The following is a 128,904-nucleotide window of genomic DNA, read 5'->3' as shown; positions in this document are numbered from 1 at the left end:
TTTTGAAAATAATTTATACCTAGCTGTAGCTTACCTTGACTGGAAGAAATCCCACATTTTAAATGATAAGTCCGCCATAGTGCATTTTTATTTATTATGTCTTATTTATTTATTTTATTTAAAAATATTACCTAATTGTTTTTTGTGACATACTAAGGTTGTATTTCTGTTAATTAGTAGTTAATAAGTAAATAATTTTGGGAAATCCTATAAAAATGCAACCCTAGATCACATTAGAAACCTTCATATCTAATTTCAAATACATAAAGTATATTTCAACAAGACCTGTTTGCGCTGTGCGTTCTGTTAGTCAGTTAGTCACTTAGCATCGAAAGAGATTTTAATATAATTACTAGCAGTCCCGGCAAACGTTGTTTAGTCATATAAATAATTTTTAAGTGATTTCTACTTAAAAAAAATTGTTAAGGGTGGACAACCCTTATCACTAAGGGGTATAAAAAATAGATGTTGGCCGATTCTCCGACCTACTCAATATGCTCACAAAGTTTTATGAGGATCGGTCAAGCCGTTTCGGAGGAGTACGGGAACGAACATTGTGACACGAGAATTTTATATATAAGATTTCTCTTTTCACAACGCATTTCAGATATTGCCTCTATCTATATATAGGAAAAAAAAATTCTTCTGCGTGACTAATTCTGTGTCCTCTATAATTTGTGTTGATATCTATCGGAAGGAAGAAGGATTAGCCGAGTTGTATGAATAAGATATTTTCTGAATGATATGCCTCATGGGACAAGATATAGAAGAAATTGGAAGATGATCAGATTAGGATATGATTTTTCATATCCGTACCTCCTTAATATAACATATAAATAACTTTATGAAGAAGCAAGAAAAGGTACATAAAATTTTGTATGAATTTTGTTAATTTTATAAGATTCATTGCCGTGTGGTTCCCGGCCCCGATATATGAAAAGAATAGGTCCACTTTATCTCATTCCAATGGATATCGCTTATGAGTTTCGGATTAAGCGATGGGCTATTGGGTTAGCAACCTGTGACTATTTGAATTCCAATTCTATCATCAAGCCTAAAAGCTGAACGTTGTAGAAGAAAATGCTGCAACGCAGTTTGTTACCGCTTCTTCAGCACTGACGCCTTGGAAGCGGCAGTAAACTCAGTTTTAAGTAATTTATTTGCCGTCAACCAATGTTTGGAAACCCAAAAGATTTGACAATTGTCAAGCGATAATATGAAGTATCCTATAAAAATAAATAAAAAATTTTGAATTCGATTTTGAATTTATAATTTGTTAATTTCTACGGTAGAAGATTTTTTTTTAAATCTTTCCTTTGTTACAAATAAGATTTCCTATGTCTTTTTCACGTGAGGGTTGTTTGTGAAATTGTGTGATATAAAAGTGAAACGTGCAATAGGTTATTTTTAAAACTCAATACGATGGCACACGTGATGTGCATTTTATATTACCCAGCAGTCTTGTAGGGCTGTCGAGTTTAACATACACATGATCACGTTTCTACCTTTTCCTGTCTACATACATACATATTGTTACGTCTGTATCCCTTGCGGGGTAGACGGAGACGACATTATTGAAAAGTCTGAAAGGCCACGTTCAGTTCAGTTTAATGATGGAATTGAGATTTAACATACATACATACATACATTTGGTCACGTCTATATCCTTTGCGGGGTAGATAGAGCCAACAGTCTTGAAAAGACTGAATGGCCACGTTCAGCTGTATGGTTTAATGATGGAATTGAGATTCAGATAGTGACAGGTTATCAGCCTACAAGAAGAATACCAGTTTATAAGCATTTCCCTTAGTCGCTTTTTACGACATCCATAGGAAAGATATAGAGTGGTCCTATTCTGAAGTGCCGGGAACTATACGGCACTTTTAAAATCCAATTACAAACTGTTGACTAAACTTACTACTTCATTTAAACTAAGCATTACCCGACCACATAATGTTTACACCTGGCAGTTCGTAATTAACCCAGCAACCGGTGTCAATTTAACGTGGGCGGTAGTTTAATTAAAACTGTAGGTACTAACCTTACCCTGTCCGTCCCTGTACCGTGTAGATGAGGTATGAAATAGAAAATATATAGGTATATGTATGTATGAAACACAAAATATATATATGTATGTAATATATGTATGTATGAAATACAAAATATATATATGTATGTAATATATGTGTGTATGAAACACAAAATATATATATGTATGTAATATATGTAATGTATGAAATACAAAATATATGTATTAAAAAAAACTTCAAAATTCAAACTTTTATTCATTATTATAGGATACTACATACGAGTATCGCTTAATAATTGTCAAAACGTTTGGTTTCACAACATTGGTTGACGTCAAATAAATTACTTAAAACTAAGTTTACTGCCGCTTCCGAGGCGTCAGTGCAGAAGAAGCGGTAACAAACTGCACGGCAGCATTTTCTTCAACAACGTCAACTTCACGTTTTCGTATGAATATAATATGTATGTATGTTATATTAATCCAAATAAAAGTGCCCTACGAAACTTGTGACTCTGTCTAGCTACGCAGCTAAGATTAAAGATATAATATTAAGTATGGTACCCGGCACCAATTAAAAAAAATAATAGGACTACTCCATCTCTTTCCCATGGATGTCGCAAAAGGCGACTAAGGGATAGGCTTATAAACTGGTATTCTACCTACAGGTAACATGTTACTATTTGAATCTTAATTGATAGAATTACGCTAGACAGCCTTCCAGTCTTTCGAAGATTGTTGGCTCTGTCTACCCCGCAAGAGATATAGACGTGATAATATCTATGTATGACTTGGTATTAATTAAGAAAACAATGACAAATTTTTGTATCAGCCCTAAATATATGTAGGTGTCTCAGCGCCTAACAGGCGATATTTTCACAGCAAAACATTTTTTTATTCCACAGGTGACGTTTAATTTCGGGATAAGTAACATATTTTTTTTCGGGACTCTGTTGAGACTAGCTTATAAAAATATTCTTTTAGACGTTACGTAGGTATGTAAATTATATGTGAAAATGTGGGGTAACGCGGTGGAGTTGTTAAAAGATATATATATATATATATATATACTAGAGGCCGCCCGCGACTTCGTCCGCATGGAAACCCTATCAATCCCGAGGGAACTCTGGGATAAAAAGTAGCTTATATGTTATTCTTGGTCTTCACCTACCCACATACCAAATTTCATCATAATCGGTTTGGAAGTTTTTGCGTGAAAGAGCAACAAATATCCAAACTGACATCCTGACATACTCACAAACTTTCGCATTTATAATATTAGTAGGATAGGATGGCGAGGGAGGATGCAACCGGAACTACAGCCATGAAGAAGAAGTAGTATACCTGTTTTTATAAAGGTACATACATATGGTCACGTCTATATCCCTTGCGGGGTAGACAGAGCCAATAGTCCCGAAAAGACTGAATGGCCACGTTCAGCTATTTGGCTTAACAATAGAATTGAGATTCAACTAGTGACAGGTTGCTAGCCCATCGCCTAGAAAAAGAATCCCAAGTTTGTAAGCCTATCCCTTAGTCGCCTTTTACCACATCCATGGGAAAGAGATGGAGTAGGTCATTATTTTTGTATTGGTGCCGGGAGCCACGCGGCACTTTTTATAAAGGTGCTTATAACAAAAGCGAAGTTCGTTTTGAGGTCGCATAAAAAGGCTTAAAATTCATGAAATTTGAATGAAAAAGCTCGTGGGAGGCCTCACGTAACTGATTTGTATGCGCAATGTCTCTGTTCGTAACATTTCCAGAGTGATTAATTTAATTAAGAAATTCTAATTAATTCATCAGAGTGTATAACAATTTAGCATGCATGTAACACTTTATCCTTTACTAGCTGTACCCGCGACGGAATAGTTATTTTGGGCAGCATTGAAGCGCTCAAGGATGAATTTTCCTCGTTTTTTTCACATTTTCCATAATTTCTTCGCTCCTAATAGTTGCAGCTTGATGTTATATAGCCTAAAGTTTTCCTCGATAAATGGTCTTTTCAACACAAAAAGAATTTTTCAATTCGAACCATTAGTTCCTGAGATTAGCGCGTTCAAAAAAACAAACTCTTCAGCTTTATAATGTTAGTATAGATTGATGGGTGGCCTATTCTTTTTCGTATTGGTGCCGGAAACCACACGGCATAATTTGAGTCTCAACTTTATTACTAAGCCCGTGCCGTCTGCCCCGCAAGAGATACAGACGTGATAATATGTACGTTATGTTGATGTTGAAAATTAAAAAAAATATATCAATAGGTCGTTATAAGTTCAGCTGGAGGTTTTGTCAAAAAGCTCGTTTGAAAAGCACTTGCCGAGCTTTGGTGTCAGCTGTCCGCTGATTGAAAACTAAATTTTGCTGTTTTGTGATTCAACTAGCAACGGGTAAAAAGATTATTTGCGTAAATTTAAAGGAGCGTTGGGGCCTTACATAATAAACATACATACAAACATATAATCAAGTCTATTACCTTCCGTCTACTCCCTTGCGGGGTAGACAGAGCCAACAGTCTTGATAAGACTGATAGGCCACGTTCAGCTGTTTGGCTTATTAAAAGAATTGAGATTCAAACAGTGACAGGTTGCTAGCCCATCACTTATAAAGAGAATCCCAAGTTTATAAGCCTATCCCTTAGTCGACTTTTACGATATTCGCGGGAAAGAGATGGGGTGATCCTATTCTATTTTGTATAATTTCCGGGAACCACACCTCTTAATAAATAAATGTTATGTATGTTACAATGATCGTATAGCTGTGTCCTTGATTTATATTTTTTTTTAAACTGAAAATATAAAAATAAAATTTTGATCTCTCCTTTGTATTAAAACTGATTTACACGACAAAGAGGAGTGTGCCCTCATGAATTTTTAATATTTTTATGAATATTTAAAACATTCAAATTGTATCGTTGAAATTTGCGTTCATTTCGGGAGCGTATTGAAATTTAACTTGTTTTACGAGATATAATTATTATGTTAAACAATATCTGATAGATTAGGACAAATGAACACAAATTGAGCCACCCACAAAATATTTTACCAATATATAATGCCGTGTGGCGTGTGGTTCCCGGCACTATTACAAAAAAGAATAGGACCACTCCATCTCTTTCCCATTGATGTCGTAAAAGGCGACTAAGGGATAGGCTTATAAACTTAGGATTCCTCTTTTAGGCGATGGGCTAGCAACCTGTCACTATTTGAATCTCGGTTCTATCATTAAGCCAAATAGCTGAACGTGGCCATTCAGTCTTTTCAAGACTGTTGGCTCTGTCTACCCCGCAAGGGATATAGACGTGATCATATGTATGTATGTATGTATGTACAAAATATGTGTCCTGACACATACCTACATAATGTATTTTATACAACGCTCTCCCGTTGCATATTAGCACGCGCGACGCTATTTTTATCACGCGATAAATTATTTACATACATACATACATATAGTCACGTCTATATCCCTTACGGGGTAGACAGAGCCAATAGTCCCGAAAAGACTGAATGGCCACATTCAGCTGCTCGGCTTAATGATGGAATTGAGATCCAAATAGTGACAGGTTGCTAGCCCATCGCCTATAAAAAGAATCACAAGTATGTAAGCCTATCCCTTAGTCGCCTTTTACGACATCCATGGGAAAGAAATGGAGTGTTCCTATTCTTTTTTGTATTGGTGCCGAGAACCATACGGCACAAACACAAAAAAATATTTATTTATTTAAAACTTTATTGTACAACACAAAAATGTACAAAAGGCGGACTTAAATCCGTTTGGCATTCTCTAGCAGTCAACCAGCTGACCAAACAGAAAAAAACTTTAAGTTGGTGATGCAATAAAGTGCACATGCATAGGTACTGAAAAAATACATACATTACGAAAAAAAATGCATAAATACAACCAAAATACATATTATACATTAGAAATACATATATAATACATACATAAAATATCAAATTATCACTGTCCCGTGATATTTTCACGCACGTTTCCCGTTTCACGTCATAATATCAAGCGATATAACGATAGTTTATCGGGCGATAAATACGACGTAGAGCGTTCAATGCTGCAGGGGCAGCATATACATATATATATATATATATATATTCCATATAACCTGAAAGCCACGCTTACTTTAATTTTATTCAGATAAAATACATACATATATCACGTCTTTATCCCTTGCGGGGTAGACAGAGCTAATAGTCTTGAAAAAAAATGATAGGACACGTTCAGCTGTTTGTATTAATGATAGAATTAAGATTCAATGTTCAAGTGACTGGTTGCTAGCCCATCGCCTATAAGAAGAATCCCAGGTTTACAAGCCTATCCCTTGGTCGCTTTTTACGACATCCATGGGAATGAGAGTGGAGTGGTGTTATTCTTTTTTTTATTAGTGCCGGGAACCACACGGCACAGAAAAAATACTTCAACAATTTCCCTTTATCTCTTAACAATAGGTTTAATTAAACACAGATGGAGTTCGATCGAGAAATTTACATTTACATACATTTACAGTACTTAGGCTAATTAGAAAAAGATAAAGGAAAGAATTAAGGTATTATTTTATAGGAGGGCTGGAAATTATCTGGCTCAGAGAATCGGCATTGCCATTCAAATTGGCAATGCTGCCAGTCTTCTGCGCACACTCCCGCATGTTGATGCTATGCAGGGACTGTACAATTTGTAAATTAAATTTTAGTTTGTCATTATCTTTTTTTTTCTTTTTTTTTATGAGTAGTTTTAGTTTTAATTTGATTTAATTGTTATTTAATTATTCGAAAGAAATACGCAATAAATAAATAAGTACTATAGGTTTTAAAAATAAGAAAAAGATGCAATGGAGAAATCTAAAGATTTTCCACGCATCAAATTTGGGATTCTCATTTGAGGCCATGGGCTGGCAACCTGTCACTACATACATAAATACATAAAATCACGCCTCTTTCCCGGAGGGGTAGGTAGACACTACCTCTTTCCACTTGCCACGATCTCTGCATACTTCCTTCGCTTCATCCACATTCATAACTCTCTTCATGCAAGCTCGGCGGTTTCGGGTACTCTTGACCTGACCCTTTTCCAGGACGTCCTTAATTTGATCAAGATACGTTGTCTAGGTGTATTACCTGTCACTATTTGAGTCTCAATTCCATATTTGGACCAAAGCTGAATGTGGCCTTGCAGTCTTTGCGATACGAGTACTGTTGGCTCTGTCTTGACAGACAGACGTGTACATATAATCACGTCTATATCCATTGCGGGGTAGACAGAGCCAATAGTCTTGAAAAGACTGATAGGCCACGTTCAGCTGTTTGGATTTATGACAGAATTGAGATTCAAAAAGTGAAAGGTTGTAAGCCTATCGCCTAAAAAATGAATCCTAAGTTTATAAGCCTATCCTTGTGTCGCCTTTTACGACATCCATGGGAAAGAGATAGAGTGGTCCTATTCCTTGTTCTATTGATGCCGGGAACCACACGGCACAATGTAATATACATATGTGTGTATATCTGTAACATTTTATACCTAACCCACATAGTACGCATGTGATTATTTCCACATGCCATTGATAGACGGAGTAGTTTTCGATATATTTAAAACACAACTGACAAACAGATGATTGATTTTTCGTCTGGATAATTTTAAAAGAATATACATTGAATAGTTCAAGGCTTATTCTTGTAACGTCTTGTAAATTTTTAATTTTTTTTTTTACATATAATTTTTTTACATAACATATTTTTTTTTTCATCTAGCGTATCGTTACGTTAATTAAAAATTGCCATTTTTACGTACAAGAAAAACTTCAAAAAACCAAGAAAAATAAAAAAAATGTCAGATACCGGTAACAATAACGGTTAACATATTTTATATAGGTACACGATTTTTTTTATGGTATTTAGCTATTTGACATCTCATTTCAATTTTCCAATTTCAATTTTTAATTTTCCAAAAGACAAAGACTAGAAGACCACGTTTGTTAAGGTTCATTCATTCATTCAGAGATCTCTTGCGGGGTAGACAGAGCCAACAGTCTTTAAAGCCTTAATGAAAAAATTGAGATTCAGTTCGCCTGAAAGAAGAATCCAAAGTTTATAAGCCTATCCTTTCGTCGTCTTTCACGACAGCCATGACAAACAGATGGAGTGGTCCTATTCTTTCTTGTTAAGGCTCTTTGGCCCAAAATCGTACATTTCTCTTTATTATTCGTATTATCCTTGAAATTCCGTGGGACAAATAAAATGTACACTTTACGTCTCTCATGGCCTACAATGTTTGACCCGGGTAAAAAAGTAAGGTACTCGTATACTTTGGTGAAACAGCAAAAGAAAACCTCGCAACTACTTATAGTGTTTTCGAGAAATTGCCAGACAAACATTGGTTTGTAAGGGCTTATTCACATTACATGGAAAGTAGATTTTATTATGTGTAACTACAAAAACACACACACACATAAATATAAAATTTAAGAATAGAACCACTACATGTTTTACCTATGAATGTCGTAAAATGCGACTGAGGAATATACTTATAAATTTGGGATTCTTCTTTTAGGCGATGGGTTAGCAACCTGTCACTATTTGAATCTGACTTCCATCATGAAGCCATACAGCTGAACGTGGCCTTTCAGTCTTTTCAAGACTGTTGGCTCTGTCTACTTTGCAAAGGTTACATATGTAACTATAAAGATACAAACATACTACATATGGTCACGTCTATATCCCTTGCGGGGTAGACAGAGCCAACAGTCTTGAAAAGACTGAATGGCCACGTTTAGCTATTAGGTTTAATGATGGAATTGAGATTCAAATAGTGACAGGTTGCTAGCCCATCGCCTAAATAAGAATCCCAAGTTTGTAAACCTATCCCTTACTCAGAAAAAAAAACAGGAAACAATTGAGTAAATTAAAAAGAAATATATAATTTCTTCATCCGATTTTTTACATTTCGAGATTTCAAAGGTTTCCAGTCGGTGTGAATAGCACTAGCTAGATATAGACGTGACCATATGTATGTATGTTTGTATCTTTTCCTGTCTACATACATACATAGGTATAGTTACATAATGTAACCCTTACATTTCGTGATTTCAAAGGTTAAAAGGTTGTTTTATTCGTTATTTCAAAGTTTAAAAGGTTTCCAGTCGGTGTGAATAGCACCTTAAGACTTGTAGGTACTCACACTGCCTTTTAGACCGCCCGTTAAATGAACGCACATTACTGAAAACGGGAATGGGCCACGTAGTTTGTTTATATATCTGAATAATTTGATTAAATCACACTAGGTTCATCGTTAAACTGATTAAAAATGTTTAGATAATACAATGCCGTGTGGTTCCCGGCACCAATACAATAAAGAATAGGACCACTCCATCTTTTTCCCATGGATGTCGTAAAAGGCGACTAAGGTATAGGCTTACAAACTTGGGATTTATTATTAGGCGATGGGCTTAGGCGATACCTGACACTATTTGAATCTCAATTCTATCATTAAGCCAAATAGCTGAACGTGGCCATTCAGTCTTTTCAAGACTGTTGGCTCTGTCTACCCCGCTAGGAATATAGACGTGACCATATGTATGTATGTAGATAATACAATAGTTTTCGAGTCAGTCAATCAGTCAATCAAGGCACAGGCTTTAGACTTTAGTCCCGATTGTAAACTCACCTCTCTGGAGAGGAGCCCGGGGTATGCCTTACATACATACATATAATCACGTGTATATCCCTTGCGGGGTAGACAGCTCCAACAGCCTTGAAAATACTGATAGGCCACGTTCAGCTGTTTGGCTTACTGATAGATTCCTATAAAGTGACAGGTTGCTAGCCCATCGCCTATAAGAAGAATCCCAAGTTTACAAGCCTATCCCTTAGTCGCCTTTTACGACATCCATGGGAAAGAGATGGAGTAATCCTTTTCCTTTTTGAATTGGTGCCGGGAACCGCTGCTTCGCTCACGCACGAAAATCCTATAAAAACAGTAATAGTTACCAATAATATAATTTTTTATACCTTATATTATTGGTAACTATTAGGGGTAGGGTAGACAAATCCAACAGTCTCGAAAAGACTGTAGACAATCAGCTTCCATTCTAAATCAATTTTCATGTTCTACGCCGTAGCAGATCATTGACCTTTGCTACGAGACTGCTACGACTGTCTACGAGCTACGAATAAAGTAGGTACTTATTAATTACACACATCATGGTCACGTCTATATCCTTTGCGGGGTAGACAGAGCCAACAGTTTTGAAAAGACTGAATGGCCACGTTCAGCTATTTGGCTTAATGATAGAATTGAGATTCAAATAGTGACAGGTTGCTAGCCCATCGCGCATCGCCTAAAAAAGAATCCCAAGTTTGTAAGCCTATCCCTTAGTCAACTTTTACAACATCCATGGGAAAGAGATGGAGTGGTTCTATTCCTTATGTATTGATGCCGAGAACCACACGGACAATTATTCCTTGAATATAGTTACAATATAGGTCTTTATTATTTAGGTACAGTTTTTTAGAGCACATATTCTAACCTCTGTGGATGAAGCAAAGGAAGTATGCAGGGATCGTGGCAAGTGGAAAGAGGTAGTCTCTGCCTACCCCTCCGGGAAAGAGGCGCGATTTTATGTATGTATAAATAAATAAATAATAAATAAATAAATAAATATATACGGGACAAATTACACTGATTGAGTTAGCCTCGAAGTAAGTTCGAGACTTGTGTTACGAGATACTAACTCAACGATACTATATTTTTATAATAAATACTTATATAGATAAACATCCAAGACCCAGGCCAATCGGAGAAAGTTCGTTTCTCATCATGCCCTGGCCGGGATTTGAACCCGGGACCCCCGATGTCACAGACAAGCGCACTACCGCTGCGCCACAGAGGCCGTCGATGAGAGGCCGAGATGTATGTATGTATTCTAACCTCTCAAGGCGCCAGAATTCATTCAGTAATGTTCGCTTTATTTCGATTTCATAGTGTGCCGTGCGGTTCCCGGCACCAATAGAAAAAGAATAGGATCACTCAACTATGAATTGTTTGTTTGTCTCTTCCCAAGGCTGACCTAAACCACAGTTTCGTGTGTACGCAGAACATTAGACTGAAGTATCATTTCAAGGCACATTGACTATAATTTTCGGACAAACAACACAATGTACTTAACATTTACCCGACAAGAGTTTTATTATTACCGGTTTTTAACCGACCGTGAGCGAAGGGGAGTACTGTGTTTGTCATCATAGATTATTTAATACTTGGTAAGCTTACTACATCGATTGACTTTGATACTTATACAAAACATACTATACAAGCTCGAAATAATGGAAAATGTGAAAAAAACGGGGTAAAATTATTCATCCTTGAGGGCTTCTAATAACTATTCCACGCGGAAGAAGTCGCGGGCAGAGCTAGTAATAAAATAAAGAGTTATTCAAAATCGATGTATTTAGATTTAGAAATAAACATTTCTTTCGGATCTAAGCGTGGCAAATAGTCAGGAAATAAAATGAACTGCACAATACAATAAGCACGCCCAATACATTACAGTGAGCGGCTGAATACGACGCCATATTGTATTTATTTTGAATACAGGCTGATAAAATAAAAATATATTTATTTTCAGAATAGTTATACAGAGTGATGAATATGTTATAGAGAGTTATGAATGTGAATGAAGCGAAGGAAGTATGCAGAGATCGTGGCAAGTGGAAAGAGGTAGTCTCTGCCTACCCCTCCGGGAAAGAGGCGTGATTTTATGTATGTATGTATAGTTATACAAAGGTTTCAATAAATGACGTCTACTCAATTTTTCATTGAACTAGCTGCGCCCCGGAACTTCACTTCCGTGGTAATTTCTGGATAATAAGTAGTTATTATGTTATTACATACATATGTACATATAGATACTTATACGTTGATTTTTGCTGATGACGTCAAATTCGTCGCTTTTCGTAGATGGCGCTAAATTCGCGCGGGAGTAGCTTCGGGTAAAACTCAGAATAGTCATAAATTTTTGCATTAGTAAAAAAAAAAGAAATAGCAACCACTGTATATAGTAATCCCGGTAAACGATTTTGCCGCGAAGTCGATTATCGTATCCGCATTAGGGCTGTCAACGCTTGACCTTCGATGACCTTCGATGACCTTCGATGACCTTCGTTATCGATACCAGCAGCCCTACTCTATTGGGGATTATCCGCGTGTTTGCTAATCGCTAAAGTTATGATTCCACCATTAGTCGCTATTTGACAAGTTCTTGCTGAGGGTAACGTAGCCTATATTCCCGTGGGATCAGTGACCTTTGGAGGAGCAAGTGATTGTTCCTTGTATACCTATAATTATAATTTTTATATTATAGTACATATATATCAGCAGTGCCATTAGAAAACCCAAGGCCCAAAGCCTCGGTTAAACTGAGAATCGGAAAACGCAAATGTAGCTTTGCGAATTTAATTGTAAGTACTAGAAATTGTATTTGGTAGTTGCTGGTACAATAAAAAAAATAAAGATCCTATATACCTATATTTATTTAAAACTTTATTGAGCCTCAAAAGTACAATAGGTCGACTTAATGCCATTAGCATTCTCTACCAATTAACCTTTAAAAAATAGCAAACAGATAAATAATCACGTGTCAATTTAATTAAGTATTATTAGTACATGAATACATTAATCACGTCTGTATCCCTTGCGGGGTAGACAGAGCCAACATTCTTAAAAGACTGTTAGGCCACGTTCAGCTATTGGCTTTAAGATAGAATTGAGATTCAAATAGTGATAGGTTGCTAGCCCACCGTCTAACAGAAGAATCTCAAGTTTGAAAGCCTGTCCCTTAGTCGCCTTTTACGACATCCATGGGACAGAGATGGAGTGGTCCTATTCTTTTTTCTGTTAATACCGGTAACCACACGGCATTCATATATATAATTAGTAGTATTAAGTATAATCTTTTAGGCAAAGGGCTAGCAACCTGTCACTATTTGATTCTCGATTCTATCATAAAGCCAAACAGCTGAACGTGGTCTATCAGTCTCTTCAAGACTTTTGGCTCTGTCGCACCGCAAGGGATATAGACGTGACTATATGTATGTATGTATAATTATTAAGTGTGGTATTAATCTTTATGACAATAAAGAGTGTGCCGGCTTATTTTCTTCTCACGCGAATTGTAAAAGTCAATTAAGAGAAAGGCAAATTAAAGATCAGGTATTTTATTGTTAATTATTCTATCATTAAGACAAACAGCTAGCCGTGGCCTAATGGTCTTTACAAGACTGTTGGCTCTGTCTCTCCCGCAAGAGATATAGACGTAATTAAATGTATTAATGTATGTTATTGTTAATGGCACGGAGTCTATCTTGCGTAAGTTCGACACGCACTTGACCAGTTTTAATGAATAAAGCCGGAAATGCAATATGGTAGCATAAAATACATCAAAACAAGATTTAACCGACTTTTAAACAAAAATGAGTAAGAGTTGGACAAAAATACACTTTTCTTGTAAATATTTACGTCTCTGTTCATATGAATTGGCTTGGCGCAACTCACAAGCGCAAGCGATTTATATTTTTATTAATAAAATCCGACACAGCGTGTAGCTGTAGGTATCTAAACATTATATGGAGGGAATTGGTTAGTTTCATTTGCCCTCGACCTTTATAATACATACACACATAAAGTCACGTCTATATATCCCTTGCGGGGTACACAGAGCTAATAGTCTTGAAAAGACGAAAAGGCCACATTCAGCTTTTTGGCTTTATGATAGAACTAGCTGTGCCCGCGACTTCGTCCGCGTGGAATAGTTATTTTGTGCATCATTGAAGCCCTCAAGGAGGAATAATTTTCCCCGTATTTTTTCACATTTTTCATTATTTCTTCGCTCCTAATAGTTGCAACGTGATAATAAATAGCCTAAAGCCTTCCTCGATAAATGGTCTATTAGACACAAAAAGAATTTTTAAATTCGAACCATTAATTCTTGAGATTAGCGCGTTCAAACAAACAAACAAATTCTTCAGCTTTATAATATTAGTATAGATTATGCAAAAAAATTGATGTACCTACGTGAGTGCGTGTTTGAGGATGCTATTCAATCACGAAAATTCTACTGGATGGATTTTGATGAAACTTACGTACACGGGAAGAATAATGCCTGGAATAGAACATAGTTTATTTTTCTTACAAAAGCAAAGTCCCGGGGGCGCAGCTGTTAAAAAACAAATAAATTCTAAAGACAAAAAAGGAAATTATAATAATGGAAAGTTAAAGTATCTCTTTGTATACAACATTTGCTGTCTTGCCCATTGGAGACATCACAAATAAACTGTCACAGCTGCTGACCCGCGGAAAGCGACGTAGAGCTGTCCGTGTGAGAAGCAATTCGTTCTGAGGTCGACTCCGGCTGCTCCAAGCGTTTGACCTTGCAATTTGTTAATCGTCATCGCGAAACATATAGCCACTGGAAACTGAACACGCTTAAATTAAAATGGAAAGTTGTTGGGAATGAGGGGAATGCGTGGTATAAAAACAATTTCACCAGCTGCACAACCAGTAAGAATTGTAGCTTCTATAATATTGTTATGAAGCGAAAATGTATTGTGAGGGCAATGTTAAAATATTAAGGGTTTTGAAAAAATCTCTAAGTGAATCTATTTGTTTTAAGCCGTAGATAGCTCGAATTGCTCTTTTTTTTTGTAAACTATAATAATACTTTTAATTCTCATGTGGCGCCATCTCGTATCGGTTAGTCAAAAAATAAATGTCTAAACCACGGGAACTAAATCAATGGTGAAACGGTAAGTACTGGCGTTACTACATTGTGTGTTATTCCTGCTAATCTTGAGCGATGCATTGTCGCCGATGCGGGGCGCGTCGAACTACCTACATAAAAAAAATCTTCTCAAAGATGTGGTGAAACGGTAAGTACTGGCGAAACTAAAGCAATGGAAAAAAGAATTTCTAATAAATTGAAAATTTTGCCAGCGGCTACAATCGTGTTACTTCTTAAATTCTCATGAGGCGCCATCTCGTATCGGGTGGGAAAAAAAATAAATATCTAAACCACGGGAACTTAATCAAAAAACAAAGCATAATGAATTAAATCAATAAAATGCTATTTTTTTAATCATCTCATCATTATAAATATGATAATTAATTATTTATAGCTTTTTATATCGATTCAAAAATGACGAAGTTCCATACAAACTTGCACCCCCTATTTCATCCCCTTGGGATAGAATTTCAGGATAAAAAGTAGCCTATATTCTAATCCAGGTTAATAGCTATATCTGTGCCGAATTTCGTTCAAATCCGTTCGGTAGATTTTGCGTGATGCGCGTACAAACATACAGACAGACAGACGGACAGACAGACAAAAATTCTAAAAAAAATTGTTTTGGCTTCTATTGACCCTAAAAAGACCCCTTATTATTTTTTTTCTTAAAAATCTTCAATGTACAGACAAAGTTCAGTTACAGTTTTATTATATGTATGGATGTATGGATTGAGATGCAAATAGTGACAGGTTGCTAGTCCATCGCCTAAAAAAAGAATCCCAAGTTTATAAGCCTATCCTTTAGTGACCTTTTACGATATCCATTGGAACGAGATGTGGACCTATTCTTTTTTGTATTGACGCCGGGAACCACACGGCACCTTCATAATATAGATAATTAGTTTCTCCGGGGCCTCTGCCCGCTGAGAAGCATTCTATGTCCGTTTCCGTTCTCTACACTATACAATGTATAGTGTATAGTATGTATGTATAGTAAACGTACGTACATACATATAATAACGTTTCCCTTGCGGGATAGACAGGGGCGAACCGTCTTGAAAAGACTGGATGACCACGTACAGCTGCATTTTTTTTCAAATACCCATTTCTTATTTTATAATATAGACTCCAAATTATAAACTTGGGAGTCTTGTCACTATTTGAATACCATCAGCCTTTCTTTTAGTTGTCTGTTACCGCTTACTTTTGTATTTCTTACATACAAGTAAGAGATTATTAGTTATAATGGAATAAAAGTATGGACCCGTTTGAATCTAATTTAAAATCTTAATATTAATAAAAGAGGAGTCCGAATACAGCCCAGCGACTAAAAACGCCCATTAAGGATATTTTTTTAATATAATTTAACTTTCTTATGAATTGTACCACACACCAATCCACACCGTTTATAAATATTACGTTCCTTCTCCCCGTCTCGGGCATTACTCAATCTGTCTGAGTTCACCATTCATACGCTTCACTGCAACATATGAATACACTGGTTTCATAGTAAAATGTCTAAGATAAATTATAATTAATTTTATCCTGCGCCGTCTCAGCTTAGTGTAGTCATTTGTCTTGTTTATTTTGAAAAGGCTGAAATCGGAATAATAAGTCTTGAAGGTTAATTATAGCATAGAGTATTTTGGAAATGTTAATTTTCATAGCTATCCCATTCCGAGTAATGTAAGTTTATTTGTTTGTTTATTACCCCTTCACGGGTTATCTACTGAATAAATCTTTTTGAAATATCACCTACCTATATAATAAACTAGCTGTGCCCGCGACTTCGTCCGCGTGGAATGGTTATTTTGGGCATCATTGAAGTCCTAGTGAAAAAAACGGTTCACCGTTTTTTGATTCATCGCTGGAGCTATTCTGATAAATTCTTGACAAAACTCATATTATTATTTAATTTAGCCCCATAATTCACATTACACTTTAACCAAAGAATATTTAATCAAATTTAAGAAGAGAAGGTTAAAATATGTACTACAGAATTTCTTAATTTTTGTAAATACGATGAAATTAGTAAAATTATATAAAAATCTTCTTGTATGCCACAATCACGAGCAGACTCGGCAAATCTTTAATTGAAAAGAAAATTATAGTTAGTTAGTTAGCGGTAATGGACGTCTTTAAGAAAATTGCTCTAGTCATTTCTTACGTTGTTTTATTTTCACTAATATATCTAGTCACGTCTATATCCCTTCATGGGAAGACAGAGCCAGAAGACAGAGACAGAGTGTTGAAAAGACTGATAGGCCACGTTCACCTTTTTGGCTTGATGATACAATTGAGATTAAAATAGTGACAGGTTGCTAGCCCGTCGCCTAAAAGAATAATCGCAAGTTTATAAGCCTTAGTCGCCTTTTACGACATCCATGGGGAAGAGATGGAGTGTTCCTATACTATTTTTACTGGTGCCGGGAACCACACGGCACAGCACTCCTAATGTAATATAATGTAAAAACCTACCAACGATCTTTACTGAACAAAACAAAGTTGTTTTATATTGGACAAATTTTCCTCTTCATTCGGGGCACGTTGTGGACCAAAACCTAACTTTGGTGCCTCTGGGACTTAAACAAGTTTTAATTTGGGGTTATGCCTATAGTATTAAGTATTACGTAACCAGTATTACGTACATATACCTAGTCATTTATTAATCCTTGCGGGATAGACAGGGCCAACAGTCTTGAGAAGATTGAAAGGCCACGTTCAGCTGTATGGCTTCATGATGGAATTGAGATTCAGTAGTAACAGGATGGTAGCCTGCCGCCTATAAGAGGAATCCCAACTTAAAAAGTCCCTTAGTCGCCTGATGAGAATAAGTAAGCTCATAACACAAGAACCACTCCATCTTTTTCTCATGGATGTCTGAAAAGACGACTTAGATATAGTATATAGATGAATAAGATATAAGATACATATATCTTTCCAAAAAAGAAGAATCCCAAGTGTATGAGCCTATGGCCTTACAAGGGTAACAATTTGATCATGGTTATAACAAAAACCAAATTGCCTGAATGTGCAAGTTTACCTAGTCAGATATTGGTTGGTGCATGGTCATTATATGGTTCAATACTTATGTTCCTTATAATGGTCAATTAAAAAAGTGGGTTAGTAGTCGATTGGCACGAAAATTATTCGCACGATCGTGCGAATCGTCCCCTTTCAATAAAAATATCTTTTTAGTAGGCGATTCGCACGGACGTATTTAAATTGCGTGCGAATCGACCCCTTCAAGAATTAGTAGTATGCGATTCGCACGCACCTATATTTTATCGAAAAGTTTCAAGAAAAAGTACAGTCACGTACAAAATGCTTTCTTTTAATACAGGTCACAAATAAAACGATTTTTAAGGAAATCAAGGTACCTACTATATTTTACTTTGTATCTATCAGAAAGTGATTTTACATAATTCACAGTTTAAATAACTTAAAACCATAATTATAACCAAGATTACAATTAAAATCACAGTTAGTACGATTTATAATCAAATATTTGGTATTGCATTTTTATAGGTACTTTTTTTCAATACAATGCATTGTAATTTGTAGATTATTTTTTTGGTAACCACTCCATCTCTTTCCCATGGATGTCGTAAAAGGCGACTAAGGGATAGGCTTACAAACTTCGGCGATTCTTTTTAGGGGCACGGGTATCGGTTTATTAATAAATGCAATAGCTTTTACCTTAATAACCCTTTTTATATCGATTTTGTTAATGTCTAAAGTACAGTTCCAATTCATTCCTATTGAAATTCAATTGATAACATAAAGATCAATGTAACACTCTGAACCTATTCGGCAAATGTGTGTTCTAAAAGGTTGGCGATTACTGGGGAGTCGGGAATTGATAACATTTTATTAGGAGTTCGAAAATGAAAAAATTGACTTTCGCTTGTGGCTTCACTTTGTAATTTTTTTTTAAATTGTATTAAATTGTTATAGTTCTTTACAATATTGTTGTTGGTTTGACTAATACCTTGTCGGAAAAGTATTTCATAAAGATTAATTCAGTAGTTATACCGTGGAAGACACACATACATATATACATTCATTAATTCACACCAAGATGCTGAACTGATTATTCTGTTCGTCGTGTTGTATGTTTGTATGACAGTAGGTACCTCTAAAACTGATCGCCAATAATGACCCGCGTTGCGACGACGTAGTTGCTATTAAAACTTGTGCGCTTGGGAGCTGATGCGATTTGCCCGCTAAACTATGTTTGGGGCCAATAAACAACAATATAAAATCACTCCTCTTTCCCGAAGGGGTAGGCAGAGACAAGTCAGAGAATGTTTGGGTGGGGCCACAAAACAACAAGATACATATATAAAACCACGCATCTTTCCCCGAGGGGTAGGCAGAGACAAGTCAGAGAATGTATGGGTAAAAACGAAACAACAATATACAAATATAAAACCAAACTTCTTTCCCCGAGGGGTAGGCAGAGACAAGACAGAAAAACTATTTCCACAAAATTACAATATAAAACTACGCTTCTTTTCTGAAGCGATAGACAGAGACACCTCGGACAGTCTTTCCTGGCTTGACGTCGAAAATGATGATATGCGTGCCAATGATATAAAACCGAAGATTCTGCGAACCGGACAAATAGGAAAAAATGACAAAGAGAGAGAATGCCAAGCCCCGAAACAGTATGGCGGAAGGTGCAACTGGGAACAGGCAAAGATGTGAGAGAGTGAGAGGGAGAGACCAGTAATTCCGCTTGAATCAGCTTGGATTATGTTTGACCAGTCATTCCGCTTGAATCAGCTTGGATTATATTTGACCAGGCATTCCGCTTGAACCAGCTTGGATTATGTTTGACCAGGCAGTCCGCTTGAATCAGCTTGGATTATGTTTGACCAGGCATTCCGCTTAAATCAGCTGGGATTATGTTTGACCAGACATTTCGCTTGAATCAGCTTGGATTATGTTTGACCAGGCATTACGCTTGAATCAGCTTGGATTATGTTTGACCAGTCATTCCGCTTGAATCAGCTAGGATTACTTTGTTTGCTACTGTACGTAAAAGGTTTTTTTATGATAGAATATTACAAGGAAAAGAAAAGAGTATTTTAAGAAGTTTTGGTAATAGCAGATTAATGATAGCAGGTTGTTGACTAAGCAAATATACAAGGAGAGTGCAAACGTTTGGCAGGTCAAGGCCTACACGGATGTCCTGGTCAGGTTAATATTACTCCAAATCAACGAGCTTGCGTAAAGAGAGTGATGAATGTGGATGAAGCAAAAGAAGTATGATTATCAGCATTATGCTGAGGCGGAACCCTTTCGGGAGCACCATACTACATGTCTATCTTTGTACATATTCTTGTTTGCTTTTTTGTCTTTTTATTATGGTGTTTAACGAATAAATTTATTTTACTTTTATGCAGAGATCTTAGCTAGTGGAAAGATGTAGTCTCTACCTACTCCTTTGAAAAAGCGGCTGGATTGTATATGTACTCATTTGAAAGAGAATGACTGCTATCTTTGTGTGTTTGTAATTGTATTAGATGGCAAGTGGAAAGAGGTAGTCTCTGCCTACCCCTCCGGGAAAGAGACGTGATTTTATGTATGTATGTTTGTATTAGAGGAATGAATTGTAAACGCCAGTTTCGTGGCCTCAACTGCACAACATTTCCCAAGTTAGTCGCGGTCCGCAATTTGCCAAACTCCATCTTCCCTGTAAATGTGACGCGGTGTATCCGTGTATTATATACATTGACGCAATCTATACTATAATATTATAAAGCTGAAGTGTTTGTTTGTTTGAACGCGCTAATCTCAGGACCTACTGGTTCGAATTGAGGAATCCTTTTTTGTGTTGAATAGACCATTTATCGTGGAAGGTTTTAGGCTATATAACATCACGCTGCAACTATTAGGAGCGAAGAAATAATGGAAAATGTGAAAAAAACTGTGGTGGGGTATATTATTCATCCTTGAGGGCTTTAATGATGCCAATGCAAATAACTATTCCACGTGGACGAAGTCGCGGGCACAGCTAGTTATTACATACAGTTATAATATGTCGATGGTCGAATCGATTCGGCCATGTACCAATTACTATTTTCGAATATACGTACGTTAGTTTGAATACAACCCGATTCTTTTACGGTGAGGGAAAACATCGTGAGGAAACCTGCACATTCAGACAACTCTATGTGTAACCATATGATCCAATACGGGTTAGGTTCCCCCGTAAAGGTTGCGGAGGTCAGACGGGAGTCGCTTCGTGTAAAAACCTGACTCAACCAATCCAGGATTCATGGTCAAGGGCTTATTCCGGGCTCCTCACCATAGTGGTGAGGATGCAACCGGGACTCAAGCTAGGATATATTATCTTTGGCTTTAGCCATGAATAAAAATTATTACATAATGGTAGTTTTGATTTAAAAAAAATATTATAAACTAACCGTTCCCCGCTGCTCCGACCGCGTGTAGGTCGCTTTTCGAGTAACCTTTTGAACTATATAACAATTTCCTCGGCGGGAAAGACCCAGGCACAAACATACATACATATGTTCACGTCTATAGCCCTTGCGGGGTAGACAGAGCCAACAGTCTTGAAAGGACTGAATGACCACGTTCAGCTATTTGGCTTAATGATAGAATTGAGATTCAAATAGTGACAGGTTGCTAGCCCATCGCCTAAAAAAGAATCCCAAGTTTGTAAGCCTATCCCTTAGTCGCCTTTTACGACATCCATGGGAAAGAGATGGAGTGGTTCTATTCTTTTTTGTATTGGTGCCGGTGCTAGGCGACTAAGGGATAGGCTTACAAACTTGGGATTCTTTTTTAGGCGATGGTTTGGCAATTATTAAAATCTCAATTCTATCATTGGGCTAAATAGCTGAAAGTGGCCATTCGGTCTTTTCAATACTGTTGGCTCTGTCTACCCCGCAAGGTATATAGACGTGACCGTATGTATGTATGAAGATCATTGACCCGGTTTTTTGTTTTCAGTTAAGACGCAATAAACGAAAAAACGACAGACGTTTAGTGTACATGTCACAAGGATATCATTCCCAAATCGTTTTAGACGAGTTAATGGATTAGAAATGACGTGTAGGAAAAACATATGGTCAGAACTAACCAATTTATCGTGTTATGTAAGTCGTCATCGTGCAATAATAACCTTGGTCAATCAATTTATAAAAATGTATGTATATTTTTATTATTATTGATTGTGACATCGGAGGTCCCGGGTTCGAATCATGGCCAGGGCATGAGATGAGATGAGTATCGTTGAGTTAGTATCTCGTAACACAAGTCTCGAACTTACATCGAGGCTAACTCAAATTGCGTAATTTGTCAAGAATAAAAAATAAAACAAAAAATAATTTTGCTTTTCCGACGAAGCGCAGCGCAATTTAAAGATTATGTTTTAATACTATTCGAGATTATATCCATATAAATACGTATATAGTAGATATATTATGAATAAACATCAATAACCGAGAGAGTATACTAAATAACACCGCATTTTCCTCGTAAGGGGTTAAAAACCATAAGACTTTGTCCTAACCTCTCACCTCATAAATATCGTAAAAGGATATAAATCTGACTTGCTACTAGTTGGCGACATAATTTATTGTTACATATTTGAAATACACAGTAAGTTATTATTCAGTTTGGTTTTCATGCACAAGTATTTATCTTATATATAAAATTCTATCATTAAGCCAAATAGCTGAACGTGGCCGATCAGTCTTTTCAAGACTGTTGGCTCTGTCTACCCCACAAGGGATATAGACGTGACCATATGTATGTATGTATATATAAAATTCTCGTGTCACAATGTTCGTTATCGTACTCTTCTGCACTACTGTACATTGTACTAATGGTGCATACTCCTCCGAAACGGCTTGACCGATTCTCATGAAATTTTGTGAGCATATTGAGTAGGTCTGTGAATCGGCTAACATCTATTTTTCACACCCCTTAGTGATAGGGATTGCCCACTCTTAAATTTTTTTTAATCTAGAAATTACTTAAAAAAATATTTATATGGCAAAACAACGTTTGCCGGGGCAGTTAGTTTTTTTATAAAAATAATCAATGAATAAATAATAGATCGTCCTGTCCTGGGCTGGAAGAAATTTCTCTAGAAATAAGTATCTAGCCCTTGTTCAAAATTTCTCTTGAGTTTAAATTCTATTTTAACTTTTTCCTTGATGTACATAAATATAAAAATAGGCTATTAAACTTGGTATTCTTCTTTTAGGCGATGTGTCAGCAAACTTATGTATTGTATATACATATGTATCACTATTTGAATTTCAAATCTATAATTAGGACACACAACTGAACGTGGCCTTACAGTCATTGCAAGACTGTTGGTTCTATATACCCCGTAAGAGCTATTTACGAGATTATAAATAGTGTGCAACTAATATTTTTCACAGATTTAAGTCGTTTATAAATCAAAAACATTAATTTATTGACAGGAAGTGAACTTTACCATTAGAAGCTTGCAAAAAGCACTTCAGTTTTTTTGTTATAATCATAAATTATATTAAAAGCTCATTTCAAGTTTTTGAGAACAATCATTTTCATAATGAGCGAAGATTGAAGACATAGATTAACGGTCATTCACTTTTTTGTTAGAAATAATGTGAGATTTTTCAGTAACTTTATGCCGTGTGGTTCTCGGCACCAATAGAAAAAGGAATAGGACCACTCTATCTCTTTCCCATGGATGTTGTAAAAGGCGACTAAGGGATAGGCTTATAATATTGAGATTCTTCATTTAGGCGATGGGCTAGCAACCTGTCACTATTCGAATCTCAATTTTATCATTAACCCAAATAGCTGAACGTAGCCCATCAGTCTTTTCAAGACTGTTGGCTCTGTCTACCCCGCAAAGAATAAAGACGTGATTATTATTATCAAGACTGTTGGCTGCGGTTCCCTTACACTGCTGATAAATAAACGGTCAGTAGTTGTGTTTTCCCAAAATTGCACCAAATATATCTTAACACTAGCTGTGCCCGCGACTTCGTCCGCGTGGAATAGTTGTTACGCGCATCATTGAAACCCTCAAGGATGAATAGTGTTCCCCGTTTTTTATTTCATTATTTGTTCGCTCTCTAATAGTTGCAGCGTGATGTTATATAGCCTAAAGCTTTCCTTGATAAATGGTCTATTCAACACAAAAATAATTTTTTAATGCGAACCAGTAGTTCCTGAGATTAGCGCGTTCAAACAAACAAACTTTTCAGCTTTATTATATTAGTATAGATTGCAACACCGGTTAACACCTGGTAACACCATATTCAAAATAACCCTGTCGGTAATAAAAGTGATTCATTAATGTCGGACATTTTAATTTAGCATCATTTTCGAGTGAACGAACAAAATTGGTGTCACACTTTTTTGTGAGGATCTTTTAAATGCCTTTCTTTACATACATTCACCTGTTGATATCCCTTGTGGGGTAGACAGATCTTGAAATGACTGAAAGGCCACTTCCAGCTTTTTGGCTTGATGATAGAATTGAGTATTCATTCTCCTAATTCAAAATTCAAATCACACATAAGAAGTAGAAGAGTCAGCTTATATCATAAACTCTGACACTAGGCTGTTCAGGTTTGATTGACCACTGTACATAAATAAATAAATATATACGGGACAAATTACACAGATCGAATTAGCCTCGAAGTAAGTTTGAAACTTGTGTTACGAGATACTAACTCAACGATACTATATTTTATAGTAAATACTTAGATAGATAAACACCCAAGACCCAGATCAATCAGAGAAAGTTCGTTTCTCATCATGGCCTGACCGGGATTTGAACCCGGGACCTCCCGTGTCACAGACAAGCGTATTACCGCTGCGCCACAGAGGCCGTCACATAGGTAAGATATCTCTTATTTACCTCTTACAGATATAACCAAAAGTTAATAAGATACTCCAAGGTCACGTTCAGCTAAATGGCTGATGAAATATCATCACACTCCTGGCGTTAGTTCCGCTCGTGTCTTCACCTCCATGGAGATCCAAAGGCTCCGTCTTCACGAAACTGAATTGGATAAGTCAGGGTTTCATACAAAGCTTGACCTTTGCACAGGAACCTAACCTTTATTGGATTTCGTCCCAAAATCCACTTCTCTCATTGTAACAGAATTGAATAGAATAGATTCATTTTCAAAATTTAATACAAGGTATCACTTATTGACGTCACATTACTTTAATCTAATTATAACTACTACCACTTCCAAAGCGCATGTGTGGAAGTAGCGGCGGAACAAACTACACTGCAGCATTTTCATCGGACGTCAATTTACAAATGTAGATCTCTTAAATCTAAATCGTGGACGAATGCACACTGTCTACATTAAAAAACATGAATAAATGTAGAACTAATTACGCCAATACGAATATTACGTCAAATAAATAATAACCCATATTGAATCCGGTTAAACAGTTGCCCGAATGTGCAGGTTTCCTCACGATGTTTACCACAAGAAACCAACAGCTGAGAACACAATATAAATTTACTACTAAGAGACAACACAAAAGATTTAAAACATACATAGATATAATTAAGATAAAAACCGCGTCTCTAGCCTCAATTATTCACATTAATCACTTTAATAACAGAATAAATCTATTTTATTAACGCTATGCCTTATTATAACAGACAATAAGTCTACATTTATTAAGATTTCGTAATTTTAAATGACAAGGGGAACGTTAGCTCTTTTTTTCAACAGTCCGCATCGAAATAGATTCAGGAATTAGGATTTTTTGTAAGTGTAGATGATGAAAGAATGTAAAAATTTAGAAGATTACATACATATAATCACGTTTACATTCCTTGCGGGGTAGACAGAGCTAACAGTCTTGAACGAGAAGGAAAAACGATAAGAATTCACATGTTAACCTCATTTTGAATGTATTTCATTGTAAAACAATATGTTATACATATATATACAAGAATATATATAATAGATAAGATTACACTTTGTTTATCACATCTGTAGATACCAAAACATGATTATTCAGATTTGTATGTAGTAAACGCAACGATATATTTAAATACAATAACATCGAAGACTCAGGCTTAGCAAAAACATTTCTACAATTTGTTTATTACAGCAAGTACGGCACCTAATTATCTTGAGAGTAAACAGTAAGTCCCGAGCTCATAATTTGAAAGTCCTTCCATGTTTCCTAATTATAAATTTAATTGAAACAAGTTCGTGTGACTGAACGAGCGAATTTTATGCCACTTCTAAAGTTGTAAACTTCTAAAGTTATTTCGTTACGTTTTGTATGAAAACCATGGGGCTTTTAATGGCGTCGGGACAGCGTGTCCATAAATTCAGATAGGTATTTTAATACTTCACAAGGTACAGTAGGCCACACAGAAAAGTACACTTGTTTTGTTACTAACGAATTTTGTTTCTTTTTCTTTGTTCTAGACGAACGTATCTTGATCAAATTAAGGACGTTCTGGTAAAGGGTCAGGTCAAGAGTACCCCAAACCGCCGAGCTTGCATGAAGAGATGAATGTAGATGAAGCGATGGAAGATGCAGAAATCGTAGCAAGTGGAAAGATGTAGTCTGGGAAAGAGGCGTGATTTTATGTATGTATGTTCTTTGTGGACATAATTTTCACGGCTTTGTTTGCCAAAAATAAAAATAACGCTCATGTTCTCATATCTGTAAGAATTTAGAAGAATCTATTAATGATATTTTTAAGGAATTAAATCCGAAAAATATAACAAATTGTGCATCTTTTAAACCATATCAAAAATGTTAAATCTTTTCACAGCATGTAAAGTATCGCTTACATGCTGTCTTTAGCGGTAAAGCCGTACTCTAAACGGCTCACTATGCAATTACAAATAAATTAAAATAAAAAGTAATAAATATGCTATGTCAAAAGTACCCGAAACCGCCGAGCTTGCATGAAGAGAGTTATGAATGTGGATGAAGCGAAGGAAGCATGCAGAGATCATGGCAAGTGGAAAGAGGTAGTCTCTGCCTACCCCTCCGGGAAAGAGGCGTGATTTTATGTATGTATGTATGCTATTTAAACGACCATAAACTACAATCTTTACTTAAACCAAAGCCAATAAACCACGCTATCTAGATTCTATTAAAAATTCGATTAAAAAGTTAATAAAAACTAAAATTCAACACGATGTCTGTTCATAAAAGACGACAGTTTGTCTTATCATGCGTGTACTGAGACACAAAACGTACTTTATATTGTTCAACTTTAGATTCTCACATCCCTTACTATGCTTGTTAGTTTCCGTCAATTAGTTTTGTCACTAACCATTTCAGATAATTACACTTTTTATACTCATGGTCTCTTTGACGCCTTCTTTCTTTCTTTTTTGTATAGGACCACTCCATCTCTTTCCCATGGATATTGTAAAAGGCGACTAAGGGATATGATATTAATTCTTTTTTTAGGCGATGGGCGAGCCACATGTCACTATTTGAATCTCAATTCTATCATTGAGCCAAGAAGCTGAACGTGGCCGATCAGTATTTTCAAGACTGTTGGCTCTGTCTACCCCACAAGGGATTTAGACGTGACCAATTTATGTATGGTCTCTTTGATACTACTAACTCGTTATTTTTTTTTTCCTATTTCATAAAACCCCATTTCTTCTTACTTAAAATACAGTACAGTGTAAACGATCCCTTTGTCTCGACAGGATTTATAACCGCGTAAAATATGATAGGATGTTTTACTGGACTTTCTTTATGGACCCTCGGATTGAGTGCAAGAATCCTGAATCCATACACTATACGCTTAAACGTTTATAGGTTAGGTTTAATGCTTATTAGATACCGGCGCGCAAGGACCTATTCTGCTGAGATAAAATGAAGATACGCTTTATAGAGGGTTCACTGTTTGACCTTTTTGTACCGACATTTAGTACCCGGTTAAAAAGAGTGCACAATTCTGAAAGAAAATAATAGGTAAATATTGTTCAAGGATTCCAATATTCTTTAGTTTTATCCTCTACATAATTTTTCTGTGAAACGGGAACCAAAAAACGGTATTTCTGAATACTGTTTCTTACAACATAGGTAGCTAGTACCTTAGTTAGGAAAATTTAAATAATCAACATAAAAAAAGCATTTATAATAATGACTCATATAATTTAATGAAACTATTTCAAGTTACACTAACCACATCTTCTTCTTAAATTTAAGAGCTAACTCTTGTCGGTGGAGTTAATTGGAGCGTCCTTCATTCATATCTTTTCTGACTGGAGGACGCTCTAATTAACTCTTAATTAATTTTTATTTGTTGGTATGATGATGCGTTTAGTTTTTCCTTTATTTTTATTAAAATATGTGACCACTTATTTCCCTGAAGTTTCCCATCAGCACTACAAAGGGTTGGTTCCAAATAACGTCATTCAATTTATTGATTGAAAGTGCTCCTCGCTGATTGAAAATCATTTGCGCCGACAAGAGGGCTCGGTCATTCGAGCCTAGATTAGTTCTATTATACTTCTTTGATAGATGTTACGTCTAATGTATTTTCATATATATACACACTAGCTGTGCCCGCAACCTCGTCCGCGTGGAATAGTTATTTTGGGCATCATTGAAGCTCTCAAGGATGAATAGTTTTCCCCGTTTTTTTCACATATTCCATTATTTCTTTGCTCCTTATAGTTGCAGCGTGATGTTATATAGCCTAAAGCCTTCCTCAATAAATGGTATACCTATCCAACGCAAAAAAAAATTCTCTTCGAACCAGTAGTACCTGAGATTAGCGCGTTCAAACAACCAACAAACTCTTCAGCTTTATAATATTAGTATAGATGATCACCCCATTGGTAGATAGAGCCACCAGTCTGGAAAAGACTGAAAGGCCACGTTCAGCTGTGTGGCCTAATGATAGAATGATGAGATTAAAATAGTGACAGGTTGCGGTAGCAACCTGACTACCCTCGACCTCTACCTGACTAACTTCGCCTACAAGAAGAATCCAAAGTTTATTAGCCTTTGCGAAAATCACACTATCCATTTTTGGCAGCCGCGTAAAATATGTCCATTTTATATTCCCGGCAGGATCCGAATGCATTACCCTGAGCTATCATTCATATATGTATGTCATCGCCTGGACATTATTCGTATGTTTTATTCAAACTTCATCGCAATGTGACCAGCTAGTTTTGTCAGAAGAAAGATTTAGAAGAGGTTACAATGACATGATAAACTTAAAGTTTTATTTATTTATTTATTTATATAGCTTGTTTTTGATGTTGATATACTTTTGTAATTGGTGTGTCAGTTTTTAAAGTCTGCCATAAAGTAGTATCTATCCATCTGTGGTATTTCTATTTTTTTGCCAAGGTATAGAGAACTTATTTGTAGAATCTTTTTTATTTGAAATTTGACTGCGAGACTTTTTTTTAATTTACCACCTCTTTAATTATTCAGTCAGATTAAAAGGTCAGGTCAAAAGTACCCGAAACCGCCGAGCTTGTATGAAGAGAGTTATGAATGTGGACGAAGCGAAAGAAGTATGCAGAGATCGTGGCAAGTGGAAAGAGGTAGTCTCTGCCTACCCCTCCGGGAAAGAGGCGTGATTTTATGTATGTATGTATGTATGTTAATTATTCAGTATAATAAAACATAAGTAATTCATATGAACTCAACATTTTAAAAACCATTTAAAATTTAAAACGCAATGACAGTAAAATAAGATTAAGCCATCAAAACTGAGTTTTTATTGCAACGGCTCATTTAATTGTGTCACCGCGATTTAAATGCAAATTAAGATATTTTGGAACCAAATCAAATTTTGAGCAAAATTTTTGGGATGATATGCTTTTAAGGTACGAGTACCTACGCTATGGCAGGCATTTTAATAATATATTGTTATGATGAATTAATTATAAAAAAATAATAAAGATGATTACAAATTAAATTTAAATTAACAATTTGTACAGTCCCAGTGTAAACAAAAGGCTCTCTGAGCCAGATTATTTCCAGCCCTCAGGTCACGAGATACCTCAATCAGCTTTATCGATAATTGTCGAAAAAGCTGGTGGTCAGATGGGCCCCACGGTCCCAGAGTTTCTACCCCAAAAGGAGTATATATATACGGCCTCTGTGGCGCAGCGGTAGTGCGCTTATCTGTGACACCTGAGGCCCCGGGTTCGAATCCCGGCCAGGGCATGATGAGAAACGAACTTTCTCTGATTGTCCTGGGTCTTGGATGTTTTTCTATATAAGTATTTATTATAGATATAGTATCGTTGAGTTAGTATCTCGTAGCACAAGTTTCGTACTTACTTCGAGGCTAACTCAATCTGTGTTATTTGTCCCGTATAGATTTATATTTATTTATATATTTATATACAGGTATTTCAGAGGCCTTCGATTTGGTAACCTGAAGATGACGGCGCAAGTGTGTCGACACAAGTAGCATCCCACACCAAAGGCAGGCCCAAATCCCCAGGACACCAAAGTCATACCATCTGGTCTCTTGCCATCATCCCGAGCCAGACCTTTTGGTTCTAGAACGGCTGGAACATGAATTATATTATTTGGGCTGTACGTTGTCTGTCATTCAGTCACCTAATAACGAAAGGGTATAAATTTTTATTTAATTTTATATAAGTATATTTATTTAATTTTTTAATTTTATATATATTTATTTAATTTAGGTCGTGGTAACTTATATTTAAGCGAGAAATACCCTGGATGGAACTTATTCAATTGCAAAATCGAAACTAAATTGATTTTAATTCAAGTATCTTTTAAGTTTACAAAGGCGTACGGCCCAAGATAAAGTAAGTGAACACCCAACACTCTAGGGATGAATAAAAAGCAATTTATTTTAAAAACTTGTATTTAACCTCGCACTTATAGGCGATCTATATAAGAATACAATTAATATATATTATTCTATATTTATTATAAATTAATTATACAAAATAAATGCCTCGTTTAATACTTATTGCGTTAAATAAATAATAATATTTAATACTAACATAAATTAATAAATTTAAATTTAATATATTTATAGTATAAAATGCTGTGTTAATTTTATTTTTAATTTGTTTAAAAATTATGCTCTTTATTGATTTGTCATTTAACATTATACGTATTATTTCCATTATTTTATTCCCTACTCATCTGCATGTAGATGTATTTATAAAAACATACCTTTTGTTCGGTGCTTCTCTCCCGTGGAATCCCCTTTCTATGTTATTCTGTCTTAATGCCGTAAAAAAAACATTTCTTCTAAATCGGTCCAAAAGTTTTTGAGTTTATTCATTACAAACAAAAATACAAATCATTTCTCTTAATATGTTAATATAGATTATGACTACTTATGACTATATAAATTAGGCAGTGTTAGGTTAGTGAATCAAATATTAGGTACATATGTATGTATTGTATCTCAAAATTAATACAACATTAATTAAATAACTTATATGAAAACATGGTATCCTAGTTATACATTTACAACTTATAATTTATATTGTAGACTATAGAATAGTATAATTTAAATTGTAATAAGACTAAAACTTCAATAGACTCAATATCTGTAACGATGTTCTAAAAGAAAATTACGATGCTATTTTCAAAGTTGTTGAAACAAATCGAATTGTTATAGAACATCAATGAAGTTGTGAAGTAAACTGAGGTCAGGATGGAAATATACTAACAATTGGTTCAAGTTCGTACTTCAAATTGAACTGGACGAAAGATATGTTTAAACATATATGTATTATAAGTCAACATTTTCAAAGGTATTATAAGTTAAAATGTTCTGTATTTAAATTTGATACTTTGTGGTTTTGTCTAAAGGGTATATCAATAGATTAATGATGAGATGACAATGTCAGTTTATCTTTGTAAATATAAAGATGAAAGTTAAGTTAACAATACAAATAAAATGAAAAAATAATCAAAAATCTGAAATTAGATAAAAAAAATGGTCTCTAAAAACTTTAATAAATAATTAAATAAAAGGTGTTTAGAAAACTGTAAAAAATACAAATCTTTAACAGAGAATTAACCAAATTCTTAGAACATAACATATCCGAAAGGGAAATATGTATTTTAATAAATTAAATTGTTAAACACATTAATTGTTACAAATATCAGTTCTACAATTACATTCTTTCATACGAAACTTTCTTTGCTCTTAAAGTCGTATACAAAGATTTTCTCTTTATCTTGATTTGGTACACATAGGAATTTGTTCCTACCATCATTATCACTTACGTCTAACGTTATAGAATACACATTATTAGTTTTCACATCTAAATTTAATATTTGTAACTGTTTATTGTTCTCTGTGGCAGCGATATCTGCTGTTTCATCATTAGGATGAATCTCTATTTCCAAATTATCATTCAACTCATTCATAGCCGCTATAATTTTCATACTATTCCTCCTTGTGTTTTCAACACTTACAATTTCACCTACTTTCATTGTTTGCTTATTATCAACTGCTTCTTTTAGCTTTTTACTTTCCCGAATAACGATCTTCTGAGAAGATGCTCTGTTGCTATATCGTCTCCAGAATGAATCTGAGTTATGTTGACTACTCGAAAAGCCTGTAGACGTTGTTGTATTAAAAGTATCTCTCCTTTGCATATTAACTCTCAAATTCCTACCGCACCTCATCAACTTATTTATTTTTAGTAGCTTAACAAACCCTTCTCTAAATTTCGACGACATCAAATTGTACAATATAGGATTAATCGCCGAATTCAAATACAGCATTACTCTACAAAAATACAAAAGTATATAATAACCGTCTAAGCCTAATGACATTATTGTCTCTGGTGGGAATACTATAATCCATAAAGTTAATGCCTTAAATGGTAGTAGACAAACGAAGAACGACAAGACAACGGTACCAAGCATGAGGATGACTTGTTTCCTGTAACGTATGACGTTACCGCTGCTGTTCGTGTTTTTGGTGTTCTGAGCGATGATAGCTGGGTTCTCCATGAGGTTTTTGGCGATGACGCTGTACAGGACTAGTAAGACTCCGAGGGGGATGATGAAGAAGATGGCGATAGTGAGGATGAAGAAGAGAGCAGACCAGAAGGTGTCGGCTTGCGTGAGACAGACAGGGATTTTGGTGTCGCCATACTCTTCGTACGTAAATGTTGCCACGCCGAGGATTGGGCTGTGGAAGAAAATAAAAATTAAAATACATGTTACGTCGTGCCACGTGGCGTTGTAGTAATTTATCTAAAAACCACATATATGTACTGTCCTTTAGAAATAATCAAGTTATGAAAACATTTAAAGATCATCTATCTTTGCAGCACCAGACTTTTGTAATCACAGACAAATGATAATAAAATTTTGATTTTTTTGTAAAGATAAAATCTATGCGACCTATTTTGATGAAATCTAGCACTTAGATGCACCTTATCTTCAGGATTAACATACATGTATACGTTTTTGTTCCTGAAATTTACAAACGAGTTGTTAGTTTTTCATATGTCTTTTCTACGATTCTTATACATTGCTTACTTCTGATAGCCATACACGCGGAGGTTAGACAGGCTTTTTTTATCATAAACATACATACATAAAACACGTCACTTGCCGGAAGGGTAGGCAGAGACTACGTCTTACCACTTACCACAATCCCGGCATACTTCTACCGTTTTATCATAAACTAGCGACACGCCTCGGCTTCACATGGGTGGCATTTATATATGTAAATAAAATTAGAACGAACAAAATCCGTCCTGAACTTTCTGAGCTAAGCACATACATACAGACAGAGAAAATAGCTGGTCTCTACTTTATAATATGAAGACATTTGAAGAAGTCATATTTTAGAGGTTGTTTGCATTATTAATTATGTATTCCAATAATAAAATTATAATATTCTATTAACAAAATATATCTATAAACCTGCGAAGTACGTGCCTCAAGATTTTCAGAGAAAATCCCTCGTCTTTATTTGTGGCTACATTGTAAGCGGAGATGATTCTAAATAACTATTAATTTAAGAACTAGCGCTTAAATTGATGCCTTAGATTCTGATAACTATGCAATAACGTTTCATCCAAATCTTTTAAGTACATGTACACCAGTCTTTCCCAAAGTGGGCGATAACGCCCCCTTGTGGGCGCTGCAGGTCCCAAGGGGCGGAAAGAGACCCAGAAAGAAAATGGGGGCGTTGTGTAGAGGCATTATATACATATATAGGTCACAATAATTAATTAAACTAATTTGAAGTTATAGTAGTTTTTATATAGGTGAAAAAATGGGGGCGCTAAAAAAATAATTATTCTCAAAGTGGGCAGTAGACAACATAAGTTTGGGACTCTCTGATGTACACGAACATACTCGGAACAGAAAGTTTGGCAATTCTTAGGTTCGGATTCTACCACCGCGGAGTGGAGAGGAGACATTGAGAAGGTACAATTTTCACCGAAGCTAACCTCATATGTGGAAATAACGAAATGTGATTGGTTATCCATATCAATATCATAAATAGCGAAAGTTAGTTAATCTATTTTGTTTGATTGTTTGTTTTCTCTTCACATGTTATTATCTACTGAACCGTCTCTTTGAATTTTTTTTCTTTGAAATTAAGAGTCTGGAGAATGACATAGGGAACTTACTATCCTGATAAAAATTACAGTACCAGTGAAATTTGCGGGGAAATATGTATCTACTATTATTAGTGGCGCTAAATTCGCGCGTGCAGGCGGCGCTAAATTCTCTGCTGCTTGTAGTTTGCGCAAAATTCGTATCTTTTCATATGTGGCGTTGAATTTGTTGCCTTTTGTAGGTGGCGCTAAATTCGTCGCATTTATTTCCCGCGCAGGTGAAGCTGCTTCTCTCCTTCGCTTTGGTGGAAACCGGGTCTTAAACTTATGTAAAATGAGTACTTATGGATTAGAAGGGTCTACTCGTTAATTTAAAATGTGCATGTCCTTTCGTAGGTACATCTACGGAAGTTCTATAACAATGTTATAAGTGCCGTGTGGTTCCCGGCACCAGTACAAAAAAGAATAGGACCACTCAATCTATTTCCTGTGGATGTGAAAAATGGATGTCGTAAAAGGCGACTAAGAGATAGGTTTACAAACTTGGGATTCTTTATTTAGGCAATGGGCTAGCAACCTGTCAATATTTGAATCTCAATTCTATCATTAAGCCAAATAGCTGAGCGTGGCCTATCAGTCTTTTCAAGACTGTTGGTTCTGTCTACCCGACAAGGGATTTAGACGTGACCGTATGTAGGTATGTATGGAATAATATCAAATCTGTTTGTTTGTACGCCCGCTTAAACGATAATCGCATGAGTTAGGAAAACTATTATCAAGCATGTTTCTATGACTTTACAAATCAGAAATATGAATAACGAGTATTCAGATTTCAATGATACAAACTTAGTATTCAAAACTATTATCTAAGTATATTTGCCAACTTTTGAATTCGTCACGATACTTCATAAGCTTTGGTTCACAAATACTTAGTTTATGCATTTGGCTCGTCCAATGGGTGGTATAGGGTCAAAAAAAAACTTTCCTGATTTAGTTTTCTACAAAAGTGTACACAAACATACATATAATCAAGTCTTTATCCCTTACGGAGTAGACAGAGCAAATAATCTTGAAAATATTGTAAGGCCTCGTTCAGCTGTTTGAGATTTAGATAGAAACAGGTTGCTAGCCCAACGTCTTAAAGATAAATCCCAAGTTTATTAGCCTTTGATAGCCCTTGACGTTGCCATAACTTTTTCGCTTTATTTGATATCTCTATTGTTGAATGCTAGCCCATTGCCTACAAAACGAATCCCAAGTTTTTCAGCCTATCCCTTAGCCGCCTTTTACGGCATCCATGGTCGAGTGGTCCGATTCTTATCATATTGGTGCCGGGAACCACACGGTACTGGAATAATCTAAGTATTTTCCAAAATTTCCGCGAAAGCAAAGTACGGGGTCTAGTATAACTTGGTTAAAAATTTATACAAATATTATACAGCTGAAGAGTTTATTTGTTTGAACGCGCTAATCTTAGGAACTACTGGTTCAAATTGAAATATTCTTTTTGTGTTGAATGTTAGGCTATATAACATCACGCTGCAACTTTAAAGAGCGAAGAAATAACGGAAAATGTGAAAAAAACGGGTAAAATTATTCATCGTTGAGAGGTTCAATGATGCCCAAAATAACTATACCACGCGGACGAAGTCGCAGGCACAGCTTTAATAATAACTCAAAACAGTGTGTCCCCAACTTTACAGAGAGCTCTGAAAACACAGCACTTCTGCTTGTATTTGAAAATTAACTGTCTCGTTTTATTTTCTGCTAAAACCTAGTTCATTTTCGTGTGCCCCTAGTTTCGTTTGAACATTCATTGCAGGAATGGTTTGAATTTTTTTTTTATTTTACCTTTTATTTTGAGATACTTGTGAGTACAATGATGATAAATGATTTTGAGATATTAAACGCAATTTTGTTAAAAACAAAACTGATTGCGAGGTCAAAGTTCACGACTAATTTAATTAAACCAAAATTGGCATCTCTATGTATATTCCTCAGGGAACGTTTTCACTTGACGAATGTCCTTGAGATATGAATCTTTATACATTAGGGAAATTAGGATAATTTAAGACATTCCACAAGACATTGTCGTTGCAAAATTAAAATTATCCAAATCCACGGGAAATTGTACCTATACCTTTGTCTAACACATCCTACCACTCTGTATTTTGCAGGAGAACTAAACAATTATTTATGTAATCCCTAGCGGGGTAGGCAAAGCCAACAGTCCCTGAAAACTAGCCCATAGGGTTTCTAGCCCATCGTCTAAAAGAAAAATCCCAAGTTTACAAGCCTTAATTGCCGTTTACGACATCCATTGGAACGAGATGGATTGGTCCTATTCTTTTTTTATTGATACCGGGAACCACACGACACTAACTATTATACGATTTTGGTTCCTTTTATGGCATGGCATATGTTTATTTATTTCCTTTTTTTTATCTTTATCTACTGTATACGGTTCATACTAGTTGAAACATTTGTATTTCATTTCATTTTCTTTTCTTATTGAATATGTAGTAGGCGTTTCGAAGAAAGAAATTTCTTCAACTGTTTTTATCTATGAATTGGTCAATGTATCAAATAAATAAAAATTATACTTCTTGTCCTACTAATAATATTAATGCGAAAGTTTGTAAGGATGCGTGTTTGTTTGTAACTCTTAGATACACGCAAAAACTTCTAAACGGATATTCATGAAACTTTGCAGTAAATATAGCTTAGACATAAAAAATATAACATTTAAAATGTATAAAGATTTAAGCAGCAAGAAGTCGCGGGCAATGGCATAACAAGGGTATTACCACATTGTCGCGACCGATCACGCATCGATTTGTAATATGATTAGTACAAATCGATGCAAATTGTGTAAGTATTATTCGTGTAGGAATTCGAACAAAAGTGGACGCTATATTGATTCCGCGAAACCATTAATACTAAATGGGATATTCTGCAATCGTCGTTCAATTAAAATTTTATATTTATTACTTAAAGATATTGAATTAATTTTCGTAAATAACATACATACATATAATCACGTCTATATCCCTTGCGGGGTAGACAGAGCCAACAGTCTCAAAAAGACTAATAGACCACGTTCAGCTGTATGGCTTAATGATAGAATTGCGATTCAAATAGTGACAGGTTGCTAGCCCGCCGCCTAAAAGAAGAATCCCAAGTTTTATGACATCCATGGGAACGAGATGGATTGGTCCTATTCTTTTTTTTTATTGGTGCCGGGTACAACTCTTTGCTGTCATTGGTTAATAGCGTCAGGTGATTGGCTGTTCGTGACTTTTGGAGTATAGATGTCGCTACAGGAACACTAACAACTTAGTTTTAACGTAGTGCCGTGTAGTTCCCGGCACCAGTACAAAAAAGAATAGGACCACTCCATCTCTTTCCCATGGATGTCGTAAAAGGCGACTAGGGGATAGGCTTACAAACTTTGAAATCTTTTTTAGGCGATGGGCTATCATTAAGCCAAATAGCTGAGCGTGGCCTATCAGTTTTTTCAAGACTGTTGGCTCTGTCTACACCACAAGGGATACCTATAGATGTGACCATATATATGTATGTATTTTAACGTAAAAATGAAAGGGTTTTCATTGCGATGCAGAATCACCCGTCTGTCCTGTATATTATTAGCACACAATACTCTCATAATTCAAGCGATGCGTAATATTTATGTGCACGGTGTTACCCGCTATTGTTCGAGTGCGCAGTAAATATACATACTTTGTAAATCAGACGGGTTATTCTTTTTTATTAATTTGATTTCCGTCCGCAACTTCGCACGCGAAAGCACCAACTTTACGAAATCGGTAAAATTTGTGTTTTAACTTACGGAAAAAAGGGTAAAGCTTACATATTAATGTCAGAAGTTAAAGAAATTGACTTGACATACATACATATAATCACGTCTATATCCCTTGCGGGTTAGACAGAGCCAACAGTCTTGAAAAGACTGATAGGCCACGTTCAGCTATTTGGCTTTAAGATAGAATTGAGATTCAAATAGCGACAGGTTGCTAGCCCATCGCCTAAAAAAAGGATCCCAAGTTTATAAGCCTACCCCTTAGTCGCGTTTTACGACATCCATGGGAGAGAGATGGAGTGCTCCTATTCTTTTTTCTATTGGTGCCGGGAACCACACGGCACACACACACAAATTACTTGATGATTCCGAAAAGCGTGTTTCTGTTTGAGATTCCAAACCCTTAAGTATAAAGATCCAATATTAAGTAATAAAATTGGTGCATTGAAAAAATAATTTACTAAATAAAGGCTCACCACATGTTTGGCCTATAAACGCTAACCTTGCTAGCAACTCATCAACAAATGCAATACACTTACAATGCGGAATGATGATCTTAACTGACGTTTGAATGCTCATGACTTTATTGAGAGCGTCTATCATACAACACAATGGTTAGTGTTTAAATAAACCTGTTTGAGTGGGCATCATCTTATATGATTTGTGCACAATATGTTCCAATGAGTTTTTAAGTAAATTTGAAGAAGATTAAGGGATAATTTTCATCCCAAAAAGGTAATGTTTCCTTGAGAAAAGATTACGAGGGCGTTTAGTTACCTAGGCACATTGCTCATTAGATGTTTTCAGGCTGTCGGCTCTGTCTAGCCCGCAAGGGATATAGACGTGTTAATATGTATGGATGTATGTATATCTATATGAGGTCAAACGGAAATCGTACGTACTCGTGCATGAACCCTTCCTAAGGAATAATTCAGAAAATTGTAAATGTTCAAAATTATTTTCAGTATATAAAATACAGTTTTAAAAGGTAGAGAAATGATGCCTTGTAGGTATAAATATCTAATATAATAAAAAGGCTTGTGTTTAAACGCCTACCAGAAATGCACCTATATTACTTCCAATAAATTCGAAGTGCCTGCCATAACGGATAAATGCTCACCAAATTGTGTATCACAAAATATTCTAGAAATAAAGCTATTTTGCTTTTTATTACATTCTATAAAAATAAATACACACCTTTAAAGTCAATTTGAGTCCAAATTTTGTAAATTATCGCTAAGGAGATGTTACCAATATTTTATTTTATTACTTTCATTTTAGTTATCTATGCTGAGGGAAAAAATTACAGTCAACCGCAAATATTTTTTTCATACCAAATATAATATTGATTACACCAAACACAAGTTACATAATTAATGCATTATGCATTTAATTATATATTTTTATGCAGTTACATAATTACTTTGTTGTCAATTATTGCAACACATAATGACTAAGGTATACAATGAAACAAACCATTGGTAGATGAGGAAATAAAAAATCTAAATTAAAACAGAAATTTTATTAAAGTGTTCATAAGATTAATTTAAGAATAATCAATGGCACTTCAAAAGGAACACAATAATTACAGTCTTATACAATCTTATCTTATAAGATTAATTTGTACTTAAAAATAATCAATGGCACTTTATATTTTACGTATATATTACGTTTATATTACGTAATCTTAGCTTGACCATAATATATTTTGGATATTGGTTACATAATTTGATTACAATAAAGCAAATTTGAACTGTACATTTTGGTATCAATGTTACTGTTTTAGTGAAACAATATTTGGTGAGCATTTATCCATTTTGGCAATCAAAAAGAATATTTGTACACAACGTACGATTATTCTGACGTGTGTATAAATATTTTGAAGCTTAATACGTTTTACTTTGGGAAACTAAGTATAGATTGATTTTAATTTATATGGAGTTAATTTATTTTACTGGGTACTAAAATTTGGAAAACAAAAGCTATTTTGGTGAGCCCTTAAATTGTACCCTAATAAAAATCTAAAAAAAAAAAGAAACAATTGTTAACATTTTAAAAAATAGTAATTTATTGTCATGTGTTGGCAACACTGATTTGGCTTTTGACGTTGAGTTAGCCGCGTTTTTCGGTGTCATTGAAAAAAAGGGGAATTCGAGCTACAAGAAGTATAAAGATGTATTATTGTAATTCATTAAAGAAGAACTGATAAAGGAATTCTGATTGTATCATTTAGTAAGTTAACAATTCAGAAGCGTGATTAAAGAGTTCACGCCCATCTGTAACAGTGAGTAAGTCAACTTGGTTAAATTCACGAACTCCAAAACTTGGTAAGTTCTTTATTTCCCGTCTTAAATATCCAGATATGAAATATCACAGTCTTCCGCATAAAAGGTCATCCAAACATTATAATACTAGTAGCGATATAAAGAAATAGGCACTTGTTCTGTCGTACATATTTTACCTAGATACTAACTTAGAGACCTCCAGCAAAGTGATTAAATGATTGATTCTTCATTGATTAGAACATGTACGTACTTAATCAGTCGAGATGTCTAGGAAATTTTCACTAGATGTAAAGTGTCATTGCTCGTAAAGTCATTTCAAGTATAACAAGAGTACTTACCTAATAGAATTACATACTGATCTATTACTGTTTAGTGAAGAGAACCTACTGACTGCTTGATAAAAGTTATCTATCGAAAGTAAAACATAGTATATTTGTAATTGTAACAAACATGCAATTACTACCTTGCAAGTCATGTAGTGCTGAGAGTTATTACCAATCTGTTAAATGCATAGTAGGTATCTTCATACATATAGTCACGTCTATGTTCCTTGCGAGGTAAACAGAGCTGTCTCAAAAAAAATTGGAACGCCATGTTTAGCTGTAGTAGGCTACATATATAAAAAAAAAACATAATATTTGCAAAGTTACTTCCAAGTGTAGTGTGAGTGCATTGTTTTATGATGACAGTGAGAAGAAGTATTTATTATGAGCCTGATAATGATCCCCTTCATTAAGTAGTTGATTGAATGAACAAAAAAATTAGCCGGACTAAGTTATGAATCTTCAATTTCTTTTGTTTTTTTTAACCCATATAACACAGTTTATGTCATATATGTAAGTTAATATAGTATTTAATCCCAGCAAGAAGAATAGAATTTAATAATAGAATAATAGAGGTTGTGGGGATTGCTTGATTGCTTAATTTCTTTAAAACTATGATAGGATTTTTATCAATTCAAAACTTTATTGTAAGTAAAATAATGTTCATACAATGGACCAAAATAATTTCTTATGCAGTACAGTATGTATCAGTCAACATGTATATATTTTTTAAAAATAAATCAAGATTATTATATTATGAATTCATTCAATTCAATAGTTCATTAGAAAATAAATTCTATTTTTGTTTATGTGGAATAAAATAAAACAAATTAGCAATTTTTAGGGCTTGGCTGTTGAGATTAAATAAAAGTGTCTCTAAGTGTATTATGAAATCAATTAATGGTGCATCTAATTTAGTCTAAATAAGTCTACTGTGTAAACAAAATAGCTACATAATGACCTACATATATATGTATATAAACTGGTTGATCAAAATGTCCAGAGTAGTTGCGGAGATCGGGTGTTGCACTTGGGACTGGAAAACCTGTGTTGCAGGTCATTGATCCCTGACTGGTAACACATAATATGTGTGATATATAAACAGTAAATACTCTTACAATATGACTTAAATTTTACATTGTTATCACATCAGTTCATTTCAAACGAACATCGGTTACCATTCATGTCACATATTTTTTTGCTTTAGCTTGTAAGAAGAAGCTTGACTTGGTGTCAAAATAGTGATACAGATATTTATTTTATGTTGTGAAAGTCTTATATAAATCCTCATATTATGTATGTTATAATATCAAATTGTGAATGTTGATATTAACTTTGATATTTAATTAAATCATAATATAGACACATGTTTTTAGATAGGCACAAAGGCCTCTGTGTTTTAAAATATTGGTAATCTGGAAGAGTAACATAAAACAGGTTTGAAGAGTATGTAATATTAACAATGATATTATGTTTTAGCACCAACTGGTTGAACAACTCTCTTAATCCTTAAATATATATGTATATTATATTGGTATTATACCTGGTGATCCTACATACTGGTAAATAGCAAGTTCTCATAATAATTGTATGATCCCAGAATGGCTCACAGACAATCAGATCCTTCCTTATCACCCGAAGGCTCTCCAATAAGACAGAGCAGAAACCATAAACATAGTAAAAAGAAAATATCAGTCTCATCTAGTGATTCAGGTAGCAATGGATCTCTTAGTGGACGCAGGAGGACTAAAGCTAGGCGCCAAGCTTTTATTAAGAATAGAATAGAATAGATTTATTTTCAAAATTGGATACAAGGTATCACTTATTGACGTCACATAACTTAAATCTAATTATAACTACTACCGCTTCCAAAGCGCATGTGTAGAAGAAGCGGCGGAACAAACTACACTGCAGCATTTTCATAGGACGTCAATTTACAAATATAGATCTCTTAAATCTAAATCGTGGACGAATGCACATTGTCTACATTAAAAAAACATGTATGAATGTAGAACTGATTATGTCAATACGAATATTTCGTCAAATAAAATATGTACATACTGTACAAATTATGTCAAGATCATGTCAAAAATACACAAGCATTTAAGAGGCCATTATGTCCAGCTCGAGCCACACATGTTTATCATTAATATAATCATCCGTGCTGTAATAGGCTTTCCTACAAAGCTCAACTTTAATATACTGTTTGAATTTTCTATCATTCATTTCAAGAACACTTTTTGGTAATTTATTATAAAATCTTATACAATTAATCAGAAATGATTTCCCTACCTTAGCCAGCCGATGTGCTGGGATCGACAACTTGTAATTGTTCCGCAGTGATCTACTAGTACATTTACCTACTTTTTTGAAAGAGTCTAAGTTTTTCCTAACATGCATGATGTTATCGAATATGTATTGGGAGGGCAAAGTTAAAATATTTAGGTTTTTGAAAAAAATCTCTAAGGGAATCTCTTTGTTTAAGATCGTAGATATATCGAATTGCCCTTTTTTGTAAAATGAAAATAGTTTGTATGTCTGCTGCTGATCCCCAAAGCAGTAGACCATATGACATTAAACTATGAAAATAACTAAAATATACTAGCTTAGCAGTTGCCACATCCGTCAAATGCCTAATACGACGAATAGCGTATGCTGCAGAACTAAGCCTTTTAGAAAGTTTTAAAATGTGAGCATGCCATTTCAAATTTGAATCTAATGTTATTCCTAAGAAAGTAGTACTATCAACAAAATCTAATCTTTTACTACTTATACTAATATCCACATTTGCCTGCCGCACATTGGGAAGTGTAAACTTAATGCATTGGGTCTTATTTGCATTTAACAGTAAGTTGTTGATTGTAAACCAGTTAGAGATGGCGGCTAAAGTGCTATTCACATCATCACAGATTTCGCTACGGCGGTTCATTTTAAAAATTAGTGACGTATCATCTGCAAACAACACGATGCCAGTCTGTTTCGAAGGCAGGTCGTTGATATATATCAGAAAGAGAAAAGGTCCCAAAATGGAACCTTGCGGTACCCCAATTTTTACCGTCGCTCCTTTCGATTTTGTATTATTTAAATCTACCGTCTGTAATCTATCACTAAGATATGATTTAATTAGTTCAACGGCAGCAGTATCGAACCCGTAATGAGCGAGCTTGAGCAGAAGAGTTCTATGATCTACGCAATCAAATGCTTTGGTCAGATCGCAAAACACTCCGATGGCATCCTGTGAGTCTTCCCATGCATTGAGAATATGAGTGACAAGAGCCACACCTGCATCTGTTGTACATTTCCCCTCAGTAAAGCCGTATTGCTGACTATGAAATAATTTATTAGACTTTAAGTAACGCTGCATTTGATTAAGCATGATTCTCTCGAACACCTTGCTCAAAATTGGTAAAATTGAGATTGGTCTATAATTACCAGGATCTGATTTTTCACCTTTCTTGAATAATGGAATTAGTTTACTATACTTCATTAAATTTGGAAATATCCCTTGGTCAACACAATTATTGAATATATATGCTAAGTCCCCAGCTATAATATTTATAATATGACATATCACAACAGCCGACATACCCCAATAATCCTCAGACTTTTTCAGATTAAGTTCTTTAAAGGTATTAATAATGTCAGTAGGGTCAATAGTTAAGAATTTAAATTTGGAACTGCAAATGCTGACATTATTTTTAAGTAGTATTTCAGCTTCATTAGGGCATGAGTCAATATTAGAAGTTAATTCCAACGGTATATTTGTAAAAAAAAAAATGTTCAAATAAATTTACTATTTCTGTTGTAGAGGTAATTTTCCTATCATTAAATTTAATTTCATTAATATTTTCTTTAAAATTACTTCTACCAGTTTCCTTGTTTATAACACTCCAGATTTCCTTTGTTTTGTTAGGAGCATTACTTATTTTGTTTTTAATGAACAAAGATTTTGCATGTAGACATACTTTTTTGAAAATTTTTGAGTAATTCCTAACATGGTCTACGAAGCCGCTTTCAAATCGATACTGTTTTTGGGCATATAAATCGTACAAAGTCTTTCTACTTTTGTAGATGCCAACAGTAGTAGTAGTATTTTAATGGTGTAACTGTAATTCCTGAATTTGATCCTATCTCCAAGGAACAAACAATGAAGGAGTGGTTAAATAAGATAAATGAGTCGGCTCATATTTATGGCTGGTCAGAACGTCAAACCATTTTTTTATGCTCTTCCAAAATTAAGCGGATTGGCCAAAAGGTGGTACAGCGGACTTACAACAGTAAAGTATAGCTGGAGTGAGTGGCAGGAAAAATTAATTGAGGCATTCCCATGTGAACAGAATTTTGCTGAATCTTTGTCTGAGATGTTGGCTCGCAGGTCAAATAGGAATGAAACCCTTGAAGAATTATAACAAAATAATGCTAATTAATAAATGTGGACTGACGAAGAAAAGGCAGTCGATTGTATAACTCACGGTATATACGACTATAACATTAGGTAGGATGAATGCACAAGGGGCAAATTTTGAAAGACACGAAGATGTTCTCAAATATTTCAGAAATATTAATACTAAAACAAATGTTATTATAGGAAAGTCTAATAGGTTCAATTATAATGGTTATAAAGAAAACCAGTCAAGTGAAGATTACCTTTACAAAAGGTAAAGTGGAAGGCTCTCGACCACGCGGGAGGTCACCCATGCGATAGACCGATCAAATAAAGTCTGTGATTGGCGGTTCACTTAACGAGTGCAGCAGGATGACTTCCAGCAGGGAGAAATGGCGGGACATCGTAAGGCGCACATTGGCGCCCGCCTCCAACACTACATGATGACCACGACCACTCTGTCAAGAGTGACACGACTAAGAAGAAGACTCACACAACTAATGAATTTAAGCAGTACATTGAGTCGCTTAGGATAAAGTACATTTTGATCGCGGTTGCGTCCTCACATGCCAATGGACAAATAGAAAGACTCAATTGTTCTATTTTATCATCACCGACTGCTTTATGGCTTGGAGAAAATGACAAAGATTGGTGCAGTCATCTTTAAGTTAAGCTATAGGTATAGGTATGCCTCTCATAAATTATATTCAATGGAACAAGTGTAAATATAGAAGAAGGGGAATGACACGTATTAAATGTAGCCAAACCGATTCAACCTTTAATGTGGATAGAATACGTAATGAATCTAATAAAAGCATTTTGCTGAGTCAATGAAAAATTGAAACTAGATACGACTAACGTCGAAAGTCGTACACACAAAATAGATGATTTACTTAAAGATCAAAAGAAAGTAATAAGTTGGTGACTCCTTTCAGCGATCCATTTACGAGTTACAGTGGTACTTGATCACTATAGATAAGAGGAGAGTAGTGTAGAAGGATAATTGAAAAATAAATTTTAAAATGTATTCTCGGTCGACAAAATAAAACCGTGGATAAACCAGGTGGAATCTGATTCCGACAGTTCATATGAAGATTTATACAAAGAGTTAATGAACAAAGTCTGTAAGTAGTTCAATTACATAAGAGAAATTTATTGAGAACTTCGCTGATCCTTACCACAAAAATGATAAATATTAATTCTATTTTTATAAATATATATAACAAGACCATTATTATGTATTTACAAGTATCCATTCTATGCCCATCCCCATCAAGAGTCCTTAAGAGAGTTGTACGAGGACGCCCCACTGGAGAAGCTGTGATTGGCATTAACAGCCATGCTAAAAGAGGAAGCTCTAAAAGACCGACACACTGAGCGTGGTGTGAGCGGTGGTTCAGTTAATTATGAAAAGGACCTGTGCAAGGCTGACACACTGAGCGTGGTGTGAGCAGTAGTGCCAGGCAATGATGAAAGATAAAGCTGCTGACTATGGCCGACACACTGAGCGTGGTGTGAGCGGTAGTTCAGCTAATTAAGAGAAGGAACTGCACAAGGCCGACACACTGAGCGTGGTGTAAGCGGTAGTGCCAGTTGCCGTTGTAAGAGACCGACACACTGAGCGTGGTGTAAGCGGTGGTTCAGTTAATTATGAAAAGGACCTGTGCAAGGCTGACACACTGAGCGTGGTGTGAGCAGTAGTGCCAGGCAATGATGAAAGATAGTTGCTGACTATGGCCGACACACTGAGCGTGGTGTGAGCGGTGGTCCAGCTAATTAAGAGAAGGAACTGCACAAGGCCGACACACTGAGCGTGGTGTAAGCGGTAGTGCTAGTTGCCGTTGTAAGAGACCGACACACTGAGCGTGGTGTGAGCGGTGGTTCAGTTGATGAAGAGAAGGACCTGTGCAAGGCTGACACACTGAGCGTGGTGTGAGCAGTAGTGCCAGGCAATGATGAAAGATAAAGTTGCTGACTAAGGCCGACACACTGAGCGTGGTGTGAGCGGTACAGCCAGCAAAATCAATGTAAGTATTAATGTATTAATTTACATGGTCCTGAGATAACACGTTTTGGAACTATAACAAAAGCAAGTAGAAGTGTTAATTGTACCCAGTAATTGTGGTCATAATACATGATGTTCCTGCACCTCTCTTTAATTTAATTTAAGGTAATGAATGTGATGGCGTTGAGTCTTGACAAATTAGAATTGTTGCTGAAAATGTTGTGATATTGTAAGTAGAATAAAATCAAGTTCAACAAAATGGGTAAACTAAAAGTTTAAGAGCATCTTCTTTTATGTATTAATTATTAATTTAAATTTAAAATGTTATAATTTACAGAACATTAACTTCAATGCAGTTGCTCAATAAACAGCAACAATATGAGAATTAGCCTTAAACGGTAAGAGATGACAGGGTGATATGAATAATGTTCTAATATATATATATATTATTTCAGCATATTCAATTTCTGAAGCAGAATCGAAGCAAATTTAAAAGCTCATTTGCATGCGTATTTTAACTACGGGATTGGGGATCCACAAAGTGAGGACACTATACATCTCAGGATGGCCGAATAGAAAACAGTATGATTCGGCTGCGAACGATTTATTGGTACTCAAATATTTTTAATATTTAAGATTGTAAAAGGTAAATTCTATTGATTTGTTTCAAAAGAACGTTTTTTGGTCGACTTCTGTTATAAAATTGTAGTCTTTATATAGTTGGAACTCAAGTAACTCAAGCACACTTTAAAAAATGTACTTCCTATACGTATACTTATACTTATTACTTATATGTATACTTTATCATATTGCTCTTCGAAAATTTGTGTGAAACGTAAATGAAATGATTATGACCATTGTTGTTCAACTGCTCGTCGGCAAATTGTAATCTAAATGTAAATGTAGTAGTCGATACTAAGGTCTCTTTAATATTTAGTTGTTGTATACTTTATCACATTGTTCTTTAGAAATTTAAGTTAAAAGGTAAATTCAATTGATTTGATTCAAAAGGATCATTTCTGATCGACTGTTTGTCGTCAAATTGTAATCTAAACGTAGTAATTGATACTCAAGTTTCTTTTGAGTAGTTGATACTCAAGGTTCTTTAATATTTAGTTGTTATATACTTTATCACATTGTTCTTTGGGACATTTAAGTTTGTAAAGGGTAAATTCAATGATTTGATTCAAAAGGATCATTTTTGATCGACTGCTTCTGGTTAAATTGTAATCTAAGTGTAGCTTGGTCAAGTCCACCCTTGAATTTTATGTTTTTCTTTTAATATAATTGTCTCAGGGCACACATGCATGCAACAGATGTAGTACATGTAATGTTAACCAAAATTTGAAGTATATATTTTACAATATTATATTTTAATAATAATAATAGTAAATAATGTATAATTATAACAATACTAAGTATGAATCGGAGTTTCTGAACGTGCGTTAAATTATAGTTTTAAGATTTCTAAGTTCATGTCTGGGACAGACATTGTCTCAGGATGGCCGACTGTTAACATTTTAAAAAATAGTAATTTATTGTCATGTGTTGGCAACACTGATTTGGCTTTTGACGTTGAGTTAGCCGCGTTTTTCGGTGTCATTGAAAAAAAGGGGAATTCGAGCTACAAGAAGTATAAAGATGTATTATTGTAATTCATTAAAGAAGAACTGATAAAGGAATTCTGATTGTATCATTTAGTAAGTTAACACAATAAATGACAAGGAAAAACTTACCAAGTCACAGGAGATCTGTAAAAAATACTCAATAATATAAATAAACAGCTTGTTTCGGCTTATTAAACAAATTTCAGTATATTTTGCGTAATAAATATATAACATAATATATTAATACATTTCATCACTTAGCTATTTATGAACTGTTTACTTGCAAGGTAACTTCTTAACTTCATTCGTATTATATTTCATAAAGTAAAAGATGGTCAAAGGATACAATCATAAAAACAATATATTCCAAGCCCGTACAGTACTTTAAAAATATAATAGTCCCAAATTAAATCAAGTACAATATTAATGTAAAAACTGGCTTGACTATTAAAGAAAAAAGAAAAGCATTGTTAAAACAACTTCATTTTTTTTCAATAAATAATAAAATTCTTAAACTAAAAAATACAGATTTCTCATGAAGGTAAGTTAACTAAAAAAATAATACTGAGAATAAAAACAAAATACACTACAAATTGTTACGGACTCAAAAAAAATCTTCATCTGATAGTATAGTTGTAAATTCTTATTGTAAGTAACACGTTACAGTTTTAAAACATAACTTTTTCCCATTTATTGATGTAATCACTTAGCCTGATTTACGCATTTACTAAAATTTGGTCAGCAATAACTTAACAGTGGAATATAGGTAGGTATATTGACAATAGAATAGGCTATAAGTCAACTTAGCGCAACCTGCTCATCTTTTTTCCGGGTGAAGTTTTATACACAATTTACAGGTTACCTAGAAGAGATCGCTTTAAGAGTGATAAGGTCGCCTTTTAGTGATATCTCTTAGTACACAATTATAAATTTGCTGTAATTCATTGTGGTGCAATAAACAGTTATTTTATTGTAACTTACATGTCAAAACCAATGTTGTTTACAATCAATGATAAGTGAAAAGTAATATACGCTTTGCAAGTAAACAAAACAACAACATGTCAAACGAAGCTCTCAGGGCACTCGAAATCGACACTCTTCGACTTGTGAAAGGCTACAACACAATCCACTTTAATCTTTTTGTACAACACAGATTTCTTACTCTCACTGTCAACACTTTTAGCTTTAGCACTGTTTATAAGAACACTACGCCTTAAAGAACCATGTGTCCGATCCAGCTCAACATCTGACCTATTTCTATCGGAATGACCTAGAAAATTTTCAACATCACCCCTTCTAATATCAGTTAAGTCGGAAATCTCAACGTTCGCCTCGCTCGATATGCTATCTACCGTCTTTGGATTTAAACATAGTGGCGCAGACTGTTGTCTGACAAATGTTTTCTTAGCGAATATCTTATCGAAAAAGCCTTTTTCTACATTATCATCTTTGGTCTCTGAATCAACGTCACTTTTGTCAATACTACCTCTATGGGTGAAAAGTTTCTTCAAACTGTTAGTAGTTCGTGACAAACTGCTGCTTGTGGTCGATCCGTTTGTCGCTGTCCTTTGTACACGCTTGTTTTGAATATCTGATGTTTTCTTGCACCAAACGCAGACTTTGCAAAAGCCGATCCGGAACTTGGACGACATTAAATTATAGAGGATTGGATTTATAGCCGAATTGATGTACAGCATTACCCTTGAGAAGTATAGTATGTTGTACCATTTCTCTGGGCTCATGTTTTCTGTTATTTCCGATGGTGTTATTATAATCCATAATGTTAACACCCTGTACGGCATCAGACAGAGAAAGAAACATAATACGACAGTTCCTAACATTAAAATTACTTGTTTTCTTGCCCTTGTGTTGTAAGGATCGACTGTTTTGTTCATGACGACTTTGGAAGCGGCTGTAATGAGGTTTTTAGCTATGATGCTGTATAAGACGATGAGGATGATGAGAGGTAGAGCGTAAAGGAAGAGGATGATGGTGATGAAGAAGGTGATTTCCCAGAAATTGGCAGCTTGCGTGAGGCATTGTGAGTACGTGGTCCCATCAGGTCCAGATACGGTGTTGTGTTCAGCAATCGCCAAAATAGGGCTGAAATAGAAGAAAAAACTAACTTAGAAGGTGATTCGTTGAGGACTTTAGCAACTGCGATCTTTATTGCAACGAAACATATTCAGCGTGATCTAATTTATGAATACAATGATATTAAATTAACAAAGATGATCCTGTAAATATTGATGTTTCTATTATTAAATATAAATAGTTAAAAAAAATGTTTCCAAGAAAGATCGTAGTGAGTAAGTCCTTTTGTTCTTAAAGTAGCAATAAGATGATAGACAAATTTAGAGGACAGCTAAGAAATTCAAGAAGAGATGTGACTGAAGTGAATTAAAATGTATAAAGGTGAATAAAAAATAACGATTAACAGAATCTCGTGAAAATTGGTGATGGTGTCGATGTATCTATTATATACAATTTATTTCAGTTAAAACCTATCATTATTTTTATTACTAATCTACTGCTACAAGCTAAACAAAGAAATATTTTGGACAAAAACGTATATACATTTTTTTAGAGGACATAAAAATCGAATATTATATGAATATCTTAAATGTTAAACCTAATTAAGTATATAAGATTTAATAAAATATTGTGGTGTTAGTTTACGATTATTTAACCTTCGTCTAATAAGATACTTGCGAATTATCAGCGCGACATCTATTTGCTTCTCATCATGTATGAGAGAAGAAGAGACATCAACATTTTTAATATCTTTTATAATTTGGACGGGTTATACACAAAGTTATAAGGCAGGCATTTTATAAATGCGATTTACCATAGATCTTTTTGCTTACAAAAAGGAGATATTTATATAATTGTGTGGCTCAATGGTCACTCAAGATCATTCAGGGTATTTTATGGTTCATCAGCACAATTAGAACCCCCATAAAACTACCCTAATTTCCTATGAGAGTAATTAACTTAATTTCAGCTTCATCGAAATGGTATGTTGAAGTGTAATCAGCAATTTATATCACAATGCCATTAACATAATAATAATAATTATCATCTGAAATGATTCAGATGCAATAAACATATATAAAATTAAAGCGAAACATTTATATGGAAAAACGGAAAATTAAAATTAATTGTACATTACGAAGCATGACGGAGGTATGTTAACACATAAAGCTGAGGTCTGACTGATAGCGACTCGCATATAAATATAATTTTCCAGCCGTGAATATCAACTACTAGTAGTAGGAGTAGTAGTGAGCAGACTATCAACAAGCATTTTTTGGAATTTACAAGGTATTCTTATTGAGTTTAAATTATCATAAATTAATGTAAACTAACCATTATTTAAGCAGACTACGGCTTCCATTTTAATGACGATAGATGAGTTCACATCAGATTAAATAACAGTTTTAATGGCACCTTGCAATTACCTGACTTATTGACTTCTGAAGGTTGGAATCTAGATTGCTCTCCAGGGAACACGCAACACCAGAAAGATGTTGAATAAATTTATATAAGGCAAAGATATAAGATTATCTATTAACTATTGTGTATAGTAGGATTCGAACCCGCTTTACCTCTTGCCTTCCAGTCCTTATCTACTCGCTATCGATCTTGTTTTCTCAATGCAAAATATCGTAAATCGACAAGATTTTTTCATGCTCTTATTAATAAATTCATACACACAAATTTATTTACCCGCCTGTCGCCATAAGTCAGACCACACCCCAACAAACAAACGTACGAACAAATAAAGCGCTGTTTACATTAAAGCTATAACATTGAGATTTTATGCGGAATCTTACGAACCTTGTTTCATTAAGGGTTGTATCTGAAAGCATTGAGTAGTCACTTTTTAATACAATGAATACATGTAATTGATGTTTTGCGAAGATTAAATAAAATGGGTGTGCGAGATCTGTTGACCTAGCAACCACACGGTAAAAATAAATAAGTTTTGTTGTAAAAAGATTTTCCTTACACTAAATTATAAATACAGTTAACTGATATTTGGTAAAAAAAACTATATCTATATAATTCCAAGGATCTATTGGACTACCTACTTACTATCCAGGATTAACAAAAGTGCCGTGTGGTTCCCGGTACCAATACAAAAAATAATTGGACGGGTCCATCTCTTTCCCATGGATATCGTAAAAGGCGACTAAGGTATAGGCTTACAAACTTGGAATTCTATGATGATTGACTTTTAGGCGATGGGCTAGCAACCTGTCACTTCACACACTGTATTTGAATGTCAATTCTATCATTAAGCCAAATAGCTGAACGTGGCCATTCAGTCTTTTTTAAGACTGTTGGCTCTGTCTACCCCGCAAGGGATATAGACGTGGCCATATGTATGTATGTTTTGTAAAAGTAAGTAAATTTCATCAATATTAACCAAAGAGTAGGGGGTAATTAGCTGGTCGTTCGTAACTGTTTTTCTGGGTAAAATTTTTTAACAAATCTATGGGTTTAAATTGTTTTGATAAAAATATTTCATTAGGGTGTACGAAAGAAGGCTAAATAAATATTATTATTATAAATTGTAAGACATTAAACAAATAAAAGTATGTAAGACAAATAAAAATTTGAATTTGGCTTATTCGGCTCTCGAGATACCCGAAAGATATGTATTTGAAAAAAAAAAACGCTATAGAAAATAATTCGAAAGGATTAAAGTTTATCTCTCTTTTTTCTTTGCGAATTCCCAGTTCCACCCTCCACTTTAGTGCTTCGGGGTCTAGGGTAAGTTTTCTTACATTTGACTTAAAACTTTGTCATTAACAAAAACAATATATAATATGTGTCTTTTTCCGTCAATCAGGAGTTCCAAGCCAGATAAAGATTATCATTCTAATTTCTATTAAAAGTACGGTTATCTTAATATAAAGAAAGTATAATATTCATACACTATCAAAAATTAAAATAACTTTTATTGTCTTGTTGTTTTCTTGTAAATTAGTACGAAATAAAATCGGCTAAGTTCACTTTTTTCGCAATGGAATTTAGCCGTTGTGTTGAAAGTTTGTACATTTTTGGGCAAGCAAAGCTTGCTTTAATAAAAAATAAACTAATATAAATTGAGCCTAAATATATCAATAAGTAATGATTTTCCCAGGAAATGACGACACGCTATTAATCTTAAATGGTATAACTTAGACATAGATCACTGAAAAATTATATTCACAGTCCTTAGTTAAAGTTTTCTTTTCGGATAGTGAAAATAATATACAACCGCCAAAAAAAACAATTACTTAGCCAATTCAGTTTCAGTTTTACGCATTTTACGCACAGAAAACAGATATTTTTAGTTTCGCGCGCACCATAATGTCTTCCAAGATTTCGCATCGCGAAGCTCTTTGATATCTAAAGTCAAAACATAAATTTTATTATAAAGTTCATTACAAAATTTAGGTTAAAACACAGTTGCCTGGTTTTTTTATCTAATTAAAATTATAACCTTGAAGCCGTCCCAATTTTTGGAGATAGTACCCGACGAATAAATAAATCTGTGATATCTTTGAAATTCTATGCCAACATTGAAAAGAAAATGGAAGTGTGTCCTCATTCCTTGCATTGTTGTAAGTGGCGACTATGGGCCAATTAGTAATTCACCTAGTACAAAAAAAAAAACTAGACTAACTCATTCCTGGATTGTGACCTATCCTAGCAGCAAGGAAGTAGGAAGATACTTATTTTTGTTATAAAATGATGCAAAATCTCAGTAATTAATCATTATAATAAAAGTCTGGACTGACAAGATAACATACAATATATTATTGAAGACGTCCTTTAGAAGTGAGGGAAATATCCCAAAATTGTCACGGAAATAAATATTATTTTTTTCTTTTTACGCGGACTTGCGGGCATAATCTAGTGGAAGTAATAAACTACGATCAGCGTACGCCAATCGGCTGGAAAAACGGTAAAAGGCGAGTAAACTGCAATCCAATATGGCGGCCAGTTTCAAAAGAATTTATTGCCGTTAACACAATATAATATTATTTAATGCTCGAGCCAATATTCTTCAGACACGTGGGGTTTATTTTTGTGTTTTCAATTTTCTACAATGTAAAAGTTTATTGTTACTAACTTGACATTAATTTAGGTAGTTCTTTTTTGTGGCTGTTTAAAATTAATATATTTAATTAATTTAGTGAGAACATACTGGCAATTAAGATCTAAAAACATTATAAAAGTGAAAATATTAGAAAAAAAATTGTGCTTTGTTCTGTTGTTTTTATGGACATTATTTTTAAGGTTATCGGATTTTGTTTATTTTTACGCAGATCATATTTTTAACATGTTAAATATAAACTTTATTAAAAAGTGAAACTTCCTTTTTTTTAATTAAATTACTACAGAGTCTGTCATGTTAAGCTCTATTCCACTAACGCTCAAATTGCACAAGCCTATTCTGCAATATTGTAGGTACCTACTTACTCTAGAATTCCCGTCCGTACATCTCCCATTTAACACGGGAGTCAATAGAAGTCGTATTAAAGATGTACGGGAATGCCGTGTATTTGCAATGTTCGTTTGCTCTGTGGCGACTAGGAATTTCATTTGCCACTTCCACATGTTTTAAGATCTATTTTTATTTCCTAGAATAGGTATTTAAGTTAAAGGCGGCTTATAAACTTGGGATTCCATTTGTAATGTGATGGGCAATGTGTAACTATTTATTTATCATTCAAATAGTGACAGGGTCAATACCAGCATAAAGACAGACAGCTTTTAATCTTTTCAGGACAGTTGGTTCCGTCTACCCCGCAAGGGATATAGATGTGACTATGTGTGTAGTCACGTCTATATCCCATTGGGATTCCCAAGTTTATAAGCATATCCCTTAGTCGCCTTTTACGACATTGATGGGAAAGATATGTAGTGGTTCTAATCTAAAGTGTCGGAAACCACACGGCACAGTCAGGCTAACTGTCTTCTCTATTTGAATCTTTATTTTTTTAAGATGGAATTTATATTCGGAAAAGTAACAAGATTCTAGAGAATTCCATATTTAAAACTGAGTTCTTAAAATACTAAGTACCTACATTTAAACTATATGATATTTCCTACTAGCTGTGCCCACGACTTCGTCCGCGTGGATTAGTTAATTTTGGCTCATTGGAGCCCTCAAGGATAAATAATTTTCCCCGTATTTTTCACACTTTCCATTATTTCTTCGCTCCTAATAGTTGCAACGTTATATTATATAGCCTAAAGCCTTCCTCGATAAATGGTCTATTCAACGCAAAAATATTTTTTCCAATTCGAACCAGTAGTTCCTGATATTAACGGGTTCAAACGAACAATCAAATCTTCAGCTTTGGAGTCCGTCTCTCCACAGGAAGTCGGTACCCGGGGCAGAGCCGTTCTAAATCTGCCCCACGTAGTGTTGTAAAATATGTGCGGGTTGTACCTTCGCTTCCAAACCGAAGTCCCGATGCCCAAGTGCATTGCGTTTATTGCCAGGGTCCTTGAGACCTTCATTCAGATGAGCCTAAGCCCATGGGCAAAGACATTATGATGTCTTTCATGTCATGGGCAAAGACATCATGATGTCTTTCATGTCGCCGAAGCATAATATAAGTATAGATATTTGTACAATTTTAGGCACACACTCATTCAATAACTTCCACACGACCAGACTCGGGCCGGCTTGTCCATTGCAATACATACGTGACTTGTATCAAATGATATTACTAACTCAAATTATGTGATTTCATACTCAATTTCTTTCTTCTCAAGTGGAGAAAACGTAAAAGTAACTGTTATTCTTCTCTTTCGATGGTGATTATAAAAGTAAGTAAAGTAAAATGCTTATAAACTTAGATTCTTCTTGAAGGTGTTAGAATTGACCAAACAAGATTTGAATTGGAATTGGATCCAGCTAAACATGGCCTTCTAATCTTAAGAATAGTGGCTCTGTCTAACTTTCGTACATACATACATACATATAATCACGTCTATATCCCTTGCGGGGTAGACAGAGCCAGCTATTTGGCTTTAAGTTAGAATTGAGATTCAAATAGTGACAGGTTGCTAGCCCATCGCCTAAAAAACAATCCTAAAAAAGTATGTATGTATGAATCGCCGAAAAAAGTATGTATGTATGAAATGGACCGATTCGTGTCAGTAAAATACACGCTCTTCGACGAAAAGTCTCCAGCAACTTATTTTCAGTCCTCAAATTCTGATGACATACATACATACATACATACATAAAATCACGCCTCTTTCCCGGAGGGGTAGGCAGAGACTACCTCTTTCCACTTGCCACGATCTCTGCATACTTCTTTCGCTTCGTCCACATTCATAACTCTCTTCATACAAGCTCGGCGGTTTCGGGTACTTTTGACCTGACCCTTTACCAGGACGTCCTTAATTTGATCAAGATACGTTCGTCTAGGTCTTCCCACTCCGACCTTTCCCTCCACACTCTCCTTGTATATCTGCTTAGTCAACCTGCTTTCATTCATCCTCTCCACATGACCGAACCATCTTAACATACCCTTTTCTATTCCTGTAACTACATCTTCTTTCACATCACAACATTCCCTTATCACGCTGTTCCTTATCCTGTCACTCAATTTCACACCCATCATACTCCTTAACGCTCTCATTTCCACTGCATTTATTCTGCTTTCATGCTTCTTTTGCCATACCCAACTTTCACTCCCATACATTAATGTCGGGACCAACACGCCCCTGTGCACAGCCAGTCGAGCCTTTTTGGATAGTTTCTGACTGCTCATAAAGGCATGCAAAGCTCCATTCACCATGTTCCCCGCGTTCACTCTCCTTTCAATATCACTATCATACTTGCCATCTGATGTAAACTTTGATCCTAGATATACAAACTCTTTCACTTGCTCCACTTTTTCTCCTGCAATCAAAATATTACATGCTGTCATTTCTTTCTCCATTTCAAAAACCAGTGTTTTAGTTTTACTTACGTTCACTTTCATTCCTTTCTCTTTTAAAGCTTCATGCATACAGTTTACCATCTCCTGTAACTCCTCCGCTGATGACGCCAGTATAACCTGATCGTCGGCATAGAGCAGACATTTGACGAGTAACTCATTCATCCTTAATCCACTTTTAGACTCTTTCAAATCTGTCAAACAGCTATCCATAAATAGGTTGAACAGCCACGGTGACGCAACACATCCTTGCCTAACGCCTTTCTCAATCTTAAACCACTCAGTGTGCGCTCCGTTTATCCTGACACAAGCACTCGAATCCTCATATAAGGATTTCAGTGCTCGTATTAAGAGACTGCTCACCCCATGCATAGAAAGTGCTGTCCACAATTCATTCCTCTCAACTCTGTCATAGGCCTTTTCCAGATCTACGAATGTGCAATAGACTTTTTGACTCTTGGCCAAAAACTTTTCGGCTATGCACCGCAAGGAAAAGACCTGATCAGTACATCCCATTCCCTTTCGAAATCCCGCTTGAGCATCCCATATTTTGTCATCAGTTTCATTCCTGACTCTATTAATCAATACCTTAGCATACAATTTGCCGACGACGCTAAGCAGGCTTATACCACGATAATTTTTGCAGTCCAGCTGTGACCCTTTTCCTTTGTAAAGTGGCACGATAACAGCCTTACACCAATCTTTTGGTACTCGGCCGCTTCTCCAACACAAATTGAAAAGGCAGTACAACTGACTAGCTACTACTTTCCTGCTTTAAGCATCTCGACCGACACTCTATCACACCCAGCAGCCTTTCCCGCTTTCATACTCTTAAGTGCTTCCACAATTTCGAACATTTCAATTTCGCCTTCCATCTCATTCTCTTTTTCTTCGCTATAGCAGAAATCTTTCTTATTTCCTTCCTTTTTTTCAAATAAACTTTCAAAATAGTCCTTCCATATCTTTAGTACACATTCTTCTCCTTTCACAACGCTACCATCCTGGCATCTGATCCTAGTCAGCTCTCTGGTTATAGTATTTCCTCGGGCTGACCTTACGGATTTCCAGAATACTTTCAGATTTGACTGAAAGTCTTCTGATAGCCTTTTATCAAAATCCTCTTTATACTCTTCTTTCTTTCTAATCACAGCTTTCTTAACCAAATCTTTCATTTTCTTATATTCCTTACGTGCTTCATTCACATCTTCATCTATAACCTCTTGCATTCTTAAGTTAGCTTTTGCTGCTAACAAATCCAGCCATGCTTTCTTCTTTAATCGCACAAGTTCTTGCACATCTTTACTCATCCACGCATTTTTGTGATTTTTTCCTTTCCTTCTTCTACTTACACCACACACTTCAACAGCTACTTTCACAATTCTTTCTTTAAATTCCTTCCATCCATCTTCAATATCGCTCATTTCCTCTAAATCTTCAAATTCATCCTTCAGTCTATTAATATACTTCTTACCTACATCCATATCTTGCAAATTTTCTACTTTTACTCTTTCCAAAGCGCTGGTTTGCTCCCTTACCCTGTGCCGCCAGCGATTGAAGATACCCCTTATCCGGGATATCACCAGTAAATGGTCCGAGTCAATGCCAGCACCGCGATATGCACGGGTATCCAGCACTTTGTTCTTCAATCTTTCATCTACAATCACAAAGTCTATCATACTTTTTAAAATACCTTCCACTCTTGTGTAGGTGTGGATCTCTTTATGTTGAAACATTGAGTTCGACACAAAAAGATCCCACTCTAGACAAATTTCTAATACACTTCTTCCATTATCATTCACCTTTTCGTCACCAAACGCACCAAGCACCTTTTCATATCCATCACGCTTTACACCCACCCATCCATTAAAATCACCTAACATAATAATCTTCTCATTTGGCTTGGTAACTTTCAATACTTCTCTTACACTATTCCAGAACTCCTCGTTTTCGCTTTTTTCTGATGTTGTACCCCTCGAACCCACATCCCAAGGTGCATAAACACCTAGAACGAAGATCCGAGTGATTCCAACTTTCAGCCTAATCCATAGAAGACGAGGGCTGACACACTCATACTCATTCACGCACTCAGCCATTCGTGCAGAAAGAATTAGACCGACCCCTTGACAGCCTCGGCTGGTACTGGAAATTCCAGACCAATACGCCGTGTAAGGGCCGTGCTGCGTCGCGTCGCATCCTTTCCGCTTCGTTTCATTCACGCACAGCACATCCAAACGTCTTTCATCCATCATCTGGCATACTTCCTCAATCTTATCCTTCATTCCTCCTCTTACATTCATCGTCGCAAAGCGGCTTTCAGCAGACCGCATACCGCTCCCGCCGGGAACGAGACGTGATGGGGTGCGGACACCATCGCCGCCATCTAGGTGCTCTTTCAAAAAATTTGCATCCATGCGATTCCCACGAGACGCTAGGGAAAAATTTTGTCCGCCCCAGCAGAGCCCCGCATGCCAGGGTAAGGCTAGCCATTACCTGGGGGTCGCCCAACCCCATGGCGGAAGTGGCACGCTCGAGACTAGGCTCGCCCCTAGCCATGCATCCATCGGCGCGGCAGACCTTAGATTGGCAGGGATTTACATTAAAGAGGAATCCCAAGTCTATCCCTTAGTCGGCTCTTACGACATCCGTGGGAAAGAGATGGAGTGGTCCTATTCTTTTGTAATGGTGCCGGGAACCACACGGCATATTATTCTGATGACATTTGAAGAGTTGAAGCATTGCATCATAAAGTGCAGATGCGTTTAACATGAGCTACGGTCACTGGCTTTTTCCGGCGGCTTTGTCCGCGTGGAACTCTATTATTGTGCTAAAAAACTTATGTTGAAAGCCTATCTTCAAGTTTTTGTACATACAATAAAATCGATATAATTACATACATCTCTTGGGATTCTTCTTTTAGGCGATGTGCAAGCAACTATTTAAATCTCAAGTCTACCATAAAGCCAAACAGCTGAACATGGCCTGTCAATCTATTCAGGACTGTTGACAATGTCTATCCGTAAGGGATATAGACGTGACTATATATATGTATGTATGTATATACTTCACTTCACTACTTTGCTTTTAAAAAAAATTTGTCTGAACGTTTATGGCTTTTATAAAGGAACTAGAGGCCGCCCGCGACTTCGTCCGCATGGAAACCCTATCAATCCCGTGGGAACTCCGGGCTAAAAAGTAGCCAATATGTTATTTTGGGTGTTTAGCTACCTATATATCAAATTTAATCGTAATCGGTTCAATAGTTTTTGCGTGAAAGAGCAACACAACAAACATCCATTCTGATATACTCACAAACTTTCGCATTTATAATATTAGTACCTAGGATGACTGAAACAAATGATTGTGATCATTCACACGCAGATACTACAGTGCAGCGCCAAACGAGATGATCGCGGACACATACATACAAACGTACACATAGGTCAAACTGAGAACCACTCTTTTTGAAGGCGGTTAAAATACGCAATATAACGCGTGCAATGCTGGCCCGCTGTACATGATTTTTATTGTCGGGTACTTAACCCTTCAAAGCTCTCTTTTCTAGAACAATCTCGAAGCGAAAAAGAATAAGTCGTTAGTTTGTCTTCTATCTCATAACAGCCGTTCTTTGTGGTTTGTGGACGGTAATATGAGCTCTGTCTGCGATATGGAACCCTATGAAAGGAGCTCGATTTGTTTGCTCGGCTAATACGGTTGAGATTCTAATACTAAGTGCCTTTTTTTTAAATTTTCAGTAGAATTCTTTACATACCTATTTCCTTCGTAACGTGTAACTTACTAGAATGCTGTGATTATATACATTAACGGTGGATAAATCCTGGATTAAATCAGGTCTTATCCGAAGCGATTCCCGTCTGATCTCTGCATCGATTTCAGGGAAACCTTGATGATTTTACCAAGATTTTTCTCTATCTAGTACACTCTGTACAAATCTCAATTTATCTATAAAAAGGGCTATAAATAATCAAATAATACAAAGATAATGAACCATAATGAGCCGGGGTTTTTTGCCAGCCCTTGTGAGCAGACTACATTTGCAACTCTCAAGGGGGATTGAAATTTTTCATCGCTACGTGTATTAAGTTTATTCTCAACTAGAGGCCGCCCGCGACTTCGCCCGCATGGAAACCCTCTCAATCCCGCGGGTTCTCCGGGATAAAAAGTAGTCTATATGTTATTCTGGGTCTTCAGCTACCTACATACCAAATTTCATCGTAATCTGTTCAGTAGTTTTTGCGTGAAATAGTAACGAATATCCATACTGACATACTCGCAAACTTTCGCATTTAAAATATTAGTAGGATACACTCTATAATAAAATCTTAATTCAGTATTCCTCGTGAAAAGTTCTAGACTAGCTAGGACACAAAATAATGAGCTTAGCCCTATTTTTCGTGAAGACGTAACCAAGTCAAAAATGTTATAAAAATTCTGCTTTGCCACTTCCAAAGTTTGTTCTCAAAATCTCAATGCACTCCACACGATCCATTGTTGAAAGGATCACACAAAACTATCAAGTCGTCAATATACCTCGTGAAAAGAGCTGCGAAGAACCACACCAGCGCACAAATGAGGGTGGCCCTGGTCTTCGTGCAGACGTAGCCAGCTCTCAGAGGCTCGCAGATGGCGTAGTAGCGCTCAAAGCTGATGGCGAGGATTGTGAGGACCGAAGCGTGCGTCACCGTCAGCTCCACGAACGGCACTGCTAGACCTGGGTAAGAGAAAGGGAATTCTAAATTCAAAAAATTCAAAATTTTTATTAATTACTATAGGATACTATATATCTACACTAATATTATTAAGAGAAAAACTTTGTTTGTTTGTTTGTTTGGTTGTAATGAATAGGCTCAAAAACTACTGGACCGATTTTAAAAATTCTTTCACCATTCGAAAGCTACATTATCCACGAGTAACATAGACTATGTTTTATTTTGGAAAACAATAGGGTTCCGTAATATATTTGGATTTTTCGGACACACACTGAAAAATAATCAACCAAAAAGTTACTTATTTTGCGTACGCTGCCTAAACTACAAAAGATAGAACCATAAAATGTTTCAATTAATTGTAGATCTTATAAATATCTACAAAAAAGTCCGCGACACACTATACCTATCTATGTCGGGTGAGGCACAACAACCACATTTTTATTTAAAAATCTTGTTTTTTTTGGTCTACATTAAAACGCGTTTTTTTGCTCATGCTATTAATCCTTATCAAAATAAATACATTCATCAATAAGTACAGTTTATGTAGATAACATTTGGTCTTTGAATGATTAAAATTGGACGTTTGGTTTTGAAGTTGTGGTGAAATTAAAATATTACGATTTCTGCTGCACGGCCCGTTGCGAAGTGAGCAAGACTTAGTTAGCCGCTTTGCGGGCGGTCCTTTAGTTAGTTCTAATACAGATACATATATTTAGTATCGGCTGTGCATCCGTGCGAAGCCGGGGCGGGTCGCTAGTCGCTTAATAATTGTCGTATGGTTTAACAACATTGGTTGACGTCAAATAAATTACTTAAAAACTAAGTTTACTGCCGCTTCCAAGGCGTCAGTGCAGAAGAAGCGGTAACAAACTGCACTGCAGCATTTTATTCAATAACGTCAACTTCACAATATTAATTAAACTTAGAATAGAACTGAAACCTGTTAAAAGTTTTTATGAAAATCAATGTCATTCATTCATGTTTTTTAATGTGGACAATGTGAATTCGTCCACGATTTAGATTTAAGAGAGCTATATTTGTAAATTGATGTCCGGTGAAAATGCTGCGGTGAAGTTTGTTCCGCCGCTTCATCTACACATGCGCTTTGGAAGCGGTAGTTGTTATAATTAGATTTAAGTGATGTGACGTCAATAAGTGATACCTTGTATCCAATTTTGAAAATAAATCTATTCTATTCTAAATAATGCTATCCGTGCGAAGCCGGGTGATAATATTTCTTTGTCATTTACCCTCTCAATTGTGACAGTTATAGATTAACGACATAAATCTTACATAGACACGTATCTAGCTACGTTCATATAACAAATGGTCCTAGGACATAAATCTACTACCAATTACCTATTCAGAAACCTCTGTCAAAGGTTTACAGTTGAAATATTACTGCCCAGACTAACTCGTCCGGTGTTCTAGAGAATCTAGTCTGATGTTGCCACACTTAATAATGTACCATTACTAGTAGTTTTCGTATGATAAAAGTTTCTTAAGATAGAGTGAATTAAATTGTTTTGCTAACCGGCATCTGGATATATATTTGAATAAAAATAATAAATTTTATTTAGCAAAACTACTCTCAGCCAGTTAGATTAGATTAAAAAAGTGATTAATCCTTATTTGCTTGTTTTTTTAGTAGTTTTTGTACAAAACCAGTTTCATTTACGAGGTAAAGAGAAATAAAAAGAGAAGATTCGGTTTTATTTCTAAATATATACAGCATAAATACTTATTTGTTAACATTAATAGAAGACATATAAGACATCAAATGTCAAAAACTCTTTTAGCTGAAACTTTGTCATTACACAAATAATGTTAATTTAATTTTTTTTTTTTTGGTAAATCTGATGAACCCTTTCGCAGGAGAGGGGCTAAACAAATAGTGTTGCCAACAGTAAATAAATAAAGAATACTGATGTAGTGTTTATTCGTTTGCGACGGGTAGCCTTTCAAAAGATTTTGATAACATCTTGAGTAAGGTGCGGGAATACGGGAATTTGTTTATTATTAGCACATCTCACATTTTTAACGTATGAAACGCCGCTTTTTTTATTTCGAAGCTTATAACCGGAGCTTAAAGTTCACTTTTATGTAAGGAATTCATTGATTCAAAATGTAAGATGCAGAATTTCGCCTGTTATTTTACGAGTATGAGATAGCATAAATTTATCGTAAGTATATGTAAAATACCTCGATATGGTATTCTATTCACGAAGAAGTCTTTGGCAGGATCTTCGTCTGCTTATAAAAATATTTTCTAGAAATTTTCATATCAATCAATCTATTGAATACAAGCTTTTGCGCGGGGCTGCGCTTACGTGAGAATTGCCAGTAATGGTACATAGACAATACTCATGAAGGTCTGTTTCATTTTAGTGCCCAATTTCGTCAATATCGCTATAGTAATTTTTGTGTTTTTTGCGATACAAAAATATATAAAAATTTCTTTCTAATATTAGTATGGAAAACAATGTTAAAAAGGGAGTCAAAGTAGTCTTAGGTATAAGTGCATTTAAATAAACCTATTAATATCTTTAAAAGCTTCCTTTTTATCACTATAATGTGGATGAAGCGAAAGAAGTATGCAGGGATCGTGGCAAGTAGGAGGATGTAGTCTCTGCATACCCCTCTGGGAAAGAAGCGTGATTTGTGCATGCATATGTATGTAATAACACTGTATGTGCCTTGAAAATGAGCGAATATGGGCAGGGGTTCCCCTACAAAAGGTTGCGGAAGTCAGACGGGAGTCGCTTCGTGTAAAAACCTGACTCACCCAATCCAGAATCATGGTCATACAGGCGAACAATCGGTTCTTCTCCAAACAAGTAAGATATTACCAGAACTTTAAGCCTTGGAGGGACGAGAAGTATGTGAAAGAACATTTACATACATACATATAGTTACGTCGAAATCCCGTGCGGGATAGACAGAGCCAACAGTATTAAAAAGAAAGACAAGACACGTTTAGCTGTATAAAAATTTGTTTGTAAAAAAACATAACCTTTCATCCATAATCCTTTCCATCTCTTTCCCATGGATGTCGTAAAAGGCGACTAAGGGATAGGCTTACAAACTTGGAATTTCTTTTTTAGGCGATGGGCTAGCAACCTGTCACTAATTGAATCTCAATTCTATCATTAAGCCAAATAGCTGAACGTGGTCATTCAGTCTTTTCGAGATTGTTGGCTCTGTATACCCCGCAAGGGATATAGACGTGACCATATGTGTGTATGTATATCTTTCATGAAAAATCGGTTAAATACGGAAAAATACAACATGAGCCGTTAATCTAAATAGTTTAAAAGTTGAATAAAAAAGCAGCCAACTATTTAAATGGCTGTTTTCCAGTGTCATATACACGAGTATTTATGACATTGTATTTTTCCAAAATAGTTTCTGCGTCTTTGTTCTGTGTATGTGGTTAAATTGTTATGATTCAGAAACAAAATTAGATGAGATAAATAGCTCCATATATTTTTGTGAAGTTTTTTCGGCAGAAAAAAGCTTTCATGTTCGTCTGGCAGTGAAAAAAAAACATAATATGCACTAGATGTTTCTCATTCTTGTTTTCTTCAAACAACATACAAAAAGGGTCAGGTCAAAAGTACCCGAAACCCGAATAAAGAGAAAGGAAGTATGCAGAGATCGTGGCAAGTGGAAAGAGGTAGTCTCCGCCTATCTCTCCGGGAAAGAGGCGTGATTTTATGTATGTATGTATGTACATACAAAAAATAAAGAAACATAAAATGAAATTTGATATGAGAAGAATTTTAGATCTGTGTCTGAACCATGTGCCGTGTGGTTTTCGAGACTTAAGAATAGAACCACTCCACATCTTTCCCATAGATGTCATAGAAGGCGACTAGGGATAGGTTTATAAACTTGGGATTCTCTTTTAGGCGATGGGCTAGCAACCTGTCACTATTTGAATCCCAATTCTATCATTAAGCCAAATAGCTAAACGTGGCCATTCAGTCTTTTCAAGACTGTTGGCTCTGTCTACCCCGCAAGGGATATAGACGTGACCATATGTAAACTTTTTATTACCTTAATAACAATAAATTAATATTATTATTATAATTAATCAGAAAAGTACTAATAATAAATATACATATATCGTGGCAAGTGGAAAGAGGTAGTCTCTGCCTACCCCTCCGGGAAAGAGGCGTGAGTTTATGTATGTATGTATGTAATAAATATACCTAATTAAATTATTTAAACTAATATTAATTATTTTATAATAATAAAAAAATATATATATTCTAAATTACAAGCTAAAAACATTATTGTTTAAATTTTGACCATATGTATGTATGTGAATGATGATACAGAATTAGGGATCGTGTTATGTAGAAAGAAAGTCTCTGCCTACTCATCCGGGCAAGAGGTATGATTTTAAGTATGTAGATAAGATGTCGAACAATAGAGGATTTATATAGTCCGCCACTCCGCCATAAAGCAGAGGTTTTATTGGCGAACCTGCGAATGATGTGAATGGCGGAATGGCGAACATTACTGGTTCTAAGTCGTGTGATTTGTGAAAAATGTCGGGAAAAGCGAATATTGATAAGGGCCATTCATTCTCTTTGTATAGATTTGTCGATAAATTTTGGTTTTCTTATTTTTTAAAAGACTTCCCGGAAATTTAAAGTTTTCAGGTAGGTAGTTATATTATGAACCTAATTTCTCTTAAGACTGTTGGCTCTGTCTACCCCGCATAGGATATATACGTGACTATATGTATGTTATGTAAACAACAAAATTCCAAGTAATTTTCAATTCAACTCGTATGAAAGCCGAACACAAGAAAGTTAAATTCAAATTTGTGGAATACTCAAAAGCATTTAAGCACGAATGCTTTACTGAAAAGCTTCGTTAAACGAGTTACAATACAAATCTGGGTGCATTGAAATCGGATGCACTGTGGCTGCATGTGTCAGCGAACGTTTTTGTAAAGATGTGAATAAGTTTACATTGTGTTAAATTCTGCTTAATTTAAAACCCTAGGAAACCTCGTTCAGACACTATAGTTCTCCACAAAATGCATTAAAATGGATTTTTGATATAGTATATTGTATATACTAGCTGTACCCGCGACTTCGTCCGCGTGAAATAGTTATTTTGGGCATCATTTATTTTTGCGAGCAGCCTCTTTAACTTTATAAATTTTGATCACCATAAAAACGGTTCTAGTGAGTTAATCTTAAAAGATAGACATATACTGTCGTGGACATTTTTTTAGATCATTTCAAGAGGAATTATTCTTTCATACATATATTTTTGGTATCTTGAACTGTTTTCGCAGCGCACGCAACGGAAGCACTCAAGGATGAATGGAGGAGGAGCCCGGGGTATACCATTAACCATGGATCCTGGATTGGGAAAATCAGGTTTTTACTCGCCGCATGATTCTCTTTATGCGTCAATCCTTGAACAAAATCATATATCTATGTTGTCCTATTTACGCTTTATCTAATGACTTGTTAGTGCCAAAATACAAACCCACATCTATTATCGTAGTATGTTTTAAAAACATGCAACGACACACAATGTCGTCATATTACCCGCATATTATATTAGATCAAAGAAAGAGGAGATAATTGAAGTGTGAAAAATGCTGATACTATTTTTTAATTGTTATTTTAGGTTACAGTTTCAACAAAAAACAATAATAAATATTTTATACACAAGTTATTTAGAAAAAGTAGGTTAAAATACGGGTGAACTCGATTTCGTTAACCCTTTTACTACTGTATGTTGGGAACTTTGTTGACACACCCGCGACACCTTAATAAAGATGTCAACCATTGTATCAATTTAAAGTAAAAAAATACCCGTTGCAAAATCTATTTCCTAGTATAATGGAATTTTCGTTTAAAGACATATGATCAGACTTTTCCATTACAAGATTTTGCTTATAGGAACCTGGGTTCTTCCCCAGGAAAGAGGACATAACCAAATATAGGTATTATGTAAATATTTTTTACGTCATCATAAAATATCTCAATTCATTATTGTTAAGCCACACAGCATTTTAGGATTATGAATGGTGGGAATTATATAGGTAAAACAAAACCCCGTGAGCTCTCTTGGCCATAACTTTTGCCGCGTCTCTCTCATTCTTTGATCTAAGCATCAACTTTGGTAAGCCAATCTCATTGTCATTCTAGAAATTTAATATCTGCCCAAAACATGCTAAAGAAGGAATATCGTATTCTTGCTGAAGGAAACATGTATTCTGGGTGGGAGGTATTGACTTAATATACGTCATATTTGGCAAGCGAATGAACATTCATAGAAATATTATGAAAGCCAAGTGTATGAACTTCTTTGAAAGGCTACATTGCTAGTGGCTCGACATACATAGGTACATATAATCACTATCCCTAATCTATATCCCTTGCGGGGTGAACAGAGCCAACAGTCTTGAGAGGATTGAAAGCCTACGTTCCGCTGTATGGCTTAATGATGGCTTTAAGTTTTATACTGTCATTTTTCTAACCCATCTCTATAATTGTATATTAAGTTTACAAACCTGAATAAATTCATAAAAGAACGAAAAAACTTAGTCCATGCTTATTATGTCGTAAATGTGAATGTGTTTTTGTTTGTCCATCACGTCAAAATCACTGAACTTATCTCCATGAAATTTTGCTAATACATAGTCTAGGGGTACGAAGAAGGATATATAATACCATTCTCGCGAGCGAAACCATTGGCGAAAGCAAATATTAAATGAGAATGGAAATTTCTGTAATTACGACAAATCTCGTAAAAAAACTAAGTCTTAACACGTTTCGTGGTAAACGTTCTTAATGCGCATTTAATTCGCGATACTAAAACGGGACTGTCTTATTTTACAAAACAGATATCTCCGTCATCTTTGCGTGTTCCCATTTTATTTATTTACTAGCGACCCGCCCCGGCTTTGCACGGGTGCAATGCTGGTTGTCGTAAAAAGTAAATGACAATAAAATGTTATTGTGGGATATCCATGAGAGATAGACATAATTATATCATCGCTGAGTTTTCTGTAGACCTTTACAATGAGTACAAATACGAGTAATTAGTACATAATTTTGATAAATCTCGTAGGGTTCAGCCTGCGTTTGCAATGTAAGCGGAAAAAAATATGATAATTAACGACATCGCATTAGAAACCTCAAAAAGAACAGTATTTCTCCACTATTTAATGGATGTTATTATACATATAATCCTTCCTATTGAATCAATCTATCTATTGAAAAAAAAAAACCGCATGAAAATCCGGTGCGTAGTTTTAAAGATTTAAGCATACAAAGGGACATATGGACAGAGAAAGCGACTTTGTTTTATACTATGTAGTGATAGTGATATGGAAAAAGCACATATAATACATTCCTTTAAAGAACAAATAAATACATACATGTAATAACGTCTTTATACTTTACAGGGTAGACAGAGCCAACAGACCGAATGAAATATTCAGGGTGCGTGACAATGGAGAAAATAAATAAAAAAATACATGCTTCCCTGTTTACCAATTCGTAAAGAATACTTTATTGCACTTAATTAGGGCGTATTGTGGTCGGTGACATATTTTTACATGACCATTTCATACGAAAATAAACCTTATGATGAATACTGAAGGTTTATGCGAACTGTCTGTATAAAGTTGTATTTCCCAGTATAGGTCGTTTGGCACAAAGGCAGCATGTGCTGCGAATGGTCAGCGATTTATGTGGTGTGACTTATAGCGATTTCTTAAGCGGAGCGGGTTTAGTCACTAACAGCTGTATACCTATGGGATAAGTCCGCCATTGCAAGTGATTTATTAATTTTCAGTGTCCTATTTTTGTGTAACTGTGTAAATTTTTATACACATACATACTTACATACATAATGGTCACGTCTATATCCCTTGCGGGGAGACAGAGCCAACAGTCTTGAAAATACTGAATGGCCACGTTCAGCTATTTGGCTTGCCAGTAAAGATATTACAAACAAACAACCAGACAGCTCTGTTAGTAGTGACACACACATACATATATATAATCTTTATCCCTTATGCCGTATGGTTCCCGGCACTATTCATTCATTCATATAATCACGTCTATATCCCTTGCGGGATAGGCAGAGCCAACAGTCTTGAAAATACTGATAGACTACACTTAGTTTTCGGCTTACTGATAGATTTGAGATTTATATACAGCTACAGGAGACTAGCCCGTCGCCTCAAATAAAAAGAAGAATCCCAAGTTTAGTCGCCTCTTACGACATCCATGGGAAAGAGATGGAATATATATATTCATTTAATTTACTTACAAAATACATTACAATCGAATTATAAATTCAACGTACAATTAATATTATTTTTTTTTTGTTATATATAAAAAATATTGACCTAAGACAGCGAGTGGACCAGTTTCTGGAGAAACACCCATATAATAAATAGTTGTTATAAATCTATTACGAGTATAAAACTTTACAATGAAATGGAGTGGTCCTGTTCTTTTTTCTATTGGTGCCGGGAACCACACGGCATTTCTTTTATTCATTATATAAATTATCGCTATCACTGAGACCGCGCATTAACCCCGAGAGTCGCTGGTCAAGTAATTGTTTTGCAACAGTGGGAGAAATGAAAAATAAACGTATGTTTTTGTTAACATCGTGATACATTATTACATCTCCATTTCCGATTGATAAAAATGATGGAAATTGTCATTTGAACTAAATTTTGGACATTTTTGTATATCATTTGTATTCTTTTCTACAAACTACAGTAACTTTTTTAATATGTTTAATTTTGATTCAATCATTTAATGATGTTTTCTTGTAAAACTATTCTTTGATTAAAGATAAATGAAAACTTAATTCATAGGCAATATAAGAAAAAATAATGAATATATAGAGGTAAATAAATATATACAGGACAAATTACACAGATTGAACTCAATTGACCTCGACTTGACTTAGATTGAATTCGAACTTACCTCGACGCTAACTAGCCTCGAGGTAAGTTCGAGACTTGTGTTACGAGATACTAACTCAACGATACTATATTTTATAATAAATACTTATATAGATAAACATCCAAGACCCAGGCTAATCAGAAAAAAGTTCTTTTCTCATCATGCCCTGGCCGGGATTTGAACCCGGGACCTCCGGTGTCACAGACAAGCGTACTACCGCTGCGCCACGGAGGCCGTCTAAGGTCCATATTCTTTAATAAAGCTAATATATTTTATTCATAATCGTATCTAACCAGGCTGCTAGCGAACCAGGCTTAAAAGAACCGGCCCTCTGGGCATAATTTGTAGCATTTTCAAGTTTATCGTCCTCAGTTATTTTTAGTATCAAAAATCCCTCTTTTGTGGTATGCTTCAGATTATATTTAGAAATAATTATAGTAAAAATAACTTGTGTCCTTGGCAGAATAAATTGGACTGCTGCACCCTTTGTTAAAAGTAAATAAAGAAATTATTTTTTAACCGCTCTCCGCGTGGCATTTTGAATTCTAATAGTGTATACGTCTCCTACCGTAAAAGAGTGATACAGTTTTTCCCCCGCGAATTTTGCACCACCTACAAAAAAATACAGGATTTTTTCGCAAATCCCACGCGAGAGTGTTATCGGGATAGGAATTACCCTATGTCCTTCTTAACACTTAATTATATTCACGCAAAAATTTCAAGAAGATTGTTTCAGTAGATAACGCGTGAGGAGACAATAAACAAACACACAAAAAACTAATATTAGTTGAGATTGTTTCAAGGTGAAAAAGGGAGGCGAATAACGGATAGGCTTACAAACTGGGTATTCTTTTTTAGGCGATGGGTTAGCAACCTGTCACTATTTGAATCTCAATTCCATCATTAAGCCAAATAGCTGAACGTGGCCATTCAGTCTTTTCAAGACTGTTGGCTCTGTCTGTCTGTCTGTCTAAATAAGTACACTTTAGTTACACAAGGAGAGTGTGGCGGGAAACGTCGGAGTAGGTCATCGTATCTTGATCAAATCAAGGACGTCCTGGCAAAGGGTCAGGTCAAGAGTACCCGAAACCGCCGAGCTTGCATGGAGAGAGTTATGAATGTGGATGAAGCGAATGAAGTATGCAGAGATCGTGGCAAGTGGAATTAGTCTCTGCCTACCCCTCCGGGAAAGAGGCGTGATTTTATGTAAGTATGTATGTATGTAGTTACACAAAATCAGTAACTTCGTAGGCCTCTAACTTAGAACTTTACCCTTAATCCCTAAATAATGATACGCAAAAACTTTCCACCAAATTGGCTCGGAACTTTCTGGATTTACATACTTGTTAAAGTTTCTAAGTTCCTTGGTTAATTGTGTAGGTTCAGAGTTCTGTGTATACTTTTATGTTTATCGTATTTTTTTTTCTAATGTAATCATCATACGTATTATCATGTTTGTGCGAAAATGTGTATATTTGTTTCCCTTGTTCCCATAAACGCCTTAAGGACTTTGGATAAATATTTAAATCCAAAATAAAACGTAGACTAAGCCCACGCGCATATGAAGACTGTGTCAAATTTCATATTAGGTATATGCTTTGATATGATATGTCAGTCTTTGATATACCTACCAGCTTATATACATGTCCTATTTTATCTTTATTTATTTGACGATAAACTCGTATTAAAAAAAATTTGTTATACATTCATTCGTGTATTTTAATGTAGACAATGTGCATTCGTCCACGATTTAGATTTAAGAGATCTATATTTGTAAATTTACATCCTGTGAAAATGCTGCAGTGTAGTTTGTTCCGCCGTTTCTTCTACACCTGCGCTTTGGAAGCGGTAGTAGTTATAATTAGATTTAAGTGATGTGGCGTCAATAAGTGATACCCAGTTTCCAATTCTGAAAATGAATCTATTCTTTCGCCCTTGAAGTACCCTATATTCTTCCACGTAATCCTCACTATACGCCTGCAAAATTTAATGGATTTGGGTTCAGTGGTTATAACTTTAAAGACGGACAAAAAAACACACTTTACTTGCTTTTTGTACTTACATTTACATTTACAAATTAGTATGAATTTTCTTTGAAAAAAGTAAAATATAAAGTGATTCTTTGCTAGTCAACGGCTCTATGATGTAGCAGTTTTTTTTGTTCACAGCAAAACACATTCCATTCAGTATCATGTTTTCATACTGGACCTGCCGCCTTTCTGACCCTTCTATGCGTTATACGTGAACAAATATGGTTTTTAAAATGCTATGAATGTTCTAATTTTTTTAACATACGTACATATCACGTTAAGATACCTTACGGGGTAGACAGAGCCAACGGTCTTGAAAAGACTTACGTTGAACCCATGTAATTGTAGGGCAACATTCTATCAGAGGCTAGATCGAGGCGTCGTGAAATATCCGTCATGGCCTGACCGGGAATCGAACCCGGGTCCTTTTACTTCAGAATCGAGAATCCGACAACTGTTTGAATCTAAATTCTATCATTAAGCCTCACAGCTGAACGTGTCGGTCTTACAAAACTGCTGGCTCTTTCTACCCCGCAGGGGATATAGAAAAAAAAGGCTCCTTTCAGACAGATGAAGATATGATTAATTGAATATTTTGTGTATTTATAACACTTTAAAAAAAGTTAATGGACCAAACAACAGGTGTCTCATATAACGCTTGCGGAACTCACGAGAGAAAAGTCCGTCTGACGGCCTTATATTTCTTAAAAAAGTTTGTGCCAAATGAGTTTAAAACTGATCTTTAATGCGCACGGATTGCTCGTAAAGAATGAACAATCCGAATCGTGACACATCTGAATACATCGTCACAAAATATTTAGTTTACAGAACCTTACAAAATCCATACATATAATAAAACTGTAACTGAAATTTGTCTGTACATTGAAGATATTTAAGAAAAAAAATTATAAGGGGTCTTTTTAGGGTCAATAGAAGCCAAAACAATTTTTTTTAGAATTTTTGTCTGTCTGTCTGTCTGTCCGTCTGTCTGTCTGTATGTTTGTACGCGCATCACGCAAAATCTACCGAACGGATTTGAACGAAATTCGGCACAGATATAGCTATTAACCTGGATTAGAATATAGGCCACTTTTTATCCTGAAATTCTATCCCAAGGGGATGAAATAGGGGGTGCAAGTTTGTATGGAACTTCGTCATTTTTGAATCGATATAAAAAGCTATAAATAATTAATTATCATATTTATAATGATGATGATGATGATGATTAAAAAAATAGCATTTTATTGATTTAATTCATTATGCTTTGTTTTTTGATTAAGTTCCCGTGGTTTAGATATTTATTTTTTTCCCACCCGATACGAGATGGCGCCTCATGAGAATTTAAGAAATAACACGATTGTAGCCGCTGGTGAAATTTTCAATTTATTAGAAATTCTTTTTTTCATTGCTTTAGTTTCGCCAGTCCTTACCGTTTCACCACATCTTTGAGAAGATTTTTTTTTTTATGTAGGTAGTTTGACGCGCCCCGCATCGGCGACAATGCATCGCTCAAGATTAGCAGGAATAACACACAATGTAGTAACGCCAGTACTTACCGTTTCACCATTGATTTAGTTCCCGTGGTTTAGATATTTATTTTTTGACTACCCGATACGAGATGGCGTCACATGAGAATTAAAATTATTATTATAGTTTACAAAAAAAGGGCAATTCGAGCTATCTACGGCTTAAAACAAATAGATTCACTTAGAGATTTTTTCAAAACCCTTAATATTTTAACATTGCCCTCACAATACATTTTCGCTTCATAACAATATTATAGAAGCTAAAATTCTTACTGGTTGTGCAGCTGGTGAAATTGTTTTTATACCGCGCATTCCCCTCATTCCCAACAACTTTCCATTTCAATTTAAGCGTGTTCAGTTTCCAGTGGCTATATGTTTCGCGATGACAATTAACAAATTGCAAGGTCAAACGCTTGGAGCAGCCGGAGTCGACCTCAGGACGAATTGCTTCTCACACGGACAGCTCTACGTCGCTTTCCGCGGGTCACCAGCTGTGACAGTTTATTTGTGATGTCTCCAATGGGCAAGACAGCAAATGTTGTATAAAAAGAGATACTTTAACTTTCCATTATTATAATTTCCTTTTTTTGTCTTTAGAATTTATTTGTTTTTTAACAGCTGCGCCCCCGGGACTTTGCTTTTGTAAGAAAAATAAACAATGTTCTATTCCAGGCATTATTCTTCCCGTGTACGTAAGTTTCATCAAAATCCATCCAGTAGAATTTTCGCGATTGAATAGCATCCTCAAACACGCACTCACATAGGTACATCAATTTTTTTGCATAATCTATACTAATATTATAAAGCTGAAGAATTTGTTTGTTTGTTTGAACGCGCTAATCTCAGGAATTACTGGTTCGAATTAAAAAATTCTTTTTGTGTCTAATAGACCATTTATCGAGGAAGGCTTGAGGCTATTTATTATCACGCTGCAACTATTAGGAGCGAAAAACGGGGAAAATTATTCCTCTTTGAGGGCTTCAATGATGCACAAAATAACTATTCCACGCGGACGAAGTCGCGGGCACAGCTAGTCCCCAATAAAATTATTTTATTTTATTTATTTATTTATGTACACAAAATTATATATAAGAGCATTTATTACAGTAATTCTAGAACAAAGGTGCTACTTATTTCAAAAGAAATCTCTTCCAGTGGACCCATGAGAGGAAAGATGAATTTTGGAGCGGTATGGCGTGTGCATAAATAACGTTTAACATATTTAACTAAACATACATGCTAATACTATCATAATTAAACAAGGAACAATTAAATAAATGACAGTAATTAACTACATATTATATAATATATAATATAATATAAATAATATAATATATAAGTCTATTTCGAGAGACAATTGTCTTTAACTCGTCGTTTGAATGAATTATTATTAAGATTGATTTTTCTTTAACAATTCTCTGTATCAAACAAATGCTTAAGGAACTGAATGTAACAAATTAAGAAGAATGTAACAAATCTAGAAGCGGTAGAAGAACATTCTGCCGTGTAGACGGCGCATTAGCCCGCTGGTTTTCAGTCACTCGGTGACCACGGATCATTGTAACATGATTCGGAACGTCCGATATAAAATAAAGGTATGTTACTCACGCGTTTAGTACCTGTATTATTAAAAAATAGTAAAATTCTCAAGTGGTTTTGGTCGATAAGCTACTAACACACGCTAAGAATACTAAGTAACACATGTGGACTTTTATGATGATAGCATCATATATAATAAAAAATGCCAAAAATAAATACATTAGATTATGATGTATGTATGTATGTATAAGAACGAGCCGTGTGGTTCCCAAAATATATCTCGGTTTATATCGTCCAAAAATGAATCCCAAGTTTAACATTTTCCATTAAATGTTTGTGCTTAAAGCATTTCCGAGTGGAACATTACCTGCTCTTTCTATAATTTGTGCTTACATCTTAAATTCGCCACGGTCGTTTGCGTCATTGCGACTTTTTCTTGAATGTTTATTTGATAATGATGGAAGTAATGAAGATTTGGAGTTCATTTCGCTTTGGGTTCAAAATGTTTCGGTAAATTTTTATTTACGCGCGTTATAGTTTCGTAGAATTAATGTAGGCTACAAGTTACCATCTTCAGTAAAATTTTAAAGGATATCACATACAGTGGGACCAATTTCGCGCTTTCAACACAATCTAGCGCTTGTTTTGGTTGTCATCGATTGTCAATGCTTAATATAATACTCGGAGTTCAACACGTACTTTTAATAATTAAAGAAAGGCCTTTAGGTACTTAAAAGTACTCTTTTACTTCAGTGACCTCTAACAAGACATCAAGAGGAGATGGATTGGCTCTCTTAAAATCGGTAACTACGCGAATGAATAAGCAGTGACTTATATAAAAAAAGGACATTAAGATATTCCTGCGGCAGAAGGAAACATACGTAAAAGCCAATACTTACATAACTCTCTCCCCAGCACCCAAGTCTCAGGCTTTGAGTTGACTTCCACCAGCACAGTGGGCGTGCAAACCAACAGCACCATCAGATCGGCAATGCTCAAATTCACCAGGAAAATATTCGTGGAATTCCTCATATCCTTAGTTTTTAGTATCACTATTGGCACCATCACATTCCCGATAACGCCCAAACACATTATCGCTATGCAAAAAGTCATAGATGTCGCTTTTATGTAATACGGAATGTCAGGGTACTCGGTAAAATTCGAATGTAACGACACATTTGAATTTGAATATTCGAACGCGTTCGATTCATAATCGAACAATTCAGTTTGAATTGTGTCGTTGTGTGTGTCGTTTTTGTATGTGAGGTGAGTGTCGTACGCATTCTGTGTGTGTGTGAAGTTGTTTATAGAAATCATGTGCGTGCGAGTGTTGGTCCGTTCATATTTTCACATTGTTCGTCGCTTGCTTTATGACGTCACCATTCTGGCACTGGCTATCTGTAACAAGGGAAATTTGTGATTTTTAATTTGTCGATGTACATTTATGTATGTCTATGAATATAAATATGTCTATATTAAAAAAAAAAACATCTGAGGTAAAAACAAAACGCACGACTGTAAACTTAAAAGGGATATACATATGTATTAGGGGGCTCAGTATTAAATTAATTAAAGACTTTGAATTGGATAGAATATTACGAAATTACAATTCATTACTGCAGAAAGCAATTTGCCCTGAGAATTAAATAAAACGCGTAGGTACAATACAAATAAACAAAGTTTGTATGAGTTTCAAACTCCACCGTCTTAATCTCAATTAATAGTTTTAGCACCTGCTCAGATAAATCTTAGTTAATTTAGAAGTTAAAGGTGAAACTAACCCGTAGGGCGCTGTTTCTTTATCAGAACTTCTGAAACAAACCTAGGGCTGTAATAAGATCCGATAAAATGTCGTATTTTTACTTTGTTTACTTAAAAACATACAAGCCGTTGTAGTTCAATCGAATAGAAAAAAGAATAGGACCACTCCATCTCTTTCCCATGAATGTCGTAAAAGGCGACTGAATGATAGGCTTATAAGCTTGGGATTCTTCCTTACGGCGATAGGCTGGCAACCTGTCACTATTTGAATCTCAATTCTATCATTAAGCAAAGCAGCCGAATGTGGCCTATGTCTTTTTAAGACTGTTGGCTCTACTCTACTCTACGTCTACCCCGCTAAAGGAAAATAAACATGATTATATGTATGTATATAAAACATACACTTATCTATTACACGTCTTTATGCTTTGAGGGGTAGACGTTCAACTTGATGACTTAATGATGGGATCGGGAGATTCTAATACGGAAAGATTTTTAGCCCATTTGCGTAAAAAATTCAATCCAATGTTTTAGCTACGGGCTAGCAACCTGTCACTATACATATATATCTCAATTCTTTCATTAAGCCAAACAGATAAACTTAACCTATCAATGTTTTTAAGACTGTTGGCTCTGTCTACCCCGCAAGAAATATAGACGTGATTATACATATGTATGTATGTATGTAAGATAGTATAGTGTGCCACATAAATAAAGCAACACCTGTATATCACTTATACACGAAAAATAGGTATTTTCAAAATCTTAATTCAATGGCCTACTTACTTATAATCCAGCTTTACTTTATTTTTAGTAAAATCCCAAAGAGCTATAGAAAATATATCCTCGTTTTATAAAAACATTAATAACATAGAAATGATAGTTCATACATACATATAATAACGTCTATATCCCTTGCGGGGTAGACAGAGCCAATTTGGCTTGACGATATGATTGAGATTCAAATAGTAACAGGTTGCTACCCCATCGCCTAAAAGAAGAGTCCCAAGTTTATAAGCCTATCCCTCAGTTCATACATCTATTTATGATTATTCTTTAGGTAAAGTGTTCCCTAATTTCGCCATGGGATATTATGTCAGGATGGCCGAGCGGTCTAAGGCGCTGCGTTCAGGTCGCAGTCCACTTCTGTGGGCGTGGGTTCGAATCCCACTTCTGACAGTTTTTTTTATTTTTGTAATAAAAACTACGTGATCTTGACAGCCGATTAATTTAAGAATCTGTTACATAATTATTGATTATTAGTTAAATTTAAAACTATCTAACTGTCATGTAATTAGTAATGTTAAAATATTTTGAACTGTACCAATAAATTGTACGAGTTTACAGCACTCATAAAATGTTTTTGTTAGAATTTATCAACTACATAGGTGTTTATTTGTTTTCTCTATCCTTAACATAATTTAAACTCTAAAACTAAAGACTTTAATTTAACTTTAAAAACGTAATTTTAACCTATGAATAGACAAAATGAAAAAGTTTTGAAACAAAAACGAATATTATCGCGGAGTGTTATGACGAATAGCGGAATGACCGTGACACTGAAATTTAAAAATAAAAATTCCCGCGTTTTTGTCACTCCCCCGCGCTGTCAACGAACTATAGTCGTCACTTCTAAATTTATTTTTTCTACGTCTGTTTGTCTATAACATTTTCTGTCTGTCTGTCTGTCTGTTTGGTTGACAAGCACTTTGTGATTATGCTTTAGTATCAGTGACATTAATGTTAGACTAGATGATATTTATTTTAGTTTTGACGTAAATATGTGTTTATACTTTCGATGACAGAAAATAAATGTGATAATATTTTAGCTGTTCAGATAACTATGTTACTATTTTTATGATTGCTAGCATTGGCCTGAGCATCGTACGTGGGCGTAGAACTACGTGAATTACTTTTGTTAAATTAGTACATTGAATTAAAAAATATATATTGTCTTTGTAAATTTGTTTATTTACATGCAATTTTTTCGTAATACTAAAGCTATGAAGCCTTGGCTATTAATGTTTTTGAAAACTATAACACTAACTCCCGTAGCACAGCATACAGGACGCCATTTTTATCGCACAAAAAACTATCGCTGTTTCGCTTTTTATTACGACGTCAAACGGGACAGCAAATGTTTTTCGCGCTGTATGAAACGGCGCGGCGTCGCGCGTAACCTGTTATCGGTTATAATAACCGCAATGGTTCAACTTAACTGTTAAAAAATATAATAATGACGCCTTAACAAAAATACGTTTCGGCCCACAAGTATATTTGCATAAAAAAATTCGAATCACTGTGAGTAAATTGCAGATTATTAGAATGATTTGAACTCTGTTAAAAAAGAATCCGTTCTTAAATAACACATCTCATAAGTACAGAGTCAACTATAGACAAGTACAAAAACGCGACAGAAAAAAAAGACCCATTCCAAAATTGCCTTTCTCCATTCACACCGCTCCTGCTACTGCGGTGTGAATAACCCTATTCAAAATAGGCTCTAAACAGCGGTTCAAATCTCTGGCGACGTAAATCGACTAAGGAGCTCAAATTCGTTCAGCCACGCGAACGAAATCGTAGGCAGCCTTTATTAAACTCTCAACGGACTGTGACTAAGAATCTTGAACAATGCCGTTTCAACGCTGATTTGAAATTCAATTAAAATTTAAAACTATGCTATAGAAAACACCAGGAAAAATTCAATCTGCGCTGTAACTCCTTGATTTCATTTAAATCTCATCCGAAGTTCCCCGGGGATGCTCGGGATAGGTGTTAACATCCGTTTGCGCGGTCATTTTAATTAATCCTTGAGAGTGACGCAAATAATAAGGTTATAGAAGTAACCCTTCGTGATTGCAGTAAAAGAAGTATGGTGGTGATTAGTCAAAACCTTTATAAGAAACAAAAATAAATTAAATCTAAAATTATAACAATATCATTAAGCCGAGCAGCTGAACGTGGCCTATCAATCTTTTTAAGACTGCTGGTTCTATATACACCGTAAGAGATATAGGCGTGACTATATGTATTTATGTCTGTTAAATTATAAATTAAACTAAATTAAACCTAAATAAAACTTACAGAAAATCTTAATTATAGCTTTCGTGGAAAAGTACCCAAAGATGGCAATTAATAGCGTAAAATAATATTGTAAACGAATAAGGCCTCCTCAAAACTTCTGTTGCAAACCATTCATTTAATTTAATGTTGAAATTAATAACCACATGTACATATCAAAAAATACATACATAGGAACATCTGGTTCGTAAATTTTGAAGAAAAAAATTTTTAAATCCAACATAGGTACAATTTACAAACTTGACATACATTCATAATATTTGTCCAATATAAGTAGATTATTCTATAATTTCATTCGGTCTTTGTCAAACAACGCAGATTATATCGGCCTTATTAAAGTTTCTTTTCTGCACCTTCTATATTTCGCGCTGGCGGTCCGAAGTAATCATTTCCGTAATTAAAGTTCCACTAATGGAATATTCTGTGCATATTTGGTGTAATTAAACGTGTAGTAATCACATTTTGTGTGTGATTTGGTACAGTTTTAGACAAGTTAAACCATAACTTATATATATCTGGTTATAATGATAAACATATATCATTATAGAAGATACACGGATTGTGCCAACAGTCTTGAAAAAACTGATAGGCCACGTTCAGCTGTTAGGCTTAATGATAGAATTGAGATTCAAATACTGACAGGTTTCTAGCCCATCGCCTAAAAATGAATCCCAAGTTTGTAAGCCTATCCCTTAGTCGCCTTTTACGACAACCATGGGAAAGAGATGGAGTGGTCCTATTCTTTTTTGTATTGATGCCGGGAACCACACGTATGTATGTATTTATTGTTTTAGGACCATCTCATCATCCCTTATCGCCGCAAAGTGGCGGACAACAGCTAATTCATAAAAAAAACACTCCATATAAGGTTCAATTAACAAGATAGTAAGCCAATTTAGTGAGTGACAATGGGGTTCCCAACTGATGTATGTAATTCTCCCATGGGGCGATGTGATAGCGTTATCTTAATATGACCGCGGCCTGGTCGCTGCCGGGTCAGTAAAGGAACGGGGTTTGTTTTGATGGAGAGCATCTAAGGCATAAGAATCAGTTTGAAATTTTTATGTTTGTCAGTTAACTTTAAGTACCTGAGTGACCGAGCGGAACTTTTTCTTCCTATAAAGCAATTTTTATTTTTTATTAAAAATCTCGTAAAATTAAATTAGTCTGAACGATGTATTCTCTCGTCCACATTTCTATTCTAAGTTTGGATAGTTGTGTAGTTGACTTTGTTGAAGAAAATGCTGCAGTGCATTTTGTTACCGCTTCTTCTGCACTGACGCTTTGGAAGCGGAAGTAAACTTAGTTTTAAGTAATTTATTTGACGTCAACCAATGTTGTGAAACCTAAAGATATGACAATTATTAAGCGATATGAGGTATCCTATAATAAGAAATAAAAATTTTAATATTGAATGTTTAATTGTAGAGAGTATGAAATTTTCAATATTTATTAAAAAAAAATATCTATGTGTGTTAATAGTGAAGGAATAGAGGTTTTTAACATCTAAAGAAGTATTTATTAAACGGGCACGTGACGTACCTACCTTTATTTAAGCATGTTTCAATGATCATCCCCAGATATCAATATTTAAAACCCCCTTCTTCTTAGAGGACCAAATATGTTCATCCATACATTCATATGCTAACGTCTTTATCCCTTGCGGGGTAGACAGAGCCAGCAGTCTTGATAGGCTACGCTCAGCTGTTAGGCTTAATGATAGAAATATATTTCTTCTCCAAATGCTTTAATAATTAGAGTGGGACACTCATAACATTATTTTTATTGACAGTCGAGTAAAGATATACATAGAATAACAAAACCAAAAGAATTATTATCGATTTCGAAGTTAGAAACGATATGACACAGTAACGCACTTAACTCGATGGGTTAACAAGCATGGCGGGCACAGACATAAAACTAACTAGATATGAGCCGTGTGGTTCCCGGCACTTAAGAATAGGACCACTTTATTCATTGATCCGCCAGTGAAAGCAATTTGTTTCTTTTATAACTATGTACTTGCTATTTTCTTGTTACTGTGTGAATTTCTATGCAATAAAGATATTACAAACAAACAAACCACTCCATCTCTTTCCCATGGATATCGTAAAGGGAAACTGAGGGATAGGCGTAAAAACTTGAGATTCCTTTTGTTGGCGATGGGCTAGCAACATGTCACTATTTAAATCTTAATTCCATTATGAAGACATACAGCTGAAAGTGGCCTTTCAAACTTTTCAAGACTGTTAGTTAGCTTTGCCTACCCCGCAAGGGATATATATGTAACTATGTAATCAAGGAAAAAAACTAATTTAAATGGGATTTTACTTAAATCTACAATTTCCTTAAGTAAAAAAAGAGGCCTTCAAATAGGGGTTACAATTTTAGTCATTTACCAAGCTATTAAACAATCAATCGATTTTAACAATCACATATCGCAGGGTCTAGCTGGATCTATGTCTGTGATAACGGTCGATAAAACAGTTGTAGTTTTATCAAAAGTGTTTAATACGTTTATTTATTTAATAGAATATGCCCACATAGTCGCTTATCAGATATCCTCCGTGAAAAATACTTTCGTATAGGACCTCTCTTGTTGATATAATTACGCATATAAAAACAATACAATACGAATTATCTTATTGACAATAAACAAAATACATATGTAGTAGAAACAGCCGTGATGAATATGTTGAGCGAAGGCGGACTTATCGCTAAGCAATCTCTTCCAGCCGACCTTTGGGTAGTGAAAGGTAGGATCCTGGAACCGGGTGGGCGGCATATTTAACAGATGTTAGTGTATAATAAATAAACTACATACTAAATCTATACATATAATAAAACAGTAAAAATATTTTGTCTGTACATTTCGTATTTTAACTGAAACGGATAGAGAATTTTTTTTACATTTTTTGGCTGACTGTATGATCAAAATTTATCTCGAAATTTACGCGGACGAAGTCGCGGGCAACAGCTAGTAAACTATAATAAATATAATAACTATATATAACTAAATATAAACTAAATAAAAACCTTATTGATTGAAAATTGGTTGTTGTAACGCATCCTCAATGCTTTTAATGTGCGCTGCCTCTTTGATTATGGATTTTCCTTTTTATTTTTGTTGACTGGAAGAAATCCCGATTGGGATAAGTCCGCCATTGTGCTTATACCTACTTCTAAATCCAATGACTGTTCTATTTTTGTTACATTTAGATATTTTTTTGTGCAATAAAGAGTTTACAAACAAACAAACAAACAAAAACCACGTCTTTTTCTCGAAGTGGTAGGCAGAGACTATGTATATCTTTTCACATGCCACAATGGCTGCGTACTTCTTTCTTCTACAGTAGTTTAAACAATATAATACCTACAATTAATATCATTTTTTTTTTGTAATTGTTTATGTATACATATATTGTCTATTAAAATCACTATCGATCACTCAAAATCCATGATTTCGGTCGACTGGCACGTTTCTATTGATCTTAGTTGTATGATAAATCTGTGCAAACTCCGAAACAAAGCAAACATTTCCCTAAAATAGAGTTGAGAGAATCGTCAGTCGTGTGTCGTGTTATTTTAGTTTAACGCGGATACACGGGTTCTAATCCTATTATAGGTACATATAACAAACTACACTGCAGCATTTTTACCGGACGTCAAATTACAAATATTAAATCTCAATCGTGGATGAGTAGAAATTGTGTACCTACATTTAAAAGAAATTGTGAATAAGTATATTATATACCTATATTTATTTAGTATAGGTTTATAGTATATATGGTATAGTAAGTATGTTTATTATACATTACTAGCAGTCCCGGCAAACTTTGTTTTGCCATATAAATATTTTTTAACTAATTTTTAGTTAAAAAACAAATGTTAAGGGTGGACAACCACTTAGGGGTATGAAAAACAGATGTTGGCCGATTCTCAGACCCACTCAATTTACTCAAAATGCACACAAAATTTCATGAGAATCGGTCAAGCCGTTTCGGAGGAGTACGGGAACGAAGATTGTGAACACGAGAATTATATAAATAAGATTTATTATCACCCACACAAAAGATCTTTGCTTAACCCAATGGCAGACTGTTAGATAATGCTATTATGCATTAAGTCCGCTTATTGTACTTTACAAATTGTAATTGTAACATTAATTAAAAAAAAATATTTCAATAAGTATATAATGATTCAATCATTCAGAAAATTCTACAACATGTTTCACTCGTAGCTATATATTTTCAAAGTCAAAACATGTAACAGTCCATCTGACTAAAAGCTTTCGCGGCATACAATGACTAAGTAGACGAGGGAGCTTTTAAACAAAGAGATTTTTCTCCTTTTGATTTATTTCCAAAGCTCTCTAAAGCTCTCATCTTATTACGTATTAACTTTTTGGCGCGATTAGTTTGTCTGACATTTATCAATAAATTGAGAAACAAGTAAAATGAATATTTAAATACTTAATGACTTCGGTATCGCATGCGGGGAAGACAGAGCCAACAGTCCTGAAAGACCTAGGCCACGTTCAGCTGTTTGGCTAAGGGATTGGCTTATAAACTTGGGATTCTTCTTTTAGGCGATGGGCTAGCAACCTGTCAATATTTGAATCTCAATTCTATCATTAAGCCAAACAGCTGAACGTGGCCTTTCAGTCTTTTCAAGACTGTTGGCTCTGTCTACCCCGTAAGGGATATAAACGTGATGATATGTATGTATGTAGGTAATTTATTTTATTGTGTAGATAAATTTATCCTTAATTGTTAAAAGTCATGATTGCTATTCTGTTCACATATCAATCATTCGACGTGCTTTGTAAAGAAGATTGACAGTTAAATGTGTATTTCTTGAATGTATATCAAGCAAATAATTATTAATATTTCTAATAATTATTTGCTTGATATACATTGCCATTTCTGCGACACGTTATTATTGGTCTTTATATTTTGAATTGACAAGTTATTATGTGCACATGAATATTTTATTACATATTTGATACAATATTATAATGTGTATAAATTAATGAATGATTGTATGTAATAAAAAAAGAATTGGACCTCTCCATCTCATTCCCATGGATGTCGTAAATGGCGACTAAAGCTAGGCTCCATTACTTGGGATTCGTCTTTTAGGCGATAGGCTAGCACTGTCACACCTGTCACTATTTGAATCTCAATTCTATCATTAAGCCAAACAGCTGAACATGGTCTATCAGTCTTTTCGAGAATGTTGACTCTATCTACCTCGTAAGGGTTACTGATTATATGTATGTATGTTTGTATGTATCGAAGTCATTTGAGCGCTTGCCGACGCTTTTAGAGAAAAGAGATGGAGCTATCCATTCCTTTTTTCAATTGGTGCCGGGAGCCACACGGCACACCCAGATCGATGTATCTAAATTTCAAATTTCAACGAAATCGTTAGAGCAGTTTTCGAAAACGCGTGTGAAAATATATAATACCGTCTTCTGACCTCCGTGACCCATATTCAAGATTACGTTATGCGTAAATTTTTAGTTATAAATATTAAGTTTATTCACGAAACGGAGTAAGGAAATTCAATTTGCATTCTAGAGTTCGTTAGGTCAAGAATTTCAATTTGTTCCACGTTTTAAAAAGTTACATGAAAAGTTAGTACAACTTTTCACAACTGTAAAGGGGTTTGATTTTTTTTACTAGAAAATTCGAGACCTTATTGGTAAACTCTACTACTTACTACTTAGTTATCTCAGCATGTTTGTAGTCTCTGCCTACTCCTCCGGGAAAAGGAATATACCATACGTATGTTGAATTCTATCTTTAATCACATTGATTAAAGATAGAATTCAACCGTCCAAGAGTACACCCATGACAACGATCCAGGAATAAAGAAAAAGTTTGATGATAATCTCCCAGATCATGATGGCTAGTCTTTTCATGAATGTTGATAAGACATTAATATTATCTACTTTATTTTCCTTACTCTTCCTCAAAGATAGACAGGGAGGGAAGTAAAGATAGTTTTCTTATTGATAATTATCGATAATTGTGACCTCGAAAATAATCTACCGCATCGGTAGGCCAATCGATAGTATTGATAGCTAATTGCAATAGTCAGCAGCAATGGTATCGATCCTATCGATACTAGACTATCGATACTCAATTATTGATATTCAGCTATAGATACTCAACTATCGATACTAAACAATCGATACTCAACTATCGTTACTCAACAATCGATAGTGGACAATCGATTGACAACTCAATAACCTTGACAAGATTCGTGACTAATAAACAGACCGACCGAGCATCAAACCCGGGACTTCTGGTTCAGACACAAGAACACAATTGCGCCAATAAGTCCAAAAGGTCGAAATATCCAGGTAAAAATACCAAAATGTCCGGGTAAAAAGACCGGTAATATCCTGGCAGAAGAACAGTTAACCCAATTAAGAGCAAGAAGTCAACGCTCGAATTGCCCAAGAAATGGAAGCATCAAAGGTGAAGTCTAAACGGCGCTGCACTAATTTTACACAAGTTCACTTTAATTCACCAGCGTTGGGGGGTTTAATAAAAACAACTACATGGATGTAAGAAAGAGTAGATATGGATATTATTCTTAGATATCAGCGGTAAGCCCGACCCGGCTATGAGTTTATTTAGTATGGACAGGAATTTTCTGTGCTGTTGACTGTACTTTTTTATTTATTTTTTTAGACTTCATTGCACAAAATACAAATGTACAGCACAATTGGCGAACTGAATGCTAGCTAGAATTATCTACCACTAACCATTGGATCTGATAGAGAACTGCGGGGTCAAACTAAATAAATAGACCTACAAAAAATATAAAATAAAATTATTATAATAAACATGTATAAAAAGTACAATAAATAAACAATATAGATACATAAATAAATAGGTGCAGCGATTATTGAAATGAGTGAAAAGGCTTATAGGTATTAAATACTCTCGCGACTCAAGAGAAACTTGTATAGTTGTATACCCGTGATTTGAAACTAGAACGACTTGCAGATGTCCTGATGGACTCGGGAAGTGAATTTTACTACTATCTGTATCTCTTTCTCTCATCTTTGCGTGTTCCCGGTTATAGACTTCACTGCAATATAACGGGACGCGGGGTACGCCTTCCGAAATGTCTCTACAGTTATTGGCGTCCTCAGTATTGCTTCAAAGATTTGGTTACATTTCTTCAATCGTCCTCAGCTTAAACCTCTTTGGGAAATTCTATTATGTGTAGAACACCTTGTTTGAGAGCAAATAAATATTTTACCGCATCCAAATTATATATTATTTTTTATTCCACCTCCACGTGACCCACTTGTAGCGTCCGACAACATCGTCACGAAGCTGACAACATGACGCTTGGCGATACACTAATTAAACTACATTTTGTTATGTGCCGTGTGGTTCCAGGCACCAATATAAAAAGGAATAGGACAACTCCATCTCGGTCCCATGGATGTCGTTAAAGGCGATAAAATAGTGACAGGTAGCCAGCCCATCATCGCCTAAATGGCAAATCCCAATTATGTATTAGAAGGTTGCTAGGTCGCCTAAAAAGAAACTAAGTCGCAACCTGAGCGTGTGATATTTCAATGTTTTTAACATCTCTATGATGTCAAATGTATCCTAAATGTCAGCAGATCCGGTGTTATCCAGTAATGAGAAGAAAACTAAATTTCTTTGTCAGTCAAATAATACACATGTCGATTTCATTTAGATGTTGCGGACAGCTTGAGCGATAGTTTGGCAGTAGAACGGAATTTCTGTTGGCGAAAAAAAAGACGACATTATATTTTGAAAGTAGGTCTTTACACATTTTTTCATGGGTCGAGGTGGAACAATTAAAAATTAAAACAATTGTGTATTGAATCTTTGGTTATGGCAACCTGAGCTCCTCTCTAAAGAGGTGAGAATGGAAGAAGAGTATGTAAACTTTTGCCGAAAATATATGGCGACTAAGGGAATATGTACATTCATCTACTGAATCATTTACCATGAAAACGAAAAGACTAAAAGGCCTTATTCAGTTGTATGGCCCAATGATGGAATCGAGATCCAAATAATGACAAGTTGCTAGCCCATCGCCTACAAATAGAATGTCAAGTTATTTGGATTTACCCTTAGTCGCTTTTTATAGAGTTTCGTCGGAGTCAAAAATATATAAAGTGGTCCTATTCTTAATAAATAAAAATTTTAAATTAATATCACAAAATAAATAAAAAAAATTAAATTAAAATCTTGACATGATTATACCTTCACAATTATAACAAGCTGATGGGATTTTCTTATTTCTCAGAACAAATTGTGGCTCTTAACTCGGCTAATTTAACTTTGCCGGTTCGGGCTACTATCATGAGTATCAGAGGAGATTGGATGACAACTTGTTGGAAATTTTAAATACGGCAAGTATTTAAAATTTCCACCGTCTTGACACCGTTTGGAAGATATTTCTTAGAAAAAATATTTACTTTTTTTCACCTTTTTAACCCTTAGAAATACTTCACCGCTTATTTTCTTGGAGTGATCATGAAATGAAAAACACAGACACATATAAATATTATTATATTGGTTATTAAGTCTTAAGCAATATATCTCGTAAATGAACTGTTGTTCACCCTTGCCTCAATTTTGTATGTTCTTATTGTCAGGTTGCCTGGAAGAGGTCCCACTTAAGGATAAGACCGCCTTTGTACTGTGCTGTTTTATATTTGTAATGTTCTCCTTGTGTAAACAATAAAGCATTTACTTACTTTATATTTATACATATCTTTGTTATTCATTTCATGATCACTCCAAGAAAATATGTGATGAAGTGTTATAGTATATGTATGTATATATTTATACATACTTATATATATATATATATATAAGTATAATAAGTGATAACTTGTATCCAATTTTGAAATTAAATCTATTCTATTCTTTTCTAAGCTTTTCACTTGATTGTCATTTCTAAGAGAGCAGCCGGCACACGCTTATATTTTTTTAAGCAACGAAAACAGAATGGAATCTTTTCGAGTTTGTTATTTTTCTCTACACGCACATGCACACCATCACGCCTGTTTCCCATTGGGGTAGGCAGAGACTATGGATTTCTACTTGTTATGTTCCTTACAGACCACTCTCGCTTCCTCCACAAACATCTTCTTATGCACATAACTCCCATTTTTAAGACATTCGAAATTTGATCCTTAAAAGTTTCACGAGGCCGGCCCTGTCACACTTTCACAGTCAGTTATGCCTTTTTTTTAGAATTAATTTCTAAAAAAACTAAACCATATGACCCAGTCAATATATAAAAGTATGTTGGTCCGTCTAATTGTAGCCGTGGGCGTGTGAGCTGTATCTTATTGAAATTCATATCGGAGCTTCGTTTGTGGAGAGTAGTGCGGCCCCGGGGGCATTGCAAGTAATTGAAATGTGAGACCAATTTATTGAGAACACTATTGAACCGCTCGACTTTGCATGCGAATCTGTAATATTTAAAAATATATTTTTATAGGCTTTTATAGCTCACTCCCCCCTTTCCCCTCCGGGAAAGAGGCGTGATTTTATGTATGTATAGCTCACTAGCTGTGCCGGCAAACTTTGTTTTGCCATATAAATAATTTGTAAGTAATTTCTATTTAAACAAAAATGTTAAGGGTGGACAACCTTTATCACTATGGGGTATGAAAGATAGATGTTGGCCGATTCTCTGACCTACTAAATATGCTCACAAAATTTCATGAGTATCGGTCAAGCCGTTTGAAGGAGTACGGGAACTAACATTGTGACAATAGAATTTTATATATTAGATAAACATGGGATACTTCTTTTAGGCGATGGGCTAGCAACCTGTCACTATTTGAATCTCAATTCCATTATTAAGCAATCCAGCTGAACGTGTCCTTTCAACATTTTCGAGACTGTTGGCTCTGTCTGCTCTGCTGCTGTAATATATGACATATATCCTATTTCTGTTGGAATTTCGGTCACAAGAAGTCTGAGACAATTATATTAATTTCAAAACTTATATGTAATTTTCGTTGAAAAACATAAGAAAATTCCATTAGCAGACCCTATAAATTTTGTCAAATCTTATCACACCTACATATCGTCTCTACAATTTCTCAAGTCTCGAATTTTATACATACATACATACATACATATAATCACGTCTATATCCCTTGCGGGGTAGACAGAGCCAACAGTCCTGAGCGGACTGATAGGCCACGTTCAGCTATATGGCTTTAAGATAGAATTGAGATTCGAATAGTGACAAGTTGCTAATCTATCGCCTAAAAAAAGAATCTCAAGTTTGTAAGCCTATCCCCTGTCGAATTTTATGCTGAAAAAGACCATCTAAGAAAAAGATTCTATCGTTACATGCTGTCTTTAGCTGAACCAGATATTCTAAAAATGCAATCCAATAAGTTAATAGCTCCAAAACATAAAGCAATCAGAGAAAAATTTTACTAAAAGAGTGTATAAGAGAATTAAACCCACACTGATTCGATATAAGAACAAAAATTGTTGCATGTATAAAACAATTGGTTTCATAAAATACACATCAGTGCAAAATAAATGGGGCGAATATTTCCTCGTTGCGTAAATTTGGAATTGGTCCACTTTTCGTTGTCTGCACGAGTACGTACCATGGGTTCGTCGTGTTATAGTCGCTAGCGACTGTCGTGTGTTAATATACGAGTATGTACGGAAATCAAGCTGCTGTCAGTTACTGATAACTTGAACTGTCACTTAAAATGTTTAAACCATCGATTTTTTTCATTATCATTCTTCTTTGAATCTTCTTTATTAGATATATATTTCTTCTCTTTGTTTTTCCGATCCTCCATCTTGTCAGCCCAATAAAGTCTACAGCTTGACATGGTGGGCTTCTCTTAAAGATTACCATTTTTGAAAAATAAGTGTTTTATAGAATACCTATCTTAAAAAACATATAAATTCGTTTATAACATAAAATACACATAGAATTATTGTACAAAAATTATTAGTAAAAAATTTACTATACTTAAATATTTATTATATACTATACTTAAGCTAAGACAATGCCTAAAAGCTACATAATTGATTCGTAAATAAATAAAGTGAACTTTCATTGTTGAAATATCGACTATATTTAGCCGTGTGGTTCCCGGCACGAATAGAAAAAAGAATAGTACCACTCCATCTCTTTCCCATGGATGTCGTAAAAGGCGACTAAGGGGTAGGCTTATAAACTTGGGATTCTTCTTTAAGGCGATGGGCTAGCAACCTGTCACTATTTGAATCTCAATTCCATCTTAAAGCCAGACAGCACGAAAAATCACAAGGCTGTGACGTCACAACGTAGTGTCATTTCGACACTTGAAAAGGTATAAATACTCAATTCATTTACTACAGTCAATAGCAACTTTAACAAGCCAAACTCGTGGTAGCGATTCCATGGCTATTCCAAGTCCCACAGTCCACTGATTGCTAACATTTGCACAAAGCTAATGTGATGTGTGATATTGCCCAGAATATGGACCAATGTTCCTAAAGGATGTGTAATTTGTGTCGATAGAAATTTAATTGTCTTGATAATTTGTTAATTAAGTTGATGTACTAACGAGTGAAAAAATGCCTAGCAATATTTTGAGTGTGCAGGTGTAGGTATAAAGGAAAGAAATAAAAAGAGCGTGGATTCGTCGTCACCATGTTAATTTCAGAATATTTTCACATCTGATCGGAATCGGAAAAGCATACAGTAAAAAACAGTGCATATCGGTAAAATCCATAATAATATGGCATTATAGCTAGTGGCTATGGCTAGTGCAAATTTTGCATAGTTAATAATATACTGATTTATTTATATTTTATTGTGCCGTGTGGTTCCCGGCAGTGCCGTGTGGTTCCCGAAACCAATAAAAAAAAGGATAGGACTACTCCATCTCGTTCCCATGGTAGTAGTAAAAGGCGACTAAGGGATAGGCTTGTAAACTTGGGATTCATCTTTTAGGCCATCGCCTAAAAGAAGAATCCCAAGTTTACAAGCCCATCGGCTAGCAACCCGTCACTATTTGAATCTCAATTCTATCACTAAGCCAAACAGCTGAACGTGGCCTATCAGTCTTTTCAAGACTGTTGGCTCTGTCTACCCCGTAAGGGATAAAGACGTGATCCTATGTATGTATGTATGTATGTAATAAAATAACAATTTCTTAAGTACAATAGGTTATAGTGTGGTCGCGGGCGAAACCTAGCATTACTCTATACAAAACTAGATACTGAAATTTCAATATTCATTAATACAATTCTAATTGACTCAGTCAGCGGTTATGAGCCTAACTAATTAGTTGAAAATGTGGTCTTAATATTTGACGATGTCTTTGCTTTCTACTTCAAAAGATTTAATATCTTAACCGACTTAACTGAGAAAATTTCTTATTACATATTATTAAACCACGTATTTTTCTTAATGGCTTAATAATGGAATTGATATAAAGATGTAATTTAAATAATTAACATTTCCAGATACGCTTTTATTATTATGTAAATATAAAAGAGTTTCAAAGGACACATCAAAATAAAATACCATTTATAAATAATACATGTATTAAACTCGCACGTAACGTACCTTTATTTTATCTCGGACATTTCGAATCATGTTACAATGTTCCGTGGTCTAAACTAGTCGGTAAACCAGCAATTATTTAAAAAACTAGCAATAGCATAATACAACGTTATGAAATAACATTTATACATATGTATATATCACTTCTTTATCCTGACGGCCTCTTTGGCGCAGCGGTAGTACGCTTGTCTGTGTCACAGGAGGTCTCGGGTTCGAATCCCGGCCAGGGCATGATGAGAAAAGAGCTTTTTCTGATTGGCCTGGGTCTTGATGTTTATTTATATAAGTATTTATTATAAAATATAGTATTGTTGAGTTAGTATCTCGTAACACAAGTTTCCAACTTACTTCGAGACTAACTCAATCAGTGTAATTTGTTCCGTATATATTTATTTATTTATTTATCCGTTATGGGGTCGACAGGGCCAACATACCTGACAGGCCACGTTCAGCTGAATTAAGATTCAGATAGTGACAGTTTGTCAACCATTTTGTAAAGGAAATAATTAATGTTAATTATTGGTTAACATTGTACGTTTCATGGTCTTGATAACAAACATTTAGCAGTACTTTCGATGGTGCAAAATGATAAAGATATGAATAATTTAAATGTGAACATACCAAGAAATTCTTATCAACGTTATGAGTGCATTTCCTTCCAACCCAAAGATAATTATGGTTTGAACCAGTTTGCCGACTCATTACGGCACCGACTGCATGCTTTAGATAATTTCTGCATCAATGTTCGAATTTAATGGTTATTAGTACATACATACATATGGTCACGTCTATATCCCTTGCAGGGTAGACAGAGCCAACAGTCTTGCAAAGACTGAATGGCCACGTTCAGCTATTTGGCTTAATGATAGAATTGAGATTAAAATAGTGACACGTTGCTAACCCATCGCATAAAAAAGAATTCCAAGTTTGTAAGCCTATCCCTTAGTCGCCTTTTACGACATCCATGGGAAAGAGAAGGAGTAGTCCTATTCTTTTTTTTGCTTTTTGGTGTCGGGAACCACACGGCACATTCCGCTATTCGTGTGGTGGAAAATTAGCTTTTGTTTAAAAAAAAACAGTTCTGTCCTACATTACTCGTAGGTATGAAAAACATTTTGAATGTGCAATAAAACACGTTATTGCTATTAAACTAGTTACGTATGTACATAATTAGACTACGATAAAACTGTAAATCTGTATGTTTGTCAGTATTTAACAGCTCGTTAACTGTGGTGGGGTCATATTTACCTTTCGATTCACTATTTCTCTGGTGTTATATCACTCTGGAGAGAAGCCCTGAGTATGCTTTTTAACCATGAACATAAATAAGGTTAGTCAGGTTTTTATATAACTGAACGTGTCCTGTCAGTCTTTCAAGACTGCTGTCTCTGTCTACCCCGCAAGGGTTAAAAGCGTGATTATATGAATGAATGAATGAAGGTTTCTATACGAAGCGACTCCCATCTGACCTCCGCAAACTTTGCAGGGAAACCTAATCCGTATTGGATCATGGTTATACAAGTTGTCTGAATGTGCAGGTTTCTTCAAAATGTTTTCCCTCACAGTAAGAGCATCGGTTAGTATTCAAACTAATGTACATTACTAACATCGAAAATAGTCATTGGTACATGGCCGCGGTGGGATTCGAACCGGTGTCTTTATGCGGTGGTGGCCATTCAGTCTTTTCCAGACTGTTGGCTCTGTCTACCCCGCAAGGGATATAGACGTGACCATATGTATGTATGTATGTCTTTATGCGCTACACGTGTTTTAACCGGGCACCTTACCAATTCGACCGCCGGCGCTCTTAACGCTCTCCTTACTCCACACTTAACCTATGTATGTATATAATTTCACGGAAATCGGTTTAGTGGTGTTTCACTTGAAAGACGTACAAACAAATGCAGATAATTCCTAATTTAAATAATATATTTTTAGCCTGTAGTTTGGGAATTTAATTTTATTTAAATTAGGAAGTTTTATTATTAGGAGTATTATTTATAAAATTTTCGTGTCACAATGCTCGTTCCCGTACTTCTCCGAAACGGCTTGACCGATTCTCATGAAATTTTGTGAGCATATTGAGTAGGTCTGAGTATCGGCCAAGATCTATATTTCATACCCACAAAATGCAAAACATCGTTTGCCAAGACAGCTAGTTAAATTATATATCATTATTTGCTTGTTTATAATTTTAAACCTTATAGTTATGCCTAAATAAAATAACATAGCTACCTTTACTACCTTCCATTCTATCTTGTTTATACTGTACAGTTTGCTATTTTTTTAAAGATATATTTTGGAATAATAAGGTTTAATAAGGATTAATAAGGTTCTGTTAGTAGTTTGGAATCGATAATTAATGTAGTTAATTAGGTTAATACTTGCGAGTCGGTTTGGCTTGGCAGTTACCGGTTTTCCGAGTATGAATTTCCGGCCATGAGAAATCAAATTTTTTTTGCTCGGATCTTATAAAATCCGAAAATTAAAACTGATATAAGATATAACAGACAGGGATAAGTCCGCCCTTGTACATCGTTATTTTTAATGTATTTTTATGTATTACTTATAATTTGTTATGTACAATAAAGAATTTACAAACAAACAAACAGATATATTTTACTCTTGAAGGTCTCGTTTGTCTCACTTTGACCAAAATTTTACAAAAATAATTTTGACTGTTGACTTTTTCAGTAACAAATAAAAATAAAATTCCTTATTTTTTATTATATTAGTGTGCATGGAATTATAGTTATTAATATATTTATTTAGTTTGACCACACATAAAGTTCTCTATCAGACCTAATGTTTGATTGGTAATAATGCTTCTAGCGTTAAGTCCGCCAATTGTGCTATACATTTGTATTTTGTACAATAAATTTGAAATAAATAAATAAATATAGCAATTTAAATATATTTAACAACATTTTAATACGCTATTATATCAAAATAAAAAAGTCAAAAGCACAATTTTTTTCTATAACACACAACAATGTCTATCCCGCAAGGGACATAGACGTGACCATATGTATGTATGTAACACATAATAAATTTAGCTTAGAATTGGATGGAATTAACACGTAAGTAAAACCAGAGGCGGATGCTACTACATTACAGCTACCGTATCTACAGTATAAATATTTGTATAGTAGGCTAAAATCGTGATAGATATTGGCAATAAAAATTTACAGGCGCACTGCTATTTTGATTTCGTCTAGACCACTCTCAAAATCTAGATATTAAAATTTCAATCTTAGTCGACTAACAAAATTGACGGTACAGTTGAATACAAAATCAACAATATGTGGAAAGTTATTAAAACATTTAATTAATAATACGTTTTAATAAAACTTTATAAAAAGATTTTAAAATTATACATACATACATACATACATACATATGATCACGTCTATATCCCTTGCGGGGTAGACAGAGCCAACAGTCTTGAAAAGACTGAATGGCCACGTTCAGCTATTTGGCTTAATGATAGAACCTAGATATTTAAAATTATAGGATTTTTTATACAATTATCTATGTTAAAATATAGGCGAATATAAATTATATACTTGGGATTCTTCTTTTAGGCGATGTGCTAGCAACCTGTCACTATTTGAATCTCAATTCTATCACTAAGCCAAACAGCCGAACGTGGAACCCCGCGAGTGTTGAAGACGTGATAATTACATAATAATGTTTTTGACATATGTATACATATATATGTATGTCAAAAACACAATAAATAGATGGACAGGATATCCTACCACCTAGCTAGTTTTAAAATAACGTTATTAGCAACTATCTTTTTTGATGATTTGACTAACACCTGATTTAAATCTCGTTTCATTTCATTTAAAATCTCCTGTGATAATTAGCCAAAATTACAAAGAAGTTTAGTAGACATCCGCCGTTATACGTAAGTCCAGTGGTCTAGAGACTTGAATTTGATCTGTAGGTTCCTTATGTAGGATAGAGTTGCGAGACAATTTTCTAAAAATCCCGCGGGAACGAGAATTTCAAAGATTTGTTGTTTTGCGCTCGGATACTACTCGCCAGCAGCGGGGGCGTCTTGTATAAATATATTTTATGAAAGGAACCCGTGGATATTGATTGGTAAGGACAATGAAATGTATCACAGATTGATATTATATTTACATTTATTTATTTAAGTTTTTTCTAATTTTTAGAGGATTAAAAATTATTTAATTTGATTTCATTTAACACAAAGCTTCACGTACACTTTCGTATTGGTTAATTGGAAAACATGCTCAAATTAAAAAAAAAAATCTTATCTACTTTCTACTAACCTGTATTTACTTCACCTAATATAACCTATTTAGTAAATAAAAAAATATTTCTATAAGTTAATTAATAAAAACTAAATTTCCTTTGGGATCCCTGAAAAGAAGAACTAATAATTCCACACTATCAAATCAACACCATCTAAAACATAAAGATATTATCTCCAACACTTCCGACCTTTGTAAGTTTCTCATCGCATTTTATCACATTCATTCAAAAATAGTGATTTCAGTGATGTTTATCGCATGTGCGCGCGATTGTACTTGTATAGTCAACCGCATATCAAGTTATACAGCGTGGAACTTTGCTGCTTCTAGCGTTAGTTCATATTACATTGCTTAACTCTCTAGAGAGGAGCCTGGGGTGCACCTTTTTGGCCAGGATGGGTGAGTCAGGTTTTTACACGAAGTGACTATCCAATCTGACCTCCGCAAACTTCGCAGGGGAACCTATCTCATATTGCATCGTGGTAACACATTCAATTGCCTGAATGTGCAGATTTTGTCGCGATATCTCTCACCGAAAGAGTTAGTACTTAAAGTAAGGTATATATGTAAAGAAAACTTATAGGTATTCTTTATGTAATGTATGCAATTTAAATTTTGCCGCGTTAATTAGTTGAGGTCGCTGGCAGCTTAAACGTCAAGGAGATGTCAAGTGTGATTATTGAGGTTAGAAATATTTTGTGTAGGTAGTGTAACAGATATTTTATTGTAAGAATCTTGCCTGTGAAATTATTAAAATAGACCCGAAATAAGGGCTTTAAATGTTGTTTCTTTTGTTCACAGGTGAGTAAATGTTTAGTTTATAAGCTTATGTCATTATCAAAGTGTTAAAAAACTTTTGTAAATAAATAAATCTTTTGTTCACAGAAACGCAATTACGTCTTTATTTCTAAATAAACAGGCATATTGATAATTCATTATAAAACAACATTTTTGCACATATTTTGAGAGAATTATGGATAAATTAAGATTTGATTTTGCTGTGAAGACAGCATCTGATGGAAAAACAAACATTTTATGTTTAACCTCAATTGCCACGCCTAGCGGGCAGGTCTATGGAATACCATCCGATTATCAATCAATTACTCAACATCAAGCAATTACAAGTACTCCAAACTATGCCAAAATAAAAAAAACATTACAAAGAAGACACCAAGTAAGGAAAATCTGGATAACTTTGACAGATAAGATTTCAGAAGTGTATTTGGATAAAGAACAAAATTTGCAATTTAATGATATGTATCTAGAAGAAATAATAGAAACTAAAAGTGATCCAGAGACTATGTCTAGTTCTAGCAGCTCTAACTACACTTTGGAAAAATTGTTAGAAAAATTACTTGAAGAAAAAGAGAAAAAATCAGAAATTCAAAATCTAGGCAAGGTTGCTAAAGATTTTATGATACAAAAATTCACAACTAAAACCACAAATGCTTACCAGTGGATTAAAGATTTTAATAAGGAATGTGAACGTTTCAAAATTAACGAAGACAGAAAAAAAATAGAAATTTTGAAAAATTTTATGGAATCTTCGAGTCTACATTGGTATGATTGTATGTTAATAAAACACACGGTGGAATCAGAGTGGAACCAATGGGAGAAATCATTTTGTGAGACATTTACAAATAAAGGTTGGTCACCCATAAGATATGCTCTTGCCTTTAAATATCAAGCAGGTTCGTTACTTGAATATGCCCTAAAGAAAGAAAAATTATTATTAGAAGTTAGGAAGGAAATAGATACTGGAATTCTTATTGATCTTATAGCATTCGGCTTGCCAAATTTTGTTGCTGATAAAATTGACAGAGAAGCTTTGCAAGAAACAGAAGATCTATATAATGAAATAGGAAAATTGGAACACCTTGTCATAAAAAATAAGTATGAAAAAAAAGTATTTACAAATTCCGACAATAAACAAAAAAAAATAGAAGAAAAACAGCCATGCCAAATTTGTATCAATGAAAAAAAAGGGAAACGTTATCATCCAGAGGAGAATTGTTGGTTTAAAGATAGAACTCGGAAATCAATAGTGAAATCAGTAAATAACTCTGAAATAGAAACAGATTTAAATAACAAAGATCCAAAAAACTAGAGGTACCGCCATTAATAAAAATAAATTTGCTATTGAATGATGCCATAGAAATAACTGGAATTTATGATTCGGGTTCAAATGTATCGTTGATAAACGCAAAATTGTTAAACTTAAAGAATAAAGAAAAATCTACAACGAATACACAAATAGTAAATTTAAAGACTATTAATGGTGAGAAAAAAACAAAAGGTATTGTGACATTAAAAATTAAAATATATGATATAGAACAAAACATGGATATTTTCGTCATAGACAAAGAAAACTTTAATTATGATTTTTTAATTGGATTAGATTGTATTAAAAAATTCAGACTTATCCAAAATGAAGACCTAAAGATCATACAAAAAGCTAATCAAAAAGAAGATGTCAATACAAAAAGCAATAGAAATGTCAACATTCCTGATGCACTAGGAGACAAAACTGAGCCAAGTTTATTAAGTCCTAAAACGGAGAAAGTGAAACAAGAAATAAATTTCAATGAACACATTGAAACTGATAAATTTAAAAAGATTGCTAATCATCTAGATAAGCAGCAACAATTAGAGATTGACAAGCTCATAGAAAAATTTAAAACTGTATTTGCCAAGGATAAATATGATATTGGCACCGTACGAGATTATGAAGCACATATTGACCTCATAATGGATAAATACTGCTGCAAACGACCATATAGATGCACAGTTGAAGATAGAAGAGAAATAGAAGAACAAATATCGAAACTATTAAAAAAAAATTTGATTGAGGAATCATATAGCCCGTTTGCCGCCCCAGTAACTCTGGCTTACAAAAAAGAAGATGAACGTAAAACAAGACTATGTATAGATTTCAGAGAATTAAACAAAATAATCGTCCCACAATCACAGCCATTCCCATTAATTGAGGATTTAATGATAAAAACAGTGAACTCTAAATATTTCTCAACATTTGACATTAATTCAGCATTTTGGTCTATTCCTTTGAAAATACAAGATAGATATAAAACTGCCTTTGTTACTCAGGAAGGACATTTCCAGTGGACATGCTTACCATTTGGATTAAAAACGGCTCCAGCCATTTTTCAGAGAATAATGAGTAACATAATAAGAAAAAATAAGCTTTCTAATTTTGCAGTAAACTTTATAGACGATATACTCATTTTTTCGAAAACCTTTGAAGAACATATATCACATATTACAAAATTTCTGGAGGCAATAGAAATGGAGGGGCTTAGATTAAAATTTACCAAGTGTATATTTGCAAACAATTATGCCAAGTATTTAGGCCATATAATAGAAAACAATACAGTGAGACCTCTAAAGGATTATTTAGCAGCAGTAAAAGACTTTCCAATACCAGAAACAAGGAAAAATATACGGCAATTTCTAGGAAAGGTAAATTTTCACCATAAGTTTATACCACACAGTGCAATCATCCTGGAACCATTACATAACTTATTAAGGAAAGATGTGAAATTCATATGGAGCGAAGAATGTCAAAAATCTTTTAATGAAATAAAAACATTACTATGCTCCGAACCAATTTTGAAAATTTATGATCCAGGATTACCAATAAACATTTACACGGACGCAAGTATAAAAGGAATAGGAGCAGTGTTAAAACAGACTGATAAAAATGGAAACAATAAGCCAGTTGCTTATTTCTCAAAAAAATTATCAGAAGCACAAAAAAAGAAAAAGGCAATATACCTAGAATGCCTGTCAATAAAAGAAGCTGTAAAATATTGGCAGCACTGGCTCATGGGAAAGGAGTTCACGGTGTATTCCGATCATAAACCCCTAGAAAACATGAATATTAGATCAAGAACTGATGAGGAACTCGGTGACCTAACATATTATTTATCTCAATACAATTTTAAAATTAAATATAATCCTGGAAAAACAAATCAAGAGGCAGACTGCTTAAGCAGAAATCCTGTTCTAGATGAAACTGAAAATACTGATGATGCATTGAAAGTGGTAAACTTAATAACTATAGAACAGATAAAAAGTGATCAAAACGCAAATGAAGAAATACAAAAAAGGATAAACAAACTAATACTGAAAGATGAAATATACTATAAAAAAAATAAAGGAAGAGACAAAATTATATTATCAGAAGAACTAAGCAAAACACTGATAAAAAATGTACACATTACTTATTGCCACCTAGGAAGCATACAAATGATAAATAAATTAACCCCATTCTACTCAGCAAAGAATATAATCACAAAGATAAAACAAACTTGCGAAGAATGTGAAATATGTATAAAAAACAAAACAAGGAGAAAGCCAAAATATGGTCTAATGTCACATTTAGGACCAGCAAGATATCCATTTGAAATTGTATCAATTGATACAATTGGCGGTTTTGGAGGATCACGGTCGACAAAAAAGTATCTACATCTTTTAGTTGACCATTTCACTAGGTATGCTTATATTTTAACGTCAAAGAACCAAAGCTCTAACAATTTTATTAAACTTATTCGGGAAGTGACACAAAGTCATAAAATTGATATGATATTATCAGACCAATATCCCGGCATAAACTCCAAAGAATTTAAAGAATTTCTGAAAGATAATAATATAAGAATAATTTTTACTGCTGTGGATACTCCTTTTTCTAATGGTCTTAATGAAAGGCTAAACCAAACTTTGGTTAATAAGATACGATGCAAAATAAATGAAAGAGGAAAGAAAATTGCATGGACAACTATCGCACAGAATTGTGTAAAAAAATATAATGAGACTGAACATACTGTTACCAAATTTGCACCTAAATACCTACTAGAAGGAGAAGATGTAAACATTCTACCACCAGAATTAAAAACAAAATGTTCAAATGAAGACCTAAGAAGTGATAGAAAATTGGCATATAAAAATACCATAAAATCTCATGATTATAATAAGAAAAAATATGACTTGCTTAGGAGGGAACATGATTTTAAAGAGGGAGATAGAGTTTATGTGGAGAATGGTAATCGTTTAAATAGGAAGAAAACTGATGAATTACGAATTGGACCCTACGAGATTTTGAGAAAAATATCTAATACAATTTATGAAGTAGATGCTGGTCACAAAAAGGAAGAATCAAATTTGTTCCATGTTACAAAACTCACTCCATTGCCAGTTGATACACAAACAACTACATACTTGTAATTGTTTTTCTCCGGGAGGGGAAATGTAAAGAAAACTTATAGGTATTCTTTATGTAATGTATGCAATTTAAATTTTGCCGCGTTAATTAGTTGAGGTCGCTGGCAGCTTAAACGTCAAGGAGATGTCAAGTGTGATTATTGAGGTTAGAAATATTTTGTGTAGGTAGTGTAACAGATATTTTATTGTAAGAATCTTGCCTGTGAAATTATTAAAATAGACCCGAAATAAGGGCTTTAAATGTTGTTTCTTTTGTTCACAGGTGAGTAAATGTTTAGTTTATAAGCTTATGTCATTATCAAAGTGTTAAAAAACTTTTGTAAATAAATAAATCTTTTGTTCACAGAAACGCAATTACGTCTTTATTTCTAAATAAACAGGCATATTGATAATTCATTATATATAAATAAGAAAAATAGTCATTGCTGCATGGCCAAGGGGCCAATTGAACCTGAGCCTTCAAATGCGTATCCAAAATTTTTAACAGGCACCTTATCGATTCTACCACCGACGCTATGTTACGTAGATGTGGTAGGTTGATGTGCTGCCGACTGTACTGGGGGTTTGGCTATCATCCAGGCCTTTGATGTCGCCGTTCTATTCGTTAAGCTGCCGTTCCACTGGTGCGTAAGAATATAAGATGAAATACGATGACAGCTGCGTAGGTTCGTTATGTTTACAAAGGGTTCGTATGGAAGGAAAACATATTTACTTCAGCTAATCATATACCTAAAGTTAAAAAAAAATTATTTTTATTTAATATAGTGTTGATAAGTAAATGTGTTGTTTTATTAGTACTCGTATGAATACGATGAATAGTGACGTGTGGTTCCCGGCACCAATAGAAAAAATAATAGGATCACTCCATCTCTTTCCCATGGATGTCGTAAGAGGCGACTAAAGGAAAGACTTATAGGCGACGGGCTAGCAACCTGTCACTATATGTATAGTACAAACATATATACATAGACTCACGCAAAGACTACATCTTTCCACTTGCCACGATCTCTCCATACTTCCTTCGCTTCATCCACATTCATAACTCTCTTCATGCAACCTCACTTTATGAATCTCACTTATCATTAAGCCATACAGCTGAACGTGGCCTATCAGTTTTTTTCAAGACTGTTGGCTCTGTCTACCGCATAAAAAATTTAGACATAATATGTATGTATGTACGATGAATAGTACGGATTAGCAACTGGCCTTAAATCTAAAAATATATTTTCTGAATCTTAAAAAATATATAAGATATTTATCTTACAATCGTAGCAATTATTATGTTTCCACTGCGTAACCACAAATTAATAAGATACGTTTCTTCGCCAACTGATTTATATTCTTTCTTATTTGTATAAAATAATGTTTTTCAAATAAAAGCACGAGAAAATTATTGTCACAATGGAATCGGGCCTTAATCCGGCCGACCGAAATTGGGATTGCCTAGATTTTTAGCCAAAAATTTTGTATGTTATGTTCGTAATAAAACTATTTGCCTGGCGAACGACAAAAGAACTGATTTAGATTTACGACGAAACGGCGAATATTTTTGCGTGAATTGTACGTTTATTTTTTATTATTTACAAGAGGCGGCCCACGACTTCGTCCGCGTGGAAACACTATCAATCCCGCGGGAACTCCGGGATAAAAAGTAGCCTATATGTTATTCTGGGTCTTCAGCTACCTACATAACAAATTTCATCGTAATCGGTTCAGCAGTTTTTGCGTGAAAGAGTAACAAACATCCATACTGACATACAAACTTTCGCATTTATAATATTAGTAGGATTTATCTCGCATAACAGAATACAACTTAGTACATATAATAAGATTAAAAGAAATAGTGGAATCAAGTCTGGGTCGTATACCACAGGATGTGTTTGCCGAAAAAACAAACGGCGAAAGAGTTCACATAAGGTCCATGCGTTAAAAAACATTAAATTTTAATTAAATCAAATTTAACAAACCTTGATATAATTAAGTAGTATAAGAAAAAAACAACCAGAAACAATCGGAATAATACTTCAATTAAAAGAAATTTGAGGATCTAACTTAAGGTGTCAATTTGTAATATTAAATAAATAAGATGTGTTTGTGATTGTGTGATAATGTATATTTCTAGTTTGACCGTACGTACGGTTCCCAGCACCAATAAAAAAATAATAGGCCCACTCCCTCTCTTTCCCATGGATGCCGTAAAAGGCGACTAAAGGATAGGCTTATTAACTTGGGACTCTCCATTTAGTTCATCCAGTTGGCTCTGTTTACCCCGCAAGGGATATTGACGTGACTTTATGTATGTATGTGATTTCTTTCTAAGCTTTCGCTCGATTTGTCTGTCCTGTGGGATTCTCAGAATTTAGTATAAGTTACTTAAATTTCAACAAAGTTGGCTAGATTATTTAAAAAAACAACCTTTTTGTTTCTTCATGAGAAAATTCACACAAATCACTAACACAATTAATTGTAACAAACAGTAAGAAACTACAATCACTTTAGAATTCCAACTATTGCCGACGAAATCTTAATTGAAACCAATTTTACGAAGCATTAACCAAACTTGAGTTTAACTCGAGCTACAATGAAACTGTATTAAGTCCACATTAAAACAAAATTTTGTCTATTTAGACGACACTATTTTTGATGGAAATCTTACCGTAGTTTCAAAGGATACTAGACTGGAGTTATATTTTTACGCGAAGCGACTATCGTCTGACTTCCACATCCTTTACAGGTAAACCTAACCCATAGCATCGGTTAGTATTGAAACTAATGTACATAACTATGAAGATAGTCATTGGTACATGGTAGGATTTGAACCAGTCCGCATTACGCATTTTAACCTATCCATTTTACCTATCCATCCGACCACTGACGCCCCGACGTGACTTAAATGATATTTCTGATATTATGTTGATTTCATAATCTATTTCTTTCTCTCTTTATTTAGTCCTACTGCGCAATTATGAATTATGGCTATTAAAGTTATTTTATTTCATCACATAAAAGGCTAAGCTAAGCTAGGTGTAAGCCTCCATTCTGCCATCCAATAGATTTAACACTTACTAAAATCCAGCTAAGAAAGTATTTTCGAAAATTCCCACACGTGCAAAGCTGTTCCTTTTGGACCCCTCCTTCTCTTTCCCGTAGATATCGTAAAAAGCGACTAAGGGATATGCTTATAAACTTGCGATTCTGCTTTTAGGCGAAGGGCTAGCAACCTGTCATTATTTTAACCTCAATTCTATCATCAAGCCAAAAAGCTGAGCGTGGCCTATCAGTCTTTTCAAGACTGTTGGCTCTGCTCTACCGCGCAGAGGATTTAGACGTGACTATGTATAACTTTATAAAACATTTTCTGTCTAAAACGTAAAGTGATCTTACCACTTAGCCCCTGTACTATAGTACACTTGCATCGGTAAGTGCATTAGCCACTTGGATCCATTAAAATGGCCGCTTAGTCCGGCTGCACTATTGTTTGCTAAGCAGGAGTTGCTTGCGATATAGTCCAAGAATGTTATTTATATATATTTCACAAAACGACTGAGATCTACCTAGCAACTTGGGGCGGAAATATTTTTTTTTTGGTGTATGTAAGTTTGTGACGGGATAACTTTCGAAACGTAGGTCTGATATTGATGAAATTTAAAATGAATCTAGGATTACTCCACACAGATGTACTACTTGACCGTTTTTGATTGACACGAACCCCCAAAACGGGCCTCGCGTCAACTTATTTCCAGAAAATTCGAACGCTTAGTAACCGATAGTTAATTCGTTATGGCTGCGCACGCGACTTCAAATCAATTAGTTCAAGGCCTATTTTAGGTTATTTGATCATAACCTCACCATAAAATATGTTTTATTATGTTGTTTATGTCGTGTTTAATAGGACGGATCGTTACTATGGTTATGGCTCGATCGGCGTTTCGTCTTCTTTGTAATTGAATCTATCGCTTTATTGCCACTTAGTTTTTGACCATTACACAAATATGTACAGTCACCTGCGAATTTACATATTCTATACAAACTTTGGGAACATCTGTATGATACCTTATTACTAATCATACTTATATCCACTGTTATGTCTATAGCTTTACTATTTTTTTTACACGTATTTTAAATACAAAATCTACTTACATACATATAATCATATCTGAGTCCCTTGCGGATTAGACAGAGCCTTGAAACGACTGAAAGGCCACGTTTAGCTGTATGACTTGAAGATGGAATTAAGATTCAAATAGTGACAGGTTATTAGAAACACGCCTATAATAACAATCCCCAGTTTATTAGCCTATCCCTTAGCCGCCTTTTACGGCATCTATGGGAAAGACATGGAGTGGTTCTATTCTAATGTGCCGAGAACTACACGCTATATTTTTACACATATTATAAATGCAAAAATCACATAGATAATGTGTTCCAATTTCACGGCTATATAGCTAAACCAATTTTATAGAAACTCCCACGCAATGAGCGATGATACGAACAGAAGTTACATTACTTTAAAAATATACTCATAGACTTGTTTGTAGTAATTGGCTGTTCCTACAAACTACAACGCCGAACTTCTCTCTCGTGGGAATTATAAAAAATCCTCAGTACACTTAACTATATATATGACATATTTAAGAAAACACACTACAAGTTTTTTTTTGTTCTATTAGTTTTCATTTTTTGACGCACTTCTGTGGCGCAGCGGTAGTACACTTTACTGTGACATTGGAGGTCTTAGGTTCGAATCCCGGCCCGAGCATGATGAGTTTTCTGTTTGGCCTGGATCTCGGGTGTTTATCTATACAAGTATTTATTATCGTTGTGTTAGCCTCTCGTAACACAAGTCTCGAACTTACTACGAGGCTAACTCAATCTGTGTAATTTGTCCATTTAAAAAATTATTCAAAATTAGTTTATAAAATTACCACACAATTACTGGACTATTTAAGCTCTTATTACTAAGGTATATGGTAATACAAGTATCATAACAAACTGTAGGTTTGCGTGACAACAAATAATTTTCTTTCCCTCGATCCCTGCTCACCACTATAATGGTCTAGATCTAGACATTGAGACATTTCCTGAAAGTCCTGAATCAGACCTTTTTTTAATTTACTTTAAAGCATCGTAAAAGCTTTACATACATACATACATATAGTCACGTCTATATCCCTTGCGGGGTAGACAGAACCAACAATCTTGAAAAGGCTGAATGGCCACGTTCAGCTATTTGGCTTAATGATAGAATTGAGATTCAAATAGTGACAGGTTGCTAGCCCATCGCCTAAAGAAGAATCCCAAGTTTGTAAGCCTATCCCTTAGTCGCCTTTTAACGACATCCATGGGAAAGAGATGTAGTGGTCCTATTCTTTTTTGTATTGGTGCCGGGAACCATACGGCGTAAAAGCTTTACACAAATTTAAATGTAATATACCGGATCAATCGCAGAATTTCAGCCAGCTGCCGAAGTAAGTTCGAGATTTGTGTCCGAATACTAACTCAACGATATTTATATACATATATGTATTTATTTAAAACTTTATTTCACAAAAAATGTACAAATTTCGGACTTAATGCCGTTTGGCATTCTCCAACAGTCTACCAGCTGACCAAACAGAAAAACTTTAAGTTGCTGGTGCGATAAAGTACACATGCATATTGCAAAATACATACATTACAATCAAAATAATATTATAAATACATATACATACGTAAAATATCAAATAAGGATGATCCATTATTGATCTGCCGAGATCAAGATTTGAACGCCGAGCGACTAGGAGCTCTCTTAATCATTTAATATTATTCAATCAATATATATAAATCTCTTCCTTTACTGACTGACTGACTCTAGCCTTATACAGCCGAAACACTATCACTAGATCTTATTGCCAGCATACAAATAACGTAGCCTTTAGTGTTTTCGAAACTGTTGACTTTGTCCACCCCGTAACCTTCGCCAAGCGGCTGAACATATAAATCACACGGAACACGGGAAATCAAAAGTTGCCAAATCGGCAGATCTTCAGACCGATGTCATAAAAACAACTATATAACGCGGTGTTAGTGATTTCCGATACCAATTTATGAAGGGAATCTGAGGAGAAATGGCTATTTTTACGTTCTGGTTGAAACAATCTGTACGTCTACCATTTACGTTTAATACACTTTCGTTTACCTTTTGTGAAATTGAAACTTTTACTTTTATTTCTTTTGTGGTAAAGATAGAACAATGATAGACATAGTATGTAACACGCGACGTCGTTTTTATCGCGCGTAATAGGTACGTACTGTTGCTGTCCCGTTGCACGTCATAATAAAAAGCGAAGCGCCGTGTGGTTCCCGCCACCAATAGAAAAAGAAGAGGACCACTCCATCACTCTCCCATGGATGTCGTTGACGGCGACTAAGGGGTAGGCCTATAAACTTGGGATTCTTCTTTTAGGCGATGGGCTAGCAACCTGTCACTATTTGAATCTCAATTCTATCTTAAAAGCAAATAGCTGAACGTGGCCATTCAGGCTTCTCAAGACTGTTGGCTCTGACTACCCCGCCAGGGATATAGACGTGACTATATGTATGTATGTACCATACAGCAGTCTACATTTCTCTTCTATTTCTTTAAAAAATACGGTATAACTAAGAAAATAAGACACGGCTTAAGTTAAAAGTAGATTTAACAAACATTCGCGATAGTAGACAACCATCTTGGAACAGTTTAAAACTCGGAAAATTGATTAAGATGTCGAATGAACTGGAAAAATAGGGATTAATGGAACAACTCTTCAGTTTGCAAAGTCGCGTTTGTAGGAAACCGATAGTGTTGACGCAGTCTGATGGCTTTGAAAATAAAAAGTTTTTTCGTTAAAAATGTTTTTGGAACGCGATCTTAATTTTCTGAACAACTTTAGTTCCTTAATCTTTTTAATAATTTCTCATTCTGAAGCTTAAAAATCATATCTAGAGGGAGGCTATAAACACTAGTCTAAATTTAAGAAATGAATGAAATAGAAATATATGTTTTTTCTAACATTATGTCAAAAATAATTTTAAGTTAATAAAGCAAAATAAGTATGCCGGAATCGTGGCAAATGGAAAGATGTAGTCTCTGTCTACCCATTCGGTAAAGAGGCATAATTTTATATTGCATAAATCATCCGATTAAAAAAAATTGTGTTATAGATCTTAACATTTAAAAAAAAATAGCGGGTACCTATCCCATTTGCCGGGACTGCATTTTTGTAAATAAGTGTTAGTTTTATATTTAGAGGGAATTTGTAGATTTATCTTTTAGTTTTCCTTAAGTTTATTTTAGTTTACTTTATTGATTTAATATTAAACCTTCCCTGAAATAATGATTAAAGTCATAAATAGGTATTAAATGACATAAAAATGCTTTTCAAATTTCGTATGGCTTAAAAAAGGGAGATGATAGGAGTAATAGTCGAATATGCATTAAAAAGAGGAGAGTGTGGAGGAAGCGGGAGAGGTCTGTAAGGATCATAGTTTGTGAAAATCTATAGTCTCTGCCTACCCCAATGGGAGACAGGCGTGATGATATGTATGTATGTATGTTTAAATTTGTTAATGTTTAATTTTTTTTTTAATAAAAATCATGTTTCAATTTTAAGTTAACTTACTTCTAGACACGTTAACTCTTATAACAGAAGTGTCAAATCCTGTTATTATTATATCGACCTAAATACACAATTGTCACTAACAACCTGATGCAACGGATGCCCCTCGCTGCGTCTTCAGAATTTCCTGTCATTCTTGTCAAAACAACACAATCTAGATCTAATTTAATACATGAAGTCCCGCTGGGCATGTCCTAGTTAAAAGACGCCATCTTGAAGACCCCGGCGGCGTAGTGGTCAATATGGCATTTCACAATTTAAAGGTGTTCGATTCCCAGCACGTTTTTAATAGTTTTTCATTTATCGATAAATGATGCATTAAAACTTTCATAAATTATATACATACATACATATATTCACGTCTATATCTCTTGCAGGGTAGACAGAGCCAACAAAAGACTGATAGGCCACGTTCACCTGTTTGGCTTAAAGATAGAATTGAAATTCAAATAGTGACAGGTTGCTATCCCATCGCCTAAATGAGGAATGCCAAGTTTATAAGCCTATACCTTAGTCGCCTTTTACGACATCCATGGGAACGAGATGGAGTGGTCCTATTCTTTTTTTTATTAGTTCCGGGAACCACACGGCATTGCTTTCATAAATTACTTAAAAGAATAAAAATTACTTAGGTTGGGAAATACTTCACTTAGCTAATTGTCTTCTCAACTTGAAACTTCTGCCGTTCACTCATTCAATATGTGTTATAACTTTGAGAACACACCTTGATTAGCATAAATGCATATGCTATCAAGTTTGAGTTGAAAAGTTGTCATTTTTATATGGCGCATAGATGTGTAGTTCAGTACAGAGCAGAGCGAATTTCACCCCTATTGCAAGAAGAGGAATGTTTTATTTTTTTAAATAGCTATTGTGTTTTGAGCCGTGTGGTTCCCGGCACTAATAGAAAAAGAATAGGACCACTCCATCTCTTTCCCATGGATGCCGTAAAGGCGATTAAGGGATAGGCTTATAAACTCGGGATTCTTCTTTTAGGCGATGGGTTAGCAACCTCACTATTTGAGTCTCAATTCTATCATTAAGCCAAACAGATGAACGTGGCCATTCCGTCTTTTCAAGACTGTTGGCTCTGTCTAACGTGGCCATTCAGTATTTTCAAGACTGTTGGCTCTGTCTACCCCGCAGGGGATATAGACGTGACCATATGTTGGTACGGTTGGGTCGGATAATTGCAAAAATAAACACAAAAGAGGTGCATTCAGATACAGTTAAAATTTTTGCATATACAGGATATTGGCAAAAGTTGAATAATTCAATGATTTGCATAATAATATAATACTCAAATGAACTGTGTCAGTTTTAAAATGGTTACCAGTTGTTATAAATTCGTATATGGAAAATTAAGAAATAATATTCCAAAAAGGCAGTGATTTTTAGGCGGATACGCCTACGAATCGTGTTGTTCAATTTGTAATTTACTTTCATAAAAAACTATAAAAGGATTTTTGTGCAATTATGCTATTTCTTCTGTTCAATTTAATTTTGTTCTCTCGCAAACATACACACACAACACACTCACTTACACAAACATACACACTCACACACAGTGAGGTTCGTTTACATCGTTCAAGTGCATTAAGTAACTACTTCTTCGTTACATACATACATATAGTCACAACTACATCCCTCGCAACAGTGGCCATTCAGTCCTTTCAAGACTGTTGGCTCTGTCTACCCCGCAAGGGATATAGACGTGAACATATGTATGTATGTTTCTCATACGTAACTTCGTACCAACCAATAGATAAAGTTACACATTGTCAGAGCTGTCTATTTCATTCATTTTACACTGTATTTGCAATACTTTCTCAATTCACAATGGCTGCCTCGCCGGAGACACCAAAAAGGCATGACATATTGGTATGAAGCGAGCGAAAGAAAAAATAAAGACGCACCAACAGCAGTAGCCTTTCTTAAAGAACTAGCTGTAGCCCGCGACTTTGTCCGCGTTAAATTGCAATTTATTACGCCATTCCAATGTGTAAGCTATAATACTGTACAGTTATATCAAAAATCGGTTCAGTAGTTTTTGCATGTAATAGTTACTTCTTTTCAATTTAACCATTTATAATAAGTATTATTAGAATATCTTACAAGGATTTCGTGAAATCATGTAATGCATATCCAGTTATTAAACCAACCCTTTCAGTTTAATAAGTGTAGGTGTGTTATGCTTACATACATAAAATCTCGGCATTTTCCCGAAAGGGTAGGCAGAAACTACATCTTTCCACTTACCACGATCTTTGCATACTTCTTTTGGTCATATTTCATCCTCATTTAAAACACTCCTCATGCAAATACGCTACTTTTAACCACGAGGGTAAATGTAGCTCACGAACTTACATCATCATACTTTTAAAGTTTGTTTAATTAATTAATTAGGTTTAGTTTATTTAATTAGATTATTTAGTTCTTCAATAAAAAAAAGACAAAGTGATAAAAGTGTTTATTACTGAGCTAATATTTTCAAACAGATAAGAAATAAATTAAAACGCTATGTACAAAATAAAAAGTTTAAATAACTTGCCAATTGAAAAGATTGCAGGAAAAAAATACATTAAAACAATATTATATAGGATTAGCCAAAATATATTTTACAAAAGTTTCATCCGCATAACTCAATCAATTAATGGATTATCTTCTCTTTGAGAACTCAGTCTTAATTTTTTTTTTATATCCGAACGACAAAGATGTCGCCGTAAGCCTTATCAAACAATATGAAAACCGTTTTACTCACTGTTTCACAGCGCGATGTTTCAGCAATAAAACAAAAGTTTTATTGAAACTTTGTGAAGCTTTTAACGCGGATTCAGAGCTTTCATTTAACGTGTGAATTTAAACTTATCATTGCTACGTGGTCAACCTTGAAGGAACTTTTAGGGCAGGTGTAATCTCTGTGGTCTGCCAAACATACATACATATGGTCACGTCTATATCCCTTGCGGGGTAGACAGAGCCAACAGTCTTGAAAAGACTGAATGGCCACGTTTAGCTTTTTGGCTTAATGATAAAATTGAGAATCAAATAGCGACAGGTTGCTAGCCCATCGCCTAAAAAAGAATCCCAAGTTTGTAAGCCTATCCCTTAGTCGCCTTTTACGACATCCGTGGAAAAGAGATGGAGTGGTCCTATTCTTTTTTGTATTGGTGCCGGGAACCACACGTCTGCCATAACTAAGTTTATTTCTTAATTCATATATTCTTTTTTTTTTAATCTAAAACTTTTTGAAAGCTGCTTTTATAAGTTTATATTATGGGAATTATATATTTCTGACCTGATCAGTTAACATTGTCCTAACGTCGCACAAATTCCCACGATTCAGAAGTAGTTCAAGTTATTCTTTCCATTTAGTCTTAATCTTTTACGACATCCAAAAAAGACATAGGTATATTGAAATGGTGTATCATTGATCGTCTCTAGCTTTTGAGTTCCTAGCGTTCAGATGTCCATGATACATACCTAATACTATTTCGATACCGATCCTGGTTTTATTAAGATTCTTTTACGAAACGACTCGCGTCTTACCTCTGAACTTCACTGAGAACCCAGCTTATATAATAGTAACATAACCGTTTTCCTGACTGCAGGACCTCGGAAGATCAGCGTTGGCTGTGTAGCATATTGTTTACAGCCAGCATTATGCTGAGGGGTTACCCTTTCGGGAGCACCATACTACATGACTGTTTTTGTACATATTCTTGTTTGTTTTTTCTTTTTTTGTTATGGTGTTTTACGAATTTTTTTTTTTACTTTACTTTTTTTCCCCGCCATGTTTTTCTTCCACCAGCGAGGAATCAGATCTGATCCAAATAAGCAAAAACGTAAGCAAAAGAGTCATTCATAAACGCGATGAGATTCGTACTAGTTACCTTCGAACGGTTAAATTTATTTATTGAAACTTCATTGTACAAAATACAAATGTATAGCACAATTGGTAGACTTAATACTAGAAGCATTATCTACCAGTCAACCATTGGGTCTGACAGAGAACTTTATTTGGGGTCAAACTATATATATATTTTATAACTACACAAAATATAAAATAAAATAATTACAATAAACAAACATAGAAAAACTACAATAAAAAAACAATATACATAAATAAATAGGTGCAGCGATTACCGAAATGATTGAAAAGGCTTATAGGTATTAAATGATTTAAAAATTGAACGACTTTACATTTACACTAAACCACTAGACTTCATTATGTAAATCCTCACGAGTCTTTCATTCATTCATAGGTATGAATGAACTGAAAGATTAACATAATTTTGATGCTCAATTGTTGAGATTTATGTCCGCTGCAGTCGCCCGTGGGGCGACCACAGATTATGATAAATTAGGACGATGTGGACGAGACGTGCCGTCAACTGTGTTGACCGTATCTCTAAATCTATTTTTGTTGTACGATACTAAATAGATAAATAGATAGATAAAACTCTTTTTTTGCACCATAACAGAAAACAACACAAAGCAGATATAGATGGTACAAAGGCGGACTTATCGCTAAAGCAATCTCTTCCAGTCAACCTTTGGGTGGAAGGAAACCAAACAGGAGATAGGCGTTGGCGCAGAGCAAGATAAATAAATAATTGAACATAATAAAATAAATACAGAATATATATCTATATATAATAAGAATATACAGAATATATATCTAAATAGCCGTGTGGTTATCGCCACTTTAGAATAGGTTGTCTCCATCTCTTGCCCATGGATGTCGTAAAACGCTACTAAAGGAAAAGGAGCACAGTTATGTAATGTGGGGTGGTCAGGTGAAAAAACGTAGTGTGTGCCAACAGCTTCTCTTCGCGTGCAAATTGTAACAGTAATATATCCCTTGCGGGGTAGACAGGGCCAACAGTCTCGAAAAGACTGATAGGCCACGTTCAGCTGTTAGGCCTAATGATAGAATTGAGATTCAAATAGTGACAGGTTGCTAGCCCATCGCCTAAAAGAAGAATCCCAAGTTATATATAGCTTATCCCTCAGTCGCCTTTTACGACATCCATGGGAACAAGATGGAGTGGTCCTATTCTTTTTTTTTTTATTGGTGCCGGGAACCACACGGCACATGTATAAAAGTTAATCAAGGGAAAGTCTATTGTAAATTTGAAAATTTGACATAACAGCATATAAGGGATGAGTATAAACCACTGCACGCGAGTGAAGTCGGGAGCAAAAGTTAGTTAGCTTATGAGCTCTTAAAATGACTGATAATAATCCTAACAGCAATAACTCTACCATACTTGAATGCTAAAAGCATAAATAAATAATTTGGATCAAAATAGTGTAACCTAGTTACAAACAGATTATCTAGTATCTATACCTATATAGCAGTCTATAAGGCCAGTCTATTAGTTGCCGTGTGATTTCCGTCACTTTAATACCACTCTATCTCTTTCCCGTTGATGTCGTAAAAGGCAACTAAAGGAATAGACACATTCCCCTATTGGAGCTAATTTTTAGTTTTTGTTGTTATAAATACACATATGATCACGTTTATTTTCCTTGCGGGGTAGACAGAGCCAACAGTCTTGAAAATACTGATAGGCCACGTTCAGCTGTTTGACTTACTGATAGAATTGAGATTCATATAAAGTGACAAGTTGCTAGCCCGTCGCCTAAAAGAAGAATCCCAAGTTTATAAGCCTATCCCTATTGTCATAGAGGCAAGGGAAATACACAATTAAAAAATAAAAATTTCAGTTTTCAAGCTATCACTGTTTATGCCTGGTAACAGACAGACGGACAGACAGACAGTGGAGTCTCAGTAATAAGGTCCCATTTTCACTTTTTAGGTACGGAACCCTTAAAAGAAGTCTGCGCGGACGCAAGTGGAAAAATGTAGTCTGTGCTCACTACTCAAGAAATGAAACGTGTGATTGTTTCATTTGGTAATAATTTTCAGAATTTATTTGTAAAAAACACTGATACGTTTTAATGGTCATAAAATTACAAAAAAAAATTGGTAAACGAAGATAAGTGAGTTGATTGACCACTTGTAGTTGTAAATATACGTAGATACTCAAAAATATATAGGTAACATAACCTACTGCTCATACTCCTACATACATAGTCACGTCTATATCCCTTGCAGGTAGAACCAGCAGTCTGCAAAAGACTGAAAGGCCACGTTCAGCTGCATGGCTTCATGATGGAATTAAGATTCAAATAGTGACATATTGCTAGCCCGTCGTGAACAGAAGGAATTTTTATTTATAAAGCTATCCCTTTGTCGCCTCTTACGACATCCATGGGAAAGATGTGGAGTGGTCCTATTAGTGCCGGATACTACACGGCACAACTCATAAAATTTACAAATATATTTTACTTATATACTTTTTACTTAATATACTTTTCTGGTTATAATACTAGGTACTTAATTGAATAAGAGATTGTTACGAACTCTAAACAACCACTTGAACAAACATATTGTCATTTAAAATAAGAAAAAAAATATAAATCAATTACAGTTTTTAGAGCGTGCATCGTCTTATCTTTGCCAGCGCAAATATTTTATTATTTTCAGCATATTTCCTACTAGCGGCCGCCCGCGACTTCGTCCGCATGGAAACACTATAAATCCCCTATATGTTATTCTGGGTTTTCAGCTACCTACGCATATACATAAACTTTCGCATTTATATTAGTAGGATAGAGATAAAGAATACCTAGATATAATGATAAATGTAACATAGAACTACGCTAAGAGATTCTGAATAAAAAACATTTTATATGATAACATACACGTGTTATCATGTGACCAATAAATTGTCTGTGTTTAGATAAGAGCTTAATACTTTTTTTTTATGATGGAACATACATATATACATATAATCACGTCTATATCCCTTGCGGAATGGAAAGGCAGTATAATACGACATTTTTTTTAGTTGTTATATTCAACACTAGCTTCCCCCGCGACTCCGTCCGCGCGGATGTCGGTCTTCGCGTGGATGGTTTATTTCTCCATTTTGTGTAACTCTGACAATGGCATCTTATAAATATCTATTGGACCTCATTACGGCTAGGCCTATAATAATTAAGGAGATCCCTCTATTGAGCTACTGCAGTTGAGTTCGCGTTCTGTAGTAAGTAGTCCGGTCAATTTAGACCAAAAAATAAGAATGAAGCTACATTAATTCCCATCAAACTGAAAATGAGTATCCTTTTTTAAAACACAATCAAAAGCTTTATTCCAAAATTCCCCATGATTGCCGACGTAAACCCGCCCGCCGTTCTATATTATTTTATAATTGCGATGCCCAACAGGGTTCATATTGTACCTATTTATAAGCAGTGAATGTAATTCAACTGATGTACTTTATGATATGCAATAAAGATTTCGAATTTTGAATTTGAAGTTAGTACCGCTTACATCCGTACTGGTACTGAGAGAAACCCGGATTCCCGGATTTCTGTTAATGTCGATGATGTTTTCTTAATACAGAAAAAATGTGTTAGAGCCTTATGTGGTGCCAAACCATTAGATAGCTGTAGACCATGCCAACTATTTGTGCAACACGCTTGCTCTGTTAAACCTAGACATACTTTTGTCCTACTATGTATTTTTAACCGTGTTTGCCTGCAAATAAATAAATTCATTCATTCATTCACCCTTGACTATGATTGATCACCTCCTCAGCCTTTGCAGGGGAACTGACCCTTATCGGATCATGGTGTCAGCACTTTATACTTCTTCTTCCTAAATCGTGGACCACATAACACATTTCTGTATATCTTAATGAAGACACATGAGGGGTACGGTTTTTATAGCGAGGAGATTTGGTTTATTGCGACATTTTGTGCCAAAATGGGCTGCCGAAAGATTTGGGGTTAACTTGAGTTATCACCGTATAGAGATGACTTAATAATCTCTGCTTGAGAGAGTCTGAAGAAGACGAAAAGAATAATCAATAGTTATTAAAGTTATAGATAATTTGACGAAATGTTCGTATTGAAATCATTAGTTCATTCATGTTTTTTAATGTACACAATGTGCATTCGTCCACGATTAAGATTTGAGAGATCTATATTTGTAAATTGACGTCCGGTAAAAATGCTGCAGTGTAATTTGTTCCGCCGCTTCTTCTACAAATGCGCTTTGGAAGCGGTAGTAGTTGTAATTAGATTAAAGTGAGGTGACGTCAATAGCGATTAACTAATATTTATATTTTATGTTATCAAATATGAATCTCATTCAATTCGATTAAACTAATAACGTATCCTATTTCTATGCGTTATTTTTTTACCTTTTTCACAATGTCAACTCCTGTTATAAAATGTCCTTGTAAAAACAATATTTAGGTGAAGCACGAAACTATACACTATTTAGGTTAAGATTGATAGCAGGTTAATGGTTCTATATTGTGCGATTTATCCCTAACGGGGTAGACAGTTGCCAGTTGTTCACCAAGTGGTTAAAGCTTTTATTACATATGTACCTTTTTATGAGTCAAATGTTTGTTTTTTTATATTTAATCCCTTATCCGTAGTAGATAGATTAATTTTTTTTTATGTCGACAATGTGCATTCGTCCACGATATAGATTTAAGAGATCTATATTTGTAAATTGTACTAAATTGTACTATTATTTTTAGACATCTATATTTGGACATTGACGACGAATTGATACCTTGTATCCAATTTTATAAAATAAATCTATTCTATTCTATAGAAAATATAGTCACGCAGATCGAAGGCCACGTCCAATACTTTATACTTATATGTTAGAAGAACATATAGACTAAAATAAACACACACGTCACAGGACCAATGCCGCGGGCAGACGCTAGTGATACTAATATGTAACACAGACCAAACAAACCAGTAGAAGTGCCGTGTGATATTTCTGCGCCCATTTATTTCTCCGAAACAAAAGAATTGAGGATGTGCGGTAGGTAACTAAAATGGTAGCTTTTGTTACGCAGAGCTTAATTTATTATTTTAAATTGTTATCCCAGGTGAAAGTGGATTTGTGGGAAAATGAGATGGTAAGTAGCCGTAATTAATATACTTAGTTGTTTTTTTATTTTATTAAAAAAAAATTTTTAACATTAAGTAGTAATGAGGTAAAATAATATTAATAAATACCATTTACTAAAATTTTATTTTTAGATTTTGTATGTTTATATGTAATTTTAATAATAGAAATTATCGTTGAATAATAGGATAAAAAACGTTTAAAAGATGGTATTATAATGAACAAACATTAATATTTATTTGAATTAATATTTAATTTTTAAGAACAACACTAGATAAAAGTTATACAACTTGATTTTTATATCATGGGTTATTTTCCTTATAAACTGGGAATATTTTTATTAGACGTTATACGTAAATTTATATTACTATATTGTATATAATATGTATATATATAATTACGCACACACATTAGCTACTCAAATTATACTATAAATGAAAATAATAATAATTGCTGAATTATTAAATTTGATGTTATAACAAGTTAAATTATTAAGGTAAACAGAATTTAAAACTTTTATTAATTACTTAGATACTTAAATAAAATACTTACATGTAAAAACTCTGCCAAGATTTTTTATTACACTCACTTAAACACAATAATATTTTACAACACTTATTTCGCACAAATATTCAAACTTATTAAATTTTGCTCAGCGATATCTTTCGCGGGAAACTTTGCGGGCGTCGAGTACACTCCACACGTGTTTACTCAGCGCAAACGGCGCGACTACTGGTTGGCCGCAGGCGAAAATTTCCCAAGATTTTCAATTTCAGAACGCGAGGGCGGGAAAGCCGTTCGAATTATGAATGTTCTTGTCTATGACGCGGTTGGGCGCGATGACGCGTACGTACATCTACTCAAGTTTTCCTTTGCCTGAAAAGAGGTCAATGTAAAGTAATTTGGGATTTTTTCGGAGTAAATTTGCGAGCACATATTTTTTTTTCTTAGAATTCTTTTTGATACAAACAGCAAGATAATAATGGCCTTTGTCTGTTAATGGCAGTGACGTTCCTGCCTACACAATAAAGTAGGTAGGTATATCTATTTACAACTTAACGTATCATACAAAAGGTCCTTGTACTAAATTTGGAAAGTATTTGCACAAATATCATAAAAATATAGTGCCTAGTTCTTTTCCCGCGCTTTTTTAAATGACACTAAAAAAAAAGGTATGGCTAGTAACATTTACTATTAGCTGACGTACCAATAATTCTTTTCTGAATTGCGTATATTAGTTTGATTACTAACTGATACTATTATGTTAGTTTTACATCCTTAACTAAGCTTACAACTTAACGTGACCATCGAATCTTGACACTATTGACTTTGCATACCCCGCAAGGAATAAAGACGTGATTTGTAAGTATCTTAAGTTATTACCGTTTCTGTTATACCTTCTACTTGATGCAGTTGGAACATGATACTATCGCAATATGCCATCGAAAATTTTGAATTCCAATATGGCGTGCTGTGAACATAGTTCATAGCTTGAAAACTACGCTGTTGCATGATCTTATAGCATACTGAAATCTCAGGGAATTTCAATAATTTTGGCGGGAACTATTTATCGATAACGTTCTTGATCCTTACATAAATTGTTGACTGGAAGAAAATGCTATTATATGGATTAAGTTTACCCATTGTACCTTTGAGGCTCAGTAAAGCTTTTAAATAAATAATATCACGCCTCTTTCCCGGAGGGGTAGGCAGAGACTACCTCTTTCCACTTGCCACGATCTCTGCATACTTCCTTCGCTTCATCCACATTCATAACTCTCTTCATGCAAGCTCGGCGGTTTTCCCATTCCGACCTTTCTCTCCACACTCTCCTTGTATATCTGCTTAGTCAACCTGCTTTCATTCATCCTCTCCACATGACCATAATACATAGTATAAAATTATTCACAAGTAATAGAAAAGAGTGCACTTTCTACTGTCACAGTCGTAAATTCTGCCATAAATTGAGTAAAGTAACTTTTTACAATAATATGTTTTAATGACTTGAAAAAACAGTTAATTTGAAAATCTGAGATAAAAAAAGGTTTATATTTATTTATATTTAAACGCATTAATTGTCTAATATAGATAATTGATAAAAAAATAAAGAACTACAAATAACGACTAATATTTTAAATAAAATAGATATCTATTGTTAAAAATGTAAAAAAATATTAAAGAAAAGGTATTAAACTGAAATATTGCTATTCCGATGGTAACTAATCGTAATAAACCACACAATACAATGATCTGCCAAAATCATAATGCCACAGACTACCTATTCTAAATTCATAATTAATTTTAAATAGGTATACTCTACAAATCGATGAGCTTAACCTACGTTAGAATTGATTTATTTACATTTCAAAATCTAACCATAGCGAATTATCAAAATGGCGGATGTGGGCTTGAGTAAATGACGATGGCAACTATTAAATATATTAGTTTATTACGAGGTGTAATTTAGGAAATCGGTGTATGTAATCGCTTTTAAGGCAGTTATGTCAAAATGTATAAGTATAAGAACTTGATTATCTTAATACATACATACATATAATCTATATACCTTGCGGGGTAGACAGAGCCATTAGTGTTGAAAAGACTGATAGGCCACGTTCAGCTGTTTGGATTAAAGATAGAATTGATTTTCAAATAGTGACAGGTTGCTAACCCATCGCCTAAAGAAGAATCCCAAGTTTTTTTCCACTCAGTTGCCTTTTACGACATCCATGGGAACGGGATGGAGTGGTCCTATTCTTTTTTTTATTGGTGCCGAGAACCACACGGCACTGATTATCTTAATGTATATGATAACTATATGTACCTACTCATGAAGCGACTCCCGTCTGACCTCCGCAACCTAACAGAACCCGAATAAAAAAGTATAGATGTACCTACCTATATGTTAAGCTAATTAATAAAATCAGGAAGTCTCTACATATATTGAGAATAAAAAATGGAACAGTTCTATAAAACTGTGTCAAACAAACCCGCCAGTTATTTCCAACTTTCCTCTACTTTCTTTGAATAATATTGACAACGATAATGGAATAAATGCATTTCGAGGTCACGATGATGAATACGTGCCTAAACTTGTTGTTTACTGTTAAGTAATTAATAATAATCCATCAATTGTGTTTGTATTAATATTGCAGAAAAAAGTCTAAGGGATCAGTGTCGAAATGTTAAAAATAAATTGGTACGTTTGTTTGACAAAATCATACCTTAGTCTCAAATCTTGAAAGTGCCGGAAAGATAGTGCCTGTCGTGGGCCTGCTGGAAGAAATTTCTCTAGAAATAAGTAGTGCCCTTGTACTGAATTTCTCTTTATTTTAAGTTTTTTACTACGCTTTTATTAGCTTGGGTTGTATGTATGTATGTAACGGAATCTTTGAGCTCAATTTTCACTGATTTCTAAACGTCTGATCAACTTGAAACTTTGCACACGTATCAAGGACCGATGACAATGCAATATTTTGATAAGAGTTTCTCATTATCCTTATTAAAACTGCCAGGATTAATAAATTCATTTTTAGATCCTTCGTATGAGAGTAAGAGAGACAGAGATAGCACCAGTGCCAGTAATCTCCATACAAGAAACCAAGAAGTTCTGACGTATAAGGAGTCCAAAAAGAGATGTAATATATTTCCATATAATGTTACTATTAACCTGAGGCTTTTTTATTTCATCGCATCGCTCCATTTAGAATTACCATTAGAAACAATGGTAGAATTAGTAGAATATTTTAAAACAATAAAAAATATATAAGTAATAAAACAAAAGTAATAAATGAAAATTAAACAACTAAATTTACAACAATACAAGAATAAAGTTACTACCTACAGAACTTTGCGATATTTAATACGTATTTAACATATTAATGCAATTCTTGAATTAACATTAGGTATCTTTTGCCTATTTATAATAGCAACACTGTAATACTCGTTTAAGAAATGAGTGACAGTTTATTTATGTGAAATAAGTTTTGCAGTAAGTTTTGAATTCGATTAGAAAACCTGTAAACTTTCTTTCTATTTTTTTATACCGGTGCCTGTGTATTTACCTATTTGCACTTTGTTTTGTGCTGATAACTTGTCGTTATTTGTAGTTTGGAATCTTCCGTTGAGTCGAGCTTTGTTCTTCCGGATATTCGTGTGATTTTATCATCTAAGATTGGACTCTGACTGTGTTCACTGTGTTGTGCAGATATTTTGAGATAGGACTCCTGTAAAAAGTACCTGATTATTTGAGATAGGAGTCCCAAGTTTGTGTTTGTTTTTGTGAAAGACAGTTTTACAACGAAAGTGCCACGATGTCTTCAGATAAACATTGTTGCGTTCCTGGTTGTAAAGGCAGTGGAGGTATGTTTGAAATGTTTTTGTTCCTGTATCAATCTGCCTCTTAATCTTGTGGTTTGATTCCTGGCAAGGCCACAATCGAAAATTATTATGTTTGCTGGATAGTCAAAAATATTATTAACAGTGATTTATCACTATAAAATTCTTTCAACTGGGTTTAACAATCATCATACATACATATAATCACGTCCATATCCCTTGCGGGGTAGACAGAGCCAACAGTCTTGTAAAGACTGATAGGCCACATTCAGCTATTTGGCTTTAAGATAGAATTGAGATTCAAATAGTGACAGGTTGCAAGCCCATCGCCTAAAAAAGAATCATCATTATGAGAATATTATGAGATTTAATCCAATCAGGCCACATATAACTTTAAAGTTACTTGTGAAAACCTCCGGCGATGGGCGCATGGTTGCGAAAGTCTTTTCTAGTAAGATAGTTATACTAGAAGTGTTAACTTCCAAAAAATAATTGTATAAAAAAACTAAAAAACTACGCGTTTTATTGCTAATCGAACAAAAAAATTGAAAATAAATAATAGTTTAAAAAAAACTAAAAAACTACACTTTTATTGCTAATCAAACTAAAAAATAGAAAATAAAAATTAATGACAAAGGAATTATAAAACATTAGTAGCAAGTCGAACAATCAGTTATAGTCAATTACCTCCGATTAAAATTATAACAAAATTAAATTTATAAACAAAACAATTTAAATCGGAGTAAAAAGCGTGGGGTGCATTTTACTTCATTTTCATAACTCTCTTGTCATAAATATATGCTAATAGAATGATTTTAATATTTACTACATCAAGCACCCCACGCTTTATACTCAGATTTAAATTGTTTTGTTTATAAATTTAATTTTGTTATAATTTTAATCGAAGGTAATTGACTATAACTGATTGTTCGACTTGCTACTAATGTTTTATAATTCCTTTGTCATTAATTTTTATTTTCTATTTTTTAGTTTGATTAGCAATAAAAGTGTAGTTTTTTAGTTTTTTTTAAACTATTATTTATTTTTACTAATTTTTCTTGTTGTACACAAATATATAAATAAATAAATAAAAAAATAGTACTTTAAAATAAAAGATTGGAAGCCACAAGTCACTTAATAGATTTAAAAATCCAGAATGTTACATTCTAAAAGAGTACGAGTAATAGCACGCGTTCAAATGAATGTTATTTAAAGAAGGAATCAAAAATATGAAATCGGGAACGTTATTTTATTAGAATTGATTGTGGCAAGTAAATGGAACTTTTAAGGCGTCAATCTTCGTTTCATCCATTTAGTGTCATCAGCTCCCGGACTAGTAATTTACGCATCGATCATTCTAATTCATATTGTCTCTTCTTAAGCCGAACTTATTTGATATTTTTTTTAAGCTTCTATTCCCGTGCAGTAAAAGTAAATCAGGGAAAGGCTGAATATACTTATCACTATTAAAATTCTATCACTAAGTCATATAACTGAACGTGGCCCTTCAGTCATCGAGACTGTTGACTCTGTCTACTCCGTTAGGGATAAAGACGAGGCTATATGTATGTATAGGAAACTCAATTTTCAATTACCAACCCAAACGCTAAAGCCCACACCGCTGATTCTAGAGATGATAAATTTTCATGTAAGGAAAAAAGTAACGGGACATTTTCGAGTGGAGCCGCGGGTGTATACTAGTGTTCACAACAGACAACATATTATTTAAATCTACACACGTTTCGTCTAGATTTAGAACAATAAGCCATTATTTCGTGCCTTTTTTATGACCTGTTGATAGTTTAATCAGGCCCGTATTAGTAGGAACCTTGGCGTTTACTAATAAGAGGTCATTTCTTTATTTGAATTTATTTCCAACGTACTTGCTTGCTTGCCCGCAACTCTGCTCGCATAAAAATATGCCTGTAACACAATTAATCGTTATGGAGGAAAGAAAATGTTAGAAACAGGTTTTTTTTTTAATTTAATGAACCATAGAGAAGATAATTTTCTTAATTTCCTTTGTTTTCTCGTCAAATTAATAAACAGCCCACATAAAAAAAAATCAGAAACAGGTATTTTAATTTAAAAAAAAAACCATGAGCGAGATTTTTTTGTTGTTTTTTCCTCTACTTAATTATGGCATGTATTTCAATAAACCTCTTTTCTATATTTATTTTTAACAACCATATGGAAGATATGAAAATTTTGATACAATCAAAAGGCGGAATCGAAATGGCTGGTTTTGAAATGGATTTTCTTGTTAGACGCAATTTGTCATTCGAACAGGAACTAAGGAATTTACAGACTAGACTATACGTCATTGTTTTTTTTAAATATTTATATCAATATAAATCTACACTATACTTAGTCTAATCATTCACTGCTCTTTTGGGTTGGGTTCCGATTTATTTCCCTTCTTTGCAAAATTCCATATTGAAACTATAGCAATGATGTGTAGTAATGATGCATAGATAAAATTAGTCTAAGTATTTCAACATTTTGTAAAGCTGTGAAAATATATCTAATGTTCACTGCACAGCCCATAACTTTCAAGAGAAATTTGACATGTAGATTTCTTATGTGGTCTATCGGAGCACTAAGGGAGGATTTTCCGAAGGAACAGAAATTATCAGGATCTAGAAGGATACATACATGAAATCACGCCTCTATCCCGGAGGGTAGGCAGAGACTGCACCCTTCTACTGACCACGATCCCTGCATCCTACTTTCATACACAATTCCTTCACAACTCATGTGCATGCCAACTCGGCGGTTTAGGGTACCTCTCGCCAGGACATTAGTGATTTGATCAAGTTCTTATATTATTCCGAATCTTAAGATCTGCACTTACTTTATTTTATGCTTCACTAGCGACTCGCCCCGGCTTCGCACGGGTGCAAAATTATAAATGTTATTATACATAAAAACCTTCCTCTTGAATCACTCTATGTACCTGTTACAAAAAACCGCATAAAATTCCGTTGCGTAATTTTAAAGATTTAAGCATACAGACAAACAGACTAAAATAGCGACTTTGTTTTATACTATGTAGTGATCTTAAGATCTGCACTTACTTTATTTTATACTTTAAGGCATCTCTCGGAACTGTGCCAACTGATCCGGGATGAGAAGGGTGGACAGAAGTTCATTGAAATTGATATAACTGTCCAATCATGTCAAAATATCGCATTAGTTTCTCAATTCCTTACACAAGAGTAATTTTTAGCGTAATAAATTTACAAGCTTTTTACCTCGGCCATGTAGCAATGACTATTTTAGAGGTTATATGTATACATTAGCATACATACATATGGTCACGTCTATATCCCTTGTGGGGTAGACAGAGCCAACAGTCTTGAGAAGACTGATAGGCCACGCTCAGCTATTTGGTTTTATGATAGAATTGAGATTCAAATAGTGACAGGTTGCTAGCCCATCGCCTAAAAACAGAATCCCAAGTTTGGAAGCCTATCCCTTAGTCGCCTTTTACGACATCCATAGGAAAGAGATGGAGTGGTCCTATTCTTTTTTGTACAAGTGCCGGGAACCACACGGCACATGTATACATTAGTTTGAATACTAATATGTTCTTGCGGTGAGGGAAAACGTTGTCAGGAAACCGGCGCACTTACAACTGGATGTGCAACCATGATCGATCCAATACAAGTTAGGTTTACCTGCAAAGGTTGCGGAGGTCAGATGAGAGTAGCTTCGTGTAAAAACCTGACTCACCCAATCTAGGATGCACGGTCAAAAGCATACCCCGGGCTCCTCTCCGGACTAGTGAGGATACAATCGGGACTATAACCATTACATACATATGGTCACGTCTATATCCCTTGCGGGGTAGACAGAGCCAACAGTCTTGAAAAGACTGAATGGCCACGTTCAGCTTTCCAATAGTGACAGGTTGCTAGCCCATCGCCTGAAAAAGAATCCCAAGTTTGCAAGCCTATCCCTTAGTCGCCTTTTACGACATCCATGGGAAAGAGATGGAGTGGTCCTATTCTTTTTTTGTATTGGTGCCGGGAACCACACACAAAACTAGTATATGTTTTATATATAAAAATAAATCATAAAACGTCGCATCGCAAGCAATAAACAAACGATAAATTGTGAGACATAAAACAGAAGGAATTATCAAATTGTATGTTTTCCCGCCTAATTTACGGCCAGCCTGTTTATATTCTGTGCCAATTATAATTTGTTTTGCTAAATTTAATTAGACACTGTTTTTGCTATTAGCTGGTTTTGAATTTTGTTTTGATAAGCCTGAAAAGCTTTGATGCTACCTCTCTTACAGTGTAAATCGTAATAGTCAATTAAGGGAGAGGCAAATAGAGTTGGGATTTCTTTTATTTACCACACCTTAAGTAAGCATGCCGCGTGGTTCCCGACACCAATAAAAA

The 128,904-nt window shown here is 34.7% G+C and overlaps 1 protein-coding gene and 1 non-coding gene across 3 annotated transcripts; one reads left to right on the top strand and one right to left on the bottom strand.

The window, feature by feature from the left end:
• Positions 1-31,934: 31,934 nt before the first annotated feature.
• Positions 31,935-120,870, bottom strand: LOC106130779 (thyrotropin-releasing hormone receptor). Of its 2 annotated transcripts, none has more exons than XM_060950927.1 (4): positions 120,707-120,870; positions 77,429-77,927; positions 62,290-62,470; positions 31,935-32,973 (listed from the first exon to the last, which is right to left on the bottom strand). In XM_060950927.1, exons 2-4 carry the CDS (start codon positions 77,844-77,846, stop codon positions 31,956-31,958), a joined length of 1,617 nt encoding a protein of 538 aa, XP_060806910.1. In that variant the 5' UTR covers positions 77,847-77,927; positions 120,707-120,870; the 3' UTR covers positions 31,935-31,955. The 2 variants fall into 2 exon arrangements, with proteins under 2 accessions (XP_060806910.1, XP_060806909.1); XM_060950926.1 differs by lacking the exon at positions 31,935-32,973 and adding an exon at positions 49,325-50,887.
• On the top strand, positions 79,386-79,469 carry Trnal-cag (transfer RNA leucine (anticodon CAG)). Its single transcript has one exon. It is a non-coding gene; the product is annotated as a tRNA-Leu (tRNA).
• Positions 120,871-128,904: the final 8,034 nt, after the last annotated feature.

Source organism: Amyelois transitella, chromosome 23 (assembly GCF_032362555.1).
Source record: "Amyelois transitella isolate CPQ chromosome 23, ilAmyTran1.1, whole genome shotgun sequence".
In the NCBI taxonomy this organism is placed as follows: domain Eukaryota; kingdom Metazoa; phylum Arthropoda; class Insecta; order Lepidoptera; family Pyralidae; genus Amyelois; species Amyelois transitella.
The sequence above is the reverse complement of the archived record's forward strand: the minus strand, read 5'-3'. Positions and strand labels throughout refer to the sequence as shown.

Coding starts and splice junctions, on each gene's coding strand:
- LOC106130779 (XM_060950926.1), bottom strand. CDS start 77,846: ATGATTTCTATAAACAACTTCACACACACACAGAATGCGTACGACACT. Junction 62,471..77,428: donor GGTGCTGGGGAGAGAGTTAT/GTAAGTATTGGC, acceptor TCTCTTACCCAG/GTCTAGCAGTGCCGTTCGTG. Junction 50,888..62,289: donor TTCGCAGCTCTTTTCACGAG/GTATATTGACGA, acceptor CTTCTATTTCAG/CCCTATTTTGGCGATTGCTG.